At 35.8% G+C, this 126113-nt stretch overlaps 1 long non-coding RNA gene across 1 annotated transcript; it reads right to left on the bottom strand.

Annotated features, from left to right (window-relative positions):
* Positions 1-4468: 4468 nt before the first annotated feature.
* On the bottom strand, positions 4469-85149 carry LOC131381081 (uncharacterized). Its single transcript, XR_009209532.1, has 5 exons — positions 84941-85149; positions 77068-77176; positions 11271-11374; positions 6866-6983; positions 4469-4560 (listed from the first exon to the last, which is right to left on the bottom strand). It is a non-coding gene; the product is annotated as an uncharacterized LOC131381081 (long non-coding RNA).
* Positions 85150-126113: the final 40964 nt, after the last annotated feature.

Below are 126113 nucleotides of genomic sequence, written 5' to 3'. Positions count from 1 at the left end.
TTGAATTAATTTTTGTATAAGGTGTAAGGAAGGGATCCAGTTTCAGCCTTCTACATATGGCTAGCCAGTTTTCCCAGCACCATTTATTAAATAGGGAATCCTTTTCCCATTGCTTGTTTTTGTCAGGTTTGTCAAAGATCAGATAGTTGTAGATATGCGGCATTATTTCTGAGGGCTCTGTTCTGTTCCATTGATCTATGCCTCTGTTTTGGCACCAGTACCATGCTGTTTTGGTTACTGTAGCCTTATGGTATAGTTTGAAGTCAGGTAACGTGATGCCTCCAGCTTTGTTCTTTTGGCTTAGGATTGACTTGGCGACGCGGGCTCTTTTTTGGTTCCATATGAACTTTAAAGTAGTTTTTTCCAATTCTGTGAAGAAAGTCATTGGTAGCTTGATGGGGATGGCATTGAATCTGTAAATTACCTTGGGCAGTATGGCCATTTTCATGATATTGATTCTTCCAACCCATGAGCATGGAATGTTCTTCCATTTGTTTGTATCCTCTTTTATTTCATTGAGCAGTGGTTTGTAGTTCTCCTTGAAGAGGTCCTTCACATCCCTTGTAAGTTGGATTCCTAGGTATTTTATTCTCTTTGAAGCAATTGTGAATGGGAGTTCACTCATGATTTGGCTCTCTGTTTGTCTGTGATTGGTGTACAAGAAGGCTTGTGATTTTTGTACATTGAGTTTGTATCCTAAGACTTTGCTGAAGTTGCTTATCAGCTTAAGGAGATTTTGGGCTGAGACAATGGGGTTTTCTAGATATACAATCATGTCATCTGCAAACAGGGACAATTTGACTTCTTCTTTTCCTAATTGAATACCCTTTATTTCCTTCTCCTGCCTGATTGCGCTGGCCAGAACTTCCAGCACTATGTTGAATAGGAGTGGTGAGAGAGGACATCCCTGTCTTGTGCCAGTTTTCAAAGGGAATGCTTCCAGTTTTTGCCCATTCAGTATGATATTGGCTGTGGGTTTGTCATAGATAGCTCTTATGATTTTGAGATACGTCCCATCAACACCTAATTTATTGAGAGTTTTTAGCATGAAGGGTTGTTGAATTTTGTCAAAGGCCTTTTCTGCATCTATTGAGATAATCATGTGGTTTTTGTCTTTGGTTCTGTTTATATGCTGGATTACATTTATTGATTTGCATATGTTGAACCAGCCTTGCATCCCAGGGATGAAGCCCACTAGATCATGGTGGATAAGCTTTTTGATGTGCTGCTGGATTCGGTTTGCCAGTATTTTATTGAGGATTTTTCCATCAATGTTCATCAAGGATATTGGTCTGAAATTCTCTTTTTTGGTTGTGTCTCTGCTAGGCTTTGGTATCAGGATGATGCTGGCCTCATAACATGTGTTAGGGAGGATTCCCTCTTTTTCTATCGATTGGTATAGTTTCAGAAGGTATGGTACCAGTTCCTCCTTGTACCTCTGGTAGAATTCGGCTGTGAATCCCTCTGGTCCTGGACTCTTTTTGGTTGGTAAGCTATTGATTATTGCCACAATTTCAGAGCCTGTTATTGGTCTATTCAGAGATTCAACTTCTTCCTGGTTTAGTCTTGGGAGGGTGTATTTGTCAAGGAATTTATCCATTTCTTCTAGATTTTCTAGTTTATTTGCGTAGAGGTGTTTGTAGTATTCTCTGATGGTAGATTGTATTTCTGTGGGATCGGTGGTGATATCCCCTTTATCATTTTTTATTGCATCTATTTGATTCTTCTCTCTTTTCTTCTTTATTAGTTTTGCTAGCAGTCTATCAATTTTGTTGATGTTTTCAAAAAACCAGCTCCTGGATTCATTAATTTTTTGAAGGGTTTTTTGTGTCTCTATTTCCTTCAGTTCTGCTCTGATTATAGTTATTTCTTGCCTTCTGCTAGCTTTTGAATGTGTTTGCTCTTGCTTTTCTAGTTCTCTTAATCATGATGTTAGGGTGTCAATTTTGGATCTTTCCTGCTTTCTCTTGTGGGCATTTATTGCTATAAATTTCCCTCTACACACTGCTTTGAATGTGTCCCAGAGATTCTGGTATGTTATGTCTTTGTTCTCATTGGTTTCAAAGAACATCTTTATTTCTGCCTTCATTTCATTATGTACCCAGTAGTCATTCAGGAGCAGGTTGTTCAGTTTCCATGTAGTTGGGTGGTTTTGAGTGAGTTTCTTAATCCTGAGTTCTAGTTGGATGGCACTGTGGTCTGAGAGACAGTTTGTTATAATTTCTGTTCTTTTACATTTGCTGAGGAGAGCTTTACTTCCAACTATGTGGCCAATTTTGGAATAGGTGTGGTGTGGTGCTGAAAAAAATGTATATTCTGTTGATTTGGGGTGGAGAGTTCTGTAGATGTCTATTAGGTCCGCTTGGTGCAGAGCTGAGTTCAATTCCTGGGTATCCTTGTTAACTTTCTCTCTCATTGATCTAATGTTGACAGTGGGGTGTTAAAATCTCCCATTATTATTGTGTGGGGGTTTAAGTCTCTTTGTAGGTCACTCAGGACTTGCTTTATGAATCTGGGTGCTCCTGTGTTGGGTGCATATATTTTTAGGATAGTTAGCTCTTCTTGTTGAATTTATCCCTTTACTATTATGTAATGGCCTTCTTTGTCTCTTTTGATCTTTGTTGGTTTAAAGTCCATTTTATCAGAGACTAGGATTGCAACCCCTGCCTTTTTCTGTTTTCCATTTGCTTGGTAGATCTTCCTCCATCCCTTTATTTTGAGTCTGTATGTGTCTCTGCACGTGACATGGGTTTCCTGAATACAGCACACTGATGGTTCTTGACTCCTTATCCAATTTGCCAGTCTGTGTCTTCTAACTGGAGCATTTAGCCCATCTACATTTAAAGTTAATATTGTTATGTGTGAATTTGATACTGTCATTATGATGTTAGCTGGTTATTTTGCTCGTTAGTTGATGCAGTTTCTTCCTAGCCTCGATGGTCTTTACAATTTGGCATGTTTTTGCAGTGGCTGGAACAAAGTCTTCTTGCTTTGGTCATTAAAACAGTGCCAAAGTACTAAAACATATATAGCTGTTTCTTGGTATTCTAGTTATTCTCTTTCTTGCTGTCATTCTCCATCAGTTTGAACTTAGACACAAGCATATGACTTTGTTTTTTTCCCAATGACATGTCATCTAAAGTAATATAAGTCACTTTTGGATAGAAATAATAGACAAAAGACAATTTTCCCAGTTCCTTCTGCAGGTAATGAAAACACATGACAAGATGGAATCTCTTTCAGCCTGGGTTCCTGAGTAACTAGTGAGCATTAGTTCCTAAGTGACAATGCTGGACATACAGCATAAGCAAGAAATAAATTTTTGAATGTTAAGCCATTGGTGGGTATTTGTTACTGTAGCATAACCCAGCTTAACCTAGTTAATATCTCTATCTTATGTCTGAACTTCTGAGATATTATACCCTATGTAAATTCTAGGATAAATGATTTGTTGACTGGTTCTTTTATAGAAATTAATCTTCCAAAGTTTTAAAAAAAGTCCTATTTTATTCACAGGTTTGAAACAACATCTTTACAAATCATGCTTCTCTTGTGTTTTTATATGCGTAACTAGAAAAGAATCTTTCCAAAAATCTGTGTGTTGAATTGTAAGATTAAAAGGACACATATATATTCCGTGAAGGAGCCATTTATTTCTTCTCTTGATTTTCCTGCAATGATGTGGTAACTATGCTTTCGATCAATGCCCTACTTCAGTGGTTACTGGTTACACCCATTTTTGCACAATTGCAAAAGGAATACAAGCAACAATAATTCTGAAATTCATTACAATGCCAGGGTTTATATGCTCTCATTAAGCATTAATTGGTAGTTGATGGCTATCGCTATTTTTAACACCATTAGTTCATAGCAATATAATTAGTAACGCTAAGTACAGGAACCACATTAATAGCATTACTAATTGTTAATCTGGAGATAGATAGAAATACAACATGACTGGTTAATTTCCAGGCAATATCTCATGATAATTAGCTGTAGGAGATTTGTACTGAACTAGAAAGGTAAGTAATTTAATTTTTTCTACAATTTTGGGGGGTTTGCAAAACTAATATCACCCTTTAATATATGGATCTCATTTCATCTTCTTATGTTAACATTCCTTCCTTTTAGATTCTCTTTTGTTGTATGCTAAGTAATGATTCAGTTTTCTCCTACAAGGAAAATATATAGTCATTTAAAATTTTTATCATTCCATATCAAGTCTTAAGGACAAAATAAATGACTTACTTCTTATATTGTAATTGATTTTCAATGTTTTTTTGTGTGCCCAGTGTTTAGTTTGATATGCCAACTCTCTTTACTCATTACCCTAGCAGTAGCAAACTGGCCAACTTTATGTCTTTGCTAGTGAAATTTTATAATAGTAGAATTAAGGGAAATTTTTTTTTACAAGCTATAATAAGTAAACTAAAAGAAAAAACCCAACAACTAGATATTCTATACTTATATGCATACCGCTTGACATGTAGTGATTCTTTCTCCGGTCACATTGTACGGGGTTTAACAGTCTGTAGTACTTACTTATATATACTTCAGTACCTACAAGGGTGGAGAACAATTCTTTAATTGTCATCTTATTTACTTTCTAAAGGACAGGGCTTAGAAAGCACTCTCTATTTTTTTTTCTTTTCTTTTCTGAAGAATTTTGGTGTAATATGTATGGGGTGATTGAGAACAATGAGACACTCTACTTATAGTATTGGAGTCATTTTGTAAGAAAGAAATTATAAAATAGATGATTTAATTTTTTATTAATCCTTCTAAAATTATTTTTTTTCAGTTAAACTGAGAAGCTCTTCAGAGACAATTTTGGTAATATGCCATTTCAGGCACGTCTTTGTGTTTTGCTTTTGGATTTTTAATGAACTAGATTTCATTTGAAAATACCAATTTTCCTCTCCTGGTTTTCCTTGTTCTTTTTATATCTGAGCCCATGTGTATCTTGCTGCTTCATTGATAAAGGGGAAAAGGGCCCAAAATGATGATTTCAGCATGTTTAAACTGTGAATGTGGGTGGACTCTGATTTATAATTGGATAAAATTGGTAAAAATAAGTTATTGATTACTCAATTAGTTTAGAATGTTAACTTCACATTGTTTGTTTTTGTACAATGAGGGCAAGAAGAAAAAGAAAAACACATGGTTGGTGAAAATCCGTGAAGAGTTTATTTTCCCTATTGGCATTTGAGGATTTTGCAAGAGTAGTAGCTTTATTATTCTCTTTCTCAAGTTTCCAACTTGTAATAGAATGTGTGTTAACCTGTCAAAATGTGTGATGCTATTATTTAGTTGTAATTAGTTAATGATTATGTTGTTTCTTTTGGCAAGGCATCCCTTAGCTGATGAAACAGTCTTCTAGTCACTTACAAAATACATATATAAACAATAGGGAAAGCAGCATTTGGAAGGCACATGATGATTCTTTATTTTCCATCACATTAGCACATTAATGTGTGGTAAGTTTAAAGAAGTGGCATGAATAAGTTACTACTCTGTACTGTTGGCAATATTGACGTTTATGGACAATTTAACTTTAAGTCTACAATATGTGATTTAATACAGTGCTGCTTTTCCAAAGACAGAGTATGAAGGTGATCTTTCTTCAATAAAACACCAAAAGAAAATCAATTATTTCATCCTTCTGGTGATGGTTAAGGTTAGTAGAAATAGTACTACCGGTTGCTTTACTTTCACCAAGTAATTATTTTTGAAGTAATTGGTAGTAATTAATTAGTGCAGCTAATTCTTACTGAAAAATCTTGTGTAGCTGAGTGAAAGAGGAGCATTTCAACTTAATGATAACGTTATTAAGATACTTTTCCTTGTGAAAAAATTAAAGGCCTTAAGGTTAAGAAGTTGGTAACATGATTAAATTTATTTTACTTTTGTTTTTGCAATTTGGGAACAGAAAGAGTGGCTTTTTTTTTTTTTTTTTTGCATGTATCAGATGATAATGTGTATCTGAAAAAGCCAAGGCAGGTAACAGAGCATGTGACGACTTATTGTGGGGAGTCTGTGTACTCCAAGTGCGGCAATTCTCATGCCATCTGCCCCAGACTACATAAGCTTCCAGAAAGCCTGAGGTTTCCAGGATAATATGTGGTCAGTTTTTGTTTTTTTTTAAAGTTAATACATGTGTGAATCTGTTGTGGTAACAAAGCATATATGTAATGAAGGCAAGTTTTATGTGACCTCAGAAGGATTGGACTGTGAAATGATATAATATTCAGAACTTTAACAGCCATGCACTATCTGAAGCAGATGCACACAAGCCTGCAGTCTCAGAGGGATGCCCTGGGAAATACTGAGAAGACAGTATTTTATTGTTCCAGATCTTTATTTATCTACCAGCAGATGTCCCTATAAGGCAATAATATCTTATAGCCAGGCCAGCTGATTATGAAAAATCAGAAACGGAACCACTCATCATATTTCCAAAGATTAATGGGATTAAATCCACCATGTACTTCAAAATGTTTCCAGAGAGACATAAAATGCAGTGCAGTGCAAAAGTAAATTTAGTTTACTTCTGAAAACCACATGGAGCAATTTAAAAAAAAAAAAATTCTAGGAGTTCTCAATCTTTATCAGCACTAAAACCACCTTCCGAAATAAAATAAAATCATTGATTATCTCTGCGCTTTCAGATATATAAGTATTCATTTAGTTAAAAAATACTCAAAGTGTAAAAAATGACTCTGAATTCAGTAAAATATTTATTAACTGGGAATATTCTCTTAATATATTCTAAAGACTAGATGCAAATTAATGTTTCCAGGAGACACATTATTCAACTTGCAAACAATTCAAAATGCACATACAGATTTAGGTACTCTGGCAATACCTCTGTAACTTCCCAGGGGTCTGTATATAAAAGTTGTAAACCAAAAGTGTCCTCTATTTTACCGTTTTATTCAGTGATATGCTGCTTCTTGATGGATGAAAAACAGTGTCAAGAAAACCTGTTGTAAATAATAAATACTGTCTTACGAAGTAATTTCTTCATTGAAAAAACATACTAAAATACAAAGTCATTATCAGTACTCATTAGCATTTCTATTTTGAGAGTTAAGTAGGTTCATTTGTTTGTCTCCATTTTTGAGAGGCAATTGCTATAGAGGACAAAAAACTAAACTAGATGCAATAAAAATTACGGATTTTAAAACTAAACAAACCAAAATTTCTAACTATCTTTGCCACTTTCTAGCAGTGTGTTAGGGCAGGTTATTCAACATGCGGCTTATGTGTCTTCATTTGAGAATAACAGTAGAAATCTCATGGAATTAATGCAACATTAAATAAAATGATTTATGAACATACTGGCAGGTTATAGGGATTCTAAAAATATCTGTCCCTTTACTTCGCATTTCTCAGTCAGTTCTTTTACATTTTATGATCTCAGTGAATATAACTGACTTCTTTTTCGGGAGAAGTTGCAATTAATTCCTGTTATGGGAATTAGAGAATAGGTCGTGATCATGGAAGAGGAAAAACTGGTGCTGGACCTAGAAGCATTTTTTCAGATAAAAAAACTGTTTCAAAAAAATGTTCAAATAGTAGACATACTTTACAAAACAAGAGTTAGACTAAGCAATGAAAGTTCTATTGCTGAGCTTCTCAATCTCCACGGAATTCATACACCCTAGGCTTCTTCTCTAGTGCTCAGCCACTACTGTAAGTCCTAGATCTATGTAGTGTATGTTCATGGACAATCTATTTCCCTCAATGGCAAGTAATTTTAAAATAAATAATATCTTTATATCAAATGGAATAGAAAACCAACTTCATGTGTATCTTTACACGAAAACAGAAGTTTTAAAAGCCCTGTTGACATTGAAAGAACTCAGAACATGCCACTCCAAAACGTGCTACTCTGGCATATTGATTATTTTGAATTAAAAGAATTTGAAAAACAGTAGATGCAAAAGGGCACTCTGATCTTCCTTCTTTTCTTCCCAAAAGCGGGAAATAAAACTTCCATGTGAAAGATGTCTTCCCTGCACTTGGAGAAACTAAGACATGTTCATCTCCAGAGATGGGGAGTGGAGACCAAGAAAAATGTATACAAACAAACCTTGTTAAATTAACCTTTATCTATCTTTCTAGTTACTACTTTTTCACTATTAACTGTCTTAGCCCAAACTCCTTTGTCTTGTTACATTTTCATAATTTACTACTCTTTGTTCAACCCTGTATGTAAGTGTTCGGCTCTGTTTCTTTCAGTCTTTAATATATCCTTAGAACGCACATGTACATGTAAAATTTTACTGAATAAAATGTGTATGCTTTCTCCTCTTCATTTGTTGATATCAGTTTAATTTTTAGGCCCAGCCAGAAACCCTAACAAGGTGGAGGAGAAATTTTTCCTCCCCTGCACCATACACTCACTGTCTCTACAAGTATGGGCACTTTGGTAGAGATGTTTTAGAAACACACATCACAGAGTCACATGAGAAAGGGGAGCCTTTGGATGAGCACCTTTACTGGAATATTAGAAACTATGGGGTTGTAGTTGAGGAAACACCTCGAGGAGGTGAGTGTCAACCCTAAACATCTCTAAAGAAGACAAGGTCAGTCAGGTAGGAGAATCTGGAAGTGGGAGTGTGCCTGGCACAGGCTTCCTGGCAGTAAAACAGAGGGATTTCTGAAGCTGAGTGAGATGTGAATCAGTCAACAAACTGCTGAATAATATATCTTCCTTTAATAAAATAATGAATTTCTTGGATGTGCTTCTTGAAGTGTATCCCATTATGCTTTGTGGGCTTAACATTAGGGAACAGTTCCTTAGAAACAGTTCTAGAATCACCCAAATAATGCTGTTCAGGGACAATGATTTTTAATTAACCATTTTCATATAAGATATAATTTAGCTTACTTGGAAAAGCAGTGACTCACCTTGTTTCAGGGAATCCATGTACCTAGACTGATATGTGCTATGACTTTAAAGTCCCCTCCAAAACTAATGTTGAAATGTAATTGCCATTGTGATGATATTGAGAGATGGGACTGTTAAGAGGTGATTAGGCCAGGAGGGCTCTGCCCTTATGAATGGATTATTGTCATTATCACAGGAGTAGGTTTGTTATTGTGAGAATGGGTTGTTATAAAAGTGAATTTGGCCTTCTCTATCTCTTGCTCTTGCCTCTCTTGCCCTTCTGACTTAAGTTATGGGATGACACAGCATGAAGGCTCTCAACAGATGCTAGCACCCTGCTCTTGGACTTTCCAGCCTCTAGAGCTGTGAACAAAATAAACTCTATTGTTTATAAATTATGCAGTCTGTGGTATTCTTTTACAGCAACACAAAACAAATTACAGCAGTATGTGTTATGCGATTGTGTGAATCTTTCTGGAGAAATGTTCCTAGTTTTAAGCAGATTCTCAAAGCAGCCCATGACTGCAAAATGGTTGATAATCACAGGTCTAGACTGAAAGAACTATGTATCCTCAGACAATCTCTTTTCCTATTGTTTTATTCTTTTTAAATCACTACTAAATGTTTTAGGAAAAGTGGGTGGTAGTTTATGCTCAACAGCTGAGTAAGGGCAGAGTCATGCTTTAATAATCATCCCAGAAAGGGGGAGGGAAAAGGCAAAATGTAAGTGAAAATAAAAATGAGAGGTAGGAGAAAAACATAAAATGTGAAGTTCTAAGTGTTGAAAACCAAATGTGGAAGAGGTTTCTAGGCAAAGATAAGTGTTTGTTGGTGATTGGACAAGAAAGCAATATCGAGCAGAGTGAAAGTGAGAGCATAATTATGAATGGGAAACAGTGATAGGTTGGTAAGAGTAAGAGAATGTGAGTGTTCAGTGGCCACAGGATGCTCATAGGATATAGCATGATAAAGACCATTTTCTCAGGAAGTCTGTCTCATTTCTTTTTTTTTTTTTTTTTTTTTTTTTTTGAGACAGAGTCTCGCTCTGTCGCCCAGGCTGGAGTGCAGTGGCGCAATCTCGGCTCACTGCAAGCTCCGCCTCCTGGGTTCACGCCATTCTCCTGCCTCAGCCTCTCCGAGTAGCTGGGACTACAGGCGCCCGCCACCATGCCCGGCTAATTTTTTGTATTTTTAGTAGTGATCCGCCCGCCTCGGCCTCCCAAAGTGCTGGGATTACAAGCGTGAGCCACCGTGCCCAGCCTCTCATTTCTTTTTAAAGCACATAATTTACACGAAAAGTTTTGTAATAGCAAGTCACATTTTAATATTAGATCTTTCTAGGAAAAGGCTAAGCACAAAGCCACCTTTAACTTTCAGATTCAACAAAGTATGTCTCCAAGGGTTTTGAAATTAATATCATCCTGCCACTATCACAAACAAGTAAAACTGTAAATAAGAAATAAGATGATAAATGAGAAAAAGAGAGGAAGAAGTGAAAAAGGTTTGTTTTAAACAACAAAAAGAGAGGGAAAAAATTAAAAAAAATTTTCTTAAAGTCTGTGTACTTAATATTTTTGTCTCTTTAGAAATTAAACTGGTCTTTACAAGTGGTTTATCATTAATAGCACAAAAGGAATGGATTACAAACTCTGAGGTATGAAGGTGAAATGAGAGAAACGAATTTCAGAGATCAGTCAGTAGATGCTGAAGTAGCCTGTGAGAAAGGCTGTCCTGGAAGGATGGCCATTTACAAGAGAACAGAGCCCCATCACCTTGGGTCCATTTTCATGGCCCTGTGCCTCCTACTTCTCCTCATCTGCCTTATCACCTTGCCAAGGTGAAAGAACAGAAAAAAAGAAATCACCTTTGCAGGTTCCTAACAACCTGAGACTTTGAAATTCCTTTTATTCTTTCTATCTACCCTCAAAAGGGGAAAATATTTAATCAACATACTTTTTTCTTTTTTGTCTGGGAGTCCTCTGGCTTTCAGGCATTACCAACCATATAATTAAGAAATGCTTTACAGCTTGAACCAGCTCAGTTTTTTTTTTTAACGCATACCCTTTTTATTTGAGATGGAAAATAAAAATACTAATAAGGGTTTCCTTGTCTAGTCTTGGGACTAGACACCAGTTCCCAAGCTGACAGATACTAGATCTCAAATAATTTAGAATTATCTCTTCACATAGATAATGAAAACTCTGAAGGTTCTATCCATAAGGTTACTGTACTCATTAATTCTAGTCCCCAAATCTTCACAATGAAGGTAGATTCATTGCTTTTACAGTGAGGTGGTGATACTTGAGCAAATGTCAAACTTCATTTATAGGACATCTGGAATGATCCAAATCTATTTGAGGGTGTTTCCTCTTACCTGTACCCAAATCACAACGTACAACTTGAACCTTGGTTCTGAGAGTGAGCAGTTTTCTTGGAAGCATGATTGGAGAGCTGGAAAGGCAGCCTGTATAATGGGCCCTGGAAGATAGCATAATTCACAAGGAGGTAAATTGTTTTGCCATTCAATTTCTAACTGCTTGTTCAACATGTCTACCTTGATGCCCACAAGCCTTTGAATTCTGTATGTCCCAACCAAAGGTATCCTCTTTCTCTGTTCTTTATTGCATTACCCTCTTCTAAGTTACTCAAGATCAAAACCTCAATATATCTGGCAAATATATATTTTTCTCTCTCTCCCACATGTCTAATCAGTAACCATGGTTTCTTTCACTTCCACAATATGTTTTAGATATATCTTCCTTCTCATCAATGACTTTGCTTTTGTTCAGGTCCTCATTTCCTCTGGTTTGAATTTTGCCACTGATTTCCCAGCCAATAATCTCCTTTCACCAATGTACCTAGTTAACCCAGTTTTTTGGCAGTACTACTTTGATCACAAACCTTCACTTATACTCCTTCCTCCAGGAAGTGGAGCTTGATTCATCTCTCCATACCACCCCTTCGACATGCATACAGCCAACCCTTGACTAGACTTAAAGACTTATTTCTAATGAACAGAGTATGAGAATGGAAAAATAGTAACTTAACAGTGGAGTGATCTGGTAGACACTGCCTTAATCAAATGATGGAGGATAATACCACCAGTGATGTTATGTTGGTATCATGTACTCTCTAATAGGATGCAAGAGAAGGGCACTTTGCCTCTATGGTACTCATTTCCAAAACCCACAACCTCAGTCTGAAAAAGAGGAAATTCTACATTGAAGACATGCTTCAAAGTTCTCAAAGTTTTGAAAAACTGAGAAACCGCCACAGGCCAGAGGAGACTAAGGAGGCAGGATGATTAAAAGTGTTATAGCATCCTGTATTGAATTCAGGAATATGAAAAAGACATTAGTAATTTGCCAGTGTTAATTTTCTGGTTTTGACATATGTGCCATTATTATTATATGAAATGTTAACATTAGGGGCAAATGAGTCAAGGTATACGAGAACTCGGTAGTGTCATCCAAACTTATTCCAACGTAAAAACAAAAGTTTATTTAAAAAAAATCTCTGGTTCTTACTTTTACACTGTTGGTGGGACTGTAAACTAGTTCAACCATTGTGGAAGACAGTGTGGCAATTCCTCAAGGATCTAGAAATACCATTTGGCCCAGCCATCCCATTACTGGGTATATACCCAAAGGATTATAAATCATGCTGCTATAAAGACACATGCACACGTATGTCTATTGCAGCACTATTCACAATAGCAAAGGCTTGAAACCAACCCAAATGTCCATCAATGATAGACTGGATTAAGAAAATGTGGCACATATACACCATGGAATACTATGCAGCCATAAAAAAGGATGAGTTCATGTCCGTTGTAGGGACATGGATGAAGCTGGAAACATCACTCTGAGCAAACTAACACAAGGACAGAAAACCAAACACCGCATGTTCTCACTTATAGGTGGGAATTGAACAATGAGAACACTTGGACATAGGATGGGGAACATCACACACTGAGGCGTGTCGTGGGGTGTGAGGAGGGGGGAGGGATAGCATTAGGAGATATACCTAATGCAAATGACGAGTTAATGGGTGCAGCACACCAACATGGCACATGTATACATAATGTAACAAACCTGCACGTTATGCATATGTACCCTAGAACTTAAAGTATAATAAAAAAAACTCTGGTTTTTGATTATCAAATATAGTTGTGTATAAGAACTACTATAAAAACTTTTTAAAAACATGTATTTCAGGGCTATCTCCTTGGAGATACTGATTCTGTTGGCCTGGACAGAGTTCAAGAAACTGTACTTTTTAAAGACACTCTTCAAAAAGATTCTGACATGCTGCTAGGTTTGGGAATAACAGTTCTACAGAATTAAGCAAAGTAGATTACACACTATCCCAGGAATCTGTGGGCAACTTGAGCCTTTAAGCACTCACATTCTTTCCTCACAGCCAGAAAATAATTTCATCTTTGCTTAGCTCACAAGGCTTTCTGAAAGGCTTAGATTTTGCTTCATGTGTTACTCACCCATTATCTTTACTATCTCTCTTTTTTTTTCTGTTTCCTGGAAGGAAATACAAGTTGAGGTATATAGATTTTCAAATAGCGAATTTTCAGCCCATTCTAAACTTACTCTGATAGTGAGAAACCAGTATATCTAATGAGACAGTAGCCTGGGTTACACAGACCAGATGTTTGAAAATAAATATTTTATTTACTCCCAGTCTGTGGGTTCATCAAAGTACTAGTAAGTATTGTCCATCTCATGTGTTTATTGGTAAATAGATAAGAACCAAAGTAAGCTGATCTTTAATTGATTTTAGGAAAATAGAAGGTGCTCTTGACTTAAGATAATCTGTAGTCCATTGATAGGTTAAATAGTGTTTTTTTAAAAATTAAAATAGCAAAGCTTTCCATATATTTTATTTGATTTAATCCTCAGAATAGTCCTGTGAAGTAGGTAATTATCAACTCCAGTTCACAAATGAGACGATTTGGGCACAGAGAGGTTAATTAATTTTTCCAAGGTCATACAGCTAATAAATGGTGAGGCCAGGTTTACATTCCAGGATGTTGACACTCAGAGACTACTTTCTGATCCACTGTGATGTACTGCTGCCCTATAGAAATATGTTTGGCACAACTATAAAGTAGTGAAAAGAATTTGTTACTCCTGCTGGGTCCAGACTACTCTAAACACTAAAATGGTAAAATTGGTGTGCATGGCTGTATACCACTTGCATAACAGTTAACTTTAGATTTCTAACATATTTTTCCATAGTTTAAAAGTTCTCATCAAGTATGGCCAATGCTGCGTGTGTGTGTGTGTGTGTGTGTGTGTGTGTGTGATTTTTCTGTCAATGCTCTTTGGTATGCTATATTTGATTCTTATATACTAGGCAGTTAGTTTCGAGATTCTCCAAGGATAGGAAGATTTGGGATCCAAGACAGTATACTGTGAGTGTTAGGTGTCTGGAGGTAGGGAGTAACATTTAAAAAAGCAGCAACTTCTTTTTAAAGGGTCAAGAAAGTCAGGTAGAAATCATCACAGGCTGACAGCAACTAACCCTCTAACCCCAGGCCTCTACAAAACTAACTACACTAACCTCAGGTCTCTACAAAATGACTGGGTATTTTTGCTTGTAATGCATTCTCATTGAATTTCACAAAACAAATAAATAAAACAAGCCTGTGTTGTCACTTCTGAAAAACTCCAGTCTATTACAATGAAGAGAGAGCACCTGTTTAAAAATATTCTAGGTAATAAATCACAGAAGGTTGCATTAATCAAGGCAGCCTAAAGTTGATAAGTGCAATTATGGATTTGTCACCCTAGGGAAATATCTTGATCAAGGCTCCTCAAACCCAGCATAAACATCCCTGCAAACCTCAAATTCTTGCCCAAAGACGGCTGCACCTAATTTGGGGACTTAGCACATCTTATCCTTAGGGTATTGAAAGCCTTCTGGCAGAGCCTTATCCAATATCCACAGTAATGAAACCTTGTTCTGGAGAGATCTATTAATGGTGTAATGATGGAGTACCCCTACTACCAATTGGCAGCAGTCTTCACACATCACAAGCAAAGAGAAACAAACACAAATACAAAACTTGGGTCCTGTCTCCTCCTATTTTCATACATTACAGGAATTTTACATGAATTAATGGATAGAAACTAGCTGGATCTCACTATTCAAAGAGATGCCTACACTTATCTTAGTTGATTCTTTTTAAATGTTGTAAAATAGAATTTTAAGGCAATATCATAATTCAAAAAAAGTATGAAAAATATATTTAAGATCAAAATGAAAAATTAAGCAATCATTGTGGCATATTATTTTTAAATTGTGCATTTTTCATTGGTAGTTGGTATCAGTTCTTGTGTGTGGTGTCATCAACAAAATATTTTCTTTTTTTCTATATAAACAAAATTTGGAAATTCTGGATGCTGAAACATTCAGAGCTTCTAAATTCTGGTGTTAATGATCTAATTTCATTTTAAGGGCTATGTCTGCCCCCTTCCACCAAAGTTTATTCTGCACATTGCAGGCTACACTGCTTTTATTCCTTCTGATGTGAAACCACATATCATCAACTGCTTCTCCCATAGTTTTGTCTTGTCATAATAGACCTCATAGATCTCACATGGTATTGTTGCATAGCATTGTTAATTAACACTTTTTGTGTACATCCCATATCGTCCTATTACCTTCTAATAACTGGTAAGTCCCTTTGGGATAGGAATTACCACACTCTTGTATTTTCAAAGTTCTTATTCCATCTTATACTCAATTTACATTTGATAAGCAATAAAGTTTTTTTTTTAAATTGGTGCCACTTGTGCTTCTTGGATAATATGGAACTCTAAATTATAAGATGTAAAGTTTCCAGGAAGGAATGCCAGTGTAGGAGAGAAAAGATTTCTTTCCTCACCCATCGCTAGGTTCATGGCTGAGACCCCTATTATAAAGGACAGATATAAAAAGTATACAAATTTAATGTAAGTTTTATGTGACATAGGAGACATCAGAAATGAAGACCCAAAGAAACAGAGAAAAGGTATATTTTTATGCTAAGTTTGATGAAGAGCGGGCAGTTGTGTAGAAGTGTGAACAAAAGGGAGTGTGATCTAATCGTAATACACTGGGAGTAACAAAAGTTTGTCCAGATTCTTGGCATCTCTGTATGAGATTTCCCTTCTCCAGGTATCAGAAAGGACACTTGTCATAAGAGAGTCTTTGGAGAGAAGGGAGGGAAAAGATCAGAAAGTGACCTTCCTAGGTTTTCTGGCTTGCTTCAGGTGTGAAAGGTGAGGGGAAGATGAGAGCAGCCTTCCTACTTCTGCTGTTTTCTCAGTTTCCGAGGTATCATATTTTGGGGTAGTGTTTTCCTGCATCCTCATCACCAGAATGTTTATGAATTTAATGTACAACGAAGGTGAACATTTCAATTAATCAGGAAAGAGGAAAGAATGATGAATTTAATAAACGATAGCAGCAAATTGTTATCTAGAAAAAATTCTATATAATTCTTAAATGCTAGATTAAATTAAGTATCTAAGTAGAAAAAAATAAGGCAACAATAATCTTAGAGGACATGTTAGTGATAATATTGACAATATAGGATCAGGAGAAACTTTTAACCAAGGCAGAAGATACAAATATTTTTAAAAGGAAAGATAGACTTATTTGACTAAATTGAATTTAAAACTTTAGCCAGACACCCCAAATAGTAAATAAATGATAGGCTTTTGTAATGAAACAAAAACAAAACAGCTCCACACATCTTTTTGGAACAAAGGGTTATGAACCATATTTAAAAACTTATAAGAAAATAAACAATTTCATAGAAACTAAAAACCAAATCTGTGTGAATAAACCTTGTCAAAAATGTCCAAATATTATAGTAGCAAGGGATATTTAAATTAAAGTAACAGTGTTATATCATTTTATTCCCATCAAAACTTAACTAGTGCTGCCAAGAATATTTAGAGAAAAGGATATTCTTCATAAATGTTATCTGGTAATGTGAATAATTACAGCCTTCTTGTAAAATATTTGATAACACTGGTTAAAATCAAGACTACATATACTATATTCCAGGTTAGAACTCCTGGGAATCTCTTTCATAGAAATAAAAACATCAGCAAATAAAAATATACATACATGAATATTTATTGCTGCATTGGTAAGTATAATAAAAACACTAAAAATAATGACTCAGAGAGTATACTAGTTGACTTAGAGGGGTTTGCCGTAAATATTATTATTAATTTTTTATTATTATTTTGTTTTGTTTGGAGACAGGATCTCTCTCTGTCACCCAGGTTGGAGTGCAGTGGTGTGATCATGGCTCACTGCAGCCTCGGTCTTCTAGACTTAAGTGATACCCCCACTTCAGCCTCCTTAATAGCTAGGACTACATGCACGTGCCACCATGCCTAATTTTTATTTTTCACAGAAACAGTCGTGCTATGTTGCTCAGGCTGGTCTCAAACTTCTGGCCTCAAGCCATCCTCCCACCTCATCTTCCCAAAGTGCTGAGATTACAGGCATCAACCACCATGCCCAGTCATGTCCTAGGTATTATTGATTAAAAAATGTAGAATGAAGAAAAATAGGCATGATATGATCCAATATTTATAAAAGAAGAACATAACTTCTTATATTTATAGATATTATAAGTAACGTTGGATATGAATATTCATAGATGTATGTTTCATATAATGATGTGAATATGAAAAACTATAAATGGATATGTAGTAGATTATTTACATAGACATTGTTCCCTTAGGGGAAGATGAGAAGGAAAATAGAGAGGAATATAAAAAAAAAAGTTGTACCTCAAAAACCAACAACAAATGTCCAAGTGTTGTAGAGTGAACGTGGAAGAGGTTTCTAGGTGAAGATGAGTGTCTGGTAGTGGCTGATGAGAAGGGGGATTCCATTTATATAATTATGTAAAATTATGTATACATGCATATTTATAGAGTTTTTTAAATGTAATGAAATATAGTGAATTTGGTCATTCTGTAAAATGTCTCAGCGGTGTCTTCATTAAATCACCAGTGGTTTCATTAACTGGTCACTCTAGCTCATTAGTCCATCCTTCTCCTGAGTAGGAATAAAAGAAAGCTAAGAGTTCAGCCTAATCATTTTGATCTTTTTAATGCAAAAAAGAAGAGACACCTTGAATTATAACCTCCTAGAGACAGCATAATACAGTAGAAATAATCTGGGCATTGGAAGCACACTTACTAAGGCTCAAAACCTAATCTAGTCACTAAATAGTTGTATGACCTTGGACAAGTTGCTTAATATTTGTTGCCTTCAGCTTATTCATCTATAAAATCGGGAGAAGGAAGCCTATGGGGGAGGACTGTGCTATCTACTGAATTATATGATGTGTGTGACGGTGCCTAGCATAGTGTTTGGCCCAGTGCAGGAGTCAGAAGGTTACACCCACAATCAATCCACATAATCTAGACACTTGGGTAGGTTGGTAGCGAGAAAAAATCATGTAGTGCTGAATTTAGTGGATATATTTGATGTGGAAGACATTTGAAAATGATTATGCACAATTAGTCGCTTTCATTCCCTGTAACACCAAGGTGCAATAAATAATCTCGGAATTGTCGGCACAGGACTTAAGTTTGCACAGTGGGATCTCTTCTTGCCTTGGCTGAGTTGCCCAGGCTGTTCTGAGTTGTTTTTATATATTGTACAGACAGAACATGCTTTCAGATATACCAAGTTGTCCTCTACAAAGAAAGAATTTATTAAGTCCTGTGGTTTTCATTTCATGAAAAGTGGATGTAATTTTTTTAGATCACTCAGCTAAGATTATAGGTGCTTTTCCCTAATAGAATTTTCTTCTTATGTATTGGCCTCATTTTTAAGAAAATAGGTTTACTTGTACACTAAATCCATCCAGAAAAACTGGAGGCCTGGCTATGTAGGAGCTAGATAAATAAGACAGCACTGAATTTAGTAGGTATTTTTGCTGCAGAAAGCTCTAAGGGACATGATTAAGCACAATTCATTTTTGAAAGAAAACTTTCAATTAATCTGTAAGCTATAAAAGCTAACATTTGGGGACACTTTAAAATATTATTACAAAGTTTAAATTTTCTGAACACTGAGAGAAATTTAGTGGCATCTTTATGTATGTGTCCTATTTGATTTTAATTTTTTCTATTTTACAATTTTGCTATAATTCATTATTCAGACACCTTTATAATGCTCAGTTTTCCCACTTTCAGAATGGGATCCACTTGTGGAATTTTAATAGTGACTTCTAGGCTCTTTTAGTCTACTGTAAATCATCAGTTAATCCAGTATCTTTCCTTTCTCTGCTTCCAATTATGATTTTCCTCTGCTGTCATAGCTCCCAATCTGAAAAAGCTTCTGCTTTATATTTTTGTAATAACCTTACACTGTTTCAAAAATTTTGAAGCAACTCTTATGGAGCAACACCTATTGAACCAAATAACTTGATAAGGCAACATCTAAAACAAATTCTTTCTAACAAAACTAACCCTGGCAATTCATAAAATCAATCTTTATTTCCTCTTTTCATTTCACCAGTTTTGGTAAGACAAATCTGTCTATTCTGAATGGCTCTATATGGATTAGTTCAGATTGCTACCTTAGACCAAGACTGACCTGCTTGCTGTAGACAAAAGAACCCTTATTTATTCCTGTACCATATATGCTTGTTTCTTTCTGGATGTCAAACTCCTGCAAGGTGTTTGGTTCTTCTAAATGGCTGTCCGGTTTGCTTTTAGAAAGTTGTTCTAAAATTCAGCTTTCAGGATAGGCTTCATGCATCATTCTATCATCTTTTTAAAATCTGCATGAATTTCTTTATATGATTTTTTCAAATTAGAAAATGTATACTTCTGTGTTGTAACTGGTGAAATAATACATAACAACGTGATTAAAATTCCAATTATCACATCCTTTTCACCCCCATTTTCATAAGATTACCAAGTTTACTCTTCTACAAATGAATACAAGGCATATAAGTAAAAAATAAAAAAAATGGAGTTTTGGGTTGGTTGATTGGTTATTTTATTTTCAAATAGTAGAATAATATACACATTTCCTTTCAGCTTGCTTTTGCGTTTCTTCACTTCATACATCATGGATAACCCTATATACCAGGAGATATTAATATATGTTTTTCCTACTTTGATACATACATATAAACAAAATTTTATAGAAATAGAAACAAATAACACAAGCTGGTCTGGTATTTTTTGAATAACATTTTTCTTCTTTTTTGTTTAGATTTATGTGTCTTAATATGGCAATTATCTAACACATCCTTCTCTATTGTATTGTCCAGCTTTATTGAGGTATAATTGAAAAATAAAAAATATATTTAAGGTGTATAATGTGGTGTTTTGATACACATATGTGTTGAGAAATTGTTAGTGCAATCAAGATAATTAATAAATCTATCATTTCACAGTTATCTTTTTTTGTGTGTGGTGAAAATACTTAAGATCTACTCTCTTAGCAATCTTTAAATATACAATACATTATGATGAAATATAGCCACCAGGCTGTACTTCTTCTCCCTTAATCTTTAAACAAATCTTGCCTCTGTGTTTTTGATCTCCACTTTTGTGCAATGATAAGCACACCTAGTATTTGAATAATCATGCCAAAGATTTCTCACTGCTTTAAACAATGCCTCATTGTCTGAACTTCCAATTAATGTGAAATGCCAGATACTAATTAAATCACTCAAGAAATGAAACTGTCTACTCCAGATTTTGCTATGACCAGCTTCCTATTCTCCACATAGCACAGGTGCTTGATTAAAATCTCAGAGGTGAAACCTGAATAAACTATTAAGATAACAAGAGGTCTGATAGCTTGAATCCCCATGTACTTTTCAAGCTGCTTGACATGGAGGCCATGGTCTATGATTTTTCCCCAAGGAATATCATGCTTGTGAATTATACATAGGGTCAGCTCAGATCAGTGAAAGGTTAACCTATGGGAATACCAATCCTAAGAAAATAGTTTACCTCACAAAATATTTATATTTCCTTTAGGTATTCTGAACATCTTTCTGAAGTTTTCTCTCGTCTTCACACATGTTAAATGCAGGCACCTGTAATTGCAGCAGATGCTGTGATGTGCACCAACAGTTAGCCCTCTTCAGGAATTGTCTCAGCCAGGAGAGCCACTTTGACCATGGGCATCCCCCTCACAGGTTTAAAGGGCCAGCCTTCTCACCCTAAAGCAGGACCACTCTGAAAAGTCATCTGGTATTCAGAACTTCACACAGATCAGCTGACACTTCCAATGAGACCATATTACACCTCAAATTCTCCAGCAGCCCAATCTTCCTTCATTCTTATTCTTCTATCTGACAGTACTTATGTATGAAATTAAACTCATCTTTTCCCCAAAGCGGCTTCCTTGAACTTTATTTTAAAAAGAAACATCTTTTATCTAGGTTTGAAATCTCTTAATCATCTTCAAAATTTTATTTTCCCTTATGCCTGTCAATTGACAGATTTTTCACATTTATTCCTCCATAATATCTCTCACTGTGGTGCTTCCTTTCTTTTCCCCAGTTTGGATTTTTATTGTTACACTTAGATAGTTGTAATAATAGGCTTCCCTATCTCCAGATGTGTCCCTTTCTTTTATTTTGCATTCTAAAACCAAGTGCTTTTCCAGAACAAATTTTTAATTACATAATATAGTACCTGACCAAAAGCATCAGACATTCTAAGTGATCATTAGTGCTCTCCATCAGTATTTCCAATTCTCCTTTCTCTGGGCACATGGTATGGTTGCTTTTCCCTACTTCTGTGAAATTAGATATAATAATGTAATTTGCTTTGGTCAATGAAATGTGAGTAGAATAGATATCACTTCTAGAGAGTTGCCTTGAAAAGCCTTAGACCTTTGGTGTAACTATAACAATATACCATAGACTGGTTAATTTATAAAGAACAGAAATTATTCTCAAATAGTTCTGGAGGCTGGAAAGTCCAAGATCAAGGCACCAGCAAGTATGATATCTGAGGAGGAACTTCTTGCTATATCTTTATGTGGTAGAAGGGTGAACCTTGTGTCCTCCCATGGGGCAAGGCAGAATGGCAAAACAGGGGAATGGACTAGCTCCTCCAAGCCCTGATCCCTTCATGAAGATGGAGCTGCCATGGCCTAATCACCTCCCAAAAGGCCTCACCTCTTAATGCTGTCATATTGAGGATTACGTTTCAACATAAATTTACGGAGAAACAAAAACATTCAAATCATAGCAGAGCCTGTGTATGCATATCTCTTCCCTGCCCCCCTTCCATGGTGACATTTTAGATGGTGGAAACGTTTTTGATGGTTCAGGCTGCATCCCTGATTGAGGACAACACGAAGCAGACCCCTCACCAACCTGAGATGAACATGTAACAAGAACCTGCAAAAATAATTTTATTTTAAGGAACTAACATTTTTGTTTTAAACCTCTTCATAACTTCGTCTATCCCCTGCGATACAGGTTGTTAACTAGCAATTGGGATAAAATTGAATCTTTTGAAGTTTCTGTTCAAAATCCTCTTTCTGGTTCTAATACTTCCAAGCCTATCTTCCACTCTTTACTTAAATAGACCTCTTTGTTGTTTCTCTCTATAACTTATAACAGAGTTACTTTTGAGCATGTTTTTCTACTGCTTGGAATTTCCAACCCATTTTCGTTTCCCAATTAAATTATTTACTGCCTTTAAGTCAAGCTTAATCCTGCTTTTACATGAAGCCTTACCTGAGTACCCTAAGGGCCAGGGATTTTGAAATCATGTGACCTTTTAAATTGTGGGATATCATGTGAACTTTCCATGTTACTACTAAATGCCTGTCTCTAAGTGGAGGATAGAACATGATACTCCCTGCCCCGCCCGTGCCCCTCAGAAAACAGTACTACTATATTCTGAAATATGATTTCAAAACTATCTGAATTCTTATTTTACTATTCACCAGGAAATGATGTGCACACACTTCTATCTTAAAGTAACATACATGGCCATCACCTAAATTCTTTGTATCAGTAACACTAGCTAAAAAATAAATAAAAGAGTGACACTAGCTCAATGATGTATAATTATTGTGATATATGTTATATATTTTAATACTTAAACAGTAAGCTCTTGTACTATATATTTAATATTATGGTGACTCAATAATATGCCAAAGAACCATTATTAATAATTCATATTAGATAGAAAATTATTTTCTGAATAATAATGTTTCTTACTTACATTTTCATTAAAAGTTTTTTTCTAATCTTATCCACCTCACATTTTTATACTTCATCTTTGTTAGCAGTAATAATGATTTTTACTTTCTATTTGTAGGCAAAATCTTAGGTAATCTTATGGTATTCAAAGTTAAAAAAATACGTATCCAATTTCAGTCAACCTTAGTTGAAACTGAAGGAAAGCATCATAGACTTATTCTGCTGATAAAATACAAAATTTGTAAAGCAATTTAAAAATCAGTATATAGGTAACGTCTGTATATATTAAATAATATTCTTTGAATTAGTTTATATATATATGCATATATATGTGTATATATGTACAGACAGAGGGTGCACGGTAACTTCTGTTTTCTGCTTCAAGTACTTTCTTGGATTGATATACTTGGAATCCTTATGGTCATTAATTTTCACTGAAAGTAAGAATTTAGAGTTTTTATTTTCAGATACTAACACCTTTTTTTAAACTTTCATTAAATTGCTAAAAATGGTTTATTTTAGAGCCTTGGAGTATCCACTCAACAAATATTTATTGAGCTCCTATTAAGTGCCAAGTCACTAGGGATATAATGCAAGTCACTAGGGATATAATGACAAATAAAAAATAGTCTTTAGCTTCAAACTACTCATATGCTACTGAGATCTTTAGTGGCTGAAGCAATTTTACCATTTGCTCTAGTCATCACGTGATTTCTGGAGTATTTTTCAGACTTAGAAAATTTTTTCTAAATTCTGTTTATGAAGAAGCTGAACTGTTTACTTTTGTCCACTGTGGACAATTGTGACATAATAGAAATAGTACTGAATTTTGGATAGACTAAAATTTGCATTCTGGTTTAACTCCCTAAGCTATCATCTTTTGTAAAATAATTAAACTCTATGAGTGTTTTTCACTCTGAAAAACATTGTAATATTTATTTCATAGGTTGTAGAGGATTGGAAATTAAAAGCTATTAAAATAGTATACATGTATTACTATGAAGTTTCTGGCAATCTCCATACTAAGTGACTTCTTATATTAGTCCATTCTCACATTGTTATGTAAAAATACATGAGACTGGGTAGTCTATAAGTAAAGAGGTTTAATTGATTCACGATTCCACAGGCTGTATGGGAAGCATAGCAGCATCTGCTTTTGGGGAGGCCTCAGGGATTTTTCAATCATGGCAAAAGGCAAAGCCAGAGCAGGCTTCTTCACATGGCTGGAACAGTAAGAAGAAAGAGAAGGGGAAGGTGCTACACATTTAAACAACCAGATCTCATGAGAACTCTATCAGGAGAACAGCACCAAAAGGATGGTGCTCAACCATTCATGAAGGATCCACCCCCATGATCTAATCGCCTCTCACCAGGCCTAAATTCCAATACAGGGGATTACAATTGAACTTGACATTTGGGTGGGGACACAGATTCAAACCAGATCACTTCTTTTTCTCTTGAGTTCTGTGGAAGAATAATCACACTAGGCCAACTTCAATGCCAGAAATTTATAGCTGAAATTTATCACCTTCATCATCATCATCATCATCATCCTCATCATCTTTCTAGTAACAATTTTGTCATGCTTTCTATATACTATGCAATAAACTAGACTATATGTTTAGATCAGTGTTTCTCAACTTTAGCTGTACATTACAATAATAAGGGTAGCTTTTGAAAAGTTGAAAGCCCAGGTTATATTCCAGATCAATTACATCCAGAATCTCTAGGGAAGGGACCCAGCCAACATTACTTGCTAAAGTTCCCAAGGTGATTCCAATTAGGTTGAGAACAACTGTTTTGATTAATTATCTAATTAAATCTTTATACAATCCCTACAAATAGAGCTGTTCATATCCACTTTGTGCATAGGAAACTTAGGCTCAGCAAAATCAAAAGCTTTATTCAATGTCACATACCTAGTCAGTGGCAAAGATTGGATTTAAACCCAGGTCTCTCTGGTTTTAGGGTCCATAGTCTACTTCCTATGCTCTGTTAATACAATGTCAACTCTCTTTTGCCTGAACTCCACAATGGAAGCTCTAAGATGAGAGGATTCTGAGTTCAACTAAGTCTCACATTTTTAGGATTTTCTTTGCTTAATATATGTTTTATTGTACATGGGGATTAACATTTTAACTTAATTGAGGTGTCAGGAAAGTTTATGAATAAAAATGTTCCCATCCCAGATAAGAAAGCAAGGAGCTTCATTATCAGATATAAATAATGGGAATAATGATTCAATGTTGTATGAAAAATGTAGGCAGAGGTGAAAAGGAATGAAAAATAAGTTTATTGCTTTTAGAAAGCAACTAAGAATGTGAACTTTAAATTATATTTTTTCTGGAATATATGTTTTCATTTCTTTACATTCAAATTGTATATGTTTTTCTTTTTTTTGGTCAGACTCTTGTAAATAAAAATAGCATAAAGTTAACTTTTGAAAAATTCTATGAGTCTTGGCCTTTTTAAAAAAAAGTCTTAGACTTTTAAGGAAAGGCTAGGTTTAATCCAGTCACATTTATTGTTACTGATGTACTTGGACATATTTCTGCTATATTATCTTGTGTTTTTTGATTATTGTTCCCCATCTTTGTTTCTTTTTATCACCTTCTTTTATATCTTTTTTAAAATTTTTTTTTTCATTTTTTTCTCTACAGTTTTAGAAATTGCACTAATTAGGGTCCTTATTTGCACACAGCAGAAACAAACTCTAATAATCTGAGCAGAAAAGGCATTATGAAAAAAACATTGATAAGCTCCCAAAATTGTTGAGAAGGACAGAGTGCTAAGATAGAAAAAGAGGCAGGACAAAATCTAAACCATGTCTCAGATGCATTCCCTTTAGCACACCATCACCACCATTTAGTTGAGCATTGATGCTACAGTTTATATCTTTACAGTCAACAGGTTTCAATTCTGATTGTTGCTACTTATATCACTGTCATTGCTGTCCTGGGAATTGGATCTTGTTCTTGCCATTTCTGCTTCTTTGTGGAGACTGTTATAGATTCAAAGACCTAAATGGGATCATGTGTTTGGCACGCCTAAGCCCACTTCCTTTGCACCAGCTGCTGAGGGGCATAAAGCAGCAATCAGATCATTTTAGCTCCTATGGTAGAAGGAGAGCTCCACTTCTACAAAACAAATATAGCTAAGAATCCCTCAGACATAGAAAAAGAGTTAAGTTACTGGACAGCCAACAGCAATAATAAAGAAGGTAAAGAAAAAAGAAACAAAAAGGGAAAAAAGAAAAGAAGAAAGAAAAATGAACAAAAGAAAGAAACATAAAAAAGAAACACAATAATCAGGTGTTTTATTAATATTTTCATTGGTTTTCCACAAAACATACAACTATAACCAACTTTATTATTAAATATTAAAATATAAGCAACATTATACTTTAAAAAATATAGTCAAAGCTAATCCATATCTGTATGTTACTACTCAAGATAAAAATCTTTTTTTATTTCCCTTCCCTCTTTTCCCCATCTTTTCTCTTGCCCACTGGGTTACTGTGTTTTTATTTTCTGAAGCTGTACTTGAAATTGCTGTAAGAAATCTTATCATAATTATTTGTTATTCTCCTGTGGTTTATACTTACTGAGATGTAATAGAGTAGGTTGGTTAAGGGCAAAGGCTATAGAGCTAAACTGCCTTAGTTCATGTCTATTCTTCACCATCTACTAGCTGTGTGACTTTGAATAAGTTGCTTGACCTCTGCCCTTCAGTTTTCACATTTGATAAATGAGAATAATAATACCTGCCTCTTAGGGTGGTAGAAAGATTAAATGAATCAAATCATTTAAAGTGATTACACAATTGGATATGGTGAATTCTAAATGAATATTTACTGTTATTTGTTTTATTTTATGTAATGATTTCCTTGACTAGCCTTCTTTTCTCACAGCCTACTTCTTGGGTTCATCTACTTGCTATCTTGGTTGATTATTTTCTTTTCAGTCTAGCTTAGGTTCCATCCCCATCCCCATCCCCATCCCTTCCAGTAATACCCAGTCTTGTGAAATATCTGAGTCTGTATGGCTGAAAAGTCTTTATTTCGTACTTTCTTTTTTCTTTCTTTTTTTGACAGAGTCTTTGTCACCAAGGCTGGATGCAGTGGTAGGATCTCGGCTGCAACCTCCACCTCCCAGACTCAAGGGAGCTTCCCAGCCTCCCAGATAGCTGGGACTACAGGTGTGCACCACCACACCTGGCTAATTTTTTGTATTTTTTTGGTAGAGACTGGGTTTCGCTATGTTGCCGAGGCTGGTCTTGAACTAATAGGCTCAAGCAGCCCGACTGCCTCAGCATCCCAAAGTTTTGGGATTACAGGTGTGAGCCATCAGGCCGAGCATTTATACTTACTTTTGAATAATGAGTTTTGGAAACTATAGAGATTTAGCTACAAAGTTAATTCTCCCTCAACACTTTACAAAATATTGCACCAATACCTTCAATTGTTCATTGTTGATTATAAGGAATCTGGTAAGTTGTTTCTCCTTTCTATGTAATGTTTTTCTTCTTTTCCCTTGATTTTCTGAGATTTCACTTTAATGTGTGGATATTTTTAACTTGCTTAGTACTGAGTGTTAAGCTCAGGAGCTCCCATCATTTTGAATGGGTAACCATTCAAAACTGTAGTGTGAGATTTGGCTTCCAATGGTCTCAGGTGTCCCAAATGGTGAAAGTGGTCAAAAGTGCTCAGTGGTCAAAGATGTGATTATATTCATAAATGCTTAATTTTCACCACCCCTAATTTTTTAAAATGACACTCTTGAGAACAAGTTGAGGCAACATTATTAATTAATCTGAGATGGCATTTATAAATGAAAACACATAACTTTTTATAGATAATTCATTATAATGGGTTTCATTAAAATGTGTGTTCTGACTCCATCAAAAACCTGTTAAATCTAATAAGTAAATTCAGCAAAATTGCAGGATACAAAATCAACATACAAAAAATCAGTAATGTCTGTATACAATAATGGCAAACTATCTGAAAAAGAAATGAAGAAAACAATCTCATTTATAATAGCTACAAAAAATAAAATATTTAGGAATAAATTTAATGAAGGAGGTGAAAAATCTCCACTGAAGACTATGAAACATTGATGAAAGAAACTGAAGAAACAAATATATGGAAAGACATCTTGTGTTCATGGATCAGAAAAATAAATATTGTAAAATGTTCATACTACACAAAGTTATCTACAGATTCAATGCAGTCCCTATCAAAATACCAATGACATTTTTCACAAAAATAGAAAAAAAATCCTGAACTTCTTATGGAACCACAAAAGATCCTAAATAGCAAAAGCAATCTTTAGCAAAAATAACAAAGCTGGAGGTATCACACTACCATAGCACTACCTGATATCAAAATGTATTACAAAACTGAAATAACCAAAACAGCATGACATTGGCATAAAAATAGACACAGACCAATGGAAGAGAATAAAGAGCCCAAAAATTTTATTGCCAACTGATTTTTATCAAAGGTGCCAAGAACAGATAATGGAGAAATGACAGTTTTTTCAATAAATTACTGGGAAAACTGAATATCCACATGCATAAGAATGAAATCAGACACTTATCTCTCATCATATACAACAAATAACTCAATTGGATTAAAGACTTAAATGTAATACCTCAAACTATGAAACCTACTAGAAGAAAATCTAAGGGAAAAGCTCCATGGCATTGGTTTGGGCAATGATTTTCTGGATGCGACCACAAAAGAACAGGCAACAAAAGCAAAAATAGAAAAATGGAACAATTAAACTGTAAAACTTTCACACAGCAAAGGAAACAACCAGCAGAGTGAAGAGACAATCCACAGAACAGGATTTGCACACCATACATACAATAAGAGGTTAATATCCAAAATACGTAAGAAACTTAACAGTTCAACAGCAAGAAAATTAATGACCTGACTAAAAAATGGGCAAAATATCTGAATAGACACTTCTCAAAAGAAGGCACGTGAATCGCCAACAAGTATGCGAAAAAATGCCCAACATCACTAATCATCAGAGAAATGCAAGTCAAAACCACAGTGAGATACTACCTCACTTCTGTTAGAATGGCTATTGTCAAATGTCAAGAGACAACAAATGTTGGAACAGATGTGGGGAAAAGGGAACCCTACACACTGTTTTTGACAATGTAAATTAGTACAGCCATTATGAAAAATAGTCTGGAGTTTCCTCAAAAAATTAAAAATAAAACTTCCATATGATTCAGCAATTTTAGAACTGGGTATATATCCAAAGGAAAGGAAATCAGTACATCAAAGAGATATGTGCACTCCCATGTTTACTGCAGCACTATTTCCAATAATCAAAATATGGAATCAACCTAAGTATTCATCAACAGATGAATGGATCAAGAAAATTTCACCTATATACACAGTGAAATACTATTCAGCCATAAAAAATAAAATCAGCATGGACGAACCTAGAGAGCATTATGTTAAGTGAACTAAGACTGGCACAGAAAGACAAATACTACATGATCTTACTCATATGTGGAGCTGAACAAGGCTAATCTCATAGAAGCAGGGAGTAGAATGGTCGTTTCCAGAGGCTGGGGTAGTCAGGGGAAAAGGAGGATGGGGAGATATTGGTTATAGTTAGATAGGAATAAGCTCACTAGATCTATTGCATAGCATGGTGACTACAGTTAATTACAATACATTGAATTCTTGAAAAATGCAAAAATTGGAGGTTAAGTGTTCTCACCACGAAAACGACAACTGTGAGACAATATATTTGTTAATTAGCTAGATTTAACTATTTCACAATGTGTATGTACTTCAAAACATCGTGTTGTAAACAATATATATGTACAATTCTATGTCACTTGAACAATTTTTAAATGTATATTTTGATTCTTGTCAATCACATCTTGCAGTCAATAAGTAGATATAAAAACTTAAGAAAGAAAAATTAAATATCAATGTCACTATTTTGTTCTATAAACAGAAATTTAATATATGATTAAAGTGTCATCACAAATCCATGCAGGAAATATGAACTATTTTTACTAGATCATTATGTGGAGAAAAAACAAAACTGAATTTCTAGTTAACAATAGAGAAAAAGTGTACTACAACTAGATTAAAGACTGCTAAGAAACATAAAACTACAAGGAGAATGGAATATAATGTAGGAAAGTATCTGTGCAATCTAGAGTCGTGAAACACTTTAACAAAAACCCAAAAGGATAAAGGTGAAAAATTAATTACCTTGATTATGTCAAATTAAGGCTTTTTGGTTCACCAAAGAACATCAAGGGCAAAGATAAAGATAAAACCAAGGAACAATAATAAGTATATAGAAATAAATTTAACAAATGATGTTAAGACCTCATAGTAAAATTATAAAACTGTATTAAAAAATATGAAATACTTAAATAAATGGGGAGATATACCATGACTATATCTTTATATCTTAAAAATGTTAGTTTTTCTCAAACTGATGCATAGATTTAAGGCAAATCATGTTAAAGTCTAAAAAAAAAGAAACTTGATAACCCATTTATAATATTTATATAGAAGATTAAAGGGAAAAATTGCCAGAAGAATTCTGAGAGCATATGCATGAAGGGGGGACTTATTATTTAGATAACAGGACTTTTTATAAAGCTATGGTGATTAAGATAGTGTGATACTATTGCAGAGATAGACAATTAGACTAACAGAATAACAGAGCTCAGAGGTTGACCCACACATGTATGGAACTCATACACAAGAGGTGTATTGTGTCTGAAAAGTGGGTAAGGAAGAACTTCAATAAATAAAGCTGGGAAAATAGTATACACATGAAAAAATTGAATTCCTACCTCTCATGATATACAAAAATCAATTTCATACTTTAAATCCTTGATAGAAAAATATAGATGATTTCTCCTAAACTTTAAGGTAGGGAAATATTTATAAAATAAAACAGAGAAAAATTAACCATAAAAGGAAGAATTAATAACTGCAACTTTTCCAAGTAAAAACTTTTGGTTATAAAAGCAAAGCTTGAAGAAAATGAAAAGTATTTCAAGCTAGGAAAATGTATTTACAATATTCACTATTGTCAAAGAATTGGTATCAAAAAGGCATGAAGTATTCTTATGCCAATAAGAACTCAAAAAAATCCAAGAAAATGTGGGCAAGATATTTCACCAAACATATGTGTGAGAAAACCTATGTGTTCAATAAAACACAAAGTAACAATCCCTGATGATCAGGGAAATATATAGGAAGAATGCAATAGGATACATTTTTATACCCATTTAATTGGCAAAAATTATAAACTCTGACAATATCTAGTGTTAGAACGGTTATAGATTCACAGTACCTATTATACACTACTTTTTGGAGTATAATTGATGCAGTGATTTAGAAAACAATCTGGTATTACCACAGCACAACATTTACCTACCCCATGACTCAGTAATTCTATGCCTTAGGTAAATAAACAAAATAAATCTAGTACTTGTGCACATGTTTAACCAAAGACATGTAAAATATTCACAGTGGCACTGTTCACAATAGCAAAAACTGGAAAAACAGAAAAGCACATAAACAGGGTAAATGTGGTATATTCATATGTTCACACCCAGTGGAATAACATAGTGGTCAAAATGAATGAAATACAGTGACAAAAAATCATGAATTAATCTTAGCAGTATGGTAATACAATAATTAAATGAAAAGTTAATTCTCAAAGAATTACATGTTTATTAGCCTTTTATCAAGATAAAAATAATTTAAAATTACTCTATATATTTACAATAAATATATAAACAGTAAAAATATATAAAATAGTAAATATATATATGAGTAAATACATACAAACATAAAGTTTATGTATATAAACTTTAGAAGCAACAGTACTATCTAAACAGGAAAGTTGAAGAATGATTAAAAGAGTCAGGATAATTGTTGCCTGATTTAGGATAGTAGGTTGGTGAAGAGTACTGTAAAATTAGATGTAGATTATCTAGGTCACTGATTCTGTTTGGGGGGTTGAGGTTTTCCAGGTGGTTATTATGTAACCAAAATTAATACACAAGTGGAAGAAAGCAAGCAGGACATGCATAAACTGGACCCCTTCCTTACACCTTGTACAAAAATTAACTCAAGATGGATTACAGACTTAAATGTAAAACCCAAACCATACAAACCCTAGAAGAAAACCTAGGCAATACCATCCAGGACATAGGCATGGGCAAAGACTTCATGATGAAAATGCCAAAAGCAATTGCAACAAAAGCCAAAATTGACAAATGGGATCTAATTAAACTAAAGAGCTTCTGCACAGCAAAAGAAACTATCATCAGAGTGAATAGGCAACCTACAGAATGGAAGAAAATTTTTACAATCTACCCCCATCTGACAAAGGTCTAATATCCAGAATTTACAAGGAACTTAAACAAATTTACAAGAAAAAAAACCCCTGTCAAAAAGTGGGCAAAGGATATGAACAGACACTTTTCAAAAGAAGACATTTATGTGGCCAACAAACACATTGAAAAAAAAGCCGAACATCACTGATCATTACAGAAATGCAAATCAAAACCACAATGAGATACCATCTCATGCCAGTCAGAATGGCGATTAGGAAAAAGTTAAGAAACAATAGATGCTGGTGAGGCTGTGGAGAAATATGAACATTTTTACACTGTTGGTGGGAATGTAAATTAGTTCAACCATCGTGGAAGACAGTATGGTGATTCCTCAAGGATCTAGAACCAGAAATACCATTTGACCCAGCAATTCCATTACTGACTATATACCCAAAGGATTATAAATCATTCTACTATAAAGACACTTGCACACATGTTTATTGCAGCACTATTTACAATAGCAATGTCATTGAACCAACCAAAATGCCCATCAGTGATAGACTGGATAAAGAAAATGTGGTACATATACACCATGGAATACTATGCAGCCATAAAAAATGAGATCACGTACTTTGCAGGGACAAGGATGAAGCTGGAAGCCATCATCCCCAGCAAACTAACACAGGAACAGAAAACTAAACACCACATGTTCTCACTCATAAGCAGGAAATGAGTGATGAGAACACATGGACACAGGAAGAGGAACAACATATACCAGGGCCTGTTGGTGTTGGGGGGCGAGGGGAGGGTACTCAGAGGACGGGTCAATAGGTGCAGCAAACCACCATGGCATACATATTCCTAGGTAACAAACCTGCACATTCTGCACATGTATCCTGGAACTTAAAGTAAAAAAAAAAAAAAAAAAATCTCATGAACACAAAGGAAACAACAGACACTGGGATCTACTTGAGAGGGGAGGGTGGGAGCAGCAAGAGAAGGAGAAGAGATAACTATTGGGTACTGGGATTAATACCTGGGTGATGAAATAATCTGTACAACAAACCCCCATGAAACGTGTTTACCTATGTAACAAACCTTCACACGTACCCCTGAACCTAAAATGAAAGTAATAAATAAATAAATAAATAAATAAATAAATAATCATAAGTAACCCAATGTCATTTATTTGCAGTCTAAGGAAAAACATTAAAGTTAAACCAACAAGAAACAAGTATCTCTAGATTTTACAAAAACAGAGATTATACGTAATTTGTTACCTAACTCAGCCTAAATTTACTTTCTTTTTACAACAATTAGGCAATGCAAATTTTTTGAAAACATCAGATCTCAGTGGTTTATCCTGCTCTACACAACATCTCCTCCTAATTTATCTTAATTTTTTGGATCAGAAAATCATGCCCATTGTAACTACATTTAACAAAACTAAGCACTGAGTTTCAACATTTATGCCACTACAGAGTTTTCTAGAGGTGAACACTGTCCTGGTCGTGACACAACCATTGCCCTACCAGGCATACCTGAGCTACATGTAATTCCCCTGATTTGCTGGCTGGATTGTATTCTAAACTCTTTTATTGACACACTATGCTCCCTTCCCCCACACTTGCCTAAGTTCTTTGTATCCTGTCATTTTCAACTTGGGTGTCACCTGGGAAACCTTCGTTGTTCTCCCTACCACCTACTACTGCTTGGGCTAAATTTATCTCTGTGTGCTCCAATGTCTCTATTTATTGAAGAATCTAGAAGATTAAATGTTTGCCAGTGTTTGTTTTTTTTTTTCCATTCGACGTGAGCTCCTGGAGGGCAAAAATCTATGCTTCATTTATTTTTGTATCTCCCTAATCTGACTCATATCAGATACCTATGTTTTCTTCACTTATAAGTGCATTTCTTTCTATGCAACTTTAAGTAAAACACCCTATTTCTTATAATTTTGTGTTACTACATTTTACAACTTAAAAAATATTTACAGTTGTGTTTATTGGGTGAATATTAAGTTCTGCAAATCATTTGTTTCAACAGCTGACTGTCAACCCCACCTTAATCAGAGACACATGTGTCATAACTATGGCTACTATTTTATCTGACAGCAAGGCTACCCATTTCACTAGAAAGGAGCTCATTTTCCAACCAGACATAATGAACACTTAAGGAAAGGCTATACTTGAAAGAAAACATTGCTTCATAGACATGTCAACCCATTGACCATATGTAAATATTTACATAGACACTTTCTGCCTCTCTTGTCAATGAGTAGGTTTTTGCTTTATATTTCTGGAACCATGCTTTAGAATTGCTTTAAGATACTAATTAACATAAAATGCACCCCACTGTCAATTTATCTTATAATCCTAATCAGCTAAAAACAACTAAAATTCCCAGAGAGGGTAACCATGCCATAAGAAGTGACTGGTGTTGGGATTCATCTCTTCTGTATTAGCACATGATGGCAATATAAGAATCCTAGAAAATCTAGACCACTCTTTTTAAAGAAATCCTTGAGCTTATTTTTCTTTATTCACTGAAGAAATAGTTTATTCGCTGCTAATTATTTCTGCCTTGAAGAAAAAAAATGTAGCTAGTGGAAAGGAAATGGGATTGAAATTGCAAAAGAGTTCAAATCCTGGCTTCAGACTGTCACTTGAGTTAGTTATTTAATCTTTATGAACCTCACTTTCCCTGTCTGTAAAATGAAGATAATAACTACACTGAAGATCAATGTCAGGGCTACAGAAAATGCACTTGGCACACTGAGGTAGAGAACGTGCTCAATGATAAGTTGCCATTATTACTAGATGTGAGAGGAAGAGAAGACCAGTTACCTAAATCTGCATTTTTTATCTTTCCCTTTGTTCTTCGGACATGCTTTGCTTCTAGAGGTGTACATACATCCTATTTTGCAATGAGTATTTATGAGATTAATGAAGCTATTTGTAAACCATCACCTTCAGATAGAGAAAATAGCCTTTGTGTGACATGGGTACTTTCTCATTTCCTCTGAGTAACAGTGGGGTTTATAACTGTACTGATTGTATGCAGTCTGCTTAGTTTGTATAAACAGTTACACATTTCCTTAATACCCTGAATGTATAGATTGCCAAGTGAAAGAAAACCTGTTCATTTTATTCACAATTGGGTGCATCAAAACACTGGAAATAAGAAACAATTCTAGATGTAATCTATATTTTTTGCACTGCTTTAGAGATACATCTTTTTTTTCCTGAGGCTAAAAGTGAAACTTCTGGTCTACACTCACTGTGCATATGGTAAAGACAGTGCTGGGAAACTGGCTTGCTGCTGGCCCTCGCCTCTACTCTGGCCCTGGAGATGTGTTTATTTCTTTATGCAGATCTGTAAACCTTTCCCAAGGCTAGAATTTCCAACGAAAGATAATCCTTTATGTTTTGTTTAGCTCCCATCTAATCACTTCAAATATGTAGGTGTTTTGTTCTTTCTTTAAAAAAAAAAAACAACAAAAAACTTCCTGATTCTGAATGAGGATTTAGTTAAATGCCTGTTTAAGAATTGATGAGTAATTTAAAGGATTTAGGAGAACATTCTGTGCTATTATATGCAAATACATGCCATGCATGGCTCCCTATGTCATTAACCTGGCAGTCATTTCATGCATGACTCCCCATCTTATTAAGCTAGCAGTATGGAATATTTGATTTACTAAACTGGCATGAACTACTTAGTGTGCTAATATAGGAATATAACTTTTAAATTTCTTTGGAATAACTATCTTTGAAACAGATTCTTGAAGACGATAACATTATTTTGACAGCTGTGCTCAGTTTCTAAGAGTCTGTTTTAGGAAGCGTCTTATAACTGGTAGAAATGTACCTGTGTGATTTGAATGAACCATACAATAATTGAAAATGAAAACCATCATAGAAATAAGAGTCCTTAGAATTCAGTAGCAAGTGATTCGACAACACAGGTAAATAAATTTTGTAGAAGTGTTTGCTTCTAGACAAGATGTGTGACAGTATGTTGTTGCCTGAGAGTCTGCCACTGGGCTTCCAGTTATCATGATGTTCTGAAAACTCTTTTTATAGCCAAGGCCCCCCTGGCCTTCCCCAGCTTTCGTTGCCATAGCAGCATTCATTGGCCATGGGATTTACAGAAAAAAAAGAGAGAGAGAGAGAGGGAGGAAAAGAGGGCTGCGTGTTTGTAAAGTTGGTGCAGTGCCAAATGTAGCAGGAATTATAAATTCAGGATGCTGGATTCTTCCTTTAGTGTCCATTTCAGCTAGTGCCTAATGTCACCCACATAATCACAAACCACTCTGTCATCATTCAGACCAGCTGCGTGAAATGAGACAAAGGGAAACTTAGCAGCAAGAGAGGAAATGGTAATTTAAAAGGCTTTTAAATGATGTTTTCTATGTTCCTCAATCAACAATATTTTAAAGCCTTTAATTTTTTTTTCAACAATAGGATTTCCTTGTTGTGCTGGCTTGACTGATGACATACTAGCACAAAGTTGGCCAAAAAAATGTCAAGAGACTAGAAAGGAGGTCCAACAGATAAATCTAAAAGCAGTTAAAAAGGAAATATTTATAGTAATTTTCATTTCTGCTAAGCTTTTTGCATTTAAATTACACGGATAAATTTGCCTTCATCTTTTTGACTATTGCATAATTTTGACTCAGAAGAATCAATGTTGATCAGATATGCCCTTTAATAAGTACTTCCAGATTTGTGATATTATGTTCATTGTTTCTTCAGTCGTGACACGTATTTCAGAATTCACAAGGCAACAGGAAAAAAAAATGTTCATGCGGGAAGAAAACCAAGTGAATAACCCAGGAAACTTGGTGAACTGTGACATGTGTTGGACTCATGTGAACCATGAATATGTAAGTGGGGCCCAGCTAGGCCAGGAGGAGAGGGAGGGAAGAGGATGTCAGGTGGGGAATTTGTCTAAGAGAAAGGGAATATAAAATGTGTTTGCTTGCAGCAATTCCAGGATGTTGGCTAGGATTTACACTAGGATACAAAAATGGATGAAGTAATCTGTTAAAACTGGAATAGTTTATTGGTATATGGTTGGAAATAGAGAAAATCGACTGTAAGAGAACCATTAATGTTTAGCAGAGCCTTTTGTTAGATTAAAAAAATTATGATCTCTTTATCTGAAATTATAAATAGCACCTGTATATATGAACAGAAAATTAGATGAATGCAATAGAGTAGAGATCCCAGACATGATTCAACATTATCTGGGAAATTGGTAAACCACAGAAGTGGCTTTACACATCAATGGGGAAAGAAAAAAAATTTAATGTTTGGTTTGAGGACATTTTGGTTATTTATATGGAAAAAAATTAAAAGAAGATTTATATGCCACATCATAGAAAAAAACAATTAAAATTTGAATAAAAAACTTAAAGTGTTTACGAAAAATATAGATGACTTTTTATGAATTTAAGGAAGGTAAGCATTTTTTAAACTAGCTACGAAAATACAAATTTTGAGGGATAAATAATATGTTGTTTTGACAATGGACAATATAAACACAGTGAAAGAACAAGAAAAAGTTTAGGAAAAGATATTTCAATGCAATAGCTGAGAGGATTGTTTTTCAGAATGAATGAAGCATTGCTATAAATTAATTTAAAAAAAATTAACTCAGATAAAAATAGTATGAACAGATCACTTACAGAAAAAGAACCCTGAACCCGACAAACATATCAAGATGCTCCAACTCATTAGTAGGGAAATGCAAAGGAAAACAAAAATGGTAAGGATTTGACAATATCAGATTGGCAAAAATTTAAAATCTAACAATGCCAAGTGTTGCTGTACATTTGGGAAAACAATGCTGATGGGTGTTTGAAATGTTATCAGGGAACTGGGAAACAATTTGGCAGGATATAGTAAAGTTTAAAATATGTCTCCTATAGGACTGAGTAATTCTATATCTATACACACGTACCTGCAAAAATATTGTAGCATTAATTAAATGGGAAACAAATATATCATAACATATTCATATTATGGAATACTGAATGCCTATTAAAATAGATAAAATAGAAACATGTTTTAACTTGAATAATTGAGAGAAAAACTTTTAGTGGGAAAAGTAAGTTTTAGTATCCAATATAAAATATGATACCATTTACAGTGACATAAATGTTATTGTGTTAATATAAAATAGGTTATTTATGTATGCATAACTATATTATTAAAGCATGAAAACCTGGATGGGAAGAATATATTCCCAACAAAGGAGACATAGCCAAAGAATAAAGGAGGGAAAAAAAGAACACATGAACTGAATCTGTAATGATTTACAAAAATACCTATTTTGGAAAGTGAGACAACCAAATATTGAGTGCTGGCTGATAGAACACTTAACCACCACTGAAGTGGTATTGCCAAAAATAACAATAATAATAATTAGACTCTGAGTCTAAACCTTGAGTCTCAACTCAAGAACACATTTAAACACATTTATTTATTTATTTGTTTGTTTGTTTGCTTTTTGAGAGGGAGTTTTTCTCCTATCGCCCAGGCTGGAGTGCAGTGGCACGATTTTGGCTCACTGCAACTTCCACCTCCTGGGTTCAAGCAATTCTCTTGCCTCAGCCTCCCAAGTAGCTGAGATTACAGGCACCCCCCACCACACCCAGCTCATTTTTTGTATTTTTAGTAGAGACAGGGTTTCACCATGTTGGCCAGGCTAGTCTCAAACTCCTGACCTCAGGTGATGCACCCACTTTGGCCTCCCAAATGCCGGGATTACTGGTGTGAGCCACCATTCCTGGCCTTTCAAACAGATTTATAGGAAGTACAGGGGACATAGGAACATTTGAAACATCATGATGAGGGTGAAATCAGTGAAATTCAAACTGGAAAACTCAATAAGCAAATGATCTAGTTTCTTCAACAACAACAACAACAAAATTGTAAGCCCCCTGACCACCCCCACACACACAAAAAAAGAAAAAAAAAATCCAGGGGAATGTTTAAAACTCCTATTAAGCAATGTCAATGTGAGGGCCTTGTTTAGATCCTGATTCAAACAAAACTGTAAAAAGTTACATTTATGGGACAATTGAAAATGTAAATACCTACTGCTTGTTTCATATCTTAGGTGTAAAATCAGTAATACAGTATATTTAGGACTATATAGTAAATAAAGAAAACCGTAGAGAGGCAAGCAGTCCCAGTTCTTTACTACAAATTAAGAGCAGTACACAATCAGTTCTGAAAACATCTCTAGAGTGGTCAGAAAAAGCCCATTCATTTACTTATTTAACAAATGTATAAAGAAGCTATCAGATGTCACATATGATACTCTTTTATGCATTGGAGATAAGTGAGTGAACTAAATAGAAGATCTCTTCCTTTATAGAGCTTAAACTCTATGAGGGAAAAGAAGTAAACAAACATGTAAATAAATGATACGCCATCTGGTAATAAGTAGTAGATCAAAAAATAAAGCAGGCCCGGGCACAAGGAAGGGAAGGCTTTTCATTGTATATTCTGTCAGGTGAGACCTCACTAATAAGACTGCTAAATAGAAAGATCTGAAGGATGTATAGACAAGCCAATAGCTGCAGGGGGATTGGGGGGCAGGGGGAACATTCCAGGCAGAGGAGACAGCCAGTATAAGAGTCCTCAGGTGAAAACCATATGTGGGGTAATCAAGAAAAACTAGAGGAGGTCAGGTGTGACTGGAGAGCAGTAAGTGATGTGAAGAGTTAGAGGGCACACGGAGACAGGTCATGCAGAGCCTTGCAGACCTGCTTTAAAGCTTTGCATTTTACTGTGGATGAGGTGGGGGGTCTAGTGGAGATTTTCAGTATTGATGTAAACACTCTGACTTAAATTTATAAGGTTTGCTCTTTTGCTGTTTTGAGATTAGACCTCAAGGCCAGAGCAGAGGCCAGAAAAGCAGTTAGCAATCAATTACAACAATCCAGTTGTTCATTTCACTTCAATCTCAACAAAATCTCACAACACAACATCTGATTTTCACCTCAAATCTCCAATTCTTGCTGACTTCTCTATTAATTTTATTTGCCCTAACCCCAAACCTCTTTTTCATATTCCCATAAAATCCTTCAGATTGGGACTCTACTTTCCAAATATATTCATAATGAAACACATTTTTTATTGTGATAAAATACACATAATACAAAAGTTAACATTTCAAACAATTTAAGTATATGTTTCTGCGACATTAAATATATTCATAATGTTGAAACTATCACCACCATCTATCCAGAACTTTTTCATCTTCCCCAATTGAAAATCTGTACCAATCAAATGCTTAACTCTCCAGTATCTCTCCCTCACTAGTCCCTGGTAACTACCATTCTACTTACTGTCTTTACGCATTTGACAACTCTAGAAACCTCATGTTAGTAAAATCATACAATATTTTCCTTTTTGTGACTGGCTTACTTTAGTAAGCATAATGTCTTCGAGGTTAATCCATATTCTAGCATGTGTCAGAATTTCCTTCTATTTCAAGTCTAAATAATATTTAATTGTATGCATATACCACATTTTGTTTTCCAATTCATTCTTCAATGGATGGTTAAGTTGTTCTCACATTACTTTTTTTCTATTTTATTTTTATTTTAAATTTTTTCTTCCAACTTTTATTTTACGTGCAGGGGATACATGTGCAGGTTTGTCACATGGGTAAATTGCGTGTCACTGGGGTTTCGTGTACAATTTTTTCATCACCTGGGTAGTGAGCATAGTACTTGATAGGTAGTTTTTTGATCCCTACCCCTCTGCTACCCTACAACCTCAAGTAAATTCTTGTGTCTATTGTTCTCCTCTTTGTTTCCATGTGTTTTCAAAGTTTAGTTCTCAGCTGTAAGTGAGAACATGCTGTATTTGGCTTTCTCCTCCTATGTTAATTGTCTTAGGATAATGGCCTCCAGATGCATCCATATTGGAACAAAGGGCATGATTTCATTCTTTTTTATGGTTTTGTGGCATTCCATGGTGTATATGTATCACACTTTTTTAAACTTTCATTTCAGGTTCAGGAGTACATGTGCGGGTTCGTTATAGAGGTAAACTTGTGACATGGGGATTTATTGTACAGATTATTTCATCACTCGTGTACTAAGCCTACTACCCAATAGCTAGTTTTTTCTGATACTTTCCCTCCTTTCACCCTCCACCTCAAGTAGCACCCAGTGTCTACTGTTCCTCTCTTTGTGTCCATGTGTCCTTATCATTTAGCTCCCACTTGTAAGAACATGCAATATTTGGTTTTCTGTTACTGTATAAGTTTCCTAAAAATAATGGCCTGCACCTCCATCCATGTTCCTGCAAAGGACATGATCTTATTCTTTTTTATGGCTGTATAGTATTCATGGTGTATATATATTAACATTTATTTTTTATCCAATCTGCCATTGATGGGCATTTAGACTGATTCCATGTTTTGCTATTGTTAATAGTGCTGGTAGAACAATTTCTATTCCTTTGAGTATATACACCCAGTAATGAGACTGCTAGGTTGAATGGTAGTTCTGTTTTTAGCTCTTTGAGGAATCCCCACACTGCTTTCTACAATGGCTGAACTAATTGCCACTTCCACCAACAGTGTACAAGTGTGCCCTTTTCTCGACAACCTCTGCATCTGTTATTTTTTGACTTCTTAGTAATAGCCTTTCTGACTGTTGTGAGATGGTATTTCATTGTGTTTTTGATTTGCACTTCTCTGATGATCAGTGATATTGAGCTTTCTTTCATATTGTTGGCTGCATGTATTTCTTCTTTTGAAAAGTGTCTGTTCATGTCTTTTGTCCACTTTTTAATGGGGTTGTATTTTTTTTCTTGTAATTTGTGGATATTAGACCTTTGTCAGATACACAGTTTGCAAATATTTTCTCCCATTCTGTACTGTTTACTCTGTTGATAGTTTATTTTGCTGTGCAGAAGCTCTTAAGTTTAATTAGATGCCCTCTGTCAATTTTTGCTTTTATTGCTATTGCTTGTGGCATCTTTGTCCTATGGTCTTTACCAGTTCCTGCGTCCAGAATGGTATTGCTTATGTTGTCTTCAAGGGTTTTTATAGTTTTGGGTTTTACATTTAAGTCTTTAATCCAACTTGAGTGGATTTTTGTATATGATGTGAAGAATTGGTCCAGTTTTAGTCTTCTGCGTATGGCTGGCCAGTTATTCCAGCACAATTTATTGAATAGGGAGTCCTTTCCCCATTGCTTATTCGTGTTGACTTTGTCAGAGATCAGATGATCGTAGGTGTATAGCTTTTATTCTGGGTTCTTTAAACTGTCCCATTTGTCTGTATGTCTGCTTTTGTACCCTGATATTTTGTTTACTGCAGCCCTGTGGGACAGTTTGAAGTTGGGTAATGTAGTGCCTTCAGCTTTGTTCTTTTTGCTTAGGACTGCTTTGCCTATTTGTGCCCTTTTTTGGTTCCATATAAATTTCAGGATAGTTGTCTTTTTTTCAAGTTTTGTGAAGAATGTCATTGGTAGTTTGATAGGAATAGCATTGAATCTGTAAATTGCTTTGGGTAGTATGGCCATTTTTAATAATATTGATTCTTTTAACCATAAGCATGGAATGTTTTTCCATTTCTTTGTGTCATCTTTGATTTCTTTCAGCAGTGTTTTGTAATTCCCATTAAAGAGATCTCTCACCTTCCTGGTTGGCTATATTCCTAGGCAGAAATCAAGGAGTTCTTTGACACCAAAGAAAAAAAAAAAATCTAGAACATACTAGAATCTCTAGGACACAGCTAAGGCCTTGTTAAGAGGGAAATCTATAGCACTAAACACCCACATCAAAAAGTTAGAAAGATTTCAAATTAACAACTTAACATTACAACTAAAAGAACTAGAGAAGCAATAGCAAATCAGCTCCAAATCTAGCAGAATAAAAGAAATAACAAAAATCAGAGCTGAACTGAAGGAGATCAAGACACAAAAAGCAATTCCAAAGATTAACGAATCCAGGAGTTTGCTTAAAAAAACAATTAATGATAGATAGGCTGCTGGCTAGACTAATAAAGAAAAGAAAGAATACTTCACTGAACACAATTAGAAATTATGAAGGGGATGTTATCACTGACCCCACAGAAATACAAAGAACGATCGGAGACTACTCTGATGCACATAAACTAGAAACCCTAGAAGAGATGGATGAATTCCTGGACACATACACCCTCCCAAGACTGAGACAGGAAGAAATTGATTCAATAAACAGACCAATAATTAGCTCCAAAATTGGATCAGTAATAAGTAGCCTACCAATCATAAAAAGCCCAACCAGATGGATTCACAGCCAAATTCTACTAAAGTTACAAAGAAGAGCTAGCATCATTCCCACTAAAACTATTCCAAAAACTTGAGAAGGACAGACTCTTCCCCAGCTCATTCTATGAGGCTAGCATTGTACCGATACCAAAACCTGCCAGAGACACAATAAAAAAAGAAAACCTCATACCCATTTCCTTGACAAACATTTATGCAAAAATTCTCAACAAAATACTTACAAACCAAATCAAGCAGCCCATCAAAAAGCTAATCCATCACCATCAAGTAGGGTTTATGCCTGGGATAGAAGGTTGGTTCATACACAAATCAATAAATAATTTCAGTTTTCTAAAAATTTTTTTGAGAATTGCTTTAGGGTCGAGTGTGTGGGCAATCTTAGCGTATATGCCATGTGCAGATGAGAATGTATATTCTGTTGTTGTCGAGTGGAGTGTTCTGCAGATGTCTGTCACATCCATTTGGTCAAGTGTCAAGCTTAGATTCTGAATATTTTTGTTAGTTTTCTGCCTCAATGATCTTTCTAACACTGTAAGTGGGATGTTGAAGTCTCCCACTCTTATTGTATGGTTATCTAAATCTCTTCATAGGTCTCTAAGAACTTGTTTTAACTCTGGGTGCTCCAGTGTTGGGTGCTTATATAGTTAAGTCTTCTTGTTGAATTGAATCCTTTATCATTATGTAATGCCCTTCTTTCTCCTTCTTCATCATTGTTGATTTAAAGTCTGTTTTTTCCAAAAGAATAGCAACCTCTTCTCTTTTTTGTTTTCCATTTTCTTGACAGATCTTTCTCCATTACTTTACTTTTAGCCTATGGGTGTCATTGCATGTGAGAATAGTGTCTTGAAGACAGCACATGGCTGAGTCTTGGTTTTTTGTTTGTTTGTTTTGTTTTTGTTTTTGTTTTTGTTTTAGACGGAGTCTCGCTCTGTCACCCAGGCTGGAGTGCAGTGGCGTGATCTCTGCTCCCTGCAAGCTCTGCCTCCCGGGTTCACACTAATCTCCTGCCTCAGCTTCCCGAGTAGTTGGGACTACAGGTGCCTGCCACCACGCCCGGCTAACTTTTTGTATTTTTAGTAGAGATGGGGTTTCACTGTGTTAGCCAGGATGGTCTCGATCTCCCAACCTCGTGATCTGCCCACCTCAGCCTCCCAAAGTGCTGGGATTACAGGCGTGAGCCACTGCGCCCAACAGAGTCTTGCTTTTTTATGCAACCTGCCATTCTGTGTCTTTTACGTGGGCCTTTTAACTCATTTACATTCAAGATAGTGAGATTTAAGACGCAGGACACGAAAGCAAGATCAAGCAGGGCTAATGACTTATTACATATTCTCCCAATGTGCATTATTAAGTATGTTACAACGTACAATATTTCACTATAAATTATCACAATGGCAATGAGCCTAAGAAAAACATATTCTGGGAGCTATGTGCAGTTTGAATTTAAGCAGAAATATTTTGGAGGAGGTGGGTACAGCACTTAAGGGAAAGGTAACCTGCATCTCACCAGGATAGTGATTGAAAATGGAAAAAGGAACTAAACTCTGTTCCTTTTCCCCACCTCCTCCTTTTATTCCCCTCTTCCATATTTCTGCATCCCAGTCACTATCTTTCAAGTTCCTGAAAGGTCATGATGCTTCCCACCTGAGACATTCCCCCTCTCCATGACATCCCCTTTTCCTTTATTTTTTCTGCTCATTTACTCTGAGCTTCCTCCTGGGGTTCCCCAGGTTAAGCTGGGCATCGTCAATTATAGTTTTATATAGAATGGAGCAACTTTATTCTTTCTCAGTTGCACTAATCACAATTATAAGTGATTGCCTGATGATGTGTCTTTTTTTTCTTCCTAATATACTGTGATCTTTAAGTGAAGGGATCAGGTAAGTCTTATTCACCCCTCAAGTCCCAAGCTTATTATATATAAAAGAATAAGATGTCTTTTTCATGTTCCCCAATACATACATGATATGGAGATAATTCCATTAAGATTTTAAGTAGTTATCAAATGTTTAAAACATTTTGAAAGTCAAATGCTTTGCAATGTACTCATTTAGAAAGTTGATCATAGTTCTACATGAAACCTGAACAATCGTTAGGTTGATTAATACAAGAGTTTGGAGTATGTAATATTTTACAAAAAAAGGTAAAAAGTCTCTACATAATGCACCCCATGTTTTTTTTTTATTTTTATTTATTTTTATTTATTTATTTTTTTATTATACTTTAGGTTTTAGGGTACTTGTGCACAATGTGCAGGTTTGTTACATATGTATCCATGTGCCATGTTGATTTCCTGCACCCATTAGCTCGTCATTTAGCATTAGGTATATCTCCTAATGCTGTCCCCGCCCCCCCCACCCCCCACCCCACAACAGTACCCGGAATGTGATGTTCCCCTTCCTGTGTCCATGAGTTCTCATTGTTCAATTCCCACCTATGAGTGAGAACATGCGGTGTTTGGTTTTTTGTCCTTGCGATAGTTTACTGAGAATGATGTTTTCCAGTTTCATCCATGTCCCTACAAAGGACACGAACTCATCATTTTTTATGGCTGCATAGTATTCCATGGTGTATATGTGCCACATTTTCTTAATCCAGTCTATTGTTGTTGGACATTTGGGTTGGTTCCAAGTCTTTGCTATTGTGAATAGTGCCGCAATAAACATACGTGTGCATGTGTCTTTATAGCAGCATGATTTATACTCCTTTGGGTATATACCCAGTAATGGGATGGCTGGGTCAAATGGTATTTCTAGTTCTAGATCCCTGAGGAATCGCCACACTGACTTCCACAATGGTTGAACTAGTTTACAGTCCCACCAACAGTGTAAAAGTGTTCCTATTTCTCCACATCCTCTCCAGCACCTGTTGTTTCCTGATTTTTTAATGATGGCAGTTCTAACTGGTGTGAGATGGTATCTCACTGTGGTTTTGATTTGCATTTCTCTGATGGCCAGTGATGATGAGCATTTCTTCATGTGTTTTCTGGCTGCATAAATGTCTTCTTTTGAGAAGTGTCTGTTCATGTCCTTTGCCCACTTTTTGATGGGGTTGTTTGTTTTTTTCTTGTAAATTTGTTTGAGTTCATTGTAGATTCTGGATATTAGCCCTAGGAATCCAACTTACAAGGGATGTGAAGGACCTCTTCAAGGAGAACTACAAACCACTGCTCAATGAAATCAAAGAGGATACAAACAAATGGAAGAACATTCCATGCTCATGGGTTGGAAGAATCAATATCGTGAAAATGGCCATACTGCCCAAAGTAATTTATAGATTCAATGCCATCCCCATCAAGCTACCAATGACTTTCTTCACAGACTTGGAAAAAACTACTTTAAAGTTCATATGGAACCAAAAAAGAGCCCGCATTGCCAAGTCAATCCTAAGCCAAAAGAACAAAGCTGGAGGCATCACGCTACCTGACTTCAAACTATACTACAAGGCTACAGTAACCAAAACAGCATGGTACTGGTACCACAACAGAGATATAGATCAATGGAACAGAACAGAGCCCTCAGAAATGATGCCGCATATCTACAACTATTTGATCTTTGACAAACCTGACAAAAACAAGAAATGGGGAAAGGATTCCCTATTTAATAAATGGTGCTGGGAAAACTGGCTAGCCATATGTAGAAAGCTGAAACTGGATCCCTTCCTTACACCTTATACAAAAATTAATTCAAGATGGATTAAAGACTTAAATGTTAGACCTAAAACCATTAAAATCCTACAAGAAAACCTAGGCAATACCATTCAGGCCATAGGCGTGGGCAAGGACTTCATGTCTAAAACACCAAAAGCAATGGCAACAAAAGCCAAAATTGACAAATGGGATCTCATTAAACTAAAGAGCTTCTGCACAGCAAAAGAAACTACCATCAGAGTGAACAGGCAACCTACAGAATGGGAGAAAATTTTTGCAACCAACTCATCTGACAAAGGGCACCCCATGTTTTACTGCTTATCAATCTTAAGCAGTAGGAAAGCTATAAATTTAGAAATGTGTTTTTAAAGGAAAACAATTTCAATGTATTGGTGTTGTTTCATTTTTAAGTTTACAAACTTGTGAAAAAAATTAAATTCCTACTTTTAGTAACATCATTTAATTAATTTAGCTTCATTCTGTTTTATAATGAAGATTGATGTATTTCTAAATTATATTGCATCATGTTTGATTTATCCAACCTCAGTATTGAAAATGTTTTAAAAAAATTCTGATAATTTTCATCAAAACAAATTCCTGTCTTTACTATTCTGCATGTTAGAGTTCATTGAAAACACTCATTAATCTAGCAGTTTAAGATTTTAATTTCCAGATGTAATGATTAGCATTTCTAAGTTTCTTAAATTCAAACCACAAATATAAACCCTTTTCAGGGGTCACTGGAGGCAAATAATTTAGACCTAATATTTTGCTAAGTTAAACATGGTGCTGGTTTATGTAATTAATTTAATAATATTTGCTCTGACACCGTATTATTATTTTCAAGATTTTACTTTTAACACAAACTAATTTATTTGAATAAATAGTATGTGTATAACACATCTTGAAGAATTCCCTTGTTTCATTTAAGTTTTTGCATATTTGAATCCTGTCATTCATTTTTTGTTTCTTGTAAACTGATTATTTAAAAACACTAGATACTATTGAGAGAACTGAAGTGGTGTTCATTGGTGTGATATTAAATTCAGATAATCATATTACTTTAATTACGTATTTCCTTCTTTAGAGACAGTAGTTTAGGAAATATAAAATCAGTATACTCTCCTTAACAAAAGAAATATTTAACATATTAAAAACAGTTGAAGAAGAGCAATAAGGGTAACTATAATACAGGAATATTCCCACTATATTCAGGGAGTGCATTCATGAAAATATGAACAGTTATTGAATCAATCTTTGATGGGTCCTTATAACAAAGTCCTTATAGAGATGCTTTTCCATTAGTATAATGCAGTCATGACTTGCTTTGGTTAATCCTTACTGGATGCTGTGACATATACAGTACTCTTCATGTCAAAGAAATTCATTAATTTTAGTTAAAAATGCAAAGCATGTCATTGAAAATGTATACGATGTAAGTGTGTGGTTTAGAAGTAATAACCAAAAAATAAATGAATACTCATGTATGTATCACTCAGCTGAAGAAAACGTTAAAGCCTCTTATGAGCCTATTTCCATAACATCTCCCTCCCTCCCACACACATAGAACCAGCAGTTTGAACTTTGTATAATCACATCATTTGCTTTTCTTTATAGTGTAGCCATATATACTGTAAATGCATTCCTAAAGTAGATATTACTTAGCTTTTCCTTTTTTGAACATTTATATTGGATCATACTATATTTTTCTGTGACTTTATTTCCTCACAAATATTTATTGATAAATGCAGCTGTCGAGTACTGTACTCTGTTGTATTAATCTGCCATCACTCATTTATTTATTTAAGCTTCTGATTGTTTTTTGCTATTATGAACAATGTGTTTAAGAACATTTTGAACATCTGATGTTCACGTGCAATTTCTCTAGACTATATATGTGGGAGAAGAATTACTGAGTCAGATTATGAGTCAGTGGAAATTTACTAAGTGATGAGAAATTACTTTCTAAAATAGTATCAGTTTACATTCTCATCACTTCCTCATTTCTGCAAACTCTTGCTAACATATAGTATTGTCAGACTTTTACTTTTAAAAATGAATCTAGTGATTGTGAAATTGTGGTCTTAGTTTGCATTTTCTTTATTATTAAGAAGGTTAAACATTCTTTAATAGGTTTCTTGTTCTATAAATTTCTATTCTTGACTGGGATAGGCAGCCTCTAACATGAACCCTAGTGATCTTTGCCTCCTTCTATAATCTCTTCCCTTTGAGTGAGGAGTTAGACCTAGTGATTTGCATGTAAGAAATAGAACATTGCAGAAAATGATTAGATATCATTTCTGAGATTAGGTTACCAGGAGACTGTGGCTTCAGTTTCCTCTCTCTCACCCTTTCATGGACTCACATTGTGAGAATCCAGGACCCAGGTTGTGAGCTGCCATATGGAGAGGCCCACAAGATAAGAAACTGAGGGAGGGCTCTGGCCAGTAGCTGCAAGGAATTGAGGCTCTCAGTTCAATGGGGTGGCAAGAACTAAATTCTGTCAACCACCGTATGAGATAGCATAACAGTGGATTCTCCCCTAGCAGAGCCTGTAAAGGAGACTACAGCATCTCCTGACACCTTGATGGCAGCTTTGTGAGAGACCCTGGGTCAGAGGTACCCACCTGAATTTCTGATCCATGGAATCTGTGAGATAATGAATATTTACTGTTTTATAGTTGCTGAGTTTGGGAGTAATATTGTTATACATCAAATACCTAATAAATAAAATGACTTTTGAGGCTGTTGTTTTCTTAGGGCTTCATAGTGGTTCTTTATATATTATATTCTAGATGCAAAATCATCAGTCATATGTGTTGCACTAATAGGTTCCAAAATTATAATTGTAACACTTTTTCTGCTGTGTCTTTTGAAGGAAAACTTCTGATAAAAGATAAAAGATTATCTATTAAATATTTATTTATATATTATATAAAATATACAATAGATGTATATTAAGATATGTTAATCTATATTGATTATTAGATATTAAGATATGTATATTAATATGTAGGATATCTATAATATATGTTATAGGTATCTTAATATATGTTATATATCTAATATAGTAAATTTAACATACATATGTTAAATTTGTATATGTTAAATTTATTACATATGTTAAATATATCTATATATAGATATCTTTACCTGTCAAAATTCGTTTGCTTTTCCATGAAAATGAACCATTTGCATTACTATGAGCAGGAAACAAGTGACACCCATCTAAAGATAACCAAACATGCACAAATCACGGAATTACACCATTCCCAGAGGACTGGTTATGCAATGCCCAGCATCCTAATGAAAGGACATTTAGTAGTTTCTTTTGTGACATTTAGAAACTTATCCACAATTCTTCCTGGCAGTCACTCTACTCCCCTTATGATCATAAATAATCTCTCTCTTTCTCGAGGTTATGCTTATTCACAAAAAGGCTTGTTTCATTCAGGTTTGTGATTATGGTTCACATAAGTGAAGCAAGAATAATAACTAAACATATAAGGCCTTCTTGAGTTGCTTTGCAAAAATACAGGCATAAGGTATCAAGCAACCAATAAAGCTATAGAATTAACATTTGTTTGAAAGTTTCCATAAGAAATTTCAGATAGGACTTTTAAAAGCCTCTATTTTTGGTATTGCAGGTATTACAGGGCTAGTAAATCAAACCCCCAAAAACTTTCTCCACCGAACTTCACCTGTAACCTCTACCATTTAGAGGAATTTCCATTTCTGTGAGGTTCCCAAGATTTGCTAAATCTACCAGCCTGGTAAGAGCTGACCTTCCTTACTATGTGTAAGACTGGGAATGCATACGTCAGGCATCATGTCAGTTTTCATAGGAGGTCTTTTTAAGCCATACATCTATGTATTAAGTCAACTTTGTTCTTTAATAGTGGTTCATCATAACTGATTGAATGAGAATTTGTCTCAAATATTCCACGAAAAGTAAGGTCTTGGTTACATAAGAAATTTGTGCAATTATATTCTGGATTAAAAGGAGGAAAGATTCTACTTCAATCTGTGAACAAAAGTGAGCTTGAAAGAGCAAATCCCTCAAGATGGATTCCAACTAGCTAACTAGGCCTAAATTTAAAATAGAGCCAAGCAGCCACTTGCTGACTACAGGACACACACACACTCTGACTTCCCGCTCAACCTGCACCTCTTTAAATCTGGGAGTTTTCAGAGCTCTGCTGTATCAACCAGTTACAGCTGAGATGAATTGCCCAATCAGAACTCAGCTATATTGACCAATCACAACTAAGTCAACTTGAATCCTTTATTTGCATAAATGAACCTGATTGGGAACCTGAATGAGAGCTTTTGCTATAAAATCCAAACCCTGGCCAGGAACAGTGACTTCTGCCTGTAATCCCACCACTTTGGGATGTTGAGGCAGGAAGATGGGTTGAGGCCAGCCCGAGCAACATAGTGAGACCCCCCCCAAACAATTTTTTGTAAATTGCTCTACAATAAGCAATTTAAAAAACAACCCAAACCCTCTGTTTGTTCTCTGGAAGACACTTTCATTTTATACTGAAGGCTGTATTTTCCCACTTTGCAAACTGTTCACTGTCACAAAGTCTCTTTCCCTCAAATTCTGATGTAGAGGAGAACTGTTCACAAAATCTATACAAATGACTCTGTTGCCATGAAGAACAAAGGGTATCTAGTAAAAGTTTCTGAATTCTGGGTTTTGCTGAGAAGCAGACGTAAGTTTAAAATGTTTCATTTCTATTTACAAAGCAATCTATTAATTTAAGCATTAGAGGTCATTCAAGAAAAGACAGGATTTCCTTATATAGCCATAAGAAAATAGAGCATTAAAATGGCACCAACAATATCTCAAACAAATAACTAGAAAAAAAATGGCACCAACAATATTTTAAACAGATACCTAGAAAAAAATTTTTCTAGTCAGTTCAATGAGTGCTATTTCAGGGGTCCCTAGCCCCAGGCCACCCTGTGACTAGCTGTGAACCAGGCCACACAGCAGAAAGATGAGCAGCAGGCAAGCAAGCATTACCACCTGAGCTCTGCCTCCTGTTAGATCAGTGGCAACATTAGATTCTCATAGGAGCACAAACACTATTGTGAACTGCACATGCGAGGAATCTAGGTTGTGCTGCTTGCTTATGAGAATCTAACTAATGCCTGATGATCTGAAGTGAAACAGTTTCATCCCGAAACCATCCCTCCACCTTTCCTCTAGCCCATCGAAAAATTGTCTTCCACAAAACTGGTCCCTGGTGCCAAAAAGTTTGGAGACTGCTGTGCTATTTAATTAATTCTTGTTTGCTAAATTTGGTTCAGTGGTCTGATTTCATGAAGTCTTTTACCTGTATACTAAAAAGAGTTCTGGAAATCTTGACTCAGTCAATGGTATGGTCTGAAAAGTTATCTAAGCAATGCCAGCTCAAGAGTTTGCGCCCAAGAGTCTATCCTTTGAAGTATCACTTGGAGTACAATAGTCCTCCCTTATCCTCAAGGGCCATTCCAAGACACCTAGTTGATGCCTAGAACCATGAAAAATATCAAAACTTATATACACTATGTTTTTTTCCTAATTTAGTGGAGAACTGTCACTTTTTCACTGAAAGGAAGCAATTTACTACTTTCCTTTTGCCTATCCAAATTGCCAGCATCACTACTGTTCCACTTTGGATTCATTACTAAGTAAAACTGGGGTTATTTGAACAGAAGGGCTGCTATACCACAACAGTTAATCTGGTAAACAAAGATTGCTACTGACTAACTGGTTGGTAGTATCTACAGCATAGATACATTGAGCATGAGCAAACGGGTGATTCATGTCCAGGCCTGGATAGAGCTGGATGGGTATAAAATTTCATCACATTACTCAGAATGGTGCACAATTTAAACCTTATGAATTGTTTATTTCTGGGATTTTCCATTATTTTTGGATTGTGATGGACCATAGGTAACCAAAACCATGGAAAGTAAAACTGCAGATGGGGGGCTTACTGTATCTTGTACAGTCCATTCTATGAGGCTTTCAGGCTGCCCTTTGTGAAGACAAAAACTTGGGTCTGTAATTTATAGGAGAGCCTTCAGGCACACATTAGAATATATAAAAAATCATCTACAGCATGTTATCTGTTATCTGTAGATAATAAACATTTAATGATTGTGGTTCACTCAAGGCCCAAGGGCTTTTCAGTCAGCTTGTGATAAATGCTGCTCGGCCTGGCTCTCTCCCTTCAGGGCAGTGAGCTCCCCTCTAGCTTCTACCTCTAGGTAGGTCCAGAAAGTGACCACCTAGGAGCCAAGGCATGGAATTGGGAACCCCAGGAGTCTTCTTGGTTCTCTAGCTTACTGTGGCCAAGCTCTTACCCAAGCTGCAAGACAAAGTCTCCTTTACCTTTCCCTCTCCTATTCACAAGCAGAAGGACTCTTTTTCTTTGGCCACCACAGCTGGGAATGTGCTGGCTCACACCTGAAGCCAGCACAGCACTGGGTCTCACCCAAGGCCTATGGTAGTACTGCCTGGCTATTGCTAATTTTTATTCAAGGCTCAAGGTCTCTTAAGTCAACAGGTAATGAATCTTGCCAAAACCGGGTCCTTCCCTTCAAGTCAGTGGGTTGTCTTCTGGCCCATTGTGTTTCTAGAAATGTTGTCTGGGAGGCTAGAGTCCGGAATGGGGGCATCAGGCTTGGTGCCTTATACCACTGTGGGTAGGCTGGTATCCAGAATGCAAGACAAAGTCCTCTTTACTTTTCCCTCTCCTTTCCTCAAGCTAAGCGAGGGAGTCTCTCCCAGATCTGCGAGCTGTATTGCCTGGGGTTAGTGAAAGGGAGATGCAAACACTCATTCGGCCACCACATCTGGGGTTTCATTAGTTTACATGTACCCCAAGTCCACTGGCTCCGAGCCCAGCATAGCACCAGGACTTGCCCAGGATTACAGTTCTTGTGGCTTAGACTGCCTTTCTAGTTGATTTGGAACCCCAGAGCACTTTAGCCCATGGTGGAAAGGCTTCCTGGAATTCAGGTTCTGACCACTGGGATGGATGATTTCCATCTCGTTAGGGCTGTCTAAATACTCCCTCTATGGGTACCAGCTGAATTCTACCTTGTGTTGCTTTCCACTGTGACAGACAGCACTGAGTTTCAATTCAAGGTCCACCATCATTGCACTCTCTCTTACCCAAATACAGATTCTCTCTCTGCACCATGTGGCTGCTGCAGGAAACTGGTGAGGGATGTGTCGACAATTCAAGACTGTTTTTTCCTATCCTCTTCAGTGCCTCTTTCCCTGATGTGATGTTAAAACCAGGTATTAATGATCATCGTTCACCTGATTTTTGGTTCTTATGAAAGTGCTTTCTTGTGTGGATAGTTCAATTTGGTGTTCTTCCAGGGGGGGATAATCACTGAAGCGTTCTTGCTCTGCCTCCTTCTAGCTGTTTGTTTTTAAATTTAAAAATTTAAACTAGTCTCACTTTCCAAAATGTTTCTGTGCTAGAAATTTCTGTAAGAGAGATGATTTTAAAAGCCTAATTCATTTAAAATAGTAGAATTTTCTTATTTTCTGGGAATTTAAAAAATATTTATTTATTTAAGTGCTTATTTTTCTCCATAAAGCAATCCCATCAGTGTTCTTTTAATGTAAAATATAAAACAATATAGTTTATTAAAAGCTTTCAGAGGTAGGAAAACCATGAGAGGTAAAGCATTGCTAGAGGATAGACAATGATATAAAGAGACACAAACAGATGCAGAGAGAACATATAGCTTCAGTTCTACAATTTCAGTCACAGGCAGGTCAAAGAGAATACAAACATTAAAACAGATTTTATATGCATCAAAAAGTTGTTCTTCCCAATGGCTACAGAATTTGTAAATTAATTTGAGTTCAAAATAAACTATGAAAAAGACTAAACACTAGATTCTCTTGTCTTTCATCTAACAGGAAATAGATGTCTACCACCCAGCAATAATAATCACCGAGTGGTTAAGCCAGAGGTTGGCAAATATAGCTCACTGTCTATTTTTGGATAACACAAGAAGAGATTTTTCCATTTTTAAATGGTTGGAAAAAATCAAAATAATAATATTTTGGGACATATAAAAAGCTTTATTAAGAAATTAAATTTCTAGTGCCTATACTTAGTTTTATTGGATTGAGCCATGTTTATCATTTGCATATTTTCAATGACTGCTTTTGAACGTGCCATGGTCTGAATGTTTGTGCCACACTCCAATTCACATGTTAAAATGCCAAACCCCAAGATGATGGTATTAGGAAGTAGGGCCTTTAGGAAGTGATTAGGACATGAAGGTGGAGGCCTTATAGATAAAATTAGTGGCCTTATAAAACAGATCCAAGAGAGACCCCTTGTTATTTCCACATAGAATACAAGGAGAAGGTGTCATCTAGGAACCAGAAAGCAAGCCATTCCCGGACACCAAACCTACCTTGACCTTGGACTTTCCAGTCTCCAGAATCTAGTTTTTACTCTTTTTAATAGTTTATCTTGAGCTCAAATTAGTTTACAAATTCGGTAGCCATTGGGAAATTTATTTCTCCAGTGAGAAATAAATTTGTTTATAATGTACCCAGTTTATGGTATTTTGTTATGATAGCCCAAATGGACTAACACAGCACTACTATAGCAAAGTTGAGTACAGTCATGCATCACTTAACAAGTTTCAGTCAACAATGAATTGCCTATGACTTGAGTATCCCTTACTTAAAATGCGTGAGACTAGAAGTGTTTCAGATTTTGAATTTTAAAAATACTCATACTTACTTACAATACATGTGTATTAGTGCTGATGAATGTGTTTCAATGATTATTTCCCACTCATTACCTCTTATTTTGTATATTTGTGCTTGCTATTTTTATGAACTATCACTATTTTTACTGTTTTACTAATTGCTACCTGATTAATTTCTGCTTTTATCTGTATAATTTTGCTCTTTTGTTCTTTCTTTTGCTTAATTTAAAGTTCCTTTTCAAACTTTTGTGTTAGAAAATATTATCATTTTTATTAAAATAATTATGTAAGGCTATGTATTGTCTTTAAATAATTGCTTTAATTATATATTTTGATATACAGTATTTCCATTAAAAGTATGTTCTAAAAATTCTGTAACTTCAGGGCTCTTTTCTCTTTTTGTCTAGGTGTTTCACAGAGAGTTTTTTAAATTGCAGACATTTTGGATGGGGATTTGATTATTTATTTTGATTTAGTTTCTATTTCCTTGCATTGCGATCACAGAATATTTTTAATCTTTTTTTTATTTTATCGAGACAGCTGAAATTGTGGAGCAGAAATTGTGGAGAAGATAAAAGCCATGTCCCCTATGCCATGTTTAAATTACCTCGTCCACAGAATTCACAAGTATAATAAAATTATTGTTTTACATCAATAAGTTTTGGTGTCATTTGTTACTCTTTATTGATAACTGGAACATGGTAAGACATAAGGAAAATTTACTTTATGATTTTAAAGAATAAAAGAAACTCAGCATTGGATATCACACTACAGATCATAAAACCCAATCAGCCTCCTGATGTTTGAATCCCCTCTAAACAAAGTTGCTAGTCATCATCCTCCATACCCTATTCATACACTTCCAGTTACTGAGAGTTTATTAATTATACAAGCTTTCATAATCAGGCTAAAATTATTTTTTCTTTCTGGCATTAGGTCGTAGGAGACGATAAAAAAGAAAAAAAGAAAAAAGGTGGGAAGACTGAGAACTCATCTATTGATACAGACCAAAACCCAATCCAGCTTTTCCAGAAGAGATAGTGTATGTAATTGTTTCTCTGGTTCAGTTTTTCCAACGTGTAATAGAGCTGAGTAGGTGTAACAGCTTTTATAATTTCTGCTTTTAGCTTCTGTTCTGTATAAAATAAATTTTAAAATGGTACTTTGTTTAGTATTCAATTTATCAGATATCTGGCAGTCAAAAATGGCTGATCAGAGCTATTTATTGTTTTTTACTCATACGAAAGCATTTCTTTGACTAATGAAAAAATATGTGACGACTGTTCTTTTTCCTTTAATGATGTGCAAAAGTGTCATCTGTCTCTATAATATATGCCCATTGCTGGCTACTTACCTCAATGTTCAGAATCACTAATTTGTGAGCCATAGTTGTGCTTCTTCAGAGTTTATCATTTTTTTACAGTCATTTTTTTTTTTTTTTTTTTTTTTTTTGAGATGGAGTCTTGCTCTGTCACCCAGGCTGGAGCACAGTGGCACGATCTTGGCTCACTGCAACCTCTGCCTCCTAGGTTAAAGTGATCCTTCTGTCTCAGCCTCCCAAGTAGCTGGGACTACAGGCATGTGCCACCACACCCAGCTAATTTTTTTATTTTTAGTAGTGACAGGGTTTCACCATGTTGGCCAGGCTGGTCTTGAACTCCTGACCTCGAGTGAGGCCTCCCAAAGTGCTGGGATTACAGGAGTGAGCCACCGCGCCCAGCCAGTAATTGTGTTTCTCTTTGCCATCTGACCTCAGGATAAGAAACTGTTTTCAAATGTCCATCATTTACAAATCTTGGATTTGTGTTGTGGGCTCTTATAGCTTTCAATATCCTGAAAGGTTTTGAGCTCAGTCTCTGAATTCATCTCAGCTCTCCATCTTTATATCAGAGATAGCAATCATTAGATTAAGCCCCCAAAGGCTTTCTAAACCTAAAGCCTTTGGGATCAATCTCCAGTTCTCCTAGAATTGACCCAAATATTATGACTGAATGAAATCTGATCCTATGAACAGAGATAGCCCATTGTTATGGCAGAATTCTTGGTGCTATTCTGCACCAGAGACTTCTGTGACTCTGTATCTTCTGAGGACTGAACAAAACTGAAATGACATCCTGGATTTGGAAGCACTCATATTATCTGATATTGATTTTTTAAATTTTGGAGAACATATTTTTTAAAAATACCATCATCAGGACCATTATTATTTAATGATGTGTTGAAAATGTTGCCAGCATAAAAAGAAAAGAAGTAAGAGATATCATTGGAAAAATGGAAAAAAAATACAAATTATACATAGAAAATCCAAGAGAAACAATTAAAAACTTCTAAAAGAAATGATTTGAGATTTAAAAAATATTTTTAAATCTATGCTATTCATAACCCATGAGTAGACGCAGTGGGAAAATAAAAGTTTTCATTTAAAATATATTTTTTAAATATTCAGAAAAAGACTTTGGATTTAACTTGTTTGTGCAGGACTTAATGTGTCCACAATTAAAATTTTATTGTCAGAGAAATATTGAAGAAATTTAAATAATATAGGAAAATGTACACTATATAATTTTGACTGAGAAATTGGCAAATACAATGTGATCTGAATTATGCTTCCATTATGTCTATGAATAGAAACATGACCAAAAGGAAGCACAGAAAAACTTAATGTTGGTTTTCTCTATGTTTTAAGTTATTGCTATTTTTCCCTAAAAGAGTACTTTATTGTCAAAAATTTTTATCATGGTCATATATTTTATAATTTGAATAAAATTATATATATATGCATATATACATTATATAATACATTTATATTATTATATTATATTACATATATTATATATCTATATTATATTTTATATAATATACATATATCTATATTATATTATATTATATTTATATAATATACATATATTTATATGTATATGTATATATTTATATGTATATTATATTATATTATATTTATATATTATATTATATATATATTATATATATTATATTTTATATAATATACATATATAACAATTTGGTAAAAGTGATTAAAAGTGAACAAAGTTGTGACAATCTTCCAAATACGAATTTTAAAAATTAGAAATGCCTGATCCCCTTACTCAAGCCCTGTATTATTTTGAAACAAATTCCAGACATCATATTATTTCAGCCTCAATTATTTCAGAATAGGTTTCCCAAGTAAAATAAATCTTTTTTAAAAAAAACTCAATAACATTATCATAGGAAAAAATGTAACAATATTTCTTAATATTATCAAATATTCACTCAGTATTCAAATTCTCTGGTTGTCTCATAATTTTTCCTTACAATGTTTAAATCATAATTCGGATAAAATATATGCATTGTAATGGTTGACATGTCTCTTCAGTCTGTTTTAATCTCTAGGCTTTTCCTCAATCTTTTTTGACTTGAATTTTATTTGTTGGATAAACTTGGTCTTTGAACTTTTAGATTTTCCCATCACCTGGATCAACTGGATTTTGCTCATTAATCCCTGTGTATTATTTAGTATATTCCCTGTATTCTCTATAAATTTCTGGTTAGAACTAGAGGTTTTATCAGATTCACATGTATTTTCTTCATTTTTTGATGTCAATCACCATTTGTAGGTATTTTAAAAGATGTTCAAAATTTTTTGACACTCCGCCATTAAGAGATTCTCCTCAAATCTCAATTTACTGTAGTGATTTTCTTGTAACCAGTAGAATACAGTGGAAATAATGCTGTGAGACTTTTGAAACTAGATCAGAGAAAAATTATGCAGCTCTCCTGGCTCTTTTTGGATGCTCACTAGGGCAATCATTTCCCTTCTGGGGCGATTTAATCCTCTCTCTCATTTTGGGGACATTTAGTAATGTCTGGAGACAATAGGGAGGGTGGTGCTACTGCCATCTAGTGGGTAGAGGCAAGGATACTGCTAAAAATCCTGCAATGCACAGGACAGACCCCCTACAACAAGATGTCAATAGTTCCAAGGTTGAGAACAATCGCGATATGACAAGTCTAATTACTCTGAGATTGCTATGCTGTATAATCCACTTGTAGATATTCCAGTCAATCCCATTAGAGCTCTCAGTTGAGAGCCAGTATCAACTTTTAGCCTTGAGAACCAAACATCCTGGATATTCAGTCCAGTTGAGTCTTCAGATCACTGTAGCCTTGGCTGACCTTTACTTACAATTGCCTGAGAGACCCCAAGAGAGAAATGCCCAGCCAAGTTCGTCCTGAATTTCCAACACAAAATTGTGAGCAAAATAAAAGATTGTTTAAATCTACTATTGTTAAATAACAATTGTAACAAGAACTAGTCAATGTTTAAATCTATTCATAGATTAAGTTACAAAATGGATATACTATAATTCTATTATTATTTTCTTATGTATTAATTGGAATCTTTTTATAAGGAGACACTTTTCCCATTGACTATTTGATGACTGTAAAGTACAGTTTACATAAGAAAATCAGTATGAATGCTTGACTTTACAATTTAGTAAAACTGCAAAATCTTTTAAAAAAATAGAATAAAAGAGGGGAGGAAAATCTTAAGAAAATATCGTGAAAGCAAGAACTGTGGGTTTATAGATGACTTTGAATTGTTACATTGACAGCTGACTGCTCAATGTTCACAATGGAAGGCAGGTATCAGTAGATGATGGTTTTAATTTGCTGAAAGGAAAGAACTGCCATACTAGAATTCTATACACAGTGAAAATATTCATCAAGATTGTGAAATAATAATCACATTCAAAGACATGATTACAATAAAAATGAGTGTTTGTATCAGCTACAAGTCTGACTGAAAGCAAATAGAACTAAGTTTTTGAAATAATTGTATTCCTGAATAAATCATAAGCCTCTACTCAAATTCTTTTAACTTTTTGGGACTTACAACTATATTTGCCACTCTTGCGTTATCATAAAATGGACTATAAATAAGGTATATTTTCCAACATCCATTACGAATACATCCAACCAAGATAACAGAAAATGAAGACTACTGCAGGAGGCAAGACAAGGACCATAATGGATAGTGGTCAGGGACTCAGAGAGCAGACTCAGGTCTAATCTTGTAAATTCTCATCCCTAAGATAGTGAATCTTCACAATGTCTGGTCCTAGAGAGTTTCTGCATTGCCATGTACCACTTACTGATCTGTTTCTTCCATTGTTTCTTTTTCTAAATGATAATCCTCATTGAAATTATCTTATCCCCGTTATAGCATAGTATATTCAATATATGAAAAGAGCAGAAGATAACTATTCTTTCAGACCATAGGTTTAAGAAACAAGAAAATCTACATCAGAGCCTTATAGAAAAAGCTGTGAATAATCCATACCAGAAAAACTTTCATAATCAATGTCCACCTTGGGTGTGGGATTAAAGAGTGGCACTCTCTGTGCAGTCCTCAGCTAGACATATTTCCTCATTTTACAGATGAAGATATTGATTTAATAAGTAACTTAATGATTTTTTAAAATATCTCTTTTTATCACACACAGAGTATTTTAATTGAATAATGGAAAAATTTGAGGATAGACATGTTGATGCTGTTTGATATAAATATAAATTAAACAAGTTAGTATAAAAAGAAATTATAAGAAATTGAGTCTAATTATCACTAAGAAAGTTGAAGTTTTTCTGTTTCCACTTTTCAGCCTTTTGTGCTATAACTAGACTATTGTCAATGAGTCATTATAAGCAAAGTGAAGTAGGCTGCAGGTGTTGCTAATGATCACTTATATATTTTCACAGTGTTCCAAAGCTGTACTTTATTACTTATTCCAGATTTAGCTATTTTTATTTTAATTGGTACTTTTAGAGATTTGGTTCCCAACCAGCTGGCATGGTCCAGCAGGTGAAGCAGAGAAATAGCACTTTTGTTATGGTAAAAGTGAAAGCAAATTGACTAATATCTATCAATCACAATTTGAAATAGGGCACTGCTCCTATGTTGACTCATATTTTCATAAGATAATGACTGAGGGTATTGTCCTCTGAGAGGACTTTTACCTTTACCACACAAAGATATATTGAACACCCACAAAATAGCATTAGAAGCAAATAAGAAACCCTAGTATAGTTTGATATTTCTTGATTTTGATGTTTTATACTCACTAGTGAAACTAAGTTATTGGTCACATCAATAAAGCAATAGTTGAGACACATATGAAAACACAGAAACAATGTACAAATTTTCTGATCACTGAAGTAATGTGCACATATTACTTTGTATCTCCCCCTTTCTATATATACAAGTTCTTAACGCAGGTTACATACTTTAAAAAATAGTATAATGTCTTACATAGGAACTTAACACGTGGACCTCGCAAATGACCTGTGCTCCATAAATGTTTATGGATGATGCAGAATCTTTAATTTATAAATAGCTAATTTTTTATCTTATACTATACACACATATGCTCTACTCCAAAATGCATTTCAGGTCATTTAGCCATGCTTTGCAGTAGTCCTGCTTCCCAGTTGTTTCACATTTCTGTTGGGTGTACTGGAGTGGCTGTATTCTCTGAATTGTTAGTTTACTGCAAAATTTTGACATGTTAGTGCAGGTGAGATTTTATGCTTTGTTCTCTCTTTAGTCAATACCATACACCTGATTTTTTTAAACTAAAAATTGCCACAAATTAAAAGGAGGTAGATTTTACTAATCTAAAAGAGCTCCATACTATTTTTGTTTATTATAATTTAGAAATTGTATTGACAGATTGTTCTTGTTAAGGCACTTTTTTGTTGCTATTAGAATAAGAAGATTGGGCCCTTTCTCCCGACTGCCTTTCACTAGGTTAATCAGTCAGAATTACAGTAGCTTCAATTCAAACAAGGGGAGCAATGTTATGTATAATAGAATTAAGGGAAGCAAGTCAGAGTTCAACAAATGGATGTCAAAGTTTGATATGGTGGGAAGAGAAAATTACAAATACACATATAACCACATATCTGTGTGTGTGTTTGTGGGTATGTTTTGATATACAAAGACACACATAAGTTGAAAAAAATACGATTATATATAACATTCAATATTGAATTCAATATATAATTGATGGCAGCATATGCCTAAAGTTGTGGGTTGAATTACTGTATGTCTCCCAAAAAGATATGTTAAAGTCCTAACCTTTAGTATCTGTGAATATGAACTTATTTGGAAATAATGTCTTTGCAGGGTGGGAGTGTAAATTAGTTCAACCATTATGGAAGACACTGTGGTGATTCCTCAATGATCTAGAACTAGAAATACAATTTGACCCAGAAATCCCATTACTGGGTATATACCCAAAGGATTATAAATCATTCTACTATAAAGACACATGCACATGTATGTTTATTGTGGCACTATTCACAATAGCAAAGACTTGGAACCAACCCAAATGCCCATCAATGATAGACTGGATAAAGAAAATGTGGCACATATACACCATGGAATACTATGCAGCCATAAAAATGAATGAGTTCATGTCCTTGCAGGGACATGGATGAAGCTGGAAACTACCATTCTCAACAAACTAATGTAAGAACAGAAAATCAAACACTGCATGTTCTCACTCATAAGTGGGACTTGAACAATGAGATCACATGGACACAGGGAGGAGAACATCACACATCAGGGCCTGTCAGAGGATCAGGGGAGGGATAGCATTAGGAGAAATACCCAATGTAGGTGATGGGCTGATGGGTGCAGCAAACCATCAGGGCACATGTATACCTATGTAACAAAACTTAACGTTCTGCACATATACCCCAGAACTTAAATAATAATAATAATAATAACAAATTTTTTAATGAAGTCAGTAGGTGGACCCACAATCCAGTATGATTGACATCCTTATAAAAAGAGAAGAGAGACACAGAGAGAACATCATGTGACAACAGGCAGAGATTGAAGTGCTGCAGATGCAAGCCAAGGAATGCCAAGGAACACTAAAGATAACCTGCAAACTTTTTTCTACCAAAAAGTAGAAAAGGGCAAAGAAGCATTCCTTTCTGAAAGCTTCAGAGGGAGCATGATCTTTCAGACAATCTGATTTTGGACTTTGAGACTTCATAATTGTGAGATAATATGTTTTTGTTGTTTTAAGCTGTCCAGTTTGTATTTTATTGTAGCAGTTCTGGGAAATGAACACGTCTAGCTATCAAATATTTGAAAAAGAAAACTAAGTTTTACAGATGCTTAATTATGCATAAAACTATGACAAAATTTCATACTTTGATAACACCCTTTGTTCCAAATACTTACCAAAGATGGGTAAAATATAAAATAAGAAAGTCAGAAGAACATGGCCTTTCTCAAATGCAAAGGCAAAACCTTTTTTTGGCCAGTAACAGAAAAGAAATGAAAAGTTGTGAGCAGATGATGATATGGCCTTCCTAACATCCTAACTTCAGGTTCTCAGTAGGCAGAAGTTTCCAGGATCTAAAATATACCCTCAAGAAAGGGAACCAAAATGAGGTTTGCTACTTGAAGTCCTAGAGTTGCTTATAGCTCCTGCTGAGATACAGAATAGGCATAGTCACAACCTCATGACCAGAAGGTGAACAAAACCACCCCAAAAGAAACTAAACTTTTGGGAGAAGATAAGTTTTACCAAGCTTTTGAGGGAGCCAGACATGTTTATTTTATACCTACCATTTTGGAGAACAGCAAAAGCACAGACACTACTAGACTAATGTTTAGATATACTATAGTAATTAGGAGAATATTTTAAAAATAGACATATTGATACAAATGCATGCAAAAAATCTGAAGATACTATCTTACTAAACTACTATCAAACCAAATTTATCTATCAGTCAATCAATACACCATAACTAATTATAATATTGGAACACAAAATAGTTTAACTTCAGAAAATCTATTACTCCAAAATATCATATTAACAAGTCAAAGAAAATATACCATATGAAGATAAATGCTGAAAACTCCTTTAGCAAATTCTAAAATTCATTCATAGTATTTTTAAAAAAAATTTTGCAAGAAAATTATCAATAAAAAAGAATTTTCCTAGTTTTATTGAAGTTACCTATCAAAAACCTAAAAGAAAATGATGAGCATTTCCATTAAGTCAGTGATATGGTTAGACTTTGTGTCCCCACCCAAATCTCATCTTGAATTGTAATCCCCATATTCTCCATATGTCAAGGGAGAGACCAGGTAGAGGTAATTGAATCATGGGGGGCAGTTTCCCACATGCTGTTCTTATGATAGTGAGTGAGTTCTCACAAGATCTGATGGTTTTTATAAGGGGCTCTTCCCTTTTCACTTGGCACTTCTTCTTCCTGCCGCCTTGTGACGAAGGTGCCTTAACTCTCCTTCGTCTTCTGTCACAATTCTAAGTTTCCTGAGGCCTCCCCAGCCATGCAGAACTGTGAGTCAGTTAAACCTCTTTCTTTTATAAATTACTCAGTCTTGGACAGTTTTTTTATAGCAGTATGAGAGCGGACTAACATAGTCTGGAATAAGAAAAAGATGCCTAATCTCATGGTTTCTAATAGGTAATGGTCAACACAATGTTCGAAAATGATTACAGTAAGAAAGAAAAGGAAATAAATCTGGGAAATAATAATAATCACAAAGGAAGAGATAAAACTCTCCTTATTTGTTAATTATATGATTACCTACATTGGAAATTTAAGGGATTCTGTGGACAGATTATTAAAACTCACCAGCATACAAAAATCAGTATCATTCCTGATAATGAATACACCAATAATTAACAAAAATCAATCAATAAAAATATGTTCTATAAAGTAGAAAAAGTTATACAGAATGTTAGACTGTAGGTGAAAAATTATTGGAGATGATTTTTAAAAATGTGAATAAATGGAAAGTTATGCTCATATGATTGTTTGTTGGGAAAACTTTGATGATGCACCACAGATTAATCTCAAAATCTAATACAATTTACATAAAGAAATCTTTGGGGGGGTTTCGTGGAACTCGAAAACTACCAATGCAAAATCACATGGCTAAAAACCACTATGACGATTTGAACAACTGGGATAATAAACTTGACCTAACATATAACAAAAATTTTAATAAATGAATAATAAAGATATCAGTACAGGATTAATAAATAGAGCAACAGAATATAACAAGCCTAGAAACTGATTCATTCATATATGACAATAATGTATGACAGACATAGCATTACAAATAAATGAGGAAAAAAGATGAACTGTTAGGTAAATGGTGTTGGGATAATTGTTTATCCATATGGAAAAAGTTAAATTAGGTCCTTTAAAACTTTTTGAGTAAAATAAAGAGTAACATCTTTATGTCCTTCAGATAAGAAAGGATTTATTTACTCCAGACACACAAAAAACAAAAATTATGAAAGAAAACACAGCACTTTGGCAGGCCGAGGCAGGTGGACCATGAGGTCAGGAGATCGAGACCATTCTGGCTAACACGGTGAAACCCCGTCTCTACTGAAAAAATACAAAAAAATTAGCCAGGCATGGTGGCGGGCGCCTGTAGTCCCAGCTACTGGGGAGGCTGAGGCAGGAGAATGGCGTGAATCCGTGAGGTGGAGCTTGCAGTGAGCCCAGATCGCGCCACTGCACTCCAGCCTGGGCGATAGAGTGAGACTCTGCCAAAAAAAATAAAAAGAAAGAGAGAGAGAGAAAGAAAGAAAGGAAGATTGTGATGTATTTGCAACACAATAAGTTAAACTTTTTGCACAAAAGAAACTATAGACAAAGTGAAAAACTAGTCACATACTGAGAGAAGACATTTGCAGTCCCTGTGAGTAACAAACAGAAGTATCAACTGCCAATGAAAATGTCCAAAGGATATGAATACGCAATTTACAGGAGAAAAAAATAAAAATGGCCAATAAATGAGCAAAAACATGCTCAACTATATTAGTAATCAAGAGAAGCAAATTAAAACCATAGAAGAACTTTTACACCTGTCACTGGCAAAACTGAAAAACGATCTGACTATAACAAGTGTTAGAGAAACAAAAACTCAGATACTCCTATCAGGAGTGTTAAATAGTTCAGATTCTCTGAAGATTAGTTTGGTATATAGTAAAGCTGATGTATCTCAGGACACAGAAATTTTACCCCTGGATGTTCCCCATGAAAAAATGCTCATATAAATTAGTAAGGAGAGTTGCAGAATAATTTAAAATCATAGAAAATGGAGCAGGTAAAATGTACATCAATTAGAAAACAGATAAATATTGTACATTCATCTAACAGAATAATACTTGGATTTCAAAATAAAGTGTGTGTGTGTTAACATGGATAAATCTTTTTAAAAATCAAGTAAAAGAGTGAATTATAGAATGTGAAGAATTATACACCACTTATATACATTTTAAATCCTTCAATGTGGTCTATAATTTAAAAATGTATTGTTATTACAAAATAAAAAATACCACGCAAAATAAGATGTTTTAAAGTATCATTAATTTGCTTTTAGATAAATGTCTTCATGGAATTTGAAATATACTTGAGTTGGCCCTTTAGAGTTACCATTTGTCAGTAAGGGAAATAAAATGTTATTAATTAAATGAGATAAATTAAGGAAGAACACGAATATAATTAAATATAGAAATCTACAAATAACCCATGCTGAATTCTTCCAAATTATCTCTCATGAGCCTTTGTCAGGATTGCTAACCCACGATATAGCAAATTTTGTGTATCTTTTTTACTTTCTCTACCCACCATTCAGCAGGGAGGCTAACTGACAGTGAAACGACCAAAACTTAGGAGACGGAGGCAGTAAGAGACACCCTTAAAAATCCCTAGATAATTTACAAACTAGATAATCAATTCTTGACTACTCAGGATTTGACTCTAATAAATATCAATCACAGAATGAAATTAAGTTAAACATGCAAAACTCCCATAGGGTTGCTCTTTTGAATTGATTTGACCTTTTTGATTAGCCAGTATCACTACTACTGTCATTATCAGGACATAGGACAGGAACATAGCTATTATTTTCCTACCTTTCAGCTTTTCAATACAACAAATATATATTGGCATCCATTTCTATGATTTTAATTTGGGTACTCATTGTCCCCTTACTGGGGACTCGGGGCAATATAACTGTGGTTTTCCACACAAAACAAGGGTTAAGTAAGTGTTTGGCCTCTTTTCTTTAGGATCCTAGAAGACTACCCTTTTATTTTTAAAGTTACCTTTTTCTGTCTTGAACTAAAAAACACAGTAAAGTAAGTCACATCAACTATTTTTCATTATCTTTACCAATTATTTCATTAAGGAACTTTGGAATGAGTCATTTCAATCATTAAACATTATAAACAAGGTTTTCTATAGAAAGTAATAATGAATTCCAAGAAAAACAATTACCTGTTATTTACTGCCAAAGTTAAAGCTATCTTCCGGCATAAAAGTGTGCATTTCTCAGGAGAGAATGAGTTTGTATTGAGGTTGTTGTGGGACATTTAGAAGGAAGCAGCTGACATATTATTGCAGATTTATGCCTGATAATTATAGGGCACTGCACAGTTTTTAAAATGCTTTCATATTTATTATGTCATTGGGTTCTTAAAATAATTCTGTAAGGTCACAAATTCAGTGTTTCTCATTTTACAGATGAGGAGATTGAGGTCTCAAATGGCTATGGGACTTGACAAGATCATCTAGCTACTAGGTAAAAGGGCCCATTCAAATGTAGGTCTTCTGATTCTAATTTCAGGGCTCCTTTTATATACTCGAATGCCCTATTTTATTACAGAAAGCCTAACATTCTATACTCATTTTAAAAATATATATCTTTAGTAGACTTCGCCATTACATTAAGAAAAGAAGAACTGAAGTGTTAAGGTACTCCTGATTTTCAGAGGATGTTAGTAAAATAATGCATGTGGGAAAATCTAGTAGAAACTATATGTAGTAGAAAAATATAATGTTTGTGAAAATGTCTAGTAGAAATCTAATACAAATTCAATAAATATTTGGCAATAAATATGTTCCTTTAGAATTATCCTGGTGCAGGGCAAGGCTTTCCCTGTGTGGCACTACCTTGTCACTCCAAGTTTTCATCATTCTCTCAGGAGGATTATACAAAAGTCCTAGTTTGCTGGGTGCATTTGTCAATATTGGGGTTGGGGTGTAGACCAGGGACCTAGACGGAATCTCAAAGAACAGGTAAGCATTTGGCCAAATTGGGTGATTGCCAGAAATAAGCTGACTTTGGATTTCAGTCTGCCCTGGCTTCTACCTTTCTCTCAGGAGCTCGCATTGGGAGGTGTTTGCTCTGGCACTTTCATATTCCCATGCTCCTTGTATGATTATCAACTCTACACTTGTTCTTCTGTGCCTGGCATCTTTTGATCTAGTCTTTTGGAATGGTTAAAACTATAAGTAGCTTGATCTGTTTAGATACTTGCATCAATGAATTCTGAGCATAGTAACACCTAATAACAATGAACATTTAATGCTTACTGTGTAGCAGGCACTATTCTAAGCAATTTATGCATATAAACTCACATAAGCCATACAACAATCCTATTTTGTGTTTGAGGAGACTGAGGCATGGAAAAAATAAATAACTTGCTCAAAATTATCTGATTATCAACTTACAAAGCTGGCATTTGAACTCAAAGCGTCTCGCTCAAGAGTCTGCATTTTTAACCATTTGTCCACACTTATTTCAATAATACAGCTTAACCATGCTGTATCCTTCAAGTCTAACTGCTATGGATGATGGTGGAGGGTGGTGAAAGGAGGTTAAAAGATTCTTTTAGAGTAAAAACAAGAGAGTCTGTGAGTATAGAATGGGGAAAGCACACCAGTTAATATCTCAACATAGTGTCTCCCTGTATTAGTCCATTCTCAGGCTAATAAAGATATACCTGAGAGTGGGTAATTTAAAAAAGAAAGAGATTTAATTGGATCACAGTTCAGCATGGGTGGGGAGGCCCCAGAAGGCTTACAATCATAGTAGAAAGGAAAGCAAACATGTCCTTCTTCACATGGCGGCAGGAAAGAGAAGAATCAGTGCCCAGAGAAGGAGGAAGCCCCTTATAAAAGTATCAGATCTTGTGAGAACTAACTCACTATCACCAGAAAGGGATGGGAGAAACCACCCCATTATTCAATTATCTCCACCTGGTCCCTTCCTCGACATGTGGAGATTAAGGAAACTACAATTCAAGATGAGATTTGGGTGAGGACACAGCCAAACCATATCACTCCCCACAAACGTATATTAACATTAAATATAATAGACCATACAGAGAGTAATAGCTCATATTATATATGATATCCTTATTAGTTTATCAAACAGATAAATATTATTTTTTCATATCATTTTTAAGAGCCTTGTATTCAAACTACATCTGTGAATTTTCCATCTTGGAGTATGTGAAGAACGAAGCCTGTAATTTAATAATGGCAAAACCAACTAACAGATTTTAGAAAAATAGTCCCATTTTAGTTTATTTAATTTGAATAGTATATTAGCTCATGTGAGTGCCCAAATTCAGAGCACAGCTTATTTATTTATTTATTTCTTTTATTGGGATATCTCTTGCAGGCATTTAGTAACATTATATTTGGGGTAGGGTAAATATTCAATTAACTGTGGTTCTCTCTGTTAAATATTTTCCTATTTTTCAAATGTTAACTGGCAATGATGTTTGTAATTGAGATGTCCTTTCTCAGCTAAATTTTGAGTTCTCAGTTGAATTTTTTATGGTACTCATGTGATAGGCGATGAATTTAAAAGTATTCTAGAGATGGCACATAAATCAATTTGGTAATAGTCTATTGCTTTGGGGACATTTACATTACTGTTTTAGTGTCAAGAGTTGCCCTGATGAACAAGAACTATCTCAGGCATCTATATATTTCGAGCATTAGTGAATGAATGACACAGTGCAGAGTGTAAATTAAAAATGGATGAATTGGTTGCACCAAATTAGTATTCTACTTTTACTACCCTGTCATATGAAATATTATTTCATAATTCAGAGTTACTCTTCAGAATACTTTTCCTTGTCACTCTTGCTTGTCACTTTTGTTCCTTTAAATGAGTACTAAATATTGATTTTTTTTATAAAAAGAAAACTATAGCATACCCTCTGAGGTCATTTTTATGTGTTTGCCTTTTCAAGACTTCCACCTTTTGATATTTTAAAATTATTTCTTCTTTTTTTCCCACTTTACATTTACTCAGTATTGTTGGACAAAGGATTCTAGTAATTGTATTCTAGACAGTGAGGATAAACAAATTTTCCAGTGCACTCCTGAGTAAATGCAATTTGAAATTTAATATAGTTTTTTAAATCATGTGTCTATCCCTAATTATATCATTAATTTTGAATTATTTCTTAAGTATTTTCTATGGCTTTTACTGATTTACCATGCCATTCTATAGCTTATTAAATTAGATCATAACTTAGGTTTCAAAAACTTTCAGAAAATTTTATTTACTTACTGAATATTACTTCATTTTTCTTCCAATCTTATAATCATAGAGCACTAAAAAATGTCCCGACCTTGATGGTCTTATGAACATAATGAGAACCTTGTACATCAGTTAGACCTCTTAGTTGCAAGCACCAGAATCTACACTTTCAGATTTAAACAAAAACAATAGTTTATTAAAAAAAGATTAGGTTGCTTAGAGCATCTTCAGAATGACTAGAAAGATGAAGATTTAAAACTAATTGCCAGGAGCAATGCTTTTTAACCAGGCTGTCATGGCCTGAGGGAACCTCCCTGGTGTCACAGCCACCACAGAGAAGCAAAGATCAGCTATGAGATTTTTCTGAAACTATGACTACCACGGCATGGATGTCACTTCTTTTCTAGGAGTGCTACTTTGCTCCAACTACACCAATAAAATAGAAAGTCTGTGTAGTGTCTGGCATCATGTTGATAATGTCCAAAACAATCTTCTCTAGGTTATTCTGATTGATGTAGCTGAGGTTATATTTCTGGGCAATAATTGCTAGAGAATTAGAGAATTTTGGCTCTGCCTTCTATACTGGGGAGAAGACACCCAATGTGAGAATTTTCCCATATACAGAAAGACTATTCAAAATATGAGTGGCAGGTATGAATATGATCAATTTACATCAAGATATACTGTAGAATAAAATGTGTAATTATAATTATTATTTTTCCTCCCACTTAAATTAAATATGTGATAATCATAAGTTATCCAAAATATAAATTTGAAAGCAAGTTGTAACTTAAATAACATGCTATTGTTGACCTGTAAAGTATGGCTTAGTTAATAAAAAAAATTCCTATAATTTTAAGTTAGCCTCTATAGTAAAAGAAATATGCTTATGTTTAAAATAAAAAGATGTATCAGAGACTAACACTTTCTGATAACTTGGATTTACTAGAAAAACCATGTAGTCTGGCCGGGCGCGGTGGCTCACGCTTGTAATCCCAGCAATTTGGGAGGCCGAGGCGGGCGGAACACGAGGTCAGGAGATAGAGACCACGGTGAAACCCTGTCTCTACCAAAAATACAAAAAATTAGCCGGGCGTGGTGGCGGGGGCCTGTAGTCCCAGCTACTCGGAGAGGCTGAGGCAGGAGAATGGCGTGAACCCAGGAGGCAGAGCTTGCAGTGAGCCGAGATCGCGCCACTGCACTCCAGCCTGGGTGACAGAGCGAGACTCCGTCCCAAGAGAAAAAAAAAAAAAGAAAAGAAAAACCATGTAGTCTGTTGTTGGGATGGAAAAATCATGGTAATATGGTGAATGGCTACCAATTATGTTGATTTAAAAAATAGTGATATAGTTTTATTACATATCTGAACTTTAGGCCATTTATTTCAACATAAACTCAATTCTTACAGGCTTATTCATATTTAAAGCATTTTAAACTTTATTCAGTATTCACCCTGGGCTCACATTTTATGAACAGGTACATAGTAGAAAAGTAATGAGATAAACTTTGATGGCTACATTATTATTTTAAAAATTGTAACACGAATGAGAAACACTTCTGGGGGTTTCTGAATATTGAATGAAATAAAATCTCCTCTATCTTAAGAGAATTATGTCATATTGGGACATTCAATACAGTGCATTTGAGGCAGGACTGGATGCACTTCCATGAAAGAAACAATTATAGCTAAAACCCCAAAGGATGGGCTGATGCCCTAATGGATCCTTTTTATATCACTAATTGTGGCAATTTTGTGGGTGAAAGGAACAAAACACAAAGCAGCAAGAAGGAAAACTTGAAGTACTTATGTTTTAAAAAACATCATTTAATAAATTATAAGAAGACTAAAAGGAAGTCAAGCAACTGAGTGGGGAAATGTGGGTTTATTCCCCAGATAGTCCTTAAAAGATGGGAAGGAGAAGAAGCTGAGTATAGACTGTGGATAAAATATTTACAAAATAAACCCCACAGGAAATAATAATTGAATATTTTATATTTTGACTTATTCAACTTTTATGATTTATTTTTTTTTCTTCATTGAGTTTAATAAAGCTTTGCCCAGGGTCACAGCCTTGAAAAACTTTAAAAAAATAAGACTTTTGTTTACCAGGCAGATTTTTATAGCTCTCTTTAAACTGAAGTATCTATTTTGTTAAAATTGTTTTACAAGGGCTGCTGTTCAGCATTTTTAAGGTGTCAGCCACTCCACTAGAAAAAAAAATCCTTATAGTTTGGCAAAGGCAATGCCTTTTGCACTGAATTTTTAAAAGTTTTCTGTGCTACGCTATTTTTTCTTATCAAATATGAATAACACCTTCAATACCTGTATATGGAAATATATATAATAATAGACTTATAAATATTTTCCATTGCAAGGTAATTAAGTTTACGTGCTTAACATAGGAAATGTATTATGGGACAGTAATTCAAACTATTTATTCGCTCATTTGTTTACTCCATTACTGTTTAATTTATTCATCTGTATATTCATTCATTTATTAATTCATTCAAATACAACCTACCACATACCACTTATAATACTAGGAGATACTAGTGAAAGAAAGAAAGCAAAGAAAAAGAAGACAAAGAAAGAAAGGAGAAAAAGGAAAGAAAGAAAAAGAAAGAGAAAGAAGAAGAAAGAAAGAAAAAGAAAGAAAGAAAAAGAAAGAACAAAAAAAGCAAAAAAGAAAAAGTTAAATGGTGCTAGAGCTTTCACGGTAGAGTGGAGTTAACTCCTTTCTGCTTCCACATGGCATAGTGGAATGGGCTTTACAGTGTGTACAGGTTTTAGAATTTTTACAGGCTGATTTGTGATTGGATCTGGGTTCAATCTGGGTACAAAGGGAGAAGTAGACCCAAAGGATACTGTGCGTCAGCTCTTCCAGTCTCTTCCCCCTTCCTTCCAACACATCGAAATCTCTAGGTATAGAAAGTCAGTGACTGTATCAGGCCATTTTGGCTTCCATTGGGAAGAAATGTAGCTATGATGGGATACAGCAGAGTAGGTAAAGAAAGAAACTTGTTAATTTTAAATAAAGTAGGTTAATTATACCATCTGTATAAGATACTATAATAATTTATTTGAAACAAAGTGCATGAATGAAAAGGAGATTATTGAAAGATCAGCAGTTAAGGGTTTACTTCATTTCCTTGTTAGGAAAAATCAACTCTATCTAGAACAATATCTTCCTTGTCACCTTGGTGCTGTCCAAAATTGTGTAAAAAAAAAAAAAAAGGTGATATCTACATTTATTTTAATGATACTGATGAATTTTATTATCAGTAACTAGAGAGATAAAAACTGGCTTTTGTAAAATGAATCATAGAGACCTTGATAGAAATAAGACCTAGCTATGCTGAGCTATTTAATTAAACATCATGATTCTACAAGTTATATATAATTTGGATGTTTCTTTTTTTAAACTTTTTATGTTAGGTTCAGGGATACACGTGCAGGTTTGTTATACAAGTAAACTCCTGTCATGGGGGGTTGTTGCACAGATTATTTCATCACACAGGTACTAAGTCTGGTACCCCATAATTATTTTTTCTGCTCCTTTCTCTCCTCCCACCCTCCACCCTCAGAGAGGCCCCAGTGTCTGTTGTTCCCTTGTGTTCACGAGTTTTCATCATTTAGCTCCTACTTTGGATTTTTCTATATGCACCACCAAATAATAAAAAATTTGCTTAATTCAACTGGGTTGATTTTTTTTAACTGAATTGACTGCATAGCTTTTATTTTTCCTTTACAACTTCTGTGAGAAACTCAGGGCCTCTCTATATGGAGTCAAAAATCTTGAATATACAGAAATAGAATTCGGTTTTCTGGGTAATTTAAAATATCTATTAAACACTATTATTTATTACATCCCCAGCATCTTTTTTCTGAATATTCATCCAGCTAATAGTTACTGATTAGGAGCTCCATTTAAGATTGTATGCCATTTACTGAAGGGACCACAGCAGTGATGAGAAAGGTAGCTTAGTTTTGCCTTCACGATTATTCATATATATTCATGTATCTGACTAAATAATTCCAATTTGGTTATATGTTTGTTGTTTTAGACACAGTCCAAAGTATATTTGCTTTTGGTGAATGCTGGTATTTTTTCTTGATGAAATGAGGTATGAAGAAGTAGCATAAGAAAGTAGCATTGGCAGGAGCAAGTGGCAAGCTTTGTTGGTTTAGCAATCAAAAAGTTATCTACTGTGCAGATATTTTATACGTATATATAATATGTACACAAATACATACACACAAACATGTGTGTATATATATTTTGGGTATATATATTTGCAAAACATTTATAAAGCTGTTATCATGACTTTTTTTTTTTAACCACCAATACATGGTAGGAAATGTTAAATGTTTACAGCAAGCTGCTTATTTTATTTTCCTTTATTTGGATGAAGTGACTTCAGACTAATCCATATTCTCACCCCTGCCCCATCCATGAATGTCTTCTCATTAAAAAAAAGAAACAACAACAAGAAATTAACTGTTAAAAGTGTACACAATAATTTCTGAACAAAGCCAATTCCCTGGGAAAAGGTGAGTTTTAACACACTCAAGTTGTTGTAAGATTTATCACAAGAGATTAATCTTTTATACACACACACACTAAACATGCACATATACAGAAAATACTTGTATGTGAAATATACATATATTTCACATAAGCATTTGCTATGTTTCTCCTGACATATCTTGTAACTTTTTCAATGGACTCTGAAAATAAACAACTATAAATAAAACAACATAGAAGACTTGAGACTTGATTTCTTTTTTTTTCTTGTGAGACAGCCAGCCTCTCTCTATGGAAGCTGTTCTAAGGTCTTATACTATAGTTCTGTTGAAAAATTGCACTGGCCTGCCAAATATCTTAATGACTTTTCTCTCAGCAGTTGGTAATGGTGAAATGTTATTCTAGTAACCATAATGTCTCTCATAAAACAATTGCATACAATATGTACCGTACTTCTATTTTAGTGAGCTCTTCTGTCAGAATAGCAGTGCCAGTAACCATTTAGCATTTCATAGCAAACTGCTTACCAGTCCTTCAAGTGTAATATTGCAGAAAGAGTGAAGAAATGCGTGATTAAAAACATTTACTGAGAGTGGACCATTTAATGCAACCCGACACTGCAAAATAAACCAGCCTTCACGTATGTAGGCGCTCATCATATAAATGACAGTTCTATGTGGTCATTTAATTTTACGATCTCAATTCTCGCATATATTGCTCACATAAATATAGTGTTCTCCTGCAGGGAGGTCTGCTGGGTGTTATAAAATCAGTGAGACCTCAATGGGTTCAAATGGACATCTTTTATAATTATTGCTATAAAATTTCTTGACAATGCATTTTGTTGTCCAATCGCTAAAGAAAATGATTTTCCAAAAGAATGGGTTTCAACAAAGAGAGTAACACAGATTGGGAACTGTTTCTGTATTCACCCATATTCAAATTACCTTAGTTACACTCACCTATTGGAGGCTTTCCAGTTCTTCACAATAAGTTCTTAAAATGTGGCTTCCAGTTAGAAGCAGGCCAGGTTTTAATTGTTTTCTGGTTTGATGAGGCACTGTGGATTATCTAGAGGGAAGGATTAATTTGCTGTTAATTGCAGTTAAAATATATTTACAGAGAATTCTTTCATGCACTTGGACAGATAAAGAAAGATAAAGAGTTCCATAAACTCAGGATTAAATATGGTTTGAACAGAAAACATAGCAACTTTGAAAAATTGTACCAAAAGCACCACGTATTATTTGAAGAATTGTATTACTTTCTCTGACTTTTTCAGGGTCATATATTTGGCATTACAGAAAATTTAATGTGGTAGATTTTCCCTACTATGTACTGGGACATTTTAATTACCTCTTAGTTTTTATATTTTCTCTAGGATAATAAGTTTGATTAGTATTGTTGCCATGTGTGACAAGTGTTTAATGGCACACTAATTGGATATGGGCATTTGTGTCCTATGGTTATCCTGTAACTACTATAGCAACAGATTTTTTACACTGTCCATTTAGAAATGCAATAAAGTATTTGCTATTTATTGTCAAAAAGAAAATGAATGTTTAATATATTTTCAAGTGTTAAAATATTAATGTGTGGTCACATTTGTTGAAGTAGAAAGAAGGAAAGTGAACTATGAGCCATAGCTTAGCTCTGTGGTGAAAGTTAACAGTGCAGAGTGTGGCAGATGGGGAGGGCAAGGCCTGAGGGCATTAGGGCTCCTGGCTTATTTGTCCCTAGTTCATCTCTATCATCTCCTGTAGGGATCATTTGTCCTTTGCCTCTGCTGCTTTTGGTGCTAATCTAGCAGCAGCATCAATGTTAGGATGGAGATTTAAATTTCTCTCACTCTCAATTTTGAGGTTTGATCATGGCTTCACCTCCATATGCAGGGATGAGTATGTAACATAAGTTTAGGCCAAAAAGGGAATTACATTCTGCGCATGACAGTGATTGGTTCGGAGAGCACACTTGACTTAGTTCAGTTACCTCATAATGGGTTTCAGAACTTTTATATAAACCACTAGAAAACAACAACAAAGGCTGCTCTGGAAGTTGATCTTGGAGAAGTTGGGAGGAGGGGAAGCTCCATTCCCCTCATCTTATCACCCAATGGAGCTGGAGATGGAGACTTTCACACAGAAGAGAACAGTGAAAAACTGGAGATAATGAGAGACCACATTATGAATCAGCACTTGGACTCTTCATTTAAGTTTCACCTTAAAGCTAAATCCAGCCCAGAAAGTTTTAGCTAAAGTTGAGTTTCCTGAAATTGAGAGAGCCTTAACTAATTCACATGTCCCTTACCTTAATTTTCTTATGACATCAGTAGCATCACCTTTTTCTGCCTAAAGTAGTTCAGTTCAGTTTTTGATACTTGTAACCAAACTAATACTAATAAACTGTTCTTTGCTGATGAAAGATTCAATATTTTGATCTCCGCTTCTCCTGTGTCTAAGCAATCGACTCATTCTTTCATTCCATTAATACAATTGTACAGATACAATTGATATTGAGTGTCTTCTATGTGATAGATACTATTGATGCAACAATAAAAAGCACATAGTCTCTTTCTTCTTAAAGTAGAGAGTCTCATAATAGAGAAGATTATTAAAGAAGAAGTTACAATGAGAGGAAGAATACAAAAAGTTTTTAAAAGAATTTAAAAGAACATCAAGCCCTTAAATGTTGGGTCACAGAAGGTCTCCTGGATGAGGGAGCACCAAACCTGAGGCCTGAGAGATAAGTAAAACCAGAAAGGCTAAGGCAAGGCAAGGAGACAGAGAGTTGAAAAGTCTACCTTCCAAAGAAAACATAAATTAAGTAACTGAAAAGACATACAGAAGGGCTTGATAAAGGGAAATAGCTAGGGAGGTGGTTCAGGAGTGGAAAGAGACAGGATTAAAGGTAAACAGCCATGGGATAAACTTGCCCATGAAGGGCCTGGGAAACAAAGGAATTTGAACTTTATCTTAAAAACAGTAAAAAGACAATCAGGTTTCAAATAGGGAGATGGTATGATTAGGTTTTGATGTGTCTAATACAGATTTAGGTAACCTTATTCAAAAAGAGTATTATAATAAGAGAAGGTAGATAGACTATTTCAATAAGAGCAGAGAGATTATTGAAATAAGAAGAATGCTGCAACCATGACATCTGCAGATGTTTCAAAGTTCAGGCAGAAAAAAACACTTTCCTTTTTTTTCTTTTTCTTGAGACAGAGTCTTGCTCTGTCTCCTAGGCTGGAGCACAGTGGCACGATCTCGGCTCACTGCAAGCTCTGCCTCCCAGGTTCACGCCATTCTCCTGCCTCAGCCTCCCAAGTAGCTGGGACTACAGGTGCCTGCCACCACGTCTGGCTAATTTTTTTTTTTTTTTTTTTTTGTGTATTTTTAGTAGAAATGGGGTTTCACCGTGTTAGCCAGGATGGTCTCAATCTCCTGACCTCGTGATCCACCTGCCTCGGCCTCCCGAAGTGCTGGGATTATAGGCGTGAGCCACCGTGCCCAGCCAAAAACACTTTTCTTTTATGGGGGTAGTGAACAAGGATAGAAAAAAAAAAACAGGTGTGGGAAAATGAGATGAATGGATGGAAAGGTCATGATTGGATAGCAGATGAGAGAATGTTTTACCCTGAGGTCAGTCTACTACTGGGAGGGACTATTACGGACAGTTTCTGTGCTGGCTTATGCTAATGACGGGTCAAAACTTACGGACCTGGGGGAAGGAGAGAAGCTTAACTAGAGATGTTAGGAGGCATTTTGTTCAGATTAGTCAGTAAGTACAAAAAGTTCAGCTAATCACGTATGAGGAAAAGAATGAGAATTTGGAGACTCTAAATATCTGTGTGTCCTGTTGTCAGAGATAAACAAAAGGAGTAGCTGTGAGTTGTATCTAAGTTACAAGGGGAAGGGTGATTCTTTGCAGTAAGCCATATTCTGGAATACAAAAGTGTGGGAGGGCTCCTTAATTGTATCTATTTTCTAGGAGCACAGGGCTCAGGTAAACTTTAACATGGTCAGGTTTCAGAAACATTTTGATTTACCATGGAAAAGATTTTGAAAGGGCATGAGGCCAAAGTAAAAAGTGTGCAGCAATTCAAGTGCAATTGCCCTGGACCAAGGTAAAGACACTATGGTCATAAAGAAGCAGCAGATTACAAAGATTTTTAAAATGTAGAAAAAAAACAGATTTTAGTGTTTGATTGGACCTGGGATGTGAACAAAACATTTAAGTCACAAATGTGTCAAGAAGTTAATTCCTTTAGCTGAAATTTTCCCTCTCAAATTCCCCCAATGGCCTCTTTGATTATCAATCTGCAAGAGGTCCTCCGAATCACTGCTTTCCAAGGATGTTTTAATCTTTCAAGGACTCAGGTTTCCTGTGGTATGGCTCCTTTCCCCCATATCCTCTGTCCTCAATAGTTTTAGCCTTCTGTCTTGTCTTTACTTATTAACAAAAAATAGACTGTAATATCTCTTGTTTTAATCAATGTCTGGTCTCCAAAAGCAACTGTTATGGAGTATATCCCTTAACCTAATATCTCCTTCAGACTTAAAAATGGGGTTTAAAATGATTGCTACCATTCTTATGTAACTAAGTTTTACCGACCTTTGCCTGGTTTGTTACTGTTAAAAATTTTATTTGACATGTACTGAACAGGTGTTTTAAGGCTGCCTTTAGTAATATAATTTCTTTGAACTTTTCTGAAGTGTAGCATAGATGTATAAAAGTACACAGATCCTTTGCAGAAAGACTGCACACGTGTAACCAGCATCCAGATTAAAAAAAAAGAACCAGTACCCCACAAACCCCACACTGCGTCCACTTTTTAAAACACTACATCCTATATTGATCTCTAACACATGCATTAATTTTGCCTATTTTTAAGTTTTATATAAATCAAATAAGATACAAAGCGACCTTTTGTGTCTGGCTTTTCTCTTATTATTTGTGAGATTTACCTATATTGTTACTTATAATAATCTATTCTCATTGCTGTATTGTATTCCATTATTTGAATACATTATAACTTACATAGTTATTGCCATTGCGAGGCATTTGGATATTTTTAGTTACAGGTTCATGATTAGTGTTATAATAAGAATTATTGTACATGGGTAAATTTTGGGGTACTAATTTAATTTGAAGGAGAATTTGTCACTGAATTCCTTTCTAAGCCTTAGATATATGGTAAACAATTTTTCAACCACTTTGGAGCTTCCTATACATTCTAGTTTGTAGTTATAATCCTAATAGTTATTTAAATGCAGTTCTTTTACCTATGTGACTACGGATGTCTCTACATGTTTATGGATTTTAACTATGATTTTCCATTGGTTTCTCAGGTGGAATTCATTCTTCAATTTTGTTTTTAAGAGGGCTCAGGAAGAATATTTACCTCAGTTTACACAAGTTAAAAAGGTCTTAAGAATGCTTTGAAAACAACTTGCCTATTTATAAAATTGATAACATCCTTTTTTTCTTTTTTTTTTTTACTCAGCTGAGTCATAGCATTGAGTGTTGCTGCAGCAATGTGAAGCAAGCCTACTGTCACCTTCTCATAGAAAATTGGATATCTTTCCTGACTGCCTGTTGTGGACTGAATTGTGTCCACTTCAAAATTCATATGTTAAAGCTCTAACCCCCAATGTCATTGTTAAGGAGGAAATTAAGGTTAAATGAGGTCATATGGGTGGGACCCTTAATTCAATAAGACTGGTGTCCTTATAAGAAGAAAGACACCAGGGATGCATACTCACAGAAAAAAGCCCTCATGAGGACATAGAGAGAAGATGGCCATCAGCAAGGCAAGGAGAGAGGCATCAAGAGAAACCAAACCTGCAGACAGTTTGATCTTAGACTTCCAGCCTCCATACTGTGAGATACATTTCTGTTATTTAAGTCACATAGTCTGTGGTATTTTGTTATGGCAACCCTAGCAAACTAATACACAGCCCTTTTCATGAGTTTTTTTTTTTTTTTTTTTTTTTTGGCATAAAATCCAGATCCTGCACAACCATTTCATGAATTTTGATTTCAGGGTATGTCTTGGTGTTAATATTTATGTATCAAATTTTTCTGGGACCTTTTTCTTTCAATTGACAAATGCAATTATTTTGATTTTCAGAAAAGTTGCCTTCTATGTTATCTTGAAATATTTTTGTCCTTTTTCTCAATGTAAAAATAATATGCAGCCCTAAAAAAGAATGAAATTATGTCCTATGCAGCAACATGGATGCAGCTGGAGGCCATTATCTTAAGTGATGCAACAACAGAAAAGCAAATACCAGATGTTCTCACTTATAAATGGATGCTAAACCTCGGATACTCATAGACATAAAGATGGCAACAATAGACACTGGGGACTACTAGAACAGGGAGGGAGGGAGGTGGGCAAAGGTTGAAAAACTATCAAGTATTATGCTTATCACCTGAAAGATGGGATCATTTGTACCCTAAACCTCAGCATCACACATCATATCCACATAACAAACCTGCACATGTACCCCTTGAATCTAAAATAAAAGGTGAAAGTATTTTAAAAAATTACATCTACAAGGGTTCACCTTTGTCTGCTTTCAGTGATGCTATCTCAAATACTTCCTAATGCCACCCTTTTTTATTCTTACAGATCTTTTTTTGTTTGTTTGTTTCATCTTACAGGTGTGCTTCAACAGGTGCATCCTTTCTGACTTAGCATCAGGATGATGGTAAGATCTGTATTTAAGGTTAGGGTATGAGGACTCTTTTTTAGACCCTGAGCCTAGAGCAGATGCTACAAATGCTACAAACCAGCTTTATAGCCTAGAAGAACATAAGCCTCCAAAAAGAAACACTTTGCATGTATAGGTCCCACAAAAAAATCATGAATGAGGGATGATTAACGGTGAGTTTCCTATCCAGACACTATCTCATAGGGTCTAATTCACAGTATTGTTTTATGTCCAACATATTGGTTGCTAGTAACAGAAAAATGCTTTATAAGAGATTTTTAGAAACACATTATGTCAATGACTAATGCCAATAATTTCTACTTTGTCAACAATTATCCAAATCATTAATTTTCCTGATTTGACAAAAGAATAAGATGCAAAGCAGATATTTAAGTAAAACATGCATTTTTTTCCATAAAAGAACTTTCCTATTATGAACACATTTAATATTTCTCTTTGTTTAGATCCTTTCAATAAAGATTATATTAACCTCTTCTCTTAATATCTTTTAACTTCTTTAAATATTGAAAATTAACTCATATAATTAATATAACATTTTGTATTCGTTTTTCTATACCTAATAGCCCAATGAATAGAAATATATTTTTTTAATTCCTCTAAGAAAAAAATAACACCTTTGCTGATACATATTCTTCAATTGCCTTTTACGTGGTTTGATAGTCCTCCTAATGCTTCCCCAAGAGTTTCTCCAGTTGGCTTCCCCAGAAACAGATCCCGAGACAAGGATTTGAGTAAAAGTCTTCTGTTTGACATATCATTCAAGAAAACATTGGTAGGAGAGTAGGAAAGTGAGTCAGCAAGGTGAAGGAAAAAAATGAATGTGCTTAGTGAGCAGATTACTGCTTTTGTCTACTAAAGTTCAATCCTAATGGGGGCCTCTGAAAGATTGTAATTCATCTCTGAGAGTTGCCCCAGCAGAGGGACTAGAAAGCTGAGGCATTTATCCTTCAACTCTCATCCATCATTGGTTGAGGAATGTTCTTGAGGGGATTAATTCCCCAGCACCTCAGCCTTTCCCATGTTGTGGCTGAGTATGTTCCTCAACACTGTTAATGGCTTCGGAGTGTTGCCTTAAGAAGCTGAACGAGAGCACTAAATGCTAAGGGGAAACTGGCAGTACCATGACAGGGTCTACTGTGGTCCATTCCTTGTATCCTTCTGATTCACTTTTGCTCCACTTTAATTTCAGTATGTTTGGTCACTGACTCTTCAAGATGATATCTAGTTATTTCTTTTTCTTCCTCTCACTCTCTCTCTTTTTTTTTTTTTAATTCTCTCACAGGTCTGGACAGTTGTTGTTTCAAAAATTAAAAATTCTTAAAAATAATAGGAAACAAACATAAAAGTGAAGTTGTGGTTTTGCCTACAGCTGCAGTTAGCCCCTAGGCCAGAATTTGTAAATTCTATTAATTATCTCACTCCTTTACAACCCAATCTTTATTTCTCTCACTCTCATATGGCACTTCTGCTAGTCTAGGTTGATTGCCCAATGGGTAAACCAGGCCTTCATCCCTTAGGAGTCTAAGCCTCTAAACATATAGCTTTAACTTTTTTTTTTTTTTTTGAGTTGGCAGAGTCTTGCCTTGTTGCCTGATGGAATGCAATGGCATGATCTTGGCTCCCTGCAACCTCCGCCTCCTGGATTCAAACGATTCTCCTGCCTCAGCCTCCCATGTAGCTGGGATTACAGGCTCCTGCTACCATGCCTAGCTAAGCTAATTTTTGCATTTTTAGTAGAGACGGGGTTTCACCATGTTAGCCAGGCTGGTCTCAAACTCCTGACCTCGTGATCTGCCTGCCTCGGCCTCCCACCGGCCATGAGCCACCACACCCAGCCCAAACATATACCTTCTTGACTCCTTTATGAGGTATCAATGTAGTTTTTTTCATGATAATCAGGTTCAATTACACTCCCTGTATAGTACAATGTTTGTTTGCTGGCTTCCAGCATTGGAGACTAAAATGGCCAGGCGACATCCTGAGCTTTATATTTACTAATATCCATACTTCACCTCCTGGAAGAAACATTCCTATTCTGGGAACTAGATCTTCTAATGTAGTAGTATCTAAAATTTTAGGAACAGAGAGCTCGCCTTACCCAAAATGGTCACTAGGAGTGATGGTAATGAGAGGTGACAGCTGCTGGCGGCAGCTCTCGCAGTCGCAGCCGTTGCTCGCTCTCGGCGCTCTCAGCGCCTCCTCTGTCTGGGCTCCCACTTTGGCGGCACTTGAGGAGCCCTTCAGCCCGCCGCTGCACTGTGGGAGCCCCTTTCCAGGCTGGCTAAGGTCGGAGCCAGCTCGCTCGGCTTGCAGGTTGCTGCGGAGGGAGAGGCGCCCGCGAGAACCGGGGCTGCGCGCGGCGCTTGTGGGCCAGCGCGAGTTCCGGGTGGGCGTGGGCTCGGCGGGCCAGCGCGACTTCCGGGTGGGCGTGGGCTCGGCAGGCTCCGCACTCTGAGCGGCCAGCCGGCGGGCCGCCCCAGGCGGTGAGGGGCGTAGCACCTGGGTCAGCAGCTGCTGTGCGCGACTTCTCGCCAGGCCTTAGCTGCCTCCCCGCCGGGCAGAGCTCGGGACCTGCAGCCCGCCATGCCTGAGCCTCCCCCTTCCGTGGGCTCCTGCGCGGCCCTAGCCTCCCCGACCAGCACCACCCCCTGCTCCACGGCGCCCAGTCCCATCGACCACCCAAGGGCTGAGGAGTGCGGGCGCACTGCGTGGGACTGGCAGGCAGCTCCACCTGCCGCCCGGTGCGGGATCCACTGGGTGAAGCCAGCTGGGCTCCTGAGTCTGGTGGGGACTTGAAGAACCTTTATGTCTAGCTAAGGGATTGTAAATACACCAACCGGCACTCTATCTAGCTCAAGGTTTGTAAACACACCAATCAGCACCCTGTGTCTAGCACGGGGTTTGTGAATGCACCAATCGACCCTCTGCATCTAGCTAATCTAGTGGGGAGGTGGAGAACTTTTGTGTGGACACTGTATCTAGCTAATTTAGTGTAGAGGTGGAGAACTTTTGTGTCTAGCTCAGGGATTGTAAACGCACCAATCAGCACCCTGTCAAAATGGACCAATCAGCTCTCTGTAAAACAGACCAAAGGGCTCTCTGTAAAATGGACCAATAAGCAGGATGTGGGTGGAGCTAGATAAGAGAATAAAAGCAGGCTGTGGGAGCCAGCCCTGACAACCCGATAGGGTCCCCTTCCACACCGTGGAAGATTTGTTCTTTTGCTCTTTGCAATAAATCTTGCTGCTGCTCACTCTTTGGGTCCACACTGCCTTTGTGAGCTGTAACACTACCGTGAAGGTCTGCAGCTTCTCTCCTGAAGCCAGCGAGACCAGGAACCCACCGGGAGGAACGAACAACTCCAGACGTGCTGCCTTAAGAGCTGTAACACTCACTGCGAAGGTCTGCAGCTTCACTCCTGAGCCAGCGTGACCACGAACCCACCAGAAGGAAGAAACTCCGAATATCAGAAGGAACAAACTCTGGACACGCCACCTTTAAGAACTGTAACACTCACAGCGAGGGTCTGCGGTTTCATTCTTGAAGTTAGTGAGACCAAGAACCCACCAATTCCGGACACAGTAAGAGAGACCACTACTATGTTAACTCTGGTTTTCTTTATTTCTTTTTTTTTCTGCCCTATATGATCTGCAGAATTCGACACCCTTTGGTTTTCAGATCATTGCATTCTAATTACCTGGGATACGACCTTATATAATGGCCAGTAGTTGGAATTTTACCTCACATTTTGAAAGATGGTGCCCCAACCTTGCAGATGCCACAAGCTGAGACTTTAAGAGGCTATCATGATGTGGTATTTGGTTGAATTAGTAGGTCCTGTGGTTACTTGCTCATTTCTCCACTCTTAATCAAAGGTTATCTCATTGGGAATCTAATGCCTTTTATGCCTTTTACTCAGATATGGTGTTAAAAAGACAGAGAAGGCAAACCCATAGCCAAACACACATCTGTCCTAGTGAGGATGAAACACTAATTGGACTAATAAGGCCCACATTGTACTGTTGGTTGGTCTCTTCATGAGACATCCCTATATTGGGTGTGGTGGTTGGGAGGTGGGCTCCATGCTTAGTGTTGGTAACTGTTGTTTGAAGATCAGATATTCAGCAATAGCAGCAGCTACATTAGCCAGAGTGAAGGAAGAGAAGAATATGGAGCTGGTGCATAGCTTCCTTTCCTGTCATTATTGCTACTCTATTCCTGAGTGTATTGAATGAGCATTCGAGTAACCAAGTGCCAAATCTGGCTGGTATCTAATATAAGTCATTTGTTCTCCTGGTTTTTGCCAGGAGATTAAATCCCAAGGCACAGTAGAGTGTCTTCATATCAGTAAACTCAATCAATATCTATAAGTTTAATAATCTTCCCTCCCTGCTTCTGCATCCTCAATATCTACTCCTAAGACTTTTTTCTCCTGGTTGCTTTTATAACAAATTAGCCAATTCTTACAGATCTTTTGGTGAATAATTCATTTCTTCTCATAGCAATGTAGTACTTTTTCACTTAGGCCATGCTGTGACTTAACCCAGGTAACTCTGCCACTGTTATTCTGAAAATATACCCCTTCCACAGACCCCCATACCCTCTAGCTGAGCCTGAGAAATTCAGTTACTGCAGTGTATGGGGCCAAAAACCATGAGCTCTCCTGTTGTCACACAGAAACTATTCATGCCATCTCTCTCGCTCTGCTACCTGAGTACTGCCTAGCTGCCTACAGCAGAAGAGATGGCTTCCTGGGTTGCATCAAGGCAAATTTCCTTCTTCCCACCCTCCTGGCATTTACCTTACCCTCTTCTGTCCCCTCTTGCAGAGAATATAGACCTGAGGTCCAAGTTTGCAAGCAGAATGCTATAGGCTCAGGAAGGGAGAGAGTAGCTGAAATTGGGCAGTCTGGTAGTCATCCCCAAGAGAGTTACAGGGACTGAGCCCTCTCTTCTCCCATTAAGAGAGCCAGTCCTCCCAGATGGCATTGCAGTGAGCCCTTAGCCCTGGTTCTCTAGACTAGGGGAAAGGGATGGAAGGAAGGATGCATGGGCAGAGTCCCTGCTGCACTCTTCTTTGTGTGCCAGAGCAGTCTATGTCTGTCTTCTCTGTGTTGGGGTGTCATTTTCCCATGATCTCTTCTATTTAAGGTCATTTTATTTGGTAAGCATTTATAGTTATACTAATAGAAACAATGCTCTATTATGAAATAAAGTGTGAGGTTTTTTGCAATTTTTAGTTTATGATGGTATTCATATATCATCATTATCCTTTTACATTAGTATAGATATTTTAAAGGGAAAAATCTTTATATTTAAACATATGCAATGGCGTATTTTTCTTGCTTTTTGAACAAGGGGCCCCTCATTTTCATTTTGTGTTGGGCCCTGCAGATTAGAAGTAAGAACTTTTTGATGGAATTCACAGAGCAAGAGAGAGAGGGAGGAGAGGAGGAAGAAAAATAGGAGGAGGAGGAAGAGAAAGAGAGAGATAAAATCTACGACATTAATACCTAACACAACTGTAAAAATACTCATATATAAAGATGTTTCCGTGACATACATGTGAAACAAAAGTTAATTGCAATGTCAGAGTTAATCATTGCTAATAACGGAACTCATCATTTCGTGATCTTTGAGATTCATTCTATTAAATATCAAATGTACTCTGTGTATTTGTCCATTTGTATTCAACTGAGGCTTGATTTTGATGTCATTTATCTGACACTTGTATTAATTGCTTAACTTTGCAGATGTTGAAGCCAAATGTATTTGCCTTGGAAGCAATTGAAACAGAGTTGACTAACCATAGAAAATATGCACCATGCTCCACTTCATACTGAGGGCTACCAAGAAAAGCTTTATTTATGCAAGAATGTAGTTGGAAGAAAAGTGGAAGTCAATTGCCTTGTCTTTTTTTTAATGGAAACAAGCCAAGTGTAATCAATTATACTTGGGCATTTTGTAAAAGTAATGCTTTCTGTTGGTATTAATAATATGTGTACCATAGAAGGACTGCCAGTCAGGGAGGCATAGAATGTGAGTTGGACAACCTAAAGAACTGTGAGTTGCAGTGTGGATAAATGGGCAGGTGGGTGTTCACTCTAGGAACAACAGCTGAAGAGGGGTAGGAAAGGCGGTGAAGAATAAAGTTAATCTGTGGCCTTTAAAATGCCAGTAAGTTAGAATATCTTAGTTTTAACTCTTTGGGGAACAGGATAGAGTTCATTCTCTATCCATCTACTACAAGATATATAAGCCAGAGTTTATAAAGCAAAGCTCTTTTTTTCTTTTCCAGTGATATTCTCTCTCTCTCTCCCTCTCTCTTCTAATTTCCTTCATATTTTCTATTAAGTAGGACTCTCCTGCCAGCATATCTCTTGGCCTTCACATATTTTATAGTCTTGTTTCTTATGCCCAACTAGCTTCTGTATTTCATTTTGAAACTGCTTTCTTTATAGTGGCATTTGATCTGTTTTCACTGCTGTTGAGAGAAAAGCTTTCCCTTTACTATCTAAGGCTGGAGTGGTTGGGGACCTGTGAATGAACTAACAGTGGACAGATTAATAGGAGAAAAGACAAAGTTTACTCATATGCCTGTGGTAGTGTACAAAAGAAGTGACTCCTTGAATAGCTAGAAATAGGGGTTTCTATCCCAACTTAATTAAAAAAAGGGAGAAAAGTAGAAAAGACTTCTATGGGAAGAACAAATAAGCTTAATAAGGGAAAAATAAAAGGGCTTTTAGGGAAAAAAATGGGAGGTATGACAGTTTTTGATCATCTTTGTTTATGCAATTTTTCATCCTACTATTAGTGATTCCTCTCTCTCCTGGCTGTGAAACATGTAATGTCTGCTTTTTCATCTCTGATTTTTATTTATTTTGGTCTTCTCTTTTTTTTTTCTTCATTAGTGTGGCTAAAGGTTTGTCAGTTTTGCTCATCTTTTCAAAAGACCAACTTATTGTTTCATTGATCTTTTATATTTTCTTCATTTCAATTTCACTTATTTCTGCTCTGTTCTTTATTATTTCTTTCCTTCTACTAACTGGAGAGTTGGTTTGTATCTTACTATTGCTTTTCTTATTTTTTTAAGATGCATCTTTAGGTTGTTCATTTGTAGATTTTCTACTTTTTGGTAGAGGCACTTACAGCTATAAGTATTGCTTTCCTCTTAGTAGTGCTTTTGCTGTATCCTATAGATTTCAGTATGTTGTGTTTTCATTTTCATTTGTTTCAAGAAATCTTTCAATTTTCTTCTTAATTTCTTTATTTACTTACTGTTCATTCAGGAGCGCATTGTTTATTTTCCATATGTTTTTATAGTTTCTTCAATTCCTTTTATTATTTATTTCTAGTTTTATTCCACTGTAGTAAAAGAATATACTTGATACGATATCAGTGTTTTTGAATATTTCAAGACTTGTTTTGTGGCCTAACATATGGTCTATCCTTGAGAATAATCCAAGTTTTGAGGAGAATGTGTGTTCTGTAGCTATTGGATGAAATGTTCTGTAACTATGTATTAGGTTCATTTGGTCTATAGTGCAGATTAAGTCTGACATTTCTGTGTTGATTTTCTGTCTGGATGATATGCCCAATGCTGAAAGTAGGTTGTTGAAGTCTTCAGCTATTATTGTATTGAGATCTATCTTTCCTTTTAGCTCAAATAATATTTGCTTGATATATCTGGGTGTTCCAGTGTTGAGTGCATATATAACTATTATATCCTCTAGCTAAGTTGACCTCTTTATCATTATATAATGACCTTCTTTACCTCATTTTATATTTTTGTCTTGAAATGTATTTTCTCTATCATTAGTATAGCTACTCCTGCTCTTTTTTGTTTGCTTGCTTGTTTGTTTTATCAGTTCTACTATTCTAGAGTAAAAGGTTTTTCTTTCAGCACTTTAACTATGTTATGCCATGCTTTCCCGGTCTGTAAAGTTTCCACTGAAAAGTCTACTGCTAGACATATTGAAGATCCATTGCATGTTATTTGTTTCTTTTCTCTTGCTGCTTTTAGGATTCTTTCTTTGTCTTTGGCCTTGGGGAATTTGATTATTACATGCTTTGATGTAGTCTTCTTTGGGTTAAATCTGCTTAGTGTTCTATATCCTTCTTGTACTTGAATATTGATAACTTTCTCAAAGTTTGGGAAGTTCTCTTTATCCCTTTGATTAAACACTTTACCCCAATCTCTCTTTATCTCCTCTTTAAGGCCAATAACTTTGATTTGCCCTTTTGAGGCTGTTTTCTAGGTCTTGTAGGTGTGCAGCATTCTTTTTTATTCTTTTTGTGTGTGTGCTTCCTCTGACTGTGTTTTCAAATAGCCTGTCTTCAAGTTCACTAGTTCTTTCTGATTTTTAATCTTGACCCATTGGAGGGCTGCTAAAATAAGAGACAAATTCATTTCAATGATTTTCCACTATTTACTACAAAAGATTGTTTAAAAACTAACAGTGAGTAGCAATAACAGCTATCACTTACTGACTACTAGAGGCTGAATACTTTACTAGAAGAAACTTTGTGACATTTGATTGATTTAAACATCAAAGCCACCCAGTGAGGTATATATTATTCTCTTCATTTAATCTGTAAAGAAACTGAGGTTCAGAGAACTTAAGTAACCAGCCTGAATGTCCTAACATTGTAAATGACACAGCTAGCATTCAAGCTATATTTTTAAGTAAGCTTATTGATTGAAGCTTAACATACATAAAGAAAAGTGCACAAATGTAAATGTATGGCTCAATAAAGTCTCACAAAGTTGACATACCTGTTTATATGTAACATTACTTGTGTTGAAATAGCCTCTTTTGTCTAAACCAATGACTTAGTGTTTTATAGAGGCTAAGGCTATCTATTTTTTGTATGTGAAACAAAACTTGCACCAGACCAGTTAAACTGGCAAGGAAGACTTTATTCAAGACTATTGAAATAGGGGACAGAGATTGAACTTAATCTCAGTAAAACAAAAGGCAGGAGATTTTTTAAGCATTGGAGTCTACCAGTGAAAAAATACAGGAGAATGTTGAGGGGAGACTAGTCAATGTAATTAGGCCATCTATGTTTTCTAATTGGCACTTATTGAAGTTAGACTCCTGACCCCCAATAAACTCTGAAAAATGGGGGCACTCTCTCTCCTGATTACACTTTCAAAGGGATGCCTCCCAGGTCCTTGTGAAAGGTACTCCTAGGTTGAAGATTTACAACTCAAAGGGGCCAAGAAATAAATTATAATTGCAAGTTTTTCTAAAGTTGGTGCTCTAAGAAAAGGGAGATCAGGGGTCTACAGTCATGAAGAAATCTGTTAATTAGTCAAACTAAGGGAAATGTTAAGGTCATTTTGGTCACCTACCATTAATAATATCACATTAGTAGATTCATTTTCATTTTGAGATGACTAAACTTAGGGTGTAGCTTTGCATAATGCTAGAAAGGAAACACTATATCACTACTTGGGCATTTTAAGATGCAAAGTCATTCTAGTTCTTTAGAAGGCTAGAATCTAGATTGTAGTAATAAAGATAATAGGGGATTTGCAGAGCATGGTCTTTTCAGTGAGGTTAAGGGAACATTATTTATTTACCCAATTCTGTTTAGAGAATAGGCTGTACAAGTGGCCATGATAGAGCATAGATACTAGGGAGGTGATAACACCCAACAGCAAGAAGAATTTGCTAAAGTTGTTAAAGGTAGTATAACGAGGTATAACAGCCTGAAACTAGACCATTAGGTTAGACATTAGAAAAGTATTTCCAAATGTAGGGTTGATTAGGTTTTGGAATAATTTGCTGAGAAAAGGTCACTAAGGTGCTATCACTAGGAATACTCAAGAGTAGATTAGATGAAATACATATTACTATTTATGGCTGCAAGGACAAGGTCAAACCCACAGTAATGCAAAGGAGCAAACTGTGTGACCCTGGATGTGTTTTCTCCCTCTATGATAAGATCCACTTGATTTTACAAAATAACAAAAGCAAAAGCATCATTATTTGTAATAGTAAGTCTCAACCAAGGATTCACACAACAAAAATGCATTTCTCTTTACCCTATTTTCTTTCACACTAGCATTTAGAGGGTGGATGTTTGTATCAGTGAAAAAAATGAAACCAGTGCCCATTTTACATTATAAGGAATTAATTTGCAGCCGATCTGCTTATATTAACAAATTGTTATTTGGTTAGAAAATAGCCTAAGTGGTACTTTGTCTTCTTAATGATCCTATTTAACAATTCAGTTTAGCTGTTTTTGCTTAATTTTCATGCTAATTTTAAACGATTTTCATCCTTTTAAGTTTTAACAGTATTTTAAATTTAACAATATATTGATATTTGCATTTAATTTTTATTTGATTTAGTTTATTTTATTCAAAGTGGTCTATTTGGCACTTGATTGTTTTGTGAATGATGCAAATAAAACAATGAAATTCCTGTATAGAAGATAGAGCTTCTACTTTAAATTCCGGATAACCAGAGCATCATTTTTGTTCAAACAGAAGAGATTCTGTAGATAAAAATTAATTGCAGGTTTTTGTCAGAAAAGTTGATTTGCCTTGCTGCCCAACCCCTTTCCAGCTACTTCCTCATGTAATGCATTTTGTCTTTTAACAATGGTAAAGAGCACTCCTTTGTGCTACAAACTGTTCTACATGCTGAGCCATATAGCAGTCAGTAAGAGAAATAGCAATAATGTCTATGTCTTTATAAGATTTGATTCCAGTAGGGGAGACAGACAATAAATAGACAAACGAATAAGTGTGTCAAATTGTCAGAGGTGTTTGAACCAGAGCAACTCCATCTTGGATAGGGGCTGGGTAAAATGAGGCTGAGACCTACTGGGCTAGATTCTGAGATGGCTAAGGCATTCTAAGTCACAAGATGCGATAGGAGGTCAGCACAAGATACAGGTTATAAATACCTTACTGATAAAACAGCGTGCAATAAAGAAGCCAGCTAAAACCCACCAAAACCAAGATGGCAACAAGAGTGACCTCTGGTCATCTTCACAGGTACACTCCCGCAAGCACCGTGACAGTTTACAATTGCCATGGCAACATCAGGAAGTTACCCTATATGGTCTAAAAAGGGTAAGCATAAATAATCCACCCCTTCTTTAGGATATCATCAAGAAATAACCATAAAAATGGGTAACCAGCAGCCCTGAGGGCTACTCTGTCTGTGAAGTAGACATTATTTATTCCTTTACTTTCCTAATAAACTTGTTTTCACTTTACTCTACAGACTCTCCCTGAATTCTTTCTTGCATGAGGTCAAAGAACACTCTCTTGGGGTCTAGAATGGAACCCCTTTTTGGTAAAAAAAATAATGTCAAAAATTGTCAAGCGTTGTTGAGAAACATTAAGCAAAGAAAGGGACTGGATTATTGCATCTTAGGTAGGTGTAGGGGCCTCTCTGGAAGGGAGATAATTGAGCAGAAAACTGCATCCCTGAGGAAGCAACCCATGCAGACATCTGAAGGAATAGATTCTAGGTGGAGGAAATCATAAGCGTAGGGCAGGAAACTGGCCTGTTTTAGGGTCCACAAGTTAACACAGGTTTGTTGATGTGAAGAGACCAGAAGAGCCCATCAGAGGAGATTATGGTTCTTAGTGTCCCTCTTGCAAGGGTACTCTTTAAGTTGATTAACCAAACATCCACATAGGCCACACTGATCCTGTTCAATATACATAAATGAACAGTTTTCTTTACTTGAAAATCTTATTTTTTACTTAATTTTCACCAGGGAACAATTCAAACTGTTCCAATCTCTACTGGGTGGAGAGCAGGAGGAGGGAGAGGATCAGGAAAAATAATAGGTACTAGGCTTAATAGCTGAGTGATGAAATAATCTGTATAACAAGCCCCCATGACAAAAGTTTACCTATGTAACAAACCTGCACTTATACCCCTGAACTTAAAAGCAAAGTAAAAAAAAGAAGAAAGTCTACTGACATTATTCATTCTATAAATATTTCACAAATAGCTACTAACTGCCCACTACATGAGAAGCACTACTTGAGGTCTTTAAATAAAAGTTTCAAAACCAGAGAATTTATTCTTTCTATGTAAATTTAATTCCATGTAATATAAATAGGTTTTAAATTAAACATAGTAAACACATATAAGTCATGCTAAAACATCATTTATTATCACAATTTGCCAGTGACTTGGACTTGGGAAACTCTCTCTAGATCTCAGACTTCTCGTATAGGAGGCAATCTACAATGGTGACTGTTTCTTTTGGTTCTAAGATGTGGAAATAATCACAATGTGCATGGAGCAAAATTTTAAAATGAAAATTATGTATTGATTAATTTAAATAAAGTAAAAAATAATTGTGTTTCCTTTTCCCACAAATAAGGATATTGCCATCTTACAAGTAGCACATTCTTTAAAAACACTTTTTATACAGTAATATAGCCACCATTTTAGTTCATTTTCTGCTGCTACAAACAGAATACCACAAGCTGGGAAACTTTTAAAGAAAAATGATCTGGCTCACAGTTCTGGAAGTTGGGAAGTCTGAAATTGAGGGACTGCATCTGACAGTGGCCCTTTTGTGTGTTTTCTCACGGTGAAAGGCAAGGGAGCATGAAAGACAATGTGAAAATTAGGGTAAGACAAGAATGCTTGTGATTTTTGTACATTGATTTTGTATCCTGAGACTTTGCTGAAGTTGCTAATCAGCTTAAGGAGATTTTGGGCTGAGACAATGGGGTTTTCTAGACATACAATCATGTCATCTGCAAACAGGGACAATTTGACTTCCTCTTTTCCTAATTGAATACCCTTTATTTCCTTCTCCTGCCTGATTGCTCTGGCCAGAACTTCCAGCACTATATTGAATAGGAGTGGTGAGAGAGGGCATCCCTGTCTTGTGCCAGTTTTCAGAGGGAATGCTTGCAGTTTTTGCCCATTCAGTATGATGCTGGCTGTGGGTTTGTCATAGATAGCTCTTATTATTTTGAGATACGTCCCATCAATACCTAATTTACTGAGAGTTTTTAGCATGAAGGGTTGTTGAATTTTGTCAAAGGCCTTTTCTGCATCTATTGAGATAATCATGTGGTTTTTGTCTTTGGTTCTGTTTATATGCTGGATTACATTTATTGATTTGCATATGTTGAACCAGCCTTGCATCCCAAGGATGAAGCCCACTTGATTATGGCGGATAAGCTTTTTGATGTGCTGCTGGATTTGGTTTGCCAGTATTTTATTGAGGATTTTTGCATGAATGTTCATCAAGGATATTGGTCTGAAATTCTCTTTTTTGGTTATGTCTCTGCCAGGCTTTGGTATCAGGACAATGCTGGCTTCATAAAATGTGTTAGGGAGGATTCCCTCTTTTTCTATTGATTGGAATAGTTTCAGAAGGAATGGTACCAGTTCCTCCTTGTACCTCTGGTAGAATTCGGCTGTGAATCCATTAGGTCCTGGACTCTTTTTGGCTGGTAAGCTATTGATTATTACCACAATTTCAGAACCTGTTATTGGTCTATTCAGAGATTCAACTTCTTCCTGATTTAGTCTTGGGAGGGTGTATTAAGAAAATGTGGCACATATACACCATGGAATACTATGCAGCCATAAAAAATGATGAGTTCATGTCCTTTGTAGGGACATGGATGAAACTGGAAAACATCATTCTCAGTAAACTATCGCAAGGACAAAAACCCAAACACCGCATGTTCTCACTCATAGGTGGGAATTGAACAATGAGAACTCATGGACACAGGAAGGGGAACATCACACTCCGGGGACTGTTGTGGGGTTGGGGGAGGGGGGAGGGACAGCATTAGGAGATATACCTAATGCTAAATGACGAGTTAATGGGTGCAGGAAATCAACATGGCACATGGATACATATGTAACAAACCTGCACATTGTGCACATGTACCCTAAAACCTAAAGTATAATAAAAAAAAAAAGAAAAAAAAGAAAATTAGGGTAGGACTTATTCTTTCTATAACTAACCCACTTCCATAATAACTAGCTCACTCTCATGATAGTGACTTTAATCCATTCATGAGGGTGGTGATGCCATGACCTAATCACTTCTTAAAGCTTGCACCTTTTAATATCATCACAATGACAATTAAATTTCGACATGAGTTTTGGAGGGGAAGGGGTATTCAAACAATAGTATTCACCCATTTACTGAGTGAAGTACTCATTATATAAACCTACCTTTTCAATACTCAAAATAACTTTATGAAGAATGTAGGAACTTATTTCATAGATGGCCACCACCAAATTTTTCTCTTCATGTATGTTCATGGCATTCCTTCTTTAGAAGAAGAGTCTATTTTTCCCCTCACCTTGAATCTGGACCTGTCTGGATGAATTGATTGAACAACAGAATGTGGTGGAAGAGACATTCTGAAACTTCCCAGACCAAGTCATAGGAAGCCTTGCAACTTTCACCAGCAGCTCATGGAAGGCTTCCCCTGGAGTGAGTCAGTCACCATTGAATAAATGTGACTACCTCCCTGAGACTGCCATACTGTGAGGAATCCAAGAAAACCATGTCGAAAGGAAATGATGGCCCAGCCATAACTATTCTAGCTATCCTAGCACCAGACATAAGCCATCTTGGATCCATTCCCAGCAGACGTAACATGAAGAAGTACAAAGGACCCCAGTGAACAGCAAGAACAAAAGTCCTTTGTCATGGTCCCTGCCATATGATCCCAGCTGTTCAAGCTTCTATGGCTATGGGCCTAGTCATTGTGGACTAAAGAAGAGCCAACCCCACTGTACTCTGCCTAAATTTCTAAACCACAAAATAGAACAATAAAATGGTTGTTTTATACCACTAAGCTTTAGGTTGGTTTTTTACATAGAAATACGTAACCAGTATAGGTTGACATGCAAGTTGTGCTTATACCTTTATTAATAAAGAACCCTCATAAATGGAATTGGTGCCATCATAAAAGACTTGAAAAAAACTCTCTTGCCTCATCTACCATGTGAGAACATAGCAAAAAGGCACTGTCTATGAGCCAGAAAATGGACCTTTACCACACACAGAATATGCTTTTATCTTGGAATTCCTAGCCTCCAGAACTATGAGAAATAAATTTATGTTTTCTATGAGTTACCTAGCTTATGGTATTATATTCTAGCAATGTGAATGAACTCAGACTGAAAATGGGTACTGAGAAGTGTGGGTGCTGCTGTAACAAATACCTAAAAATGCAGAAACAGATTTGGAACTGGGTAATGGCCTGAAGCCAGAGATTTTTGAGGTGCATGTTATAAAAATTCTATATTGCCATGAACAGATTATAAAGGGCAATTCTGGTGAGGACCCAGAAGGAGAGGAGGATGGCTGTAGAGAGAGCCTCCCTCTTCTTAAGAGAATACATAAGTGATTGTGTACAGAATGGTGGTAGAAATATGGAGGGTAATGGTTCTACTGATGAAGTCTCAGAAGGAAATGAAGAACATGTTACGGGACAATGTAGGAAAGGTGATCCTCATCATAAACTGGAAAGAACTTAGCTGAATTGTGTTCATGTCATTGTTGTTTTGTGGAAGGTAGAACTTGTGAGGAGTGAAATTGACTATTTGGCTGGGTAAATTTCTAAGCAAAATATTGAAAGTGCTTCTTCTCACCCGCTCTAGTAAAATGTGGGACAAGAGAAACAATTTTAAAGTGGAACTTCTAATTTGAAAAGAGTGGAACATAAATATTTGGAAAATTTTCAACCTATCTGTTTTACAAAGAATGAGAAAGGGTATTCAGAAGAGAACATCAAGAGTGTGGCCAAATGACTATCTGATACTAGTCAGCCATCTAAACAGAAGCCAGGACCTATTGTCCAAAACCATAGAAGAGTAATTCTGAAGGCAATTCAGAAATACTTAGAGGTACCACCTCCATTACAAGCTCAGAGTGCAAAAGCCTCAGTGAGCACGCCGCCATGGTGGTGAGCCTTCATCAGGGCAATGTCCAGAGAAGCCGTGGGAGTGGGCTGCGACCCCAGACTGATAGAGCCACCAACATGCAATTCCTGCCAGGGTAAACATAGCAGGAAGCCTCCGTCTATGAGCCAGAAAGTAAAGCCCTCACCAGACATTGGATTTGCCTTATCTTGAACTTCCCTGTCTCTCGAATTGTGAGAAATAACTATCCATTGTTTGTAAGACATGACATTTTGCTATAGCAGCCTGAATGGACTAAGACAATGAGACTTCAATGATGAATAAGTCTGTAATGGTGGATGAAATTTTGAATAACTAGAGTGTAAAGAGTAAAGAGAACAGTGAATAGATATGTAAGAGAGACAGAAACTTAAAACACCACAGGCAAAATTGCAAAGCAGGTATTTTGCAAAATATAGCTAATTTCTTACCACATTGATATAAAGTTACTTTCAAACTTGTACTATTCTGGATAGTGAAAGTTGATGCCGAGGTAGAGGCATGAAAAAGACAAACATGTTAAATATTTTCAATAGCTATTAACATTTTATGGGCAAAAATATGGGAAAATAAAAAACAAATGAATAAATTTTGACTATAATGGAAGAAGTATATGAGAAGTTGACAGCAAATGAATTTCAATAGATGCTTTCTAATCACAGAAGGCTCTGAAAACCAGTCAAGAGCTTAGCTTAATAAAATAGAAAATAGGGAATTAATAGAGAAACAGAACCAACAGGATGTATACACACACACACACACACAGAGAGACAGAGGGAGAGAGAGAGAAACAGACAGACAGAGGGAGAGAAAGAATCTGATGGGGTATGCCGGCAGACTGGAGACTCAGGGAAGAGCTGCAGTTGCAGTTCAAGGAAGTTTGCTGGTGAGATTCCTTCTTGCTGGGGAGGAAATCAGTCTCTATTCTATTAATGCTTTCAACTGATTGGAGGCCAACCCACATTATGGAGGGCAATATGCTCTACTCAAAGTCTACTAATTTAAATGCTAATATCATTGAAAAGGCATCTTCATTGAGATGTCCAAAATAATGTTTGACGAAATATCTGGATACCATGGCCCAGCCAAGTGGACATAAAAAATTAACTATCACTGGGAGCAATTGAAAATTTTTAAGGAGGGTGATAATGTGATGAAAAAGTGTTTGAGGAAGACTTTTATAAAATATTTTGCATGTTGGTTTAAAAGAGGGAGGCATTAAAATAAAATAAAATAAAATAAACAATCAGTAAGGCTACGGAGTTTTTAGAACCTGGCTGAGAAGAGTGATGGAGAGGGTTAGATAACATGGCCTACATAACTGCTTTTTATTTAATGGAGATATTTAAAGTAGCATGCTAAAAATTATCAAATAATCTGGTCAGATTCCACTATATTATTTATTTTATGATTGTAGCAATACTTTAAATACGTCCCAACATTTCTAGGCGTTGAGGGCAGTATAATATAGAGGCCACAGGCTTTGGAATAGAGTTGGTTTGAATTCAAGCTTTGTCACTTATCTGCAAGTTTCATAAGTCCTGTTAGCCTCTTTCCTCCTCTAAAAATGAAAGTATTAATGCCTATCACAAAGATTAAAGAAAAATAATGTAGTTAAATATTCAGAATAGCATAGTCAGTTTCAGGATACTGCAATAGCATTAAACTCATTTAAATTCTATAAATTCAATTTTGCAGGCTTTGCAAAAACAGAAAAGCAAAGAGAGAGAGAAGGGGAGAGAGAGAGAGAGAGAGAGAAGGGGGAGGGAGAGAGAGAGAAAGAGACTCATTGATTCAGGGATAGTCCCTGGTTCAAATTAGATCCTGACCTCCACTATCCCAGAGGAGGTCACGACTAAAATGCAAAGAAAAAAAGGAGATAACTCCTGGATTTTGACTACACAAGGACCTAAATCCTGGAGGTTTAAGGATAGCACAACAGCTTTTCAATGGTGATTTTGAGTCTACTAGATTTTTTTGTTTGACTTGCTGATTTTAGAACCCAATTCCTGTTTAAATTGAACTCCACCGTAAATGTGTTGTAGAGATTTAATTTCAAATCTTTCATAGAGCAGCCACTCAAGAAAAGAAGTTAAATCCTATTACAGCCAATATCAATATAGTCTCTGGATATGCCTAAATCTGACAATCAGCATACTGTATTCTGACATGTCTCAATGTTGGTGATGGCGATGTGACCTCAGCTGAGATCCTTGCAGCCATCTAATTAGACAGAAGCCATCTTGCAGATGAGCGTGGTAATGTTTCCCCTGATCTGCACTAACATTTGCAACATCCTGGTAGTTCTTTTGTTACAAAGGCTATGATCATTAGGTGACTTATTATATTGAATTGAACTAGGAAATTTTTTCCAAAAATGAATAAATACGTAACATTTGCTAGTCAATTCTTCAGGAGTAAAATAAGCCCTGTCTGGGCAGACACACTGCTATATCATCTGATGCAGTCATTTTATTTCTCTTCAGACTTTTATTGTTTTCTATACACAGATAATATATATATCTCTTGATTTGCTTTGTTAGAGACTGTAAATGAAACTTCACAAAACCATCTTCAAAATCATGTAGTGAAACAAGAGTTGGAAACATTTTTTTTCTCCTTACCATCATTGTTGCTTTCAGTTGAATAAATGTACATTTCTTGCTGACTGCAAGAAAAGCCATTAAAAAGCTGTTCCCAGCTAAAAGGTTTCAACACACAGGGAATTATATCACCAGCTTTATTTTCCCCCCTTAGCAGAGACAGACGTGGTTATAATAGCCAAATCAAAGAACATTTGTTTGAATGATCTGTAATCAGCACCGCTGTTGTCCATTGAAGTTGTGAGCAGTTCTACATCCATAAAAGTCTTCTACCTGGAAAACTGCATGTGTTACTTTCAATTTAAGCACAATTACTATAATGTTAAAATTTTCTTAAAATAAAATAATGGAAAACTATCATATTAACAAGTCTGTCAACTGAATGCAGTATGATGGTCAAAAATGCAGTCTGAATAACAAATATCAAACACATATAGTAGAAGAGAAACAAACAAAAGAAACCCAGTAAGTTCAGTGGTGGACTGGAACAACCAGGCAGAGTATGATCGAAGAATACTAGAAATTTGTCACATTACTACATGATTTTTCCCTCTAAGCTACACAATTTCATTATAGAAAATTCAGGTAATGCCTCTTTATCATCTTATTTGTAACACATTGCTTGAGTTCTCATTTTAAAATAATAAGAAAAATATACAAATCAATGTATTTCTAATTGTGACCAATCTAATCAGCTAACGTAAACATTTAACTTGGGTTGTCAGGAAACTTGCCTAATTTTATGCTGTGCCAGAAACTGTACCAACGTAAATTATTTGGGAAGAATAATATTTGCATAGCACTTTAAAATTTACAAAATGCTTTTACCTAAATTCTCATTTTATCTTCACAATAATCCTGTGAAGTAGTGAGTGAGGTGGTCAGAGTCACTATTTTCCAGGGGATAATATATAATTGATTTATAATCATATACTCTCTTTCTCTGTCAACTTGACTCCTTTGAACCATTATTTTTCCTAAAAGATGCAGACTTTCCTGAAGATGAACATTCATCCTATTGGGACAGTTTCCCCCTTAGGTTACTTCTCAGTGGGCAGTAACATTGATATATACATTGCTCTTGAAGTATAATATATATTAAAAAAAGAAACTTCTGTAAGATAGTTCTCTAGGAAGAGTTGAATAGCACAAGAACAGGAAATATCCCAATTGTGTAGATTTGCAAGAAGTGGGATATGTTTCCATGTAGGGAGTTTTCTAAATTAACACCTTCTAATTAGCTACGAGGTATTACAGTTCCATTGAATTTAGAAATTGAAGGGGGAGAAGGACTCAATATCTTTTATCCTTTACCAAATGTGTTTGTTACATTATTTTTTGAACATGTTTTAAAAATTAAAGTGAATTTTTGCAGTAAGAAAATCATCAGTGATTTAAATGAGAATAAGAGCGATATTGCTCTGGCTGAATGTCATTTTTTTTTCATAAAGTCAGAATGCTGACCACAATATTTTCCACTCTAGAAAAATAAAATCAAATAAGATTAACTGGTTGTGTTGCATTGAGATTAATGTGGGTGGAAACGAATGGTTTGGAATTCAATTTGGTTTTGGTAAGCGACATTGCTTATCTTAAATCTCAGGAGTTGACTAAATTTGGTTTTCTTCACCTCCAATTCCATTAAGAATCAGAATATGTAGAAATACATGTTTGTATAATCACACATATACCTGAATTTAAATAAATTATAAAAGAAAGGCAATGTTTTATAAACCTGAAACATGGGAATTACAAGTTTCAAATGATTCTGGCTTTATCCAAAAGTGCTTTCATAGAACTATGAAAAAAATGATTCAAATGTAAATGGTTTACAATCAATTTTTTTTCAAATGCAAATAGTATTATCTTATTATAAAATAATATATTATTTTGTGAATATTTCAGGGAATATTAAATAAGCATGGGGAAGATGAGTATATAGAAGTATTAAAAAAGTCACCAATAATCTCATTACATAGTAACAATTTCTTGTAACATTTTGTTATAATCCTTGCAAAATTTCTATAACTTCTACATTTTGCAATTGTGTCATTAAAGCTTTAATATTCACAATGCAGTGCAGGGCAGTAAGAAATACAAACTAAAGAAGCAGAAGGATGGGCAGAAGAAGTAGAAGCATTTAATGCCAAGACAAGTTTCATGCTATAAATCAAGCAAGAGTTTTAAAGCAGTTGAAGGTATGACACCATCTGCTCCTATTCCAGATGTGTCCAGGTAAGAAACAAGAAGCTTTATCTTGTGACTGTGAAATGTCTGAGTTCATATAAAGCTTATATTAAAAAAAGAGCACACAATCTCCTAACATTTTAAAGAGATAAGGAATGGAAGTATATTATTTTATTACTGACTACTTTTAAATTTACAAACCACAGGTCTAGTAAATTGTTACTTTCTTAGTCAATTATTTTCTATCAAATACCTAAGCTTAGAGTTTATCAGCTTATGCAGTGAAAGCACATCTTTTATGAAAACTGACAATAGTCTGCAACTATTATGATAGACCTTATGATTAACTCCTGAGCAAGTATTTAAATAGATGGTTTTTTTTAAATCAGAAGTTTATTTTCTCTGTTATAGTCCTCTAACTCTTTCTTTATATTTATTAGGTTCTATCACGTTCTGTGTGTTATGCAGGGTATCATCTTGTTTGCCAATTCCAAATCCCTAGAATGCCCCAGAGAGGAATCTGCCTTCCTTGTTAGCGTTGCACTTGTCTTCATTCAATCCTTTAGTCACATCGGCAAGTGAACTAACTCTTCCCACTGAATGGGGGTGCAATACTTATTTGAGTTGAAATAGTTACCTAGCATTTCCCTTCACTTCCACAAAGTGTAGTATTTTGTGTATACTAGAGGAGAGCAATAGCAAAGTGTGGTCATGTGGCTATTCCCATCTTTGGTTTCATAACAAGGTAGATTATTAACTGATACAGAGTAAGAGGTCAAATATTGATCCTTTAGGATTACAGGTTTACAGCAAAGGATGGATGGACTACCACAAAAGAAAGAGCCTCAGGGAGCAGCAGGATATGGTGGCTTGTTTTGTAATCAGAGGCAATTTACAATGTAGGAAGCCATAGGACTCTATTAGCCACTGGTGAAAGTTTTTTTTCAGAGCCTGCCATAAAGCCACTTGGACTTGGTTTATACCCTAGAATTGTAGAAGGAGATAACCTGAGTTATTCACTAGACCTTGACTCAAATATGTAGCAAAATTAATATTATTACAAATGCAAATAGTACCAAGAGAAAGGAAAAATCACCATTCTGTTATCAGGAAGGCACCTTTTGCTACTAAGACTTTTCAAAACAACTGTTTACTTACTGATATATCTGAGATGATGATTGACCAATTAGAGGATAGTCTCAGTCTTAAATTCTACAGGTTATAGTTCAATTGATCTTTTTCACACATTAAAAATAATGTTAGCTCTATTTGTGAAAGGTTACTTTTTCAAAAAGAAAGTTCTCTGTTCCCTGAATAAAATGCACCCTTCCTAGTTTTAAGATTATTTCTTCATCTGTGCGTTTTCTCCAATACCTTCTACATTCTTAAAGGCTTGTTTTATTAATTAGAGTTTTTCTTTGTATCTTTAACTTTTATCTCTTCATGGGCCCCATTTACTCTTCCTGTAAGTATGTCAGGTTTCCTTTTCTCTAAAGAAGCTTCTTCCCAACTCTCTTGAGGTACTGTCTTAACATCTTCTGGTGTTTTCATGACCATCTCTACAGTTAAAATGCTTGGCTGTCATTGCCTGCTCTTTTTTGTGGCTGATGAATACTTTCTGGCTTCAGGACCTGTAACTACGCTAGATTTTGTCTCAGGGTCACTGATGCCCCTTATGTACTGGATTCAGTTCTGTTCTTTGTCTTCACCCTTGTAAATTGGTCATGCACTTGATCCTTTTGACCAAATTGTGCTTCTCATCTCCGTCTCGCATGGGTTTCATGTTCCCGCACCTTTGAGTTCTCCTGTCACTCTTACTGGTTGCCTTCCTTTTCACTGTCTTTTTCTCTGCTGTTTCTTTACTTGTAAACATGTAAGATGTTGCTATCTTAACTCTTTTTCATTTACTTGCTTTATCTTCTCTTTCTGAGTGGTTGTGGCCGTAGGAGCTTTACCTTTGGCTCTATGCAAATGACTCCCAAATTCATGTACTTACTTATTTATTTTTGAGAAAGAGTCTGGCTGTGTCACCCAGGCTGGAGTGCAGTGGCACCATCTCAGCTCACTGAAACCTCTGCCTACTGGGTTCAAGTGATTCTCTTGCCTCAGCCACCCGAGTAGCTGGGACTACAGGCACACGTCAATGTGTCCAGCTAATTTTGTATTTTTAGTAGAGACAGGATTTTGCCATGTTGGCCAGGCTGGTCTCAAACTCCTGGCCTCAAGTAATCTGCCTGCCTCGGCCTCCCAAAGTGCTGGGATTACAGGCATGAGCCACTGCACCCAGCCCAAATTCATGTCTTTACTTCTACTGTGAGCTAGAAAGACAGACAGACAGACACACACACACACACAAAACACACACTTCCAGCTTCTAACTACATGTCAAACATTTTATTTTTCAACTCTTCAGGTTGGACTACTCTTGCCCTGGATTTCTAACCCATTTGTGTTAATGACTCCACTCTCTTGCCAATAGCTCAAGCTAAAAATGTAGGAGCCATTCCCTGTTCTTTAGGCTACTAAATCTGACCAATGCTAAATCCTGACAAGTTTACCTGCATACTGTCTCCCACCTTTTAATCTCTGTTGTTAATTCACTGATTCAACCCATCACTGCTTCTTTACCTGGCCTAAATATTCCATTAACCACTTGATCTGTCTTGAGGCTACTTTCTTGACCTTTCTCAATCCATTGTAAATACACTGACAGATCAAGGTCTTTTAAATGTGACTGGAATCATTTTGTTTCCCTGCTCAGAATTTTTCAGCTGTCCTCCACTTCTTATTGCATTCTTTAAAACTCTTTCACTTTATGTTACAGTCTTGTGTGCTTGGTGACATGAAATACGTTCTGAAAAACGCATTGCTTGGCGATTTTGACATTTTGCAAACATCATAGCGTGTACTTAAACAAACCTAGATGGTGCAGCCTACAGAACACCCAGGATATATGGTATAGCCTATTGCTCCTAGGCAACATATTTCTATAGCATGCTCCTGTAGTGAATGCTATAGGTAATTGTAACACAGTGGTATTTGTGTATCTAAACATAGAAAAGGTGCAGTAAAAATATGGTATTATAGTCTTATGGTATCACCATCATACATGCATCCAAAGCTGACAGAAGTATTCTTATATGACTGTATTTACCTCTTTTAACATTCTATAGAATTTACTTATGAGACTTCCATGGCAAATATCAGTTTCCACCATCTGTTATAACTACTTACGTCTATCTCTAATTTTTCCTGTTAGAAGTTTCTTAAGACCAAGGATCATGATTATAAGAGTTTTGATCCCTGACTGTACCTAGTATCATGACTTACACAAAGCAGAAATTTAATACATTGAAAATATAAATTAAGAATCCTTTGTGCATTTAGAGAATGGGAAATTGGGTGTAAGCAATAGAGCATTTAAATATGTTAACTGCCTTATTTAATATCATAATAAAATTCTGACAAAAAGCTAATATATTTTCTGATTTACTTTATACGTTACACTTACTTTGTAACTGATATCTAAAAATAAATTCAATTTTTTAATAATAAAGCAGCTTAAAAGGAGATAACTTTAATATTATCAAATTATAAAAATTAAAAATAGATAAGCTGAGATATTGGTAGAAATCCCAGATAATCACATTTTGATACACTATTGTTGGGAAAACATTTTGGTATACATTTTAACAATATATTTGAAAAGTCTTAAAAATAGAATACTCTCTGACCCAAAACCCCCCTTCTGTGAGTGTGTTCTATAAAAATAACATGGATTATGCTCAAAGATTTAGCTTTCAGGGTGTTTATTACAGCAATGTCAGTAATGTAACATTGGAAAAGATAAATGACAGACGTAAGAATTGAAAGGGAAGAGATAAGACTGTCATTACTTACTGGTGATTTGATCAACTATGTAGATAACCCAAGAGGTCAACAGATAAGCTATTAGTGCTAATGAGAAAATTGACCAAGTTTGCTGAATAGAAGCTCAACTAACAAAAATTAATAGCTTTCTTCTATGGCAATAACAATAAACAATACATCATTTGCAATAGCAATCTAACGTACCACAAAATAATAAATAAATCTTTATGGGAGAATGATTTGAAGAAATATAAATATATCATGACTGACTTTCAGATAATAAAACATACTAAAATTATAGTATGGGCACAATACTGACCAGAATAGACCAAAAAATGAAATCATATTAGTCTGTTCTCATGCTGCTATAAAGAACTGCCCAAGACTGGGTAATTTACAAAGAAAAGAGGTTTGATTTAAGAGGTTTAACTCACAGTTCTACAGGGCTGGGGATGTCTCAGGAAAGTTACAATCATGGTGGAAGGGGAAGCAAACACATTCTTCCATGGTGACAGGAGAGAGAAGTGAAGAGTGAAATCGGGAAAAGCCCCTTATAAAACCATCAGACCTCATGAGAACTCAATCACTATCATGAGAACAGCATGGGGGAACCAACCCCATGATCTAATCACCTCCCACAAGGTCCTGCCCCCAACATGTGGAGATTATAATAGGGATTACAATTCAAGTTGAGATTTTGGGTGGAAACACTACCAAACTATATCATTCTGCCTCCGCCTCCTCCCAAATCTCATGTCCTCACATTTCAAAATACAATCATGTCTTTCTAACAGTCCCCCAAATTCTTAACTCATTCCAACATTATCTCAAAAATCCAAGTCTAAAGTCTCGTCTGAGACAAGGCACGACCCTTCTGCCTATGAGCCTGTAAAATTAAACGCATGTTATTTACTTTCTGGGTACAATGGGGGTACAGGCATTGGGTAACACCTGTTCCAAATGGGAGAAATTGGCCAAAATGAAGGTGCTACAGGCAGGCACCATACAAGACCAAAATCCAGCAGAGCAGTCGTTAAGGCTTAAAGTTCCAAAATGATCTCCTCTGGCTCTATGTCTCATGTCCAGCTCATGCTGATGCAAGAGGTGGGCTCCCACAGCCTTGGGCAGCTCTGCCCTTGTGGCTTTCCAGGCCACAGCCCCACTCCAAGCTGCTTTCATGGGCTGGCATTGAGTGTCTGTGGCTTTTCCAGGTGCGTGGTGCAAGCTGTTGCTGAATCTACTGTTCTGGGGTCTGGAGGATGGTGGCCCTCTTCTCACAGCTCTACTAGGCAGTGTCACAGTGAGGACTCTGTTTGGGGGCTCTGACCCCAGATTTCCCTTCCACATTACCCTAGCAGATGTTCTCCATGAGGGTTTTACCCCTGCCCTAAACTTTTGCCTGGACATCCAGGCATTTCCATACATCTCCTGAAATCTAGGCGGAGGTTCCCAAACCTCAATTCTTGACTTCTGTACACTCACAGGCTTGACACCATGTGAAAGACACCAAGGCTTGGGGCTTTTACCCTTTGAAGCAATAGCCTGAGCTTTCCTTTGTCCCTTTTACCCACAGCTGGAGCTGAAGCAGCTTGGATTCAGAGCACCATGTCCCAAGGCTTCACAAACCAGGGGGGCCCTGGGCCCAGCCCAGGAAACCATTTTTCCCTCCTAGACCTCCAGGCGTATGATGGGAGGGGCTGCTGTGAAGGTCTCTGACATGCCCTGGAGACATTTTCCCCGTTGTCTTGGTGATTAACATTTGGCTGCTTGTTAGTTATGCAAATTTCTGCCGAGGGTTTGAATTTCTCCCCAGAAAATGGAATTTTCTTTTCTGTCACATCATCAGGCTGCAAATTTTCCAAGCTTTTATGCTCTGCTTCCTCTTGAAAGCTTTGCCACTTAGAAATATCTTCCACCAGATAGCCTAAATAATCTCTGTCAAGTTTAACGTTCCACAGATCTCTAGAGCAGGGGCAAAATGCCACTAGTCTCTTTGTTAAAGCATAGCAAGAGTGACCTTTACTCCAGTTCCCAACAAGGTCTTCATCTCCATCTGAGACCACTTCAGCCTGGACTTCATTGCCCATATCACTATCAGCATTTTGGTCTAAGCCATTCGACAAGTCTCTAGGAAGTTCCAAACTTTCCCACATTTTCCTGTCTTCTTCTGAGCCCTACAAATTGTTCCAACTTCTGCCTGTTAACCAGTTCCAAAGCCACTTCCACATTTTCAGGTATCCTTATAGCAGCATCCCACTACCTCAGTACAAATTTACTGTATTAGTTCATTCTTACACTGCTGTAAAGAACTGCCCAAGACTGGGTGATTTATCAAGAGAAGAGGTTGTAATTGACTCACAGTTCTACAGGGCTGGGGAGGGCTCAGGAAACTTACAATCACGGCACAAAGGGAAGCAAACATGACCTTCTTCATATGGTGATAGGACAGGAAAGTGCAGAGTGAAGAGGGGAAAAGCCCCCTATAAAATCATCAGGTGTCATGAGAACTCACTCACTATCATGAAAACAGCATAGGGAAACTGCCCCCACGATCTAATCACCTCCCACAAGGTCCTGCCTCCGACATGTTAGGATTACAATTTGGATTACAATTCAAGATGAAATTTCGGGTGGAGACACGGCCAAACCATATCAGAAATAGAAGACTCAAAACCAGATTAATATGTATGAGAATTTACATGTAAGGGTAGTAACACAAACGGATGGAGAAAGAATAAATCATTTAGATGTTAGTATTGGGAGGCTGAAGCAGAACCCGGGAGGCGGAGGTTGCAGTGAGCCAAGATCATGCCACTGCAGTCCAGCCGAGGTGTCAGAGCAAGACTTTGTCAAATAAATAAATAAATAAATAAATAAATAACCAAACTCTCCATTCTCATCCTCTACCCCATCCTGCTCCACAAGCATCCTTTCCCAACGACATTCTTTTGAATGCTCAGACAATAACCATGGTGTCATCCTTGCTTTTCTTCTTTCTCTCATTCATGTTAAAGTATAATTTTCCAAAGAAGAAAGCATAGTTGTCATGCAAGTATAAAATAAAATAAACATATGTCAAAGACACATTAAAGAGGGAACCAGTAAGGTGTATTTATAAGCTTGCTAACTAAGAAATAAATATTAGAAAAAGATTGATATGTTAGATGTGCAACTGGTTAGTATCCCATAGAGCAATAAAGTATAATTTGGGGGTTATCTTTTTCACTAGACAATGGTTATTTGAATATCTATTGGACAGACATCTCCAAATTGCCCTTTAATTTTACTAAACCTGGCACCTTTAATCCAAACAAAGTTCTTACACTGAGATAACATTTAAATGGGCCTTTGTTCCCATAAGACATTGAAAGGATATGCCATCCTTTCAATAAGGCCATCCACCTCTTGCCTTATTTCCCAAGTTTCACATAATTTTAATTAACACCCAACTTGCAAACCATCAATAAATTCTGTTGGTTCTAACGTAAAAACATTTTCGGGATTCAAATATTTCTCTCCGTTTTTGGTACCATCCTGATTCAGGTCCTCTCTTGCCTGGATATTTGCAAGTTTTCCCTATCTAGTCTCTCTGCTTTTTCCCTTGCTTTTCTAATTTATTCTCCATAGCAAGGGCAGAGTGATCCTGATCCATTAAAAACATTTGAATGGTTTATTGTTTCACTCAGAATAAAATACAAAGTCCTTACTTTTGTCTAAAAGATATGATCCTCTTATTCTGGCTAATTTCCCGATTTTATCTCCTCCATTCTACCTTAGTCTTCTTTCTTATTCTCTAAGAGGCAATTATCCTGCCTTAGGGATGTTCTTGCCTAGAAAGCTCTTATTCCTAGCAACTTACAAAGCTTCTATTACTAGCTTTCTGTATGGCTCACTTCCTCACTTCATTTGGGTCTCTCTCAAATGTTACTTTACAAGAGAAGCATTCTCTGATTTCCTGTTTAATAGACTCTCACTCCTTGCCCTGATTTATTTTTCTTTATAGCACTTATTACCACCAACATACTATAAATTTATGTTCATGTATTACCAGTTTCTCCCTCCTAGAATGTACATTGCATGGGAGTAAGAACTATATTTTGTTAATATAAGCTCAGTACATAATAGGTGTCAATAAATATATGTTGAATGAAGAAATAAATATAGAGTTCTTTCTTGGAAATAATCTCGTAGAGAGGCTTTCACATTTTCAGTAACCTAACCTACTAATTACCTGTTTCCTCCTTTCTATAAACACACAAACCCATTCTTGTATGAGTGTGCTCCTTTATCATAATTATAAAAGCTACCCCTTTTCAAATAAGTCATCTCATAAAAGCCACGATTTTTGTTTTGCTGTAACTCTTAGAATAGGCATTAAAGTCTGAGAAGAAGTCAAAACAATAGTGTCTAGGAAGCAGGGGAGATTGACTTTTCCATTTTGAAGACTCCCCAGTACCAATGAAGGTCTCATTAGTCCAGGTATCAACAGATTAAACGTACTTAAGGAAGTTCAAAACCCCATGATGATGAACTTCTGTTTCCTCTTCTCCTGCTACATTACCATAGGCCAGTGGCTCTCAGAGCCTTGTTTCAGGACCAGCAGCATCTACATCACCTGAGACACTGTTAGAAAATACAGATTTTCAGCCTCAACTCAGACCTGCTGATCAGAAACTCTGGGATGTTCAGCTCTTCCATCTGTGTTTTAGCAAGCCTTCCAGGTGATTCTGATGCTCATGTAAAGTTTAGAACCACTACCTTAGGCGGTTGGCCTCCATACCTGAAGAGGCAGTGGTGAAGTTAACTGTGCTTGAGTCAAGTGCCTCAAATCAAATCTTAGCTTTGTTGCTTTCTAGCTGTGTGACTTTAACTAAGTTACTTAACTTCTCTGTGTCTCATTTTCTTTGTATATGAACTGGAGATATTAATAGCACCAATCTTGTAGCTGTAGTATGAAGATTAAATTAATTAATACACCCAAGTGAAACACTTAGGACAATGCCTGGCATATGATAAGAAACAACTGCAAAGTAAATAAGCGTTGGTGTTACATACAAAAATTACATTATTGAATGCTTTTTGGTATGCTTTCTATACTAGCTTATACATTCTTTGAGGGAAAAATATATTTTATATTTCTCTATCCCCATAGAACTGAGCATATTATTGTTAATATTACAATCATTAACTGAGTGCTTATTATGTGCCAGGGAATGTGTTAAGAGCTGTAATATTTTGCTGTTGCCTCAAACTAAAAGAGAAGTCTACATTAATCTGCCCATTGCAATTATTTTTGCATTATTTTAGAAACTTCTTAAATGTCATAACCGATGAGTCTCAATCATTACTTATATAAAAATAAGCAAGTCACACAAATTGTAGCTCTTTTGTAGCCTATTTGAATTGTATGGAATTTGTGTGCAACTATACATTTATATATCTCATTAATTTGTTATAAAGAGCAAAAAAATGTTAATGTCAAGTCAAATTGCCTGTAAATGACTTAAGGAATATGTTAATGATCTTGCTCCAAATGAATAATTATAAAGCAGGTGCACTGGAGATATGATCATTTAACTGAAAGAAAACAGCTTCTAATGGCTTCAATAACCAAGATAATGGTGATATCAGATAAGCCTGTTAAACTCATCGTTCATGCCATTCATTTAATACACAAGAGAACTTCAGATGGAATCTCTCTGTGGACCCATTGTCCTGCTTATTTAAATAGCAGTTAATTTAAATACACACCCAAGTCAAAACTGCATTATTTCTAACACACCTCTTTCTAATAAACTATATTCTCCAATAGCAGAACCCCTGTCTGGAGAAACATGTCTGTATATTTATATAGGCCCCATTCTTTTGCTGTTGAGATTTATCCCCCATTAGTGTTAAAGGCACAGGAAATGCAGAAGACTGGCAGTACAACTTTTTGACCAAGGCCCTAAAAGTTAGCTGCCACCATGTTCCCCAGAGTCTAAAAGGAATAGAAACTAGTGGATTTAAGCAAAGTTGACAAAATTTTGATTTGCTGTGTTGAGGACCCTTAGTTGAAATGAACATAACTCACACTTCTGAAAACAAACTACATTTAATACCAATGGTTACAAACATACATAGAGAGGAAAAATGGATGTAGGTGTCTAGGTCATTTCATTTGAATTTTGAACTTTTTCTTCTCATCAGGACTCTGGTTATAAGTGAGAGGAATCAAACCCCAACTGGCTTAAGCAGAAAAAGGAATTTATTGACTCAAATATCTGAAAAGTCCAGGGTTAAACTGATTTCAGCCATGGCTAGACCCAGGTGCTCAAGACTTTCCTCTGCCAACTGCTTGTCTTCCAGAAAAGCTTTTTGTAATGGAATAAGAGAGCCATAGCATATACCGCCTGTCACCCTAAAGATCCACATGAAGCCAGCTTAATTTCAGCTGAAAAATGATGTCTTCCCCACTTGATTGATTGGGCAGAGAATTTCTGATGAAGAATCTGACTTGTCTAAATTAGGTTGTATGCCTGCCTCCAGGCAGGGGTGCAAGGAAACAGGGCTATCTTTTTTTGCACTGAAACATGGAATCAGTACCCCACATAAAAGTGGCATTTCGTTTACTAAAAGAAGTGGAAAGAGATGCGGGGATCCTCAACATATTCCTTTGCATTTCACGGTGGATTTTCTCATATATATGTACCCCCTTCTTTTTTCTTACGTACGTACTTTATTTTATTTTAGTTTAGTTTTGAAACAGGGTCTAACTTAGTGTCGCCCAGGCTGGAGTGCAGCAGTGCAATCTCCGCTCATTGCAGCTGTCACCTCCTGGGCTCAAGTAATCCTCCCTCTTAAACCTCTCAAGTAGCTGGGACTACAGGTGCACACCACCACACCAGGCTAGTTTTTGTAATTTTAGCAGAGATGGGGTTTCACCATCTGTGGTCTCGAGGCGAGTCTGGTCTCAAGTGAACCTGCCTCGGCCTCCCAAAGTGCTGGCATTACACTCATGTGCCACCATGCCCGGCCACATATATACTTTTAGATACATAATACACAGCAACTTCATCATATAGACTCTGAAATATGCGCTCCCCCTTCGCTGGTGTGCTGTTTGAATTCTGCATTTATTTCTAAGTTTAGGAGTTCTCTAGTTTATGTGCATCATGTCTTCTGGTCAAGACATGGCTCCTCATAGCATGGTGAACCATGGCTAACAGCTCTATTTTAGGGTTTGTTACTTGCACACAATGTTCATGACATTATGATTCCTAATTGCAAATGACAAGTCTAGTTCAGAAGTAGGCTGTCTTTGTCCTTAAGTAACGTCCTCAGAGCTCCATCTTTTCGACAGGTTCTCCCTATATGGTCAGTATCCAGCTATTGATAGCTCAGGTCCCACCTCCTAATAGCTTTTCAGTCTCAGTGTAAATGGAGTTGAGGATTAAATGAGATTAATGCACACAAGAGCTGATCACAGTGTCCAACATATAGAAAGTTCCCAATAAATGATGGCTTTTTATATTGCAACTCTTGTTATTCTATTGTCATCATCATCATCGTCATCATCAACATCATCATTATTATCATCATTTCTTGATAGCTTGTGGCAGGCAAGTCCGAGAATTGGCTTGACCTAGGTCATGTGATCATCTTGTGGTAGGAGGGAAGGGAATTAAAGTCTATTCGTACTCAATCAAACCTAGAGAATGGATTACCCCAGGCTAAATGGGGGTAATCTATTTCTAAAAGCAGAAATAACAAATGTCAGGCAAGCAAGAACAACATACATCCACTACGTTTCCCTAATCAACTACCTGGCCCATTGAATATTTGTTTTTGCTAAAGATTTTTTTTTTTTTTTTGAGACAAGAGTCTTGCTCTGTTGCTAGACTGGAGTGCAGTGGTGGAATCTTGGCTCACTGCAGCCTCCGCCTCTCGGGTTCAAGCGATTCTCCTGTTTCAGCCTCCCGAGTAGCTGGGACTACAGGCGTGCGCCACCATGCCCTGCTAATTTTTTGTATTTTAGTAGAGATGGGGTTTCACCAAGTTGGCCAGGATGGTCTCGATCTCCTGACCTCGTGATCTGCCCACCTCAGCCTCCCAAAGTGCTGGGATTACAAGCGTGAGCCACTGCACCTGGCCTGCTATAGATTCTTAAAATTTGCAAATTTGCAAAAGTTTTCTAATATCAAAGTTTGAAGCTCTGGAAAACTAACCTCAGTTGGATTAATTAGACATGACCGTTTAAAGATGTTATTGATATTGGTAACAAAAAGACTTGGTAGGATTAAAGTGTGTGTTTCCTAGTTTGCAAGCTTCAGCTAAATTTTATATCAATGTATTTTTCTTTAGAAGTCATTTTCAGACAGAGGTATTGGTTTAACTTATTCCAATGTAATACGATTTTTTACAGGTAAAATTAATATAGATAATATGATCTATACGTATATTCTTCTGTTTCCAGCATTTTCTTTTATGAGTTACTTAAACTATGATACTACAAGGAAGAGGGGAACAAACAACAGTATTGTGAATATATCTGCTCTGAAGCATAATAAAACAGGTGTACCTTAATAGGTCTACCAGGAATGTTTTAGCTGTTAGCATCTTTTAAATGCTTCTGCTGAGAAACCATGTTTTCATAACAAGGTTGGTGAGTATTAAACCTGTGATAGTTCTTTCTGGGATTACTATAATTTACAAAAACAATAAAAACCTGCTAAAAACATTTATATATTTTTAAATGTTGTAATCTAGGGATCCCACTGATATTTGTGGTGAAAGATTTGCCCAAGGCTACATAACCCTGCTTGTACATTGCCAGGACTGCAATCTGTTTTATGACAAAACAGATTCATTTATCTCCAAATAAATAAATTACTTTTGTGAACATTCAGAAACATTTGCATAATTAGGCTGTAAGATCTTAGCAGTCTTTTTCATAATAATTAAACTAATCTAATCTTGGACAGGGTAAACAGACTTACTAGGATGAGAGCAGCAGCCTTCAGGCAAGGAACTTACCGCATTCTACAGGAACTGTAAGGCTGATGATGTTTGTTAATTATGCAGAGCTTTTACTCCCCAGTAATAGCAGCGTTTGTATTGCCTGAAGCTTAGCTAGCTACTCCCAGGCACATAAAATTACACTCTGCTTTTTTGACATTCTTCTAAAAAAAAAAAAGAAGATACTTCAAAATGAGTACATGCTTTCAACAAGGAGGGCATTAGCTTTCCACTGATGGAATCTTTATTTGCCTACAGTTGGCCCATTCTTCAGTCAGGTGATCTTGACTATCTTTAGAGCTGGAGCTTTTCTGACTGTATACAGATACACAGAGCTGAGGTTTAATAAAAAAGCAACAAAATGAATGACTACATTTCAATCCTTGGAACTTCCTGGAATCCCAAGTTCGAAAAATAGGCATTCTAGTCAATGTCATTTTGAAGACGCTCATTTTATTTACAATTATTAAGTGGGAACTTTGTAATAATTAAATTAATGCAAATTAATGTTTTGCAAAATTTCAGTGATTTATAAAAATATCTCTTCATCAGACAGATCGGCTCATGTATTGGTTTTAATGATGACTTAGCTGGAGGGAACCACTGTCTATCTTTCTGCCTATAGCTAGTGTATTTACCTTAAAGATGTAAAACTGAAAAATGAGTTGTCAAACAGATAAGATGAATTTCACCAAATTAATTGACAAAAATTTTACGTAATACTTATTATATATCCCACTGCTATAGAAATGTACTCCACCATATTTTTTTTCAAAGGGAATCTAAATAACTGATGACTCAGAAAACAAGTCCTGGGAACATCAGTAATTAGGAATTTATAAGTGGAGTAAATGTTCACTGGGGATACATATGACACAGCAATATTTAATGTATTTATTCTTGTTCATATGAAATGTTGAATAAATGTTGTTGCACTAATTGTCAGAAAAGTGATGGTATTATCTGTCCTTTACGTGTTATCTCTTAGTTTTGCCTATAATTTATTAACTTATGCATAATGTATTTTATTTTCACTTGGATTTACATGGGCTCCCAGTATGATTATTTATTCTAGAAATGTTCAAACCTCACAGCGCATTTAATTAAGACATCACAAGCCACTCTCTCCATGGGAAGAGATTTGTGATGTCACAAGCACAGGCCATATGAAATTGACAATCAGAAACTACAAATTAAGGATGAAAGAAAAAGTGCCTTGTAAATTCAAATGTGGGGGGAAGAGAGTGGGAAGTATAAGGCAAAAGGAAGCAATTCATCATTTTTTCTCAAAGAAGCTATCCTACAGTAAAAATGGAAGCAATGTTCTCTACTCGGTCTTTTACAAATTACATTTTTGATAACTTAGCAGTTCATTAAAATACTTATTAAACATTTTGCATTAAACTCACCCATTTAGCCATGAACTGTTTTTTGAGTTTTTTGTTTGTTTGTTTGTTTTTGAGATGGAGTCTCGCTGTGCTGCCCAGGCTGGAGTCAGTGGCGCGATCTTAGCTCACTGCAACCTCTGCCTCCCAGGTTCAAGCGATTCTCCTGCCTCAGCCTCCCAACTAGCTGGGACTACAGGCATGCACCACTACGCCCAGCTAATTTTTGTGTATTTTTAGTAGAGATGGGGTTTCACCATATTGGCTAGGGTGATCTTGAACTCCTGATCTCGTGATCCGCCCGCCTTGGCCTCCCAAAGTGCTGGGATTACAGACGTGAGCCACCGCACCTGGCCAGCCATAACTATTTTAACTAAAATTACTTTCTTCTTTTATGTTTAAATATCTTTAATCTCTCATATTTTATTAAGATTATATTTTTCTTTTGCTACTTTTAGAATTTCCCTTTCACGACTTTTAGAAATCACAAACATAACCATATATGATCTCTATTCTTTCTTTCCTTTAATTAAATGAGTATTTACTTAATATCAAGATTAAAATTACTATTAATTTTTTTCTAATACCTTTACTCTTTGCTTAGAATCACAATTTTTATGTTATTCAAAATACTACATTTTTTCCATGTTTTAAGAGCAATTGTAGATAACTTTTGCAAAAAAGAATTTATGTTTTTGTTTTTAAGAAATTATTCATTTTTCTTTTTAAGTTAAGGTAGCTGGGCCATAGAGAAATTCATTTACCTGTCTTATTACACAGGAAAACTGGAAGTGAGATCTAGACCTACTTAATTCCAAAGCCTAGGTTTCTTGTCTTACTGCCCTTCTCATTGATAAGTACCTTAGCCATCTTCGTCTGAATCATTTTTCAGCCTCCTACTTGGTTATAATAACAGCTGTCTCCAAATTTTGTTGATCTTATACTTCTATTAACACATTTTCTGTGGGGTAACACATCCTGAATATATATCTCTTATTTATTTTAAAATTAGGTATATGCTCTACTATCATTAGTATATGATGAATATTAAATACTGAATTTTAAGAGTGTGACTTGTAAGAATTATTTGAACAAAAGGAGAAACACGGACTTAATCTCATAACCCTTTGCCCTCACACCCAATTAGGACAAACTTTTGTGCTCTTTTCAAGAATGTTTGCAGAGTGCATTATCTTGGAAGATAGAAATGAATTTCTTTCTGGAGCACAGGGAAGGTTTGTTTGCTGTCCAGTAAAATAATGTCTATCTCCAGAGCAAAGGTCAGGCAGTTTTTGCTTATAGCTCATTATAAAAGATGGATGTTTCCCAACTTGGGCTGTTCGTCTGTGATACAAATGCACTGATGATGCAACGACTGTCTGGACTGCTCTGGATAGCCCCAGTGGAACTTGGGGAGTGAGTGGGAACTAACATGAACATGAACTTCATGCTGTCTCCTGTGCCATAATTACTAAAGACTTTTTCTGTGAACCAAAAGTCTCTTTGTCTTCTGCCAGTCTCTATAAAACCTTGGCAAGCTACTTTTTTAGTTTGAAAGCAGGGTAAAACCTTAGATTCTGAGATTTTTCACATTGACAAAAAAGGAAAATTTGATTAGTTATTTTAAAACTCAATTATATTGTACTTTCAAAGCACAATGTGGATAATTTCACAGTGTCTTGAATTATGAAATAATTTGAAAGGCCCATTCATTATTTTGGGACAAAACACAGCTCAAGAGAAGTATATATTTTACATTATTGAAGTTGAATTAAACACAAATTCTTAGTCTGGGAGAGGAAAATATAGATCATAAAGTTAGACCCGTGTTTTTCATCTGGAGGCAATTTTGTCTGCACCCTTCTACCCCAGGATACTTGGCAATGCCTGGAGACATTTTTGATGGGTACAACTGTGATGGGGGAGGAGGGGGTTGCTGCTAGAATCTGTTGGGTAAAGGTTAGCAATACTGACAAACATCCCTCAATGCACAGGACAGCCCTTACAACTTAGAATTATCTAGTCCAAAACGTCAATAGTTCCAAGGTTGAGAAACCCCAAGTTAAACAAATCAGGAGAATTGAACTAAAATGGGGGGGGATGAGAAGTCTATCTCATAAGTAGGCAGCTCTTGGAGGAGTACCATATAGGCCTTAAGTATGAAATCAAGCCAGAACTTGATTTCAAATTCATGGAGTTAACAATAAGATGCCAAGGATGAAATAATGCAGTGGAAATTGTGAAGAAAAATGAAAATTATTTGGCAACCACATTCACAAACCTTTACCTTCACAACAAAGCTGCAGTGTAAAAAAGCATCCTTCTCTTTATCAGTATTATCTCCATCATCATCAACATCATCATCAACTCCACATAAAGATTGAGGAAATTAAACCTGAGGGAAGCCAAAAGTTCTGCTGTGGGTAAAATGGTATCAAACAGCATCATGCTACAGAGAAATCTTTTGTGAAGAGTCAATTGCTGGGGCAAAGTTCATTGCCATAAGAAATTGCCACAGCCACCCCAACCTTCAGCAACCACCACCCTGATGATTCAGCAGTTATCCACATTAAGGCAAGACTCTCCACCACCAAAAGTATTACAACTTGCTGAAGTTTCAGATGATCACTCGCATTTTTTAGCAGTATTTTTAATTAAGTTATTAGGCGTGCAATAACACACTTAGAAACAATGTTTAGACACAATGCTATTGCACACTTAATAACTGTAAACTGTATACTGTAAACATGGACTTGGAAGCCAAAAACTTTGTGTGACTCGCTTTATTGCGATATTCACCTTACTGGGATGGCCTGGAACCAAACCTGAATTATCTACTAGATATGCCTGTACTGACTGTGAGAAGGAGCTCTCTGAGAGAAGTAGCTTGTAACCAATAAAACAGGTGTATTTAAAAAAAAAAAAAAAAAAAAGACCAATAAAGTTTGCATTGCAAATTAATTAGGCTTGAAGATTGATAGTTACAGTCTACAGGAAATAACTTTAAACTTTTGAGTCCAAGTGTATACACAAAATTCTTATAAATAATTTCAAAAGACATTTAAAAGAACATAGAAAGATAACTGGTGGGATATAAGACATGATATGGGTGTAATCTGAAAACTGAGTCCCTACTCAAAAACAATGGGTGTGGATTTATTTTAAATTAAATATCTTAATGTAAATTCTCAGCCTTCAGTTTCATCATAAAAACTTTAAAATTTTAGTACTGCTTAAAAATGAAATTTCTGAGTAAATAACCTTTATGATAAGATAAAAAAATCCACTTTTCACAAGTACTATTAAACATCAGTTCACAATCTCTCTTCAACTAGGAATTATTAGCCAATACCAAAGCATATCTAAATATCAGAAATGAAATTTTAATGAAAAAAATGCTATGTAAGGATTGCAATTTTTATAAATTAAATATGTGTGAGTTATGATCATCTGTCTTTACAATAACCATAATTTGTTAATGCTCAAAGTACCATATGCATGTAGGGCAAAGTTCATTTTTATGAATAATTGAAATAAATCCATATTTCAAATGGTCTTTTTCATAATTTTCAATTTTTTAGCCAATTTCTTGGCTATTCTGATTAAATCCCAACTGTATACCTTTCAAAGACCTGATGTTTTACTAGAGACAGCTCTGCCATTTTCATATTGCTTAGCTGTGCTTGAGTTATCAATATAATTGTCAATCTTTTTAATTCAGCATCCACTTTGTGCAGGTTAGTAGAGTCAAAATTAGCTTCTGCAACTCACATCCATGTACTGAGGTAAAACACACTGCAGAGTGGTGCAGTATGCTGAAAGGAGACAAAGAAGTAAGCTCTCCCAGCCCATGTCCACGTACCGTGGGTGTTCAATTTTCCTCATGCTCATTTATCACATTATATAAAGAATATACGTCCATCTGACACAGACACATTGACAGTGTCAGGGTCACTCTAAATATTAAATAATGATAAAATTTTCTATCTTATATTAGATAAAAATGAATAATAAAGAAGGTCTCAACTCTCACATATCAAGACTCCATCTCTACAAAAAAAACAAAACAAAAAAGCATTCAGTTAGCCAAACATACTGGTGCACGCCTGTAGTACTGGCTTCACAGGAGAATCGTTTGAACCCAGGAGTTCCAAGTTATACTGCACTGTGATTGCAACAATAGACTTCAGCTTGGGCAACAGAGCAAGAGCAAGACTCTGTCTCTCTTTCTTTTTTCTTTTTTTTTTTTTTTTGAGACAGCGTCTCACCCTGTTACCAAGCTGGAGTGCAGTAGTGCCATCTAGGCTCACTATAGCCTCCTCCTCTCAGGTTCAAGCAATTCTCCTGCCTCAGCCTCCCAAGTAGCCGGGATTACAGGCACCCGCTACAATGCCTGGCTAATTTTTTGTATTTTTAGTAGAGATGGGGTTTCATCATGTTGGCCAGGATGTCCTCCATCTCTTGATTTCATGATCCTCCTGCCTTGGCCTCTCAGAGTGCTGGGATTACAGGCCTGAGCCACCGCACCCTGATGAGACTCTGTCTCTTTAAAAAAAATAAAAATAAGGTGGTCTCATATTTTCTTCCTGCAACCCAACCGATTACCTTTTATACCCTTTGGTCCTGCATCTTATTTGGAAACTGCTAAAATGCAGGTGTGCTAGTCATCAGTTCGTTTATACTCAAATTCATTACATGCACCTTCTTTCTTTTCTTTACCACATTACAATACATTTCTGAGGCCCCTTACTCCTTCTAGGACTCCAAGACTTACAAGATAGTCTTGATTATGGAAAAGTGGTAGTTGGAGAGAAGTCAAGATATTTGTCTCCCTCTTTCTGTTTCCTTTGGTGTCCCTGTATTGAGTCCAGTATTTTGCATGTAATGACCATTTAATAAGTGTTTGCTGAATGAATGGACAAGTTGCAACCTATATCTTAGGAACTGGGTCACTATAATTTTGGAGAGAGCTAAAGAAAGTTCATTTTTGACAAACTGATTTACCATTGTTTTGCATAACCTTGCAATCATTGGTTTGTATGTCATTAACTGTCTTCAATTCTTTTCTCCTCTGTCAATCTCTTTAGATTTAACATCCTCATCTTTGTCCTAAATTAAAGGTTAAACTGAAAATGTAGTCACTGAAGATAAACATTGGCAAGCATAATAATACAGCAGCACAAAAATGTACTCACCTAAAATGTTCTTATGCAAAATCCAAGTGTGATTTCATTGATTCTAACACCTACTATTATCCTCTCATGAAATCAGCAAATGAGCTTTCTAAAAAGTCTTGGTTTTTGCAAAATTTTCCACATACCAGTTTGCTTAAAAGAAAAAAAGCCTTGCAAAGCAAGCCCATGAATGAACACAGCATACTAATCAAAATGCACTTCTTGGCACTTTTCCTGTGGTAACCCAAGGGAAAATATGTCTGCCACTCCACAGCAAGCATAAAATTTCATCCTGACTTTCAGGCAAAACACCAATGTAATTGACATGTACTACTAATCAGATGAGTATATCACATGATAATATCTTTTCCTCTGTGACTAAGAGTGATATGCTTCAGTGGTTATCACAGCATGCATGAGGCTACCCTCTTTATATGCCATAGGTGTTCAAGTAATGCATTTTGAAAACCTCAAAAGGCAGTCTACCCATATGTGGTTAAATAATTGAAGCAACTGCCATGTGAGTTGCTGGTCACCACATCTGTATGTTTCTCTAGGCTGTAATCAGCACCAGATGTTCTACCATATGATAGTTTATGATGCCACAAGGTATTTCTGACAAGTATAGTGGGGATGTAGGCCCCATGTTAAGTTTGCCTGCAGCGAAACAGTGAGAACTAAGAGGAGACAGCATGGTGACTGAAAAGACACTCATCTGAAGGGCTCCACCAAACCTTGCTGAGTGGGTAGATCCACAGGGATAAGAAACGCACTTTTCCTTCCACAATCATAGAAGTTGCTAGACCTAATAAAATCCCTTAATCTCACACTAGTCTGCAAATTTCTTATAATTCAGCTGCCCATTATATCAACCATTTGTGAGTATCACAGTATCAACAGGTAGGTCACACATTTACTTTGAAATATATACAGATGTAAAAATTTAGTCAAATTACAAGAATACATTTCTAGTGAAAAGTGCAGTAACCCTCTGCAATTAATCAAATATCCATCAAAACATGAAGAGGTTAGCTCCTAAGTAAAATAACCAATATGCTTAAGCAAAATTTTTAATATACTCACAAATTTATTTACTTATTTTTGTATCTTTTTTTAGAGGCGGGGTTTCACCATGTTGCCCGGGCTGGTCTCTAACTCTTGGCCTCAAGCAATCTGCCTGCTTCGCCCTCTCAAAGTGCTAGGATTACCAGCATGAGCAACCAGGCCCAGCCATATTTTTTGTTTTTTAACCTTAATAAATACATAACTTCACAATCTGCTTTGTTAACTTATTATCTCAGAAATATTTCTCCATGTTACTAAAAGCATTACATACTCAACATTTTAATAATTGTATTATATTCCATGTACTTATTAATTCACCTACTGTTGAAGATTTAGACTGTTTCCAATTTTTTTTATTCTGAATAATATTGCAATAAGCATTTTTATATTTCAGATATTTCCAGACTACATATATTTTCAGAAGTGAATTATTACATTAGATAGTTTCCCAAGAATAGTGTATAATGATTCATTTTTCACTGAAGTCTTTCAAACTGTAGGCAATATTATTATAGAGTAGCTGTGCCAAATATTAAAATGAAAAAGTCTATTTCATTTCACCATACACTTATTTGATTGCTAGTGAGAGTAAACCACTGAGAATTTCATTAGAAATTTGTATTTCCTTTTTTGTTAACTGTCTGATTAGCTGTTATTTAAAAAATAAGAGAATGAACTGTGAGGCAAAATTGCCTGGAATTGCGTCTTAGGTCTTCTACCTACTACCTGTGTAGCTTCTGTTTCCTCATCAGAAAATGGGGATGATTATGATAATAATAATACAACAAGTACAGCCTCAAAGTTGTATTAAATGGGTTAATATCTGCAAAGTGTTCAGAACAGTGTGAGACACATAGTGCATTAACGTTTTGGCCTATTTGTATTGCTATTATGGTTTTCCTGGGCTTTCTTTTTTTTTTTTTTTTCTCCTTAATGGTTTTATTTTTTCTCCCTTTAAATCATTTCTAGGTCAATTTGTTTGTTTATTTATTAGACTCATTGCTTTTTTTTAATGCCACTGGAAATAAAACTCCCTTCGTGATTTTAACTATATCATTATTTCAACCACTACTTACAAAAAAAAAAAAAACACACACGCACACCAAAAATCTTGTTTTTCCTGATTGACGCCTCTACTTTAGATGTCTACCTTGAGCTCAGACTTATTTTTCTCTTCTCAATCCATCCCTAGTGAAGATACCACAGGCATATTTGGTCAACATGGCCCAAAATAAATTCATCATTTTCCACATAAATTTGTTCCCTGTTTACATATTCTCTTCTTTCATTAGTGATGGCATTATCTACCAAGGACACTGGCAGTAGCCTAGTGAGGGGGATGACAATATGCCACCCCCAAATATAACAATTTAGCATAAGAATTAGTTTGAGCTGAATGCAATTGAAAAACACAGACACAGAAAGAGCTCTCTGCCCTCCCTCTTTCTGACTAAAAAGCAGGGTATAAATTTCCCTTTAGTAAAAGAAGTTTCTATTGGTAATAGAAATTTCTACTGGTAAACATGTTCCTTTTCCATACTAGGAAGGGAAGAAATACTGGTAATCACAGCAGTTGACACTTACCACGTGAGATGACACTGAGATGAGTCTGCATAAAAAACTTTACTAACTCTTATCTACCGTACATTTCCTGTTTCCCACAATCTACCACCCTTTGGAGCTTACACTTGTCACTTTCCTTTTTTAAGTCACTTCTCTGCAATTTATTGCACTTGGTTAAAATGCTAGGAAAGCCCCCAGAATTAATCATCTTTCTGAGTTTTGTCTATTACCATGTACATAACTTTTAAATAAAATTTGAATGTCCTTTCTCCTTTTAATCTTCCTTTTGTCAGTTTAATTTCGCAGGCCCTAGGGGAAGAAGTTAAGAACGTAGAAACCTCTGCTCTGGGAAGTACCTAGGATCCTACTACTCACTTTCTCCAACCAACCGATCATCTAAGATGAAGAATTTATCTTAAATTAGTTTGTCTTAAATTGTTGCCCGTACCTAATACCTGAATAGCTCCTCATGACCTGAGGGCAAAGCTCAGACCCT

Source organism: Hylobates moloch, unplaced genomic scaffold, assembly GCF_009828535.3.
Source record: "Hylobates moloch isolate HMO894 unplaced genomic scaffold, HMol_V3 SCAFFOLD_13, whole genome shotgun sequence".
NCBI classification, from domain to species: domain Eukaryota; kingdom Metazoa; phylum Chordata; class Mammalia; order Primates; family Hylobatidae; genus Hylobates; species Hylobates moloch.
Note: the sequence above shows the minus strand (reverse complement) of the source record. Positions and strands in the feature narration are given on the sequence as shown.